The following is a 111,449-nucleotide window of genomic DNA, read 5'->3' as shown; positions in this document are numbered from 1 at the left end:
TGAAAGTGGTCTGATTTGATGAATGTGTTTACTGTTCTGAGGTCTAGGATTGGTCTCAGCGTTTTGTCCTTCTTTGGTATCAGAAAGTACAGTGAGTAAACTCCTGTGTTTATTTGTGTGTTTGGTACTAATTCGATTGCATTCTTCTGCAATAGTGCCTGCACTTCTATCTCCAGGAGATTGGAATGATGTTTTGTCAAATTTTGTGCTTTTGGTGGTATGTTTGGAGGGAATTGTAGAAATTCTATGCAATAACCATGTTGGATAATTGCTAGAACCCAAGTGTCTGTAGTGATTTCCTCCCATGCTTTGTAATAATGACCTATTCTTCCCCCCACTGGTGTTGTGTGGAGGGGGTGAGTGACATGTGAGTCACTGCTTAGTAGTAGGGGTTTTGGGGCTTTGAAATTTTCCCCTATTCCTAGGGAATTGCCCTCCTCTATATTGTCCCCGAAAACCTCCTCTGTACTGTCCCTGGTAACTGGATGGTGTTGCCTGTGAGGTGCTGGCTTGTGTGCCCTGACCCCGAAACCCCCCTCTAAAGGGTGTTTTACGGAATGTGCTGTAATTCCCTCTGCTCTGCGGGGAGTAGAGTGCGCCCATGGCTTTAGCAGTGTCCGTGTCCTTTTTGAGTTTCTCAATCGCTGTGTCCACTTCTGGGCCGAACAGTTCTTTTTCGTTAAAAGGCATATTGAGAACTGCTTGCTGAATCTCTGGTTTAAATCCAGACGTTCGTAGCCATGCATGCCTTCTGATAGTTGCAGATGTATTAATTGTCCGTGCAGCTGTATCTGCAGCGTCCATGGAGGAGCGTATTTGGTTGTTTGAAATGTTCTGTCCCTCCTCAACCACTTGTTTTGCCCTCTTTTGTAGGTCCTTGGGCAGATGTTCAATGAGATGTTGCATCTCATCCCAATGGGCTCGGTCATAGCGAGCAAGTAGTGCCTGAGAGTTAGCGATGCGCCACTGGTTTGCAGCTTGTGCTGCGACTCTCTTACCAGCTGCATCGAACTTGCGGCTTTCTTTATCTGGGGGTGGTGCATCTCCAGATGTGTGGGAGTTGGCCCTTTTCCTAGCTGCTCCTACAACGACAGAGTCTGGTGGCAGCTGTGTAGTGATGAAAACCGGGTCTGTAGGAGGCGCCTTATACTTTTTTTCCACTCTTGGTGTGATTGCCCTACTTTTGACCGGCTCCTTAAAGATTTCTTTTGCGTGCCGGAGCATACCAGGGAGCATAGGCAGGCTTTGGTATGAGCTGTGGGTGGAGGAGAGGGTGTTGAATAAAAAGTCATCCTCGACCTGTTCTGAGTGGAGGCTTACATTGTGAAATTGTGCTGCTCTAGCCACCACTTGAGAATACGCAGTGCTGTCCTCTGGTGGAGATGGCTTCGTAGGGTATGCCTCCAGGCTGTTATCTGACACTGGGGCGTCGTATAAGTCCCATGCGTCCTGATCTTGGTCACCCTGGCTCATGGTGGTGTGAGCTGGGGAATGTGATGGAGTTTGTGCTGGTGAGACATTAAGTACAGGTGGAGGAGAGGGTGGTGGAGTAACCTTTTTCACCACCTTTGTTTGTGGTGTTTGGTCAGTTTGGAATTCCAATCTTCTCTTTCTTCTAATAGGGGGAAGGGTGCTTATTTTTCCTGTCCCCTCCTGTATGAAAATACGCTTTTGCGTATGGTCTACGTCAGTTGATTGTAGCTCTTCCTCAAACCTATGCTTTCGCATTTGGGAGGTTAGCGATTGCTCTTCTGTATAAGAGCCTGAAACTGGGTCGGTTGCAGTCTGTTTTGGCACCGAAACCCTGTCTGCATCTTTTTTCGGCTCAGAGGTGACTTTTTTCTTTTTCAGGGCCGAAACCTCTCGGCGTCGATCTTCGTCGGTGCCGCTGTCTCGGCGTCGAGCCGTGTCTACACCGGTATCTCGGTGTCGATGCTTGTCTCCAGCACTTTCTCGGTCCCGAGAAGGCTGCGTGCCGGTGTCTCGACCGGAGTCGGACGATCTCGGCACTGTTTGGGCCTTTTTCGGTGCCGACGGTCGGTCACCGAATTTATGGGTCGAGCCATGGCCTGGTGGCAGTGGCGTCCCCTGGGCCTTGTAAATCTTCTTCTGAGTGGTTTTCGACGTCTTACTCACGGTTTGTGTATCGTCGAATCCTTCGGAGTCCGATTCGTGGATCGAAAAGGTTCCTTCCTCTTCTTGTTCCTCGAACTCTCGGTGGGCTGTCGGCGCGGACGCCATCTGAAGTCTTCTGGCTCGACGGTCTCGGAGTGTTTTTCGGGACCGGAACGCACGACAGGCCTCACAGGTGTCTTCACTGTGCTCAGGTGACAGGCACAGGTTACAGACCAAGTGTTGGTCTTTATAGGGGTATTTATTGTGGCATTTGGGACAGAAGCGGAACGGGGTCCGTTCCATCGGCGTTCTTCTGCACGCGGTCGGGCCGACCAGGCCCCGACGGGGGATCGAAAAACTACCCCGAAGGGCACCGGAGCTCTTCGATCTTTCGACGCGGTGTTGAATCTAACTACGCCGATCCCGAACGCAACAATACCGACGAAAATCTTCCGAAATTAGCTATCTTTCCGTTCCGAAACTCGGAGCGACAGGAACACGTCCGAACCCGATGGCGGAAAAAAAACAATCGAAGATGGAGTCGACGCCCATGCGCAATGGAGACAAAAGGAGGAGTCACTCGGTCCCGTGACTCGAAAGACTTCTTCGAAGAAAAACAACTTGTAACACTCCGGCCCAACACCAGATGGCGAGCTATGCAAAACATGCGTATCTACAGCGACAGATGCCATTGAACTGTGAATTGGGGGATGTAGGGCCCGATACTTTAGTGCACATTTGCGTCATTTTGTAAACTTGTGCCACTTTTGCATAAAAAAATCCACACAAATGCAGCCCTAAAAAAGTATAAATCAGGCCCTAAGTAAAAGAACATACTTTCACAGTTGAGTAACTGAAGGGGCCAAGAGGTAAGCTAAACTGATTCCTTATAGAAAATAGCAATTCAGCCCCTTGCTGTCTACCCTAGTTATTAAATATCCTTGGGGTAGCGCCAAGGTTATATCAGTGTTGACACTTCATGCAGCCACGTCTCAGTAAGAAACAAGGCAGTTGGAGTAATATCACTGGGGAGGATTAATGTCAAGTTTATGAGCTGACAGAGAATGGCAATTTGCCAATAGGAAAACACTATGTGGACCATCCTTGGACGGTGGGCCCATGGTCAATCCAGGCTGGGGGGAACCAATGGCAGAAAGAGCAAGGCCACTTAGTATTAGTAGGGTCTAAACCGGAATGACCTTCTTCGGAGACCGGCCTAAGCAAGTAAAGAGCATCGGGGGAGTAAGAGAGCCCCTTCCTCCCGACGAGGCTAAGGGGTCCGGCCCACAGATGGGCTTGCCTTAGACACGCCTTTGGCGCGACCGCCGCATCACACTCCTTATATGAAGCCAAATGTAGAAAGCAGCAGCTAGACTGCTGACCTTTAAAGATGGCGGCTAACAAATGTGCACCCGGTAGGGGTGGAAAGATGGCAACTGCCGAACACAAAGAGAAACGGCAGACAAAAGCCACTGTGGTGGTCGAGGAGCAGGCACAGAAAGAGGTGAGGAAACGGGGGGGGGGTAAGCAAGTAAGGAATGAAAACATAAGAGAACTTGTTCTGCTGACCAAGGCCACCGAACACTGGCCTGGGTGTCAGAAAACGAGGCTACCACAAAAAGCGGGAAGACAAAATTACATTAAAAAACAACACTTTAAAAAAGTTCAAAATATTTAACTAGTTCTAAAAACCCATAAAACACTTAAAAACAGTAGTCAGAGTTGGGAAGCACAACTTTTAAAACTTAGATCCCAAACCTAGTCGCACAGAGGTCTGCTGTGCAACCGCAGCATTGCGCTCCTTATATGGAGCTTGGAGGGCCCCCATTGTTTTTGAGGGGGGCAGGGAGTGTCTCCCGTAGATTGGCTATTGCCTCTTTTGTGTGTTGTTGATGCAACAGTGGAATCTGGTGGAATTTGTGCCTTTACAAACAGAGGATCTGTGGGTGCAGCCTTATATTTTTCAACTTGGGGAGTGATATGTGCTCGTACTAGCTCCTCAAAGATCTCATCAGCATGCCTGAGAGAATGGCAGAAATTGACTTAATGAGTTTTTGCGAGGGTGGCAAATAAAAAAATCTTCCTCAATAGGATCTGTGTGCATTGTCACATTATGAAATGCAGCGGCCTTAGCTATGACTTGCTGATATGAGATGGAATCTTCAGGTGGTGATGGTCTACATGGGTAGAGATCTGATCATTAGGTTTAATAGGATCCCAATCATATGCATCCCAGGGATCTGGGTCTTCTAGTATATCTCCTAAACCCTGTCTCTCATGTGGGGGTGAACTTGGTGCTGTAAACCCAGTCTTTGGTGGAGATGACGGTGCTGGAGAGGGATGGAGGAGAAGGTGGAGAAAATATGCCGTCTTGTTTGGTAGCCTTTTTGGGGGGCAGAGGGGTAACAAGTGCCTCCTGGAAAGTAAATTTTCTTTTAATAGGGACGGGGGGGGGGGGGGGGGGGGGAATGCTAGAATGAGACCTGTTCCCTCCTGAATATGAAGCCGGAGTTGACGAATGTTCATGACATCTTAAATCTGCTTCACTGGTGAAAGGCTGGTTGGAGCCCAAAAATGTTAAAGACCATTTCCACTCCAGCAGATTCTGGAGAGTCTAAGTTATTGGTTGGTGCAGAGGTGTCGGCACTGAAGCAGTGGAGGGCAGTTTTTTTGGTTGGTACTGAAGTGGTCGGCACCGGATTAGGGTGCACAGTTGGTAGAGTCAGTACCAAGGTGTTTTTTTGAGCCAGAGGTCGATGCCGAAGTTTTAATGTTGGCTTTTTTTTTTGTTGCCGAAGGGTGGGGCATCTGAAGCACTTTCTCGGCTCCCACCATGGCCAGAAGACCGTGGCAGACCGAAGACCTCTTCAGCTGTAAGTTTTACACTCTTGGTCGTGGGTGCAGGGACCTTTGTACTCCACTCTGCGCAGACTACAGCTCCTGGCTTTCTCCTGTGCATGCTCCTCCCTGCCAATGTCTGATGTGTCGCCTGGGGTCCAGGATGGCATTTTGAGTCAACAGCTCTTCTGTCACGAAGCGTCTTTTTGAACTGAAATGATCGACAGGTGTCACAGGTTTGCTTGTTGTGGTCGGGTGAGACTGACCAAAATTACCAGTTTAGGACTGTATCGAGCTGAGAACTCTGTGCAAGAGGAACACACAAGACAAAAGAGAAAAAATAAAAAAAGGACTCGATGCCCATGCGCACTGTTACGGAGAGGAGCCACTCGATCCTGTGACTCGAAAAGATTCTTTGAAGAAAAACAACTTGTACCACTCCGAGACCAACACTAGATGGTGAGCTTATGAAGAGCATGTGTATCTTAAGCCACACATGCCATTGAACAATTATTTTTATTAAGGAAATTGACAGTCAAAAACTGAGATCTCTCAGTGCTCCAGGATCCTCACTAAAGGAGCGGGAAAAAAGAACTGACCTGTCACCTTTGGGGCATGATGGGATGCGGGAGGTCCTGGAGGTCTTAAAAGTACATACCAGTATTCTTGTTACGCTTTTAATGCAGCCTATCCACTAACAATGCCTTTGTATTCCCTAGCAGTTTTCTCTGCAATAAAGGTTATTTTGCAATTCATGCTCTTTCTGATTTACAAAAATGCTCGAGTCCGGTAAGAGGTTTATCAAAGCAAAACAATGCAAATAGGGCATTTTTAGCATTAAATATAGGCTGCATAGATTTATGTAAATGTTTCCCTATGTGACTACACACGTTTTTTCTTATATATATATATATTTTTTTAATATGTGCTATGGGGTCCCCCATATGTAGGCAGGAAGATTCAGTGATCTCCCTCCAACACTTCTTTTCGTATCCCAAAGTTTTAATTTTCTTCGACAAAAAACACCTTTTGCTTCATATTCATCCTGTAGTTGGAGATCTTCCAAATGCGCCCCGAAAACCATGAGAACCAAATAAAAAAAAAATGTAAAGATGACAACCAAGAGTGATACTTCCAGAGAGAGCACCTGATGTCAGAAGAGGACGGAACAAGCACCAAATGGTGAGGACCGTCGATGCTCAACAGCAAAAAAAAATAAAAAAAATACGAAGGGCTCAAAGTGTTACCAAAACCGAGCATGTGTAGTTGTGGCTAGTGCATGCTGCCTCTCACTACTCCAACACATACACACTTCTAGTTTTCAATGTAACTATGACTTGTAATGGACAACAAACTACAAAGGAAGGTGTTTTACTTCAAAAAATGTATTTAATTGTTCAAAATAGCACAAAACGACAGACAGCACTAAATTAATATAGAATCTCTCAGAATACTCCTCTACAATAGAAGTAATAGCATTTCTTCTCAAAATGAAAATGGCAGGCGAGGTTGAAAAGGAGAAAAATTCTAATAACCAACAGCGCAATACACTATAATACAGAAACTTAGGGGTGATGAGGCTTCAGAGTATTCGGCCCACCACCTTCCTTTCGTGCTACTTCAACACTGCCAGGGGCGGGCATGGGGAGGGTAACGCAAATCACCAAAGGTCCAGTCTCAGAACCACAGGAGGAGACTTCCAGCAGTCAATTTCTACAAGTCTTTCCTTTCAAGCTTGTTAACACGCCCTGTTAAGAAAAGTGCTCATTCTAACGCTTGAAAAAAGGAAAGCTCGTAGGCATTTCAAAGCAATGTTGCACACACTGTTTTATGTCATCGTTTCTACTGCTCCCTCAACCTCCCCAGCCCCATGGGCACCCGACAGGATGGACCATCAAGTCCAGTACGGGTTCTGCTTTGTTGTAAAACTCCAATTCACAGAATCAGCAGTTCACCTCCCACCATGCTATTAAGGTCAGGAGGGATTAAGCAGTCTCCCAACAGAACAACCTTCCCAATCACTCTAGAAAACAATCTGTAACACTAGGTGATATCAAACCTGCACAGTTATATTGGTCACTGAGTCAAACTAGAGGACATGAAGTTTGCCCAGCTGTCCCCTTGAGTTAAGCCAACAGGACACTGCACAAGGCTTCAAGCCGAGGCTAAAAGGTGTTGGGTCAAATTCTCGTAAACGTTTGCACCAATGGGAAATGTTTTAGGAGAATTCCTCCCACAACTACGATGGATCTAATTTCCACAAAGATCAGTCATGCTGTTCAGCTATGCCAGGTTTTCCGGTACCCCCACCACCCTTTCATATAAAATGTATACAAACCCTCCCCAAAAAATTCTTAACAGTTGGCCAAATCAGAGAATCTGTCCAAACTTACATTTATATGCATGTATATATATATATTTATATATTTATAGAAATGGTTGAGGGGGCAACTATGCAGAATATCGTACACAAAAGAGGAGTTTAAATGTTGATCACTTTCTTTTGCACTGTTGTGAGCCCCTCCGTTCAGTCGCCTACTTCACCACTGCTTTGAAGAGCAGTGTGTATAAAGGCACACAATGGGTACCTTTCCATTTATCCAGCGGCATAAGGGTATTTAAGCGAACCAGCGGGCTAAGGATAAAAGTACAAACCTGTGGGCTCCCCCATTTTCATAGGTGGGATGTTGGGTTTAAGGTAAATACTGCCAATTCAAATTCCATCACCCAACCAGGCACAGACGTACGTGGCAGGGCTCAGGGATGAAGCAGGAGAACCAAATGCAACAACAGAAACTATTCCTCAAAAAAATTGACCAACGCTTAAAAATACATAGACAAGCCAAGTACTCAGTTTAAAACAAGGTCAACTGTGTATGCTAAAAACCAGTAACGTTTGTTGTTTCTGGCAATGCAAATTCCATCACAGTTTTCACAACTTACGTCAAAATGAGACTTTGTCCAACCTTGTGCCTTCCAACTGCCCTTCAAAACACACACAATATGCGGCCTCCATAGTCAATTAAGTAGCACTTCTGCTCAGCGCTTGCAGAAATTAAGGAAAAAAGAAAATATGCTGGAAAAATAATTAAAATGAAAGGCGCACGACAGGTCCTTGTAATACAATGTGAATATTTCAAAGTAAAAAAAATATATCATTTCCATCTAGAATCCAGACTTGAGTCTTTTCATTACAGCATTTTTTTCAGAATTGTCTCCAAAAGCAGACTTTTCAGGTAGCCTTCCTTCTACAGGAGAATCAAAACAGGATGAGCACTGTCCACTTTGCAGCTTGAAACAAAGTTGCTATCCTATTCAGTCCAAAGAACAAAATGGCATTTCCTGCTGCCTTCAAGAACATTGTCCTTAAGAGTCTGCTCAACTGATCAGGAAAGGGAGGTACAGATAAAAATAAAGAGAGAGAAAGAGCCTAACCTTCCCCAAACAAAAAAAATAACATTACTCGGAAGGATTAGGAGAAAATAACCCTTGCAAAAAATATATATAAGCATATATGCACCACAGGCAGCTGATGCCTGATTAATTCCAAAAAGCTGATGTTTCAGAACAGGAAGGAGGAGAAAAGGCTGTGATCTCAAGTGCTTGTGTTTTCCGAACCACAAAAGTGATTTTTGTAGAGGATTTTTCTTTCTTTTTTTTTTATAAGAAAATGCAAAATTGACAAACTGACAGTCATGCCTACGCAGAAAGCAGTCCACATGTCCTTTTTGAGCAGTTGCCTCTCAATTTGCATTTTTTGCCATTATGACACTTCCTCACCATCTCCTGCCTTCACCCATGTGCACGCGTGCTTTCAGGGCATGTGATTTTGCAACTTTATTAATTTTCTTTACCACGGAAAACAAAGAAGTGTCATCCAGAGTCTGTCTCTACTGGTAAGAATGTGCTTTCTCTGTAGCTTGTGAAATAAAAAGGCAAGAGCTTAAAGCAGATGGGTAGAGTCCTCCTTATAACGCCCTCTTCTTCCCACCCACCCCACAGAGGCTTCAGTCCTCATGGGCGGACACCAAGAAAAAACAGGTGTACTGGTGGAAACAGTGTTTTTGTTAATGCGTTTGTTTGCAAAGGTGGGATGAGAAGGGTAGATGTGAAGTGTGTCTGTCCATCACTGGCCATCTGTCTTTGACTTCTTTGGAGCAGATTTCCTAAAAAAAAAAATTAAAAAATAAAATGGTTAGAGCGGCCAACCTGGTCTCATCTTGAAAATCGACCCGTTCCCACTAGATCCATCCCCTCCACATTCCTTTATGGTTTTACCTGACCTTGCAAGTTGAGCAACGCTCTTCAACATTTAAGAGTGAAACAAAGCTTTCTGCACCACTAGAGGAAGAAACCCTCTTCAGAGAGAGAAAAAAAAAAAAAAACCACAATTCTTCATTTTGGAAGACTTTTTGCTTGGAAACTAATTTATTAAACAAACTCTAGAAAGGCTGCAAGTGCAAAACTGCTTACAAATAAACAAGAAATACACAAGCTGCTGTTGAGCATGGACCCAGCACTGGACTGTAAAGCCACAATGAGCAGAGGAGGCCTCTAGCACAGAAGTCCCAAGCTGTCCATTCGCATCAGACAGCTGCCGCTCATCAAAATGTGCTCTCTTCACACCAGGCACTCACAAAAGACAGCACAGCACCAATGCTTACGTTTCAGGTGAAGACACTGGTCGTTTAGTTGCAGGCTTGGCGGCGGAGCCATCTTTACCGGTTTCTGAAACCCAAACACAGTAAGTCACTTTTGGAAATAGAAAGATCAGCTAACTTCTAGGAAGAGACATAGCAGCAGCAAATAATGGCACTAGGCAGCACTGTGGAAAGTCATCATCGAGAGCAAAGTCGAGTTACCACGATATAAGGAAAACATTAGGTTCAACGAGTACAGCAATGCTCTAATAAAATGTCACTAGTTAGGACATGGAGACAGACTGGAAACAGGTGCTTCTGTGAATGCAACAGGAGGCTTACAGGTGGCAAGACACTTAATGGAAGCAGCCACAAGCTGTGCCGCCGAGGGCGGGGCCCGGCAATGAAGATGGGGCTGCCTGGAGCTGTGGGCTCAGGTGCCTTGGCAGATCCCCTAAGGTCTTGAGGTAAAATTTGCATGCTAGTTTTGTATGGCAAGACAGGGACAATAGGAATTTATCTTTTTTCAAACTGTGGCAGACAAGCAAAGTCCCATCAAATGACCCACTCCCAGCATTTGATTGCTTACCCTGTAGCCACCGGACTTGTGTGGCCGGTCCGTAGCCCTTCTCATTGCGGGCAGCGATGCGGAAAATGATGGCAGGTTTGGTGGTGTAGTCAATGTGTGCATTGGACAGGCTGGTAGACTGTACCAGGCAGGACGGGCTGGGGCCACAGTAGACACGCATGAAGGCCAGTTGGGCAGGAGCAGATGTCTTGGGCTCACCCCCAGCCTGGGAGCTCTGGATAGCTAGGTAGACAGAGTACTCGATGATTTTGCCAGAGGTCACCGAAGGGGGCTCCCACGTCAGGTGTGCACCATCAGGACTCTGGTGAGGTTAAGAAAAGCGACAAATACTGAAGGTCAATACAACCGAAGTGATATACAACACAAAAATGCACAGTTGAGAACACAAAGTTAATTTCAATGTGAAGAAAAAAAAAAAAAAAAAAAAGCTAGTACATACAAGTGCCCGCATTGAAGTGCACCTACAGACATACTTGCGCTGAGGTGGCAGTCTATGGGGTCACTTTCTGTGGTGGAACATCACCTACAGAGTCAGATGGCGTCACCTGCCGGTGCATAGGAGCTATGGCTATGTAAAGGTTCTACATCCAGCCTGGACCTGGGTACATTTTAAGGACGAGGAATCTGTGGTTACAAGTAGCCCTCAGTAGAATAACGCTGTGTGAATGGGAGGTGAATCTCCACTATGGCCATCTTTGGATTCATAAACCATCCATACGTTACTGACATTAAACGATCAGACTGACGTGGACCTCCTCTTAATGACATCCTTGAGCACTCAGGGGAAAGGGAGCGCCTGGATGCCTCAAAGCTTGTATCAAAGTAACACTCAAGGTGTCACTACTAGATGGGGCATTCTTTGCATTTGTGGTTTGATATGAGAACTAAACTGTTTTAGCCTTACATTTTATTGTACAAATTAAAAGTAGAAGGCATAGACCAAGATATTTTAAGATTTAGGAATTCTCACTAACTGCCCGTGAGGAAATCCAGGAATACAAGTCATTGCTGTCTTAAACACCGCTCCAACGCCTGCCACAAAATGAGGAGCAACAAGTGGCCCAAATGTAGTCGGAGAAAATATGCTTTGAAGCTTTACATTCTTTGCATACTAATACCATGATATTTTCCAAACATGTATTTATGTGTATTCAGATTTTCGTCCTCCTTACGCACACCCTTCCTCCCACCCAGCCGCTGGACTGATATTTTAAGTTATTGGAGCATCTATCCTTTCTCCCGCTGGGTTCTGCTTTCCTGGATGCGGACTTTGCAGGAGGAGGCCCTGAGAGCAGGACGCGCCGGCTCACCTTGCTGATTTTAATGGCACACGGGGCTCCGGGGAAGCCGGGAAGGCACGTTTTGAAGGCGGAGATCTCACTGAAGGGGCCCCTGCCGCATGCATTGATTCCCGCCACTCGGAACTTGTAGGCAGTGCCTGGCTGCAGCTCCTGCTTCTTCAGCTGGCTGTAATCCGGGACTGTGCCCGAGTCATCCTGAGAAACCAGAAGGAAAAAACATGACAAAACCGCAGACACACACTCTGGCCACTTCCAACACTGGGTGTTTTCAAGGTGCTGCTCTCTGCCTGCGAAGACATGTTTCTGGTAGTGACCCAAGTTCGGTGCGGCCATGTTCACAGCACATGTTAAGAGTCGTTATCTTGCATAGACATCACGTCGAAAGAACCAACTGCATCATATGAACAAAACATGGAAGAGCGCGCGCTTACTTAAACAGAAAATGGCAGCACTGTTCTCTACATATGAGCCAAGAAGGATCCCTTCTCCAGCCAACACCCTGTCATGGATCCAAAGAATCTGTGGAGCAGTCTACTGGGCAACAGGTTCATGAAGTGAAAAGCCTTATAAAAACGGACACTGAAAGCTAGCCACTCATTTAATACTAAAGAAGAAATGCAAGTACAGATGAACCTGCCAGCAGACGCGGTAACTGAGCAGAGAATCAAAACAATCAGCACTTACATCACTGGGGGTCGAGTCATCCGCCGGCAGGTAATAGTGAGTTACCACCATGTTGGTGCCCTTCATAACTCCCACGTCAAACCACTGGTGCTCCTTCTTCACTGGGACCTTCGCGATCTGGAGGGGAGGCTCGCGCTTCTGCAAGAGACAGGGATGGTGAAGCCACCGATGGTTTACAGGTTGCGCCTGATGCTGCTGCCCTACGAGACGAGCCTGGTCTACTTCCATGCAGCAGCGGCTGCTGCAGCCTTCCTGCCACGCAGAAGGACCCAACCTCAATCTCACGGAAGAGAATAGCAGAGCGCCTTGTCTGAAAAGGTGACATCAGGGAAGCACTTTCACAAATATCTCTTGACGGCAAATGTAAGACATCAGTTAAAACATTGGGAGTTGAAAGAACTACGTAGAGGAGAAAAACAAAATCGATACCTAAATAATGACCTCGTGCTACAGCTTTAGTGCAAACATGAGACTGGAATAAATTCAAGAGTTAAGAGTGGGCTGCCCAGGCAGATCGTCACTGCTGCCACCCAGCCAGTAGAGTGATCTGGCCAGGCCATAGCGAGGGGAGAACTCTTCGGCCTCTAGTCACACCGCTGAGTATCATACACGGCCCTAAAAGTAATGGGACAAGCCAGCTAAAGCCTGCAAACAGGGCTACAAAGAACAGCAAGTCCTTCGGTGCAAATAACCGACTGAAGTATTTTGTAGTCTTAGTCCGATCACCCTTCACTCTACTGCCCAAACACATCTACTTAAATCGTTCAAATTAAGCCACTCAAGGGTCCCTCTCACAAATGACAACTTAACCAATAATTTGCAGAATAGGTCCTACAGAAGAGTCTAGTGTTTGCAGGGAACCTCGTGGCTAAACTAGAACTGCTAGCTTATCCCAAAGAAAGATTCGAATGGGTGAGTGCTAGAGAAGTCGGAAAAATAGGGACTGTTGAAGGAAGGCAAAGTCAAGAAAGCATTTGCTTGTACTGACCAGTTCTGAGGCTGGGCTTATGTATTCTGATAGACACTTGTGGAATAACAGGGACACTCTCCCCTTAGTAAAAAGGAAAGGGAGCAATATGTTGGAGCTGTCCTTGAACCAGGCTGTTTCTGAGACATCTGACTTGTGTACGTAAGGAAATATGGCAATCATGCGTGATTCTCAGTGTGGCACCAGAGGTGGGCGGGTTGACTGGGTAGTGATGTGACAAGACAGTTAGGAGCACAATGGAAGGTATGCAGTGGTGGCTACTGCAAAACATGAGCAGAAGGCAACAGAGCAGCATACTGCTTGTAAACAAACCTACCCCAGCAGCGGTTTCAATTCCATTGGCTACTTCAGCAAGCGTCGCAGCAGCCTGCATCTTGGCGGGGCTGGCCACAGTGACAGGCTGGGGTGCAGCAAACGTGTTGGATGGCGCAAGGCCTACAAGAAAGAATCTGCGTTAGAGGCAGGTTTTGTTCCCAGAACCTGGGGCAGTGTATCAGGAAAACAGCGACAATCCAAAATGAAAAAGCATGAATCAATGTCAGTGAAACTGTTACTGTACACAAGTGGTAGAATAAATAAAAGCGAGCCCCAAACGAACACGTTCCTTACCTTCAGCAATGCTCACCTGAGAATCAGATACCCCAGCATTAAGCATTACCTCCCACGGACAATGGTGTGGGAAGTGGACTCAGACCACGAATTGTTGCATGATCAAGAAAAGAAAATGGACATTCAAACGTGGCTCTGGCAGCGGAAAGAGGCAGCAGGACTTTTAAGGTGGTTTCTTGGCCTGTGTACAGCAGATTTTGATGCAGGGGTCTACCAGTCCTAAAAAGGATTTTTTTATGGCACCGCTGTCCATTCTTTGCTTCAAAGAACAAACTAAACAATGGACCCTTGTGCAATTATTGTAAAAGCTTGGCGCCCCTTTAAGACTGAGCCATTGGACTTTCTCCTCTCTTGCATTAGGGGAACTGGAGGAAAAGTGTATGCAAATTTCCCTGACCAATTTATTAACAGGACATTCCTCTTTGACGGAGACGCGAAATCCGGCAAGCAAAGTGTTGGCATTTTGCGTTTGTTGCTGTGGCGAACAAGCCTATGCCTGGTTTGTCCCAGGTGTTGAAAATCCTTCGGATGACTTCTTGCTTTATTTCCCACTTGTGTGAGCTATTCTCCTTTCTGTTTAGTTTGTCTGTTTCTGTGTTTAGTTACTCCTAGATGGTGAATTACCTCAAGAGTGATTTGGTGCTGATTGCCCAGTGCCAAATGTCTTGAGCTAGCTTTGATAGAGTGAAAGATGTTGTTCCCCATTGTTTGTTTAGCTATAACATGGTGGTTGTACTGTACGTTTGTATCAGAACTGTTCTGCATGTTAAGCGTGCTTGGAAGGCTTTTAATGCTAGGAAGACTCTTTTCAGCTCTAGATAGTTGATGTGTTTCACTGCACCCGAGTCGTTCCATAGGTCCCGTACCTTTAAAGGGCCAGTGTGAGCTCCCTAGCCCGTTATGGTCCCAGTTAGAGCTGGTGTCTTCAAAGCGCTCCCTATGCTTACGCTTGTTGTGTTCCACCATTATATCTCCTTTTGTTGCGACAACCACTAGATCTTCCCCGCTCCCTGTGGCTTGTGACAATTTGCTGCAGATCCATTCCCAGATGGGTCGTATGTGTAATCTTGCGTGAGGGATCAGTGGTATGCATGATGCCATTATGCCCATGAGCTTCATGTCCGGCCTGTCAGAGACCGACCCCTCTGGTATAGGCAAGCTTTGATGGCTTTTACCCTCTTTTGGACTGGGTACACTACTGCCCTCTTGGAGTCCAGTGTGGCTCCCACGACCACATTTACCTGTTATGGTCAAGGTGATTACTTTTTTGTGTTTGTGAACCCCACGTGTAACATGTGGATGACTACGTCCGTCTTGCATTTGCTCCTTGAAAGTGCCCTAATTAGCCAGTCATCCATGTATGGGTAATGAAAATGTCACTTACCCAGTGTACATCTGTTCGTGGCATCAGTCGCAGTAGATTCGCATGTTCGGCAATAGCTCGCCATCTGGTGTTGGGCCGGAGTGTTACAAGTTGTTTTTCTTCGAAGAAGTCTTTCGAGTCACGGGACCGAGTGACTCCTCCTTTTGTCTCCATTGCGCATGGGCGTCGACTCCATCTTCGATTGTTTTTCCCCGCAGAGGGTGAGGTAGGAGTTGAATTGTAGTAATAGTGCCCATGCAATGGAGTGACTAAGTATGCACCTATTTAAGGTTGAGATGATACATATATAAATAATTGAAGGTAACTTCCAAACTGCTACAGGCTCCCGGGGAGGCGGGTGGGCACATGCGAATCTACTGCGACTGATGCCACGAACAGATGTACACTGGGTAAGTGACATTTTCAGTTCGATGGCATCTGTCGCTGTAGATACGCATGTTCTGCATAGACTAGTAAGCAGTTATTTCCCCAAAAGCGGTGGATCAGCCTGTAGGAGTGGAAGTAGTCTGAAATAATGTTCTTAATACGGCTTGACCTACTGTGGCTTGTTGTGCGGATAACACGTCTACACAGTAGTGCTTGGTGAATGTGTGAGGCGTAGACCATGTGGCTGCCTTACATATTTCTTGCATTGGGATGTTTCCTAGAAAGGCCATGGTAGCACCTTTCTTTCTGGTTGAGTGTGCCCTTGGTGTAATGGGCAGCTGTCGTTTAGCTTTAAGGTAGCAGATTTGGATGCATTTAACTATCCATCTGGCTATACCTTGTTTTGAAATTGGGTTTCCTGCATGAGGTTTTTGAAATGCAATAAAGAGTTGTTTAGTCTTTCTGATGTTTTTTGTTCTGTCAATGTAATACATCAATGCTCTTTTGACATCTAATGTATGTAGTGCCCTTTCAGCCACGGTATCTGGCTGTGGAAAGAACACTGGAAGTTCCACTGTTTGATTTAGATGGAACGGTGAAATAACCTTTGGCAAAAATTTAGGATTGGTCCTTAGGACGACTTTATTTTTGTGTAGTTGTATAAAAGGTTCCTGTATTGTAAACGCCTGAATCTCGCTTACTCTTCTTAGGGAAGTAATGGCGATGAGAAATGCCACCTTCCAGGTTAGGAACTGTATGTCGCAGGAGTGCATGGGTTCAAAAGGTGGACCCATAAGTCTAGTTAGGACAACATTTAGGTTCCATGAAGGAACAGGTAGTGTTCTTGGTGGTATAATTCTCCTAAGGCCCTCCATGAATGCTTTAATGACTGGTATCTTATATAGGGAAGTTGAATAGGTAGTCTGCAGGTATGCAGATATTGCTGCAAGGTGTATTTTAATGGAAGAGAAAGCTAGGTTAGATTTTTGTAAGTGAAGCAAGTAACCCACTACATGTTCTGGAGTTGTGTGTAATGGTTGTATTTGATTAATATGGCAGTAGCAAACAAACCTCTTCCATTTACTTGCATAGCAGTGCCTGGTGGATGGCCTTCTGGCTTGTTTTATGACTTCCATACATTCTTGGGTAAGTTGTAAGTGCCCGAATTCTAGGATTTCAGGAGCCAGATTGCTAGATTCAGCGATGCTGGATCTGGGTGTCTGATCTTTTGGTTGTGCTGTGTCAACAGATCTGGCCTGTTGGGCAATTTGATGCAGGGTACCACTGATAGGTCTAGCAGCGTTGTGTACCAGGGTTGCCTTGCCCAAGTTGGTGCTATCAATATGAGTTTGAGTTTGCTTTGACTGAGTTTGTTTACCAGGTAAGGAAGGAGAGGGAGAGGAGGAAAAGTGTAAGCAAATATCCCTGACCAGTTCATCCATAGGGCATTGCCTTGGGATTGTTTGTGTGGGTATCTGGATGCGAAGTTTTGGCATTTTGCGTTCTCCCTTGTCGCAAACAAGTCTATCTGAGGTGTTCCCCTGAGTTTGAAATAAGTGTTCAGAACTTGGGGGTGAATTTCCCATTCGTGGACCTGTTGGTGATCTCGAGAGAGATTGTCTGCGAGTTGATTTTGGATCCCTGGTATAAACTGTGCTATTAGGCGAATTTGGTTGTGAATTGCCCAATGCCAAATCTTTTGTGCTAGCAGGCTTAACTGCGTGGAGTGCGTCCCCCCCTGCTTGTTTAGATAATACATTGTTGTCATGTTGTCTGTTTTGACGAGAATGTATTTGTGAACTATTATTGGTTGGAAAGCTTTTAGTGCTTGAAAAACTGCTAGAAGTTCTAGGTGATTGATATGCAGTCTTGTTTGATGTACGTTCCATTGTCCTTGTATGCTGTGTTGATCGAGGTGTGCTCCCCACCCTGTCATGGAAGCATCTGTTATTACGTATTGTGGCACTGGGTCTTGGAAAGTCCGCCCCTTGTTTAAATTTATGTTGTTCCACCACAGAAGCGAGAGGTAAGTTTGGCGGTCCATTAACACCAGATCTAGAAGGTGACCCTGTGCTTGAGACCACTGTGATGCTAGGCATTGTTGTAAGGGCCTCATGTGCAGTCTTGCGTTTGGGACAATGGCTATGCATGAAGACATCATGCCTAGGAGTTGTAATACCATCTTTGCCTGTATCTTTTGTGTTGGATACATGCGTTGTATGATGGTGTTGAAATTTAGAATTCTTTGTGGACTTGGAGTGGCTACTCCTTTTGATGTGTCTATTATGGCTCCTAGGTATTGTTGTACCTTGCGCGGCAGAATGTTGGATTTTGTAAAGTTGACGGTGAACCCGAGTTTGAAGAGGGTTTGTATGATCTGATTTGTGTGATTTGAGCACTGTATGAACGAATGGGCCTTGATTAGCCAGTCGTCCAAATATGGGAACACATGTATTTGCTGCCTTCTTATGTGTGCAGCGACTACCGCTAGACATTTGGTAAAGACTCTTGGTGCGGTTGTTAATCCGAAAGGCAGTACCTTGAATTGGTAATGTATTCCTTTGAATACAAACCTTAGGTATTTCCTGTGCGATGGGTGTATTGGTATATGGAAATAAGCATCCTTGAGGTCTAAAGTTGCCATGTAGTCGTGTAGTTTTAGTAATGGCAATACTTCTTGTAGTGTGACCATGTGGAAGTGGTCTGATTTGATGAAAGTGTTCACTACTCTGAGGTCTAGGATTGGTCTCAGTGTTTTGTCCTTCTTTGGTATCAGAAAGTACAGTGAGTAAACTCCTGTGTTTATTTGTGTGTTTGGCACTAATTCGATTGCATTCTTTTGCAATAGTGCCTGCACTTCTATCTCCAGGAGATTGGAATGGTGTGTTGTTAAATTTTGTGCTCTTGGTGGTATGTTTGGAGGGAATTGTAGAAATTCTATGCAATAACCATGTTGGATAATTGCTAGAACCCAAGTGTCTGTAGTGATTTCCTCCCATGCTTTGTAATAATGACCTATTCTTCCCCCCACTGGTGTTGTGTGGAGGGGGTGAGTGACATGTGAGTCACTGTTTAGTAGTAGGGGTTTTGGGGCTTTGAAATCTTCCTCTATTTCTAGGGAATTGCCCTCCTCTATATTGTCCCCGAAAACCTCCTCTATAATGTCCCTGGTAACTGGACGGTGTGGCTTGTGAGGTGCTGGCTTGTGTGCTTTGACCCCGAAACCCCCCTCGAAAGGGCGTTTTACGGAATGTGCTGTAATTCCCTCTGCTCTGCGGGGAGTAGAGTGCGCCCATGGCTTTGGCAGTGTCCGTATCTTTTTTGAGTTTCTCAATCGCTGTGTCCACTTCTGGACCGAACAGTTCTTTTTCATTAAAAGGCATATTGAGAACTGCTTGTTGAATCTCTGGTTTAAATCCAGACGTTCGGAGCCATGCATGCCTTCTGATAGTTACAGATGTATTAATTGTCCGTGCAGCTGTATCTGCAGCGTCCATGGAGGAGCGTATTTGGTTGTTGGAGATGGTCTGTCCCTCCTCAACCACTTGTTTTGCCCTATTTTGTAAGTCCTTGGGCAGATGTTCAATGAGATGTTGCATCTCGTCCCAGTGGGCTCTGTCATAGCGCGCAAGTAGTGCCTGGGAGTTCGCGATGCGCCACTGGTTTGCAGCTTGTGCTGCGACTCTTTTACCAGCTGCATCGAACTTGCGGCTTTCTTTATCTGGGGGTGGTGCATCTCCAGATGTGTGAGAGTTGGCCCTTTTCCTAGCTGCTCCTACAACGACGGAGTCTGGTGGCAGCTGTGTAGTGATGAAAACCGGGTCTGTAGGAGGCGCCTTATACTTTTTTTCCACCCTTGGTGTGATTGCCCTACTTTTGACCGGCTCCTTAAAGATGTCTTTTGCGTGCCGGAGCATACCAGGGAGCATAGGCAGGCTTTGGTATGAGCTGTGGGTGGAGGAGAGTGTGTTGAATAAGAAATCATCCTCGACCTGTTCTGAGTGGAGGCTTACGTTGTGAAATTGTGCTGCTCTAGCCACCACTTGAGAATACGCGGTGCTGTCTTCTGGTGGAGATGGCTTTGTAGGGTATGCCTCCGGACTGTTATCTGACACTGGGGCGTCGTATAGGTCCCATGCGTCCTGATCTTGGTCACCCTGGCTCATGGTGGTGTGAGCTGGGGAGTGTGATGGAGTTTGTGCTGGTGAGACGTTAATCACGGGCGGAGGAGAGGGTGGTGGGGTAACTCTTTTCACCACTTTTGGTTGTGGTGTCTGTTCCGTCTGGAACTCCAACCTTCTCTTTCTCCTAATGGGGGGAAGGGTGCTTATTTTTCCTGTCCCCTGCTGTATGAAGATACGCTTTTGCGTATGGTCCACATCAGTTGCTTGTATCTCTTCCTCAAACCTATGCTTCTGCATTTGGGAGGTTAGCGAGTGCTCTTCTGTATAAGAGCCTGAAGCTGGGTCGCTTGCAGTTTGTTTCGGCATCGAAACCCTGTCTGCGTGTTTTTTCGGCTCCGAGGTGATTTTTCTCTTTTTCGGGGCCGAAACCTCTCGGCGTCGATCTGTTTCGGTGCCGCTGTCTCGGCGTTGAGCCGTGTCCACACCGGCATCTCGGTGTCGAGGCTTGTCTCCAGCACTTTCTCGGTCCCGAGAAGGCTGCGTGCCGGTGTCTCGACCGGAGTCGGACGATCTCGGCACTGTTTTGGCCTTTTTCGGTGCCGACGGTCGGTCACCGAATTTATGGGTCGAGCCATGGCCTGGTGGCAGTGGCGTCCCCTGGGCCTTGTAAATGTTCCTCTGAGTGGATTTCGACGTCTTACTCACGGTTTGTGTATCGTCGAATCCTTCGGAGTCTGAGTCTTGGATCGAGAAGGTACCTTCCTCTTCCTGTTCCTCGAACTCCCGTTGGGCTGTCGGTGCGGACGCCATCTGAAGTCTTCTGGCTCGACGGTCTCGGAGTGTTTTTCGGGACCGGAACGCACGACAGGCCTCGCAGGTGTCTTCGCTGTGCTCAGGTGACAGGCACAGGTTGCAGACCAAGTGTTGGTCTGTGTAGGGGTATTTATTGTGGCATTTGGGGCAGAAACGGAACGGGGTCCGTTCCATCGGCGTTCTTCAGCACGCGGTCGGGCCGACCAGGCCCCGACGGAGGATCGAAAAACTACCCCGAAGGGCACCGGAGCTCTTCGATCTTCGATGCGGTGTGGAATCTAAGTACGCCGATCCCGAACGCAACAATACCGACGAAAATCTTCCGAAATTAGCTAATTTTCCGTTCCGAAACTCGGAGCGACAGGAACACGTCCGAACCCGATGGCGGAAAAAAAAACAATCGAAGATGGAGTCGACGCCCATGCGCAATGGAGACAAAAGGAGGAGTCACTCGGTCCCGTGACTCGAAAGACTTCTTCGAAGAAAAACAACTTGTAACACTCCGGCCCAACACCAGATGGCGAGCTATTGCAGAACATGCGTATCTACAGCGACAGATGCCATCGAACACATGGATTCCTTGCCTCCTTAAGTGAGCTGCTACTGCAGAGGTGACCTTGGTAAAGACTTTATGCTAAAGGGCAGCACTGTTAACCAGTAGTTTTCCTTGTCCAACATGAACCAACAGTATTTCTTGCGGCCTTAGTTCATGGAAATATGCAGGTATGCATCCTTTGGGTCTAGGGCAGCCATGTAATCTCCCTCTTGTAGTAGCGGGATTACCTCCTGCATGTTTCTCATCTTGAAGTGTTGGGTTCGTATGCATTTGTTTATAAACCTGAGATCCAGGATTGGCCTTAAGTTTAGATCTTGTTTTGGGACTACGAAATATGGTGCATAGTTCCTAGGTCTTCTTACTCGTGCTGGCGCGAGTTCCATGGCTCTCTTAAAGACTAGTTCTTTCACCTCTGTTCTGAGCTGTTTTAGTAGTTCTCTTTTGAAAGGCCTTACCCTTGGAGAGGCTGTTTGATTAATTTCTCCAAAAAAAATAAAAAAAATACACACACAGGGGTGGGCGGGTGTTTCAGTTGAACAGTTATTGAAGTTCAGTAACACAAGGAATCCCTTAAAGCCGAAGATGGGCAGGGAGAACCGCCATCAGTTCATGAACAACAAGAGTTTATTCTGAAGATGAGGATTGCAAACAAAGTGTCCCAACCCTACCATGAATTGATTTTCAGGGGATGACAAAGAATTCATCACGGACACGTCTTCTGATGGCTCCAAACTATTTAGGGAACAGGCAGATTAGTTGCTCAAACAATTTAAGGACAACTGAGCTACAGCACAATACTCTCCTCTCTTGCCAAGCAGTTCCTCCAGCAGTACAGCACGTTTAAGGTTTATGGCAAAGAACTAGCCTATCGACAACACCAGACCCCCCCCCCCCCCCCCCCCAACTAGTGCAGCAGCAGACTCAGCCCTTTTCAGAGCAGAGGCCTTCACATTAGCAGTGACAGCTCTGCTCAAACTCTACCCCTCCTGCTGCAGTAGTAGCTTCACAAAAAGGATGTGAAGGATACATATCCTCACCAGCTGGGTAACCATCACACAGACGAGTTCTGAAAATTGTTCAGAGGGACTATTTTCCCGGCCTTTCATTCCCTTCCTCACCCAGTTTCCTCACTACATTAAAGCAGTTGTCAGCAGACTATTCTGCAGTCTTGCTACAGATGGTGTAGTGGGGTGCTGCTCACACTTGTCCTTGTACCAAAGAAAGAGAGAAAACTCAGGCCTATAGGGATTTCCTTTCAAAGGAAATAAAATCATGGAGATCACGGTCTCAGCCATTCTGCTTTAGACCCAGAAGACTGGGGGGGGAGGGGGGGGGGGGATTTTGAGTTGCAGGTCATGCATTCTCACATATCCTTCCTACTGCCACACAGCAGGTTGATTGCATCCAGGTGTGTGTTGTAAGCAGTGCCAGTACCTCTGTCCATTTAGTCCGTGGTGTGCAAACAAACATGCAAGAGACTTTGCAACGTCCTGACAATCATGTATCATTTGAGCCAGAGAGGAAGATTCTGTCAGCCACTGTTCAGGTTATGTGAGGTACCTGCTAAGAAGGCACAGTGTTCAGCAATCTTGACTAGCAGAAGTGAACATTTTCTTTCCAAAGGCATCAACACATTTCGTCTATCCACAAGAATGCTTGAAAAAGCATTAAGAACCTTTACTAATCAACACATGTACCGCCAGGGATTCAGATGCAGGGTTCCTGGTCAGAATACAAGAATCACCTGGGACAGCCTATGTCACCTAGCAAGATGTCGACTAACTGGAGGGGCTGAACACAAAACTGACCACAAGGATGCCTTTAAGAGCCTCACTGACTGGCAATAGTGGCTCAGAAACAATTGAACCTGGCTGATCTCAGTAAAAAAACAAAAGCATTGCCTTTGATTTAACAGTAGACCACAGTAAATTGCCCATCATCACTATAGTGAGAGTTTCTGATTTGGTTACAGGTAACACATCCAAGTACAGATACTGCTGGTGCCCAGCTAGAGGTCAATGATCAGAGTTTGATTTCCCCTTAGTGCACTCATAGCACGACATGGGCCTGGAGAATCAATAACTGCTCAAGATCAAAGATCGGCTTTGGAATCTAGCCATGGGCCACCACACAAAGCTCTGATGTGAGCCCTTGGGCAGGAATGAAAGTATGAACAGTATCTAAACTGACGCAGGAATGGATCACATGGTCAGTTGACACCAAGCGAGGGCCTGCTGACTGAAGTCCAACTGGAGACCCATGCAGCTTAAAGAGGCCGAAAGGAGCTTTGGAGGGAGCCTGGGGCATCTGGAAGAGAAGCAGCATGGTCCCCTTGAAAGTCACAACCTGCAGCAAGGTCGAAGTTGGCCCAGGTAATTTGGGGTGCACTGAGACTAACTGCAGGATGCAATCTGAAGGCACTTGTGGGGTATGGCTTTTTGATTGACTACCATGTACCTTCCAACCCAATTGAGTGGCACGCCTCTGATTTAGAGAAGACTTCATACAGAAATGGGACTTTGCACAGGACCAAGTCCTTAAAAGCCATCAGACACTTGAGTGGGCTCTGTTACCCAACCACAACCTGGTTGTGCATTTATTGCATGACGGAATCATGACCAGAGTACAGGCATAAATGTTGCACGTTGTGTGGGTCTGTGGTTGACATCTGTTTCCTGCAATTATCACTTACATCTTGTAATTTTCACCGGGTACATTGTTCTTGCCACATTCAAACATGACATTGCAGTGTTGGGAAACCATTAAAATTTGGAGCGAGCATGGAAAGAAAATAAGCGTCAGGAGGGCCCATGTAGACAACTCAGCTACTAGAAGCCAAACTGCAATATTAATCGGTGCACAGGCGCAGTGCTAAGAAAAATCTTTGGATCCAGTCTGGTAAATCGAGATACTCTTAAGGTTAGGAATCTTAGATTCGAAGTTATCAAAAAATAAAATTTCCCTCTGTAGACAGAAACCACGTTAAAAGCGGGACACTGACTCAACTCAGACATGCCTTGTTGAAAAGATCATACCAACTCAGGCCTTACACATCACAGATCCTCCTAAAAAAAAACCTAGACTGCTGTAAACTACCAGGTACACCCGGGCCTTTAACCCCCTCCCTCCAAATACATGACAATTCTTTATAATACAGAAAGATAATAATAGCATTTCAAGAAGCTTTTAAGATACTTGTGCACTAAATTCAGTAAAGGTGCATAAGTTTGAGGAACCATTCAGACAACTCGCAGGAAGAGAAGATTAAAAACCCACCCTCTTGGTAGCAATCAATTGCAGAGCACTTACTCTCTGTAGCTGTAGAGGGAAGCATTGCAACTGCATTTGTTACAGCACTAGCCAACTCATTCAAGCCATTACTGTCACCAGTCGGGTCGTTCAGGCTGTCGGCTGGAGCAAGAGCCTCTGTGGGGAGGTGCTGATGCTGCTGCTGATGCTGCTGCTGTTGTTGTTGTTGTTGTTGCTGCTGAAGTTGCTGCTGCTGCTGGGCTTCAACAAGTTGCTGCTGATGTTGCACCAAGGCTGCCAGTTCCTGCTGTGTCAACACAATGGGAATAGTTGTCGTTCCATCGCCAGTCGACAGTTGCCGGAGTTCAACGTGAGTTCCCTCCGAGGTGTCCATTGGCTCCCCGGCTGCTGTTGGGAAATGAACAGCCCAATGAAAATCCATACAGTAAAAGCAAACGATCTTTTACGCGGCAAAGGCATGAACAGCATCTTATCAGGGGAAAGATTAGGTTCAAACAAGTTCCCCTCTGTACTTTAGCTCAAATGATTTGATGTAGAGAAACTATTTCTCGCTGCAAATTTGGGGGGGTGGAGGAAATCCCACTACATGATCGGGCTGCCTTTATGAAACTGCGATTATTAGCTGAAACTTTAATGCCAATGTTAATAAAAATTAAACCTTTGGAAACAAGACGCTGGCTTAACACATGCGTACTGGAAACATGGGATGGTTATTAGAACTTAACAAGCCAGTTTTTTTCTGCTCTTTTAAATCACTATCCCAAACACTTGTAATTGTTTTACTTTTCTTTAGGTTGAAAACCATTTCCTAAGGTTGCAGAAAGGCAAAAACGCTTTCAATGTCATTGGTAGGTCAACTAGAAATAGGGAAATGCTTTACACTCATGATCACAACACTGCTGGTGAGGGTGTGTTGGCTCAAAGACCTACCCATCACTGCTTGCTGAGCTGCTTGGAGCACCGCCTGGATAGCTAAAGCCTGGGCATCTTCCGTGGCAGCGGCGTGGGCCGCAGCTTCGGCAGCCGCAGTGACTGCCAGCTCCTCCGGAGTTAGTCCAGTAACCATCAACGTAGCGTTCTGACCCTCTGCCATTAACTCTTGAGGCAGGGAGAGCTGAGCCACAGAGTTCTCTTGATTCTGCTCAGCTTCCAACGCTGCCTGAAGGGTGGCCTGCTCGGCTGCTGCTGCCTCGATGAGCTGCTGCTGCTGCTGCTGTAGTTGCTGCTGAAGCTGCTGCTGCTGCAGTTGCTGCTGCTGGAGACGCTGCTGCTGAAGTCTCTGCTGCTGGAGCTGCTGCTGCTGCTTAAGTTGCTGCTGCTGCTTTAACTGAAGCTGTTGCTGCTGCTCCAACTGCTGCTGCTGCTGTAGTTGAAGTTGCTGCTGCTGCTGTTGTTGCATAAGCATTTGTTGTTGTAGTTGCCTTTCGTGCTGCTGCTGGAGCAGTGCAGCTTCAACTTCAGGATCCAGCGCCTCTGTGGAAAGCTGTACCAAAGGCTGCTCTGCAATGGTGGAAGCAGGATCCGGAGACGGCACTTGAGGAGGGGTCATTGATGCGATGTTCTAGAAGGAGAGGAAGGTTATCAATTCAAAGGAGCAAAAACAAACGATCCATGAACCATGCCTGAAAATGTATTGACTGTGGTCTCCAAGATGGAAGGGAGAGGCGCACGTAAAATCAAATGCCACACACTCCGCGTGCCAAACTCACCTGAACAGCAGGACCTGGTAACTGAGTGGCCTGCGTTACTGTAGTAACAGCCCTGCTTGAAAGAGTTGGCACTGTAGTCGAGGCTGTAGAAGACACTGCTTCATCCTCCGTCAATCCAGTAGCACAAGTGGTTCCCACAACCCCACTATCAACTGTGGTCACCTCCTGGCCATTCTGTCCATTTGCCGCTTCTGTTTGATCTGTAGCAAGAGGAGGACAAGGATCACAGCTAGTTCTTAGCAAATTAAAATGAAAAAGCTCAAAATGATAAACTACAACCTGGAGAGTGCTTTTCAACTCATGATTTTACAGCATTTCACACTGGACCATGCAAGAAAAACTTCAAAACGTGCACAGAGAAGAGAAAGCGAAACAAGAGTCTGAAGGCTGCTGGGTCCAGGGTCCCCACTGCCAGCGGACTGGCTCTCTGTTTCCCTCTGCCCTGAGCTGCTGAGGACTGTGAAGAGAGGGAGGGGCTGGAACCGGGGCCGGTCAGCAGCAGCTCCACAACGACCGGCAGACAGCAAACACTCAGGTAGCGGTCTCCTTGCTCATCAAAGGGCTTCATTTTGGCCCAAGTGTAAAAAGCAGCCCAGTTGCCCTGGGCCTCATGCTTGTGAGCTCCACTCCGCTGCTAGGGCTAGCAAAGTTTTTTGGTCAAACTCCATGCTTCGGAAGAGCGCGAAAAACTCAATTAACTCTGCCAGCACAGCGGAGCTCACCGCCCACCCCTAAAGCAAACTGGTAACAGGCCCAAGAGGGCTGATCTCAAAACAGGTCGGACACCTAAAAGGACGCCCATCTGGAACTCACCTGTGCTTGCCAAGGATAGATCCTAAAGGGTCAAAGATCACAGAGGGTGCAAACTAGCCCTGGGAGTTCTGAAGGGCAGGGTGACTGGCCCCGGTCATCATACTGGCACAGACAGGCTTGTCTTTGGCACGTCTTCGGCCATCTGCGCCGCTGCATGCATCAAATACCCAGTGAGCAGTAACAGTTTCCTCCAGTTCAAAACAAGTGCTGGCAACGAACAATTTTCAAACAGTACCCCCTAACATCCAAAGTAAGTTTTTAAAAAAGGTTTAAGGCAACAAAACTCAGATCATCATTTTTAAAATTGGGATAATCCGAATTTGTTGTGTTTCAAACAGACTCTAGGGTTCATTAGCATGACTCAAAATGTGTGACAATTTTGGACAGCTGCATCAAATACATTTAGATACCGGAACACACTAATGCAGATGAATTTACAAGTCTGCACTGCAGTTTCACTTCACTGATCCCTGGAGCACTCAGCACCACAATCTTTCAATAACGGATGTTTACTAAAATATTTGTATTCTCTTTTTGCAAGGTACTTGAATTTAATACAGACCAAATTGCTTATCATCCGTTCCTATAAGAGGGCTGCCTGACAGAGCTGTTGGCAGCCTGCACCGTCCCCAACCCACCTTCCTGCAGAATTTCACAGATGTGCGGTCAGTCACAATCTAAATTTGAAAAGAGCTTTAGAAAAAAATGGAGAAAACCCCCCCCCCACATATGGTAGGTTTGTTGTGGGGGCGGGCAGGGCAGGTGGGTGACTGAAGTGGGGGACACAAGTCATAAAAACCCTTTCAAAGGCAATCTAATCATCCTTAACTGCTAAATATTTATACGCAGAGCAGAAAACTGTGGGGTCCACTAAGCAGTGAATACAGCTTCCAAATAACTACTCCCAACAATTGTCTGGACTGCAAGCAAATTTGACAGGTACATAGATTACTGGGTGGAGGGGTGAATCACTTGTTTTTAATGCCCATAATACTAGTTCCACGGTCACTTTAGGCAACAGAGCGATAGTCTTTAGTCTCTCAGGTAAAGACAAAAATGAAGGAAGCTATCAACAGAGTTAAAAGCAGAGAAGTTTGACATTTACAGAGAAACCAAAGTCAAGCAAAGGGTTGATGATCTTGTGGGGTTCTCTTGAGCAGAGAAGGCAGGCAAAATGGAAATATTTAATTAATAATGTTTATTTCCCATTACAAACCTAAGGTACTACGTCTGTTTGGAAATAGTAATGTGAAGCAGGTATCCTCCAAGTCTAGCGACACTAACCAGTCCTGCCATTTCAACACTTGCTGAATTGTCAGCAGAATCAGGCTTTTGAACTGCTCTGAGTGGGAAACGATTACAAAGTTGACCTCTTGGAGATAAGAAAACCTCTCAAATAACCTGACAAGGGTAATATCTCAGCTGCCACTTCCATCAAAAAAGAGGTAACCCCAATCAAGATAGTTGTGTTGGGGAAGAGTGGTTGGCACCCCGCCCCAGATTCTCCCCCTCTTCTTAATCTAAATGCTCTCAAACTGCCTTATTGCGCGCCTTTGGCCATCAAATATACGCGTATCATTTAGTTGACCCAGACCATTCCCCTGTAGCAACTCCTAGGATTCAGTTATCCTTCCAATCACACAAGCTACTCCCTAATAGGAGCTAAATCTTGTTTCCTCTAAATTAACAGGCCTTCCATTTGAGCCTATACATACTGCAGCATCTTTCCTGGAAAACAGGAAATCATTTCTGCCCCCAAAAGTAAGCGCATTACAGGCCTTATCTCCTATAGAATAATTTTTCATGTGATTAGGGGAAAGGAAACATCCTTCAGTCCTCCGGGACATTGTATTTGAATTTCTACATTCTTAATCAATCCACTGCAGAGCATTCCCTCCATTCCTAGGGTTCTTAAATTCAAGCTATATAAAAACTAAAGATGTGAGAAAGTCTAATCAGCTGCTTATGAATTATGGCCATCTCTGATAAGGCTTACCAACCTCTAAACAAGCCAATGCTACCAACCCAGCAAGGCTTAGAAACTTTCCTGTTGCTGATGTCTGTAAGCAGCAACATGAGTCAATACACACTTTTGCTAGACACTACTGCCTGGATTCACACACTCAAGCAGACATTAGGCTTAGGTCAGGAAACACTTCAAAACGTACTCAAGTAAGAAATGACTTCCTAGGGAGCCATACACTTAGATTCAGATGCGATTTGCTCCTGCTATCCAACAGCCACTTTTCTATTATTTAAAATCAGCTTGCTACTCTATTGAAGCGCTTATGACCAGTAATTAAGATGCTATGATGCAGAAGAAAGGGTTACTTACACATGGTACTAGTACTGCACTGCAGGAATCTCCAGTGAATTCATAAACGACCAGACCCGCTTCCTTTGATGGGTAGGGTTTGGGATTTGAAGCTAGCCCTAACTTTTTTTCCCCAATTAAAAAAAATTGGTCTTTCAGGCAACTGTCAGTACAGTGCAACATGGGTAGAGGAATATTCTTCCACAGTTTCAACACAGGCATATCAGGCTATATTTTTCCTTCGGGCTAGACACTTTTAACTCTTTTTACCAGTAAGATGATGCAATGCAGTCTTGAAATTAATGTTTTTTCACTGTGAAAGACTACACGCAGGAAATAATGTCACCTCATACAGGCCCCTAGAGGGTGCTGTTCATCTGATGGACTTCTAGACACTGGCACCATGTGTTTTATATTCAGGAACGAAATATAGAAAGTGCTGCGGGGTACATGAAAAAAAAGAATCGGATCTGGTGTGGGAACCAACCCAAAATGCCCATATACAAACTAAACAATACTGGCGTGTGGACCGAATCATCGGTCAAGGATAAAAGCAGTAGCAGCGGTGTCACACGAGGAGTAAGCAGTAATCAGGAGATTCCATCATGTTAAAAAGAAAAGGGATTGTATGCAAGGAAACCATGAAGTTGACAACTTCTTCAAAGGGGAATACTACGAGTTATTAGAACTTCGCATCAATCCATAATCACCCAAAGATATGCATGGAGGCTGAACCCCCTCCACCACTCACAACACATCGACAAACCGTGGCAGTCAGTCCTCCTGTGCCACTTTAGTGCTTTGTGTAGCAAAAATGAATCCAAACGAAAGCCCAGCAGAGAAACGATATCAGAAATTACAAAAATGTTCCCACTCATCTGAATGATGTAAAATGTTGGTCTGCCAGTAAGAGGATTTTATTTTTAGCCCCCCCCCCCGCACTCCCCTCCCAAAAAAGACAACCTGGTGTAAATTCCACAGCAACTTTGTTCTACGAGCCGGTTCAGCGGTGTACCTAGTAAAGAGCAGTCCCCAGTACTATCATAGCAACTTTCCAAAGAGGAACCAATTATATGCCACCCTAAATTTCCTAGAATGCTGCATGCAAGTTCCTGGGCCCAGAAAAGACTATCTCCTTATGCCCTGGAACTGGGAAGCCAACCCTCCCAGTTGTACCTTAAGGCAATGCTAAAACAGATTATGGAGACAGGCCCAGATCTCTCTTACTCAAATGCAACGGGTAGCACACTCCATCACAAAGTCAGACCTAGCTTTAACATGGTCACACATCCCTCAACAGCCCGGAAAGTTAAAATAATGGTGCTGGCCTCGAGAATGTCAAAGTTCATAGCCCATACAAGTATCCATAACCACCATAGCTTCTATTGACTTATCCTGTTGATTAGCTGGGGTAGATAATTTTATGCACTCATGACATTTCCTCAAAACAAAAAAAGAAAATACACAAATCAGTTTGGCAATCGGTCACAGAGGAGCCTGCAGCGCTGAAAGTAGCCTACAAACGCAACTAACTGAAAGACAAGAACAATGCAATGCAGGCCAACATGGATTACAGAAGTCTAGGCCATGACTGAGGGGATAGGTTTTCAAAGGAAGTTCAGCCAGTTAGGAAACAGGTTTTTAAAGGGATTGATGAAAAACGTGTAATACATTCTCTTCAGAGAATGTCCGTTCCGGCAGCTTAGAGCAATAGAGTTCGGAGTCAGAACCAGCCCTGAAATGGAACAAAATTTCACCATCAAAGTAACAAGTCATAAGACACTGGACTCCCACTCGTTTCTGCTATTTGTATTCGAGTGACACCTAATGTTGCCCTTGGACATCGACGTGACATGAGAAAAGGAAAAAGTAAATGCCCAGAATGCTCATCAAAGTGGAATCCTAAAATGCTCACATAGTCATGCTGCAGTATACCTGAACAATTTAAAACAAAATCGCAGATGCCTATTGTAAAGAAATGCCTCCCTGGCATGGTTACCCCCCCAACCAGTGTTCTTTCCCTAAACTGTACCTTTGTCTCCACAAATGGCACAACCCTGGCACCCAGGTAAGTCCCTTGTAACTGGTACCCCTGGTACCAAGGGCCCTGATGCCAGGGAAGGTCTCTAAGGGCTGCAGCAGGTCTTATGTCACCCTAGGGACCCCTCACTCAGCACATACACACTGCTTGCCAGCTTGTGTGTGTTGGTGGTGAGACAATGACGAAGTTGACATGGCACTCCCCCCATGCCAACCTCACATTGCCTATGGCATAGATAAGTCACCCCTCTAGCAGGCCTTACAGCCCTAAGGCAGGGTGCACTATACCATAGGTGAGGGCATAGGTGCATGAGCACTATGCCCCTACAGTGTTTAAGCAAAACCTTAGACATTGTAAGTGCAGGGTAGCCATAAGAGTATATGGTCTGGGTGTCTGTCATACACAAACTCCACAGCACCATAATGGCTACACTGAAAACTGGGAAGTTTGGTATCAAACTTCTCAGCACAATAAATGCACACTGATGTCATGATGATCTTAGAGATGCCCCCTTAAAACATACCTGACTTCCAGTGTGGGCTGACTAGTTTGGCAGCCTGCCACACACCAGACATGTTGCTGGCCACATGGGGAGAGTGCCTTTTTCACTCTGTGGCTAGTAACAAAGCCTGTACTGGGTGGAGGTGCTTCTCACCTCCCCCTGCCGGAACTGTAACACCTGGTGGTAAGCCTCAAAGGCTCACCCACTTTGTTACAGGGCCCCAGGGCACTCCAGCTAGTGGAGATGCCCGCCCCCTCCAGCCAAGGCCCCACTTTTGGAGGAGATAATGAGAAAAACAAGGAGGAGTCACTGGCCAGTCAGGACAACCCCCAAGGTGTCCTGAGCTGAGGTGACAGACTTTTAGAAATCCTCCATCCCCCAATAGGATAATAGGATTAGGGATGTGCCCCCTCCCCTCAGGGAGGAGGCACAATGAGGGTGTAGCCACCCTCAGGGCTAGTAGCCATTGGCTACTAACCCCCCCCCCCCCCCCCAAGACCTAAACACACCCCTAAATTGAGTATTTAGGGGCCCCCAGAACCAAGCAAGATAGATTCCTGCAACCTGAAGACGAAGAAGGACTGCTGACCTGAAAGCCCTGCAGAGAAGACGGAGACACCAACTGCTTTGGCCCCAGCCCTACCGGCCTGTCTCCCCACTTCAAGAAAAACTGCAACAGCGACACATCCCCCAGGGTCCAGCAAGCTCTGAAGCCTCAGAGGACTACCCTGCATCTAAAAGGACCAAGAACTCCCAAGGACATCGGCACTGCTCCAAAGAAGAAACAACTTCGCAACAAAGAAACTTTAAAGGACTGCACGTTTCCCGACGGAAGCGTGAGAATTTCCACTCTGCAACCAACGCCCCCGGCTCGACCTGCGGAGAACCAACACTACAGGGAAGACTCCCCAACGACTGCGACCCTGTGAATAGCCAGAGTTGACCCCCATGAGCCCCCCCAGCGACGCCCGCAGAGGGAATCCAGAGGCTCCCCCCCTGACCGCGACTGCCTGCTTCTAAGAACCCGACGCTTGGTAAAGACACTGCACCCGCAGCCCCCTGGACCTGAAGGATCCGACCTCCAGTGCAGAAGCGACCCCCAGGTGGTGGCTACCCCAAGGAGCCCCCCCTTGCCTGCCTGCTTCGCTGAAGTTACCCCTGGGTCTCCCATTGAACTCCATGGCAAACCCAACACCTGTTTGCACTCTGCAACCAGCCGACCCCATGCCGCTGAGTGTACTTTTTGTGCTGAGTTGTGTCAGTGCACCCCCCCCCCTGTGCACCTCCCCCCTCCCAGTGCCCTACAAAAACCCCCTGGTCTGCCCTCCTAGGACGTGGGTACTTACCTGCTGGCAGACTGGAACCGGGGTACCCCTATTTCCATTGAAGCCTATGTGTTCTGGGCACCACTTTGACCTCTGCATCTGGCCGGCCCTGAGCTGCTGGTGTGGTAACTTTGGGGTTGCCTTGAACCCCTAATGGTGGGCTACCTTGGACCCAACTTTGAGCCCTGTAAGTGTTTTACTTACCTGTGAACTTAACATTTACTTACCTCCTCCAGGAACTGTGATTTTTGCACAGTGTCCACTTTTAAAATAGATTGCCATTTTTGTCAAAACTGTACATGCCATTGTGATTATTCAAAGTTCCTATAATACCGGAGTGAAATACCTTTCATTTGAAATATTTCTAAATCTTGAACCTGTGGTTCTTAAAATAAACGAAGAAAGGAAAATGTCACTTACCCAGTGTACATCTGTTCGTGGCATTAGTCGCTGCAGATTCACATGTTGTGCATAGTCCGCCGTCTGGTGTTGGGTCGGAGTGTTACAAGTTGTTTTTGTTCGAAGAAGTCTTTGAGTCCCGAGACCGAGGGACTCCTCCTTTGTTCCATTGCGCATGGGCGTCGACTCCATCTTAGATTGTTTTCCCCGCAGAGGGTGAGGTAGGAGTTGTGTATGTTAGTAATAGTGCCCATGCAATGGAATGAATATGTATGTACCAACTAAGGTTTAAGTAATATATTTACAAATGTTGAAGATAACTTCCAAACGGCTACAGGCTCCCGGGGAGGCAGGTGGGCACATGTGAATCTGCAGCGACTAATGCCACGAACAGATGTACACTGGGTAAGTGACATTTTCCGTTCGGTGGCATGTGTAGCTGCAGATACACATGTTGTGCATAGACTAGTAAGCAGTTATCTCCCCAAAAGCGGTGGCTCAGCCTGTAGGAGTGGAAGTAGTCTGAAATAAAGTTCTTAGTACGGCTTGACCTACTGTGGCTTGTTGTGCGGATAGCACGTCTACACAGTAGTGCTTAGTAAATGTGTGAGGCGTAGACCATGTGGCTGCCTTACATATCTTGTTCATTGGAATGTTTCCTAGGAAGGCCATGGTAGCGCCTTTCTTTCTGGTTGAATGTGCCCTTGGTGTAATGGGCAGTTCTCTCTTTGCTTTAAGGTAGCAGGTTTGGATGCACTTAACTATCCATCTGGCTATACCCTGTTTTGATATTGGGTTTCCTGTATGAGGTTTTTGAAATGCAATAAACAGTTGTTTTGTTTTCCTAATTTCTTTTGTTCTGTCAATGTAGTACATTAGTGCTCTTCTGATGTCTAATGTATGTAGTGCCCTTTCAGCTACTGAGTCTGGCTGTGGGAAGAACACTGGTAGTTCTACCGTTTGATTTAAGTGGAACGGTGAAATAACTTTTGGTAAAAATTTTGGATTGGTTCTTAGGACCACCTTATTTTTGTGTATTTGAATAAAAGGTTCTTGTATAGTAAACGCCTGAATTTCAATTACTCTTCTTAGAGATGTGATGACAATGAGAAATGCAACCTTCCACGTTAAGAATTGCATTTCGCAAGAGTGCATGGGTTCAAAAGGTGGGCCCATGAGTCTTGTTAAGACGATGTTGAGGTTCCATGAAGGAACAGGTGGTGTTCTTGGTGGTATAATTCTTTTCAGGCCTTCCATAAACGCTTTAATGACAGGTATCCTAAATAGTGAAGTTGAATGGGTAATTTGCAGGTATGCAGATATTGCTGCTAGGTGTATCTTTATGGAAGAGAAGGCTAGATTTGATTTTTGTAAATGTAGCAAGTATCCCACTATATCCTTTGGAGATGCATGTAATGGTTTAACTTGATTATTATGGCAGTAGCAAACAAATCTTTTCCATTTGCTTGCATAGCAGTGTCTAGTGGATGGTCTTCTAGCTTGTTTTATGACTTCCATACATTCTTGGGTGAGGTTTAAATGTCCGAATTCTAGGATCTCAGGAGCCAGATTGCTAGATTCAGCGATGCTGGGTTTGGATGCCTGATCTGTTGTTTGTGTTGTGTTAACAGATCTGGTCTGTTGAGCAACCTGACATGGGGTACTACTGACAGGTCTAGTAGTGTTGTGTACCAAGGTTGTCTTGCCCATGTTGGTGCTATTAGTATGAGTTTGAGTTTGTTTTGACTCAATTTGTTTACTAGATATGGAAGGAGAGGGAGAGGGGGAAAAGCGTACGCAAATATCCCTGACCAGTTCATACATAGAGCATTGCCTTGAGACTGACTTTGTGGGTACCTGGATGCGAAGTTTTGGCATTTTGCGTTCTCCTTTGTTGCAAATAGGTCTATTTGAGGTGTCCCCCAAATTTTGAAGTAAATGTTTAGAATTTGGGGGTGAATCTCCCATTCGTGGACCTGTTGATGATCGAGAGAGATTGTCTGCTAGTTGATTTTGGATCCCTGGAATAAATTGTGCTATTAGGCGAATGTGGTTGTGACTTGCCCATTGCCATATCTTTTGTGCCAGGAGGCACAGCTGTGTCGAGTGTGATTCCCCCTGTTTGTTTAGATAATACATTGTTGTCATGTTGTCTGTTTTGACAAGAATGTATTTGTGGGTTATGACGGGTTGAAATGCTTTCAACGCTAGGAATACTGCTAACAATTCGAGGTGATTTATATGCAGCTTTGTTTGATGTACGTCCCATTGTCCTTGGATGCTGTGTTGATTGAGGTGTGCTCCCCACCCTGTCATGGAAGCATTGGTTGTTATCACGTATTGTGGCACTGGGTCTTGGAAAGGCCGCCCTTTGTTTAAATTTATACTGTTCCACCATAGAAGCGAGATGTATGTTTGGCGGTCTATCAACACCAGATCTAGAAGGTGACCCTGTGCATGTGACCACTGTGATGCTAGGCACTGTTGTAAGGGCCTCATGTGCAGTCTTGCGTTTTGGACAATGGCTATGCATGAGGACATCATGCCTAGGAGTTTTAATACCGTCTTTGCCTGTATCTTTTGTGTTGGATACATGGCTTGTATAACCTTGTGAAAATTTTGAACCCTTTGTGGACTTGGAGTGGCTATTCCCTTTGTTGTGTTGATTGTCGCTCCTAAGTATTGCTGTGTTTTGCACGGCAGAATGTGAGATTTTGTATAGTTGATGGAGAAACCGAGTTTGTAGAGGGTTTGTATGACATAATCTGTGTGGTGTGAACACTTTGTGAGGGAGTTGGTCTTGATTAGCCAATCGTCTAGGTACGGGAATACGTTGTATATGCTGCCTTCGGATGTGTGCAGCTACTACTGCTAGGCATTTTGTAAATACTCTTGGTGCGGTTGTGATACCGAACGGCAACACTTTGAATTGGTAATGTATTCCCTTGAATACGAACCTTAGGTATTTCCTGTGCGAGGGATGTATCGGTATATGGAAATATGCGTCCTTTAGATCTAAGGTTGTCATGTAGTCTTGTTGCTTTAGCAGTGGTAACACGTCTTGTAGCGTGACCATGTGAAAGTGTTCTGATTTGATGTAGGTGTTTAGTGTTCTGAGATCTAGGATTGGTCTCAGTGTTTTGTCCTTTTTTGGTATTAGAAAGTACAGTGAGTAAACTCCCGTGTTTATTTGTGTACATGGTACCAATTCTATTGCGTCCTTTAGCAGTAATGCTTGAACTTCTAGTTCTAGAAGGTCTAAATGCTGTTTTGACATATTCTGTGTTTTTGGTGGGACATTTGGAGGGAGTTGGAGAAATTCTATGCAATAACCATGTCGGATAATTGCTAAGACCCAAGTGTCTGTTGTTATCTCCTCCCAAGATTTGTAAAACTGACTTACTCTTCCCCCCACTGATGTTGTGTGAAGGGGTTGAGTGACTTGTGAGTCACTGTTTGGTTGCAGGGGTTTTTGTACTTTGAAATTTTCCCCGGTTTCTAGGGAATTGTCCTCCTCTATACTGTCCCCGAAAGCCTCCCCTTTGGTACTGTCCCTGGTAGGTAGACGGTGTAGATTGTGAGGTGCTGGCTTGTGTGGCTTGACCCCGAAACCCCCCTCTGAAGGTTGTTTTGCGGAAGGTGCCGAAAGTGCCTCTGCCCTGCGGGGAATAGAGTGCGCCCATGGCCTTGGCTGTGTCCGTGTCCTTTTTCAATTTCTCAATTGCCGTGTCCACTTCGGGTCCAAACAATTGTTGTTCATTGAACGGCATATTGAGCACCGCTTGCTGTATTTCCGGTTTAAAGCCAGATGTGCGCAACCATGCGTGCCTTCTTATAGTTACTGCGGTATTTATTGTTCTTGCCGCTGTGTCCGCTGCGTCCATAGAGGAGCGTATTTGGTTATTGGAGATGTTTTGTCCCTCCTCAACCACTTGTTTTGCCCGTTTTTGAAATTCTTTGGGTAGATGCTCGATGAGATGCTGCATCTCGTCCCAATGGGCTCTATCATATCGCGCTAGGAGCGCCTGAGAGTTCGCGATGCGCCACTGGTTTGCAGCTTGTACTGCGACCCTTTTCCCAGCTGCGTCGAACTTGCGGCTCTCTTTATCTGGAGGTGGTGCATCGCCTGATGTGTGCGAGTTGGCTCTCTTGCGAGCTGCCCCTACCACGACTGAATCTGGTGGCAGTTGTGAGGTGATAAAAGCAGGGTCCCTGGGCGGTGCTTTATATTTTTTCTCCACCCTTGGAGTAATCGCTCTACTTTTGACAGGTTCTTTGAAGATCTGCTTTGCGTGCCTTAGCATTCCTGGAAGCATAGGTAGGCTTTGGTAGGAGCTATGGGTGGAGGAGAGGGTGTTGAAAAGGAAGTCATCCTCGACAGGTTCTGCGTGTAACGACACGTTATGGAATTCTGCTGCCCTAGCTACCACCTGTGCATACGCTGTGCTGTCCTCAAGTGGTGAGGGCTTGGTAGGGTACGACTCGGGACTATTGTCTGATACTGGGGCGTCGTATAGGTCCCAAGCGTCCTGGTCGTCTTGGCTCATGGTGGTATGAGCCGGTGAATGTGACGGAGTCTGTGCCGGTGATGTGTGAGTTACAGGTGGAGGAGAGGGTGGCGGAGTTACCTTCTTCACCATTTTTTGTGGTGTTTGTTCTTGTGTTTGGAACTCGAGTCTCCTTTTTCTCCTGATTGGGGGAAGAGTGCTGATCTTCCCTGTCCCACTTTGTATGAAGATCCGCTTTTGTGTGTGGTCTACATCAGTGGTCTGTAACTCTTCTTCAAATCTGTGTTTGCGCATTTGAGAGGACAGTGATTGTTCCTCTGTATATGAGCTGGCAGTTGGTTCGGTTGCTGGTCGTTTTGGCACCGAAACTGTCTCTCTGCTTGTTTTCGGCTTCGAGGAGAATTTTTTCTTTTTCGGCGTCGAGCTTTCTCGGCGTCGATCTTCCTCGGTGCCGCTGTCTCTGCGTCGAAAGGGGATCGAAATTACCCCGAAGGGCTACCGGAGCTCTTCACGATTCGGTGTCGATTCTATCTTACCCGATACCGAGCGAAACAATACCGACGTAGTTTTCCGAAGTTAAGACTATCTTTCCGTCCCGAAACCCGGAGCGAAAAGGAACACGTCCGAACCCGATGGCGGAAAAAAAACAATCTAACATGGAGTCGACGCCCATGCGCAATGGAACAAAGGAGGAGGAGTCCCTCGGTCTCGGGACTCGAAAAGACTTCTTCGAACAAAAACAACTTGTAACACTCCGACCCAACACCAGACGGCGGACTATGCACAACATGTGTATCTGCAGCTACACATGCCACCGAACATATTGAAAATGTCACTTACCCATTGTACATCTGTTCGTGGCATTAGTCGCTGCAGATTCACATGTTTAGCACAGTCCGCTGCCTGGTGTTGGGCTCGGAGTATTACAAGTTGTTTTTCTTCGAAGAAGTCTTTTTTGGTCACGGGACCGAAGGACTCCTCCCTCTTCGGCTCCATTGCGCATGGGCGTCGACTCCATCTTAGATTGTTTTCCCCGCAGAGGGTGAGGATGGAGTTGTTTGCTATAAATAGTGCCCATGCAATGGAGTGAATACGTATGTACATAAAAAGTTTATAATAATTATTTACAAATGTACAAATGTTTAAGATTTAAGATCTACTTCTAAACGGCTACAGGCTTCCCGGGGAGGCGGGAGGGCACATGTGAATCTGCAGCGACTAATGCCACGAACAGATGTACACTGGGTAAGTGACATTTTCAGTTCGATGGCATATGTTGCTGCAGATACACATGTTTAGCATAGACTATAAAGCAGTTACCTCCCCTAAAAGCGGTGGTTTAGCCTGTAGGAGTTGAAGTAGTTTGGAATAATGTTCTTAGTACAGCTTGGCCCACTGTAGCTTGTTGTGCATTTAGTACGTCTACACAGTAGTGTTTAGTAAATGTATGAGACGTAGACCAGGTTGCAGCCTTACATATTTCGCTCATAGGAATGTTTCCTAGAAAGGCCATTGTAGCACCTTTCTTTCTGGTTGAGTGTGCCTTTGGTGTAATAGGCAATTCTCTCTTGGCTTTAAGATAGCATGTTTGAATACATCTGACTATCCATCTAGCAATGCCTTGTTTAGAGATTGGATTTCCTATGTGTGGTTTTTGAAAAGCTATGAACAGTTGTTTTGTTTTCCTGATTAGCTTTGTTCTGTCAATGTAGTACATTAGTGCTCTTTTGATGTCTAATGTATGTAGTGCCCTTTCAGCCACGGAATCTGGTTGTGGGAAGAACACTGGCAATTCTACTGTTTGATTTAAATGGAATGGTGAGATTACTTTTGGTAGAAATTTTGGATTTGTTCTTAGAACTATTTTATTTTTGTGTATTTGAATAAATGGTTCTTGTATGGTGTAGGAAGTTGGCTCTGTATGCACTATTTCAAAGTAAGGAATAGTATGCACAGAGTCCAAGGGTTCCCCTTAGAGGTAAGATAGTGGCAAAAAGAGATAATACTAATGCTCTATTTTGTGGTAGTGTGGTCGAGCAGTAGGCTTATCCAAGGAGTAGTGTTAAGCATTTGTTGTACATACACATAGACAATAAATGAGGTACACACACTCAGAGACAAATCCAGCCAATAGGTTTTTATATAGAAAAATATCTTTTCTTAGTTTATTTTAAGAACCACAGGTTCAAATTCTACATGTAATATCTCATTCGAAAGGTATTGCAGGTAAGTACTTTAGGAACTTCAAATCATAAGAATTGCATGTATACTTTACAAGTTATTGACAAATAGCTGTTTTAAAAGTGGACACTTAGTGCAATTTTCACAGTTCCTGGGGGAGGTAAGTTTTTGTTAGTTTTACCAGGTAAGTAAGACACTTACAGGGCTTAGTTCTTGGTCCAAGGTAGCCCACCGTTGGGGGTTCAGAGCAACCCCAAAGTCACCACACCAGCAGCTCAGGGCCGGTCAGGTGCAGAGTTCAAAGTGGTGCCCAAAACACATAGGCTAGAATGGAGAGAAGAGGGTGCCCCGGTTCCGGTCTGTTTGCAGGTAAGTACCCGCGTCTTCGGAGGGCAGACCAGGGGGGTTTTGTAGGGCACCGGGGGGGACACAAGTCCACACAGAAATTTCACCCTCAGCGGCACGGGGGCGGCCGGGTGCAGTGTAGAAACAAGCGTCGGGTTTTCAATGTTAGTCTATGAGAGATCTCGGGATCTCTTCAGCGCTGCAGGCAGGCAAGGGGGGGATTCCTCGGGGAAACCTCCACTTGGGCAAGGGAGAGGGACTCCTGGGGGTCACTTCTCCAGTGAAAGTCCGGTCCTTCAGGTCCTGGGGGCTGCGGGTGCAGGGTCTCTCCCAGGCGTCGGGACTTTAGGTTCAAAGAGTCGCGGTCAGGGGAAGCCTCGGGATTCCCTCTGCAGGCGGCGCTGTGGGGGCTCAGGGGGGACAGGTTTTGGTACTCACAGTATCAGAGTAGTCCTGGGGTCCCTCCTGAGGTGTTGGATCGCCACCAGCCGAGTCGGGGTCGCCGGGTGCAGTGTTGCAAGTCTCACGCTTCTTGCGGGGAGCTTGCAGGGTTCTTTAAAGCTGCTGGAAACAAAGTTGCAGCTTTTCTTGGAGCAGGTCCGCTGTCCTCGGGAGTTTCTTGTCTTTTCGAAGCAGGGGCAGTCCTCAGAGGATGTCGAGGTCGCTGGTCCCTTTGGAAGGCGTCGCTGGAGCAGGATCTTTGGAAGGCAGGAGACAGGCCGGTGAGTTTCTGGAGCCAAGGCAGTTGTCGTCTTCTGGTCTTCCTCTGCAGGGGTTTTTCAGCTAGGCAGTCCTTCTTCTTGTAGTTGCAGGAATCTAATTTTCTAGGGTTCAGGGTAGCCCTTAAATACTAAATTTAAGGGTGTGTTTAGGTCTGGGGGGTTAGTAGCCAATGGCTACTAGCCCTGAGGGTGGGTACACCCTCTTTGTGCCTCCTCCCAAGGGGAGGGGGTCACAATCCTAACCCTATTGGGGGAATCTCCATCTGCAAGATGGAGGATTTCTAAAAGTTAGAGTCACTTCAGCTCAGGACACCTTAGGGGCTGTCCTGACTGGCCAGTGACTCCTCCTTGTTTTTCTCATTATTTTCTCCGGCCTTGCCGCCAACAGTGGGGCCTGGCCGGAGGGGGCGGGCAACTCCACTAGCTGGAGTGTCCTGCTGGGTTGGCACAAAGGAGGTGAGCCTCTGAGGCTCACCGCCAGGTGTGACAATTCCTGCCTGGGGGAGGTGTTAGCATCTCCACCCAGTGCAGGCTTTGTTACTGGCCTCAGAGTGACAAAGGCACTCTCCCCATGGGGCCAGCAACATGTCTCGGTTTGTGGCGGGCTGCTAAAACTAGTCAGCCTACACAGATAGTCGGTTAAGTTTCAGGGGGCACCTCTAAGGTGCCCTCTGGGGTGTATTTTACAATAAAATGTACACTGGCATCAGTGTGCATTTATTGTGCTGAGAAGTTTGATACCAAACTTCCCAGTTTTCAGTGTAGCCATTATGGTGCTGTGGAGTTCGTGTTTGACAGACTCCCAGACCATATACTCTTATGGCTACCCTGCACTTACAATGTCTAAGGTTTTGTTTAGACACTGTAGGGGTACCATGCTCATGCACTGGTACCCTCACCTATGGTATAGTGCACCCTGCCTTAGGGCTGTAAGGCCTGCTAGAGGGGTGTCTTACCTATACTGCATAGGCAGTGAGAGGCTGGCATGGCACCCTGAGGGGAGTGCCATGTCGACTTACTCGTTTTGTCCTCACTAGCACACACAAGCTGGCAAGCAGTGTGTCTGTGCTGAGTGAGAGGTCTCCAGGGTGGCATAAGACATGCTGCAGCCCTTAGAGACCTTCCTTGGCATCAGGGCCCTTGGTACTAGAAGTACCAGTTACAAGGGACTTATCTGGATGCCAGGGTCTGCCAATTGTGGATACAAAAGTACAGGTTAGGGAAAGAACACTGGTGCTGGGGCCTGGTTAGCAGGCCTCAGCACACTTTCAATTGTAAACATAGCATCAGCAAAGGCAAAAAGTCAGGGGGCAACCATGCCAAGGAGGCATTTCCTTACATATGGTAAATGCCTGTATTTCACTTACTCTTCTGAGGGATGCGATTGCAATGAGAAATGCGACTTTCCACGTTAGATATTGCATTTCACAGGAATGCATGGGTTCGAAAGGTGGACCCATGAGTCTTGTTAAGATGATGTTAAGGTTCCATGAAGGAACTGGTGGTGTTCTTGGTGGTATAATTCTTTTTAGCCCTTCCATGAATGCTTTAATAACTGGTATTCTAAATAGAGACGATGAATGAGTAGTTTGTAGGTAAGCAGATATTGCTGCGAGGTGTATTTTTATAGATGAAAAAGCGAGATTCGCTTTTTGCAAATGTAGTAAGTATCCCACTATGTCCTTTGTAGAGGCATGCAATGGTTGGATTTGATTGGTATGGCAGTAGCAAACAAATCTTTTCCACTTAGATGCATAGCAGTGTCTAGTGGAAGCTTTTCTAGCTTGTTTTATGACCTCCATACATTCTTGTGTGAGGTCTAAGTGTCCGAATTCTAGGATTTCAGGAGCCAAATTGCTAGATTCAATGATGCTGGGTTTGGATGCCTGATCTGTTGTTTGTGTTGTGTTAACAGATCTGGTCTGTTGGGTAGTTTGACATGCGGTACTAGTGAAAGGTCTAGTAGAGTTGTATACCAAGGTTGTCTTGCCCATGTGGGTGCTATTAGTATGAGTGAGTTGGTTTTGACTCAATTTGTTTACTAGATATGGAAGGAGAGGGAGAGGGGGAAAAGCGTATGCAAATATCCCTGACCAACTCATCCATAGAGCATTGCCTTGTGATTCGCGGTGTGGGTACCTGGATGCAAAGTTTTGGCATTTTGCGTTTTCTTTTGTTGCGAACAAATCTATCTGGGGTGTTCCCCAAATTTGAAAGTACTTGTTCAGAACTTGGGGGTGAATTTCCCATTCGTGGACTTGTTGGTGGTCTCGCGAAAGGTTGTCTGCTAGTTGGTTTTGGATCCCTGGAATAAATTGTGCTATTAGGCGAATGTGGTTGTGAATCGCCCACTGCCATATTTTTTGTGTTAGGAGACACAATTGTGTTGAGTGTGTTCCTCCTTGTTTGTTTAAATAATACATTGTTGTCATGTTGTCTGTTTTGACAAGAATGTATTTGTGTGTTATTATGGGTTGAAAGGCTTTTAACGCTAGAAATACTGCTAACAGTTCTAGGTAATTTATATGAAATTTTGTTTGGTGTACATCCCATTGTCCTTGAATGCTGTGGTGATTGAGGTGTGCTCCCCACCCTGTCATGGAAGCATCTGTTGTTATAACGTATTGAGGCACTGGGTCCTGAAATGTCCGCCCTTTGTTTAAATTGTTGGTGTTCCACCATAGAAGCGAGAGGTATGTTTGGCGGTCTACCAACACCAGATCTTGAAGTTGACCCTGTGCCTGTGACCATTGTGATGCTAGGCACTGTTGTAAGGGTCGCATGTGTAGTCTTGCGTTTGGGACAATGGCTATGCATGATGACATCATGCCTAGAAGTTTTAGCACAAATTTTGCTTGTATCCTTTGGTTTGGAAACATAGCACTTATTACCTTGTGGAATGCTTGCACTCTTTGTGGACTTGGAGTGGCAATTCCTTTTGATGTGTTGATGGTTGCTCCTAGATATTGTTGTGTCTGACACGGTTCGAGGTGTGACTTTGTATAGTTGATGGAGAAACCCAGTTTGTGAAGGGTTTGTATGACATATGTGGTGTCGTTTGTGCACTTTTTTACTGTGTTGGTCTTGATTAGCCAATCGTCTAGGTAAGGAAACACATGTATCTGTTGTCTCCTGATATGTGCTGCTACTACTGCTAGACATTTTGTGAATACTCTTGGTGCAGTTGTTATTCCGAATGGCAACACCTTGAATTGGTAATGTATTCCTTTGAATACGAACCTTAGGTACTTTCTGTGAGAAGGGTGTATCGGTATATGAAAGTACGCATCTTTTAGGTCTAATGTGGTCATGTAATCTTGCTGTTTGAGCAGTGGAATGATGTCTTGTAGTGTGACCATGTGAAAGTGGTCCGATATGATGTAGGTATTTAGTGTCCTGAGATCTAATATTGGCCTTAATGTTTTGTCTTTTTTTGGAATTAGAAAGTACAGGGAGTAAACTCCTGTGTTTTTTTGTTGTACTGGTACTAACTCTATTGCATCCTTTTGCAGTAGTGCTTGAACTTCTAGTCCTAAAAGTTCTAAATGTTGTGGTGACATTTTGCGTGTTTTTGGAGGGATGTTTGGTGGGAATTTGTGGAATTCTATGCAATAGCCATGTTGGATTATTGCTAATACCCAATTGTCTGTTGTAATCTGCTGCCAAGATTGGTAGAATTGGCTTAGTCTTCCCCGCACTGGTGTTGAGTGAAGGGGTTGTGTGACTTGAAAGTCACTGTTTAGGTGGAGGTGTTTTTGGAGTTTGGAATCTTCCCCTACTCCTTGGGAATTGACCCCCTCTATATCCCCTGAAACCTCCCCTTTGGAATTGTAGGAAGTTGGCTCTGTATGTGCTATTTCAAAGTAAGGAATAGCATGCACAGAGTCCAAGGGTTCCCCTTAGAGGTAAAATAGTGGTAAAAATAGATAATACTAATGCTCTATTTTGTGGTAGTGTGGTCGAGCAGTAGGCTTATCCAAGGAGTAGTGTTAAGCATTTGTTGTACATACACATAGACAATAAATGAGGTACACACACTCAGAGACAAATCCAGCCAATAGGTTTTTATATAGAAAAATATCTTTTCTTAGTTTATTTTAAGAACCACAGGTTCAAATTCTACATGTAATATCTCATTCGAAAGGTATTGCAGGTAAGTACTTTAGGAACTTCAAATCATCAAAATTGCATGTATACTTTTCAAGTTATTCACAAATAGCTGTTTTAAAAGTGGACACTTAGTGCAATTTTCACAGTTCCTAGGGGAGGTAAGTATTTGTTAGTTTTACCAGGTAAGTAAGACACTTACAGGGTTCAGTTCTTGGTCCAAGGTAGCCCACCGTTGGGGGTTCAGAGCAACCCCAAAGTCACCACACCAGCAGCTCAGGGCCGGTCAGGTGCAGAGTTCAAAGTGGTGCCCAAAACACATAGGCTAGAATGGAGAGAAGGGGGTGCCCCGGTTCCGGTCTGCTTGCAGGTAAGTACCCGCGTCTTCGGAGGGCAGACCAGGGGGGTTTTGTAGGGCACCGGGGGGGACACAAGCCCACACAGAAATTTCACCCTCAGCAGCGCGGGGGCGGCCGGGTGCAGTGTAGAAACAAGCGTCGGGTTTGTAATGGAAGTCAATGGGAGATCTAGGGATCTCTTCAGCGCTGCAGGCAGGCAAGGGGGGGGTTCCTCGGGGAAACCTCCACTTGGGCAAGGGAGAGGGACTCCTGGGGGTCACTCCTCCAGTGAAAGTCCGGTCCTTCAGGTCCTGGGGGCTGCGGGTGCAGGGTCTCTCCCAGGTGTCGGGACTTTGGTTTCAAAGAGTCGCGGTCAGGGGAAGCCTCGGGATTCCCTCTGCAGGCGGCGCTGTGGGGACTCAGGGGGGACAGGTTTTTGTACTCACAGTCTTAGAGTAGTCCGGGGGTCCCTCCTGAGGTGTTGGATCGCCACCAACCGAGTCGGGGTCGCCGGGTGCAGTGTTGCAAGTCTCACGCCTTTTGCGGGGAGCTTGCAGGGTTCTTTAAAGCTGCTGGAAACAAAGTTGCAGCTTTTCTTTGGAGCAGGTCCGCTGTCCTCGGGAGTTTCTTGTCTTTTCGAAGCAGGGGCAGTCCTCAGAGGATGTCGAGGTCGCTGGTCCCTTTGGAAGGCGTCGCTGGAGCAGGATCTTTGGAAGGCAGGAGACAGGCCGGTGAGTTTCTGGAGCCAAGGCAGTTGTCGTCTTCTGGTCTTCCTCTGCAGGGGTTTTTCAGCTAGGCAGTCCTTCTTCTTGTAGTTGCAGGAATCTAATTTTCTAGGGTTCAGGGTAGCCCTTAAATACTAAATTTAAGGGCGTGTTTAGGTCTGGGGGGTTAGTAGCCAATGGCTACTAGCCCTGAGGGTGGGTACACCCTCTTTGTGCCTCCTCCCAAGGGGAGGGGGTCACAATCCTAACCCTATTGGGGGAATCCTCCATCTGCAAGATGGAGGATTTCTAAAAGTTAGAGTCACCTCAGCTCAGGACACCTTAGGGGCTGTCCTGACTGGCCAGTGACTCCTCCTTGTTATTCTCATTATTTTCTCCGGCCTTGCCGCCAAAAGTGGGGCCTGGCCGGAGGGGGCGGGCAACTCCACTAGCTGGAGTGTCCTGCTGGGTTGGCACAAAGGAGGTGAGCCTTTGAGGCTCACCGCCAGGTGTGACAATTCCTGCCTGGGAGAGGTGTTAGCATCTCCACCCAGTGCAGGCTTTGTTACTGGCCTCAGAGTGACAAAGGCACTCTCCCCATGGGGCCAGCAACATGTCTCGGTTTGTGGCAGGCTGCTAAAACTAGTCAGCCTACACAGATAGTCGGTTAAGTTTCAGGGGGCACCTCTAAGGTGCCCTCTGTGGTGTATTTTACAATAAAATGTACACTGGCATCAGTGTGCATTTATTGTGCTGAGAAGTTTGATACCAAACTTCCCAGTTTTCAGTGTAGCCATTATGGTGCTGTGGAGTTCGTGTTTGACAGACTCCCAGACCATATACTCTGATGGCTACCCTGCACTTACAATGTCTAAGGTTTTGTTTAGACACTGTAGGGGTACCATGCTCATGCACTGGTACCCTCACCTATGGTATAGTGCACCCTGCCTTAGGGCTGTAAGGCCTGCTAGAGGGGTGTCTTACCTATACTGCATAGGCAGTGAGAGGCTGGCATGGCACCCTGAGGGGAGTGCCATGTCGACTTACTCGTTTTGTCCTCACTAGCACACACAAGCTGGCAAGCAGTGTGTCTGTGCTGAGTGAGAGGTCTCCAGGGTGGCATAAGACATGCTGCAGCCCTTAGAGACCTTCCTTGGCATCAGGGCCCTTGGTACTAGAAGTACCAGTTACAAGGGACCTATCTGGATGCCAGGGTCTGCCAATTGTGGATACAAAAGTACAGGTTAGGGAAAGAACACTGGTGCTGGGGCCTGGTTAGCAGGCCTCAGCACACTTTCAATTGTAAACATAGCATCAGCAAAGGCAAAAAGTCAGGGGGCAACCATGCCAAGGAGGCATTTCCTTACACAACCCCCCCCCAAACGAAAGAGGATGAGACTAACCTTTCCCAAGAGAGTCTTCATTTTCTAAGTGGAAGAACCTGGAAAGGCCATCTGCATTGGCATGGGCAGTCCCAGGTCTGTGTTCCACTATAAAGTCCATTCCCTGTAGGGAGATGGACCACCTCAACAGTTTAGGATTTTCACCTTTCATTTGCATCAGCCATTTGAGAGGTCTGTGGTCAGTTTGAACTAGGAAGTGAGTCCCAAAGAGGTATGGTCTCAGCTTCTTCAGGGACCAAACCACAGCAAAGGCCTCCCTCTCAATGGCACTCCAACGCTGCTCCCTGGGGAGTAACCTCCTGCTAATGAAAGCAACAGGCTGGTCAAGGCCATCATCATTTGTTTGGGACAAAACTGCCCCTATCCCATGTTCAGAGGCATCAGTCTGCACAATGAACTGCTTAGAATAATCTGGAGCTTTGAGAACTGGTGCTGAGCACATTGCTTGTTTCAGGGTGTCAAAGGCCTGTTGGCAGTCCACAGTCCAGTTCACTTTCTTGGGCATTTTCTTGGAGGTGAGCTCAGTGAGGGCTGTCACAATGGATCCATATCCCTTCACAAACCTCCTGTAGTACCCAGTCAAGCCAAGGAATGCCCTGACTTGAGTCTGGGTTTTTGGAGCTACCCAGTCCAGAATAGTCTGGATCTTGGGTTGGAGTGGCTGAACTTGGCCTCCACCTACAAGGTGGCCCAAGTAAACCACAGTTCCCTGCCCTATCTGGCATTTGGATGCCTTGATAGAGAGGCCTGCAGATTGCAGAGCCTTCAAAACCTTCCTCAGGTGGACCAGGTGATCCTGCCAGGTGGAGCTAAAGACAGCAATATCATCAAGATAAGCTGTGCTAAAGGACTCCAAGCCAGCAAGGACTTGATTCACCAACCTTTGGAAGGTGGCAGGGGCATTCTTTAAACCAAAGGGCATAACAGTAAACTGATAATGCCCATCAGGTGTGGAGAATGCTGTCTTTTCTTTTGCTCCAGGTGCCATTTTTATTTGCCAGTACCCTGCTGTCAAGTCAAAGGTACTTAGAAATTTGGCAGCACCTAACTTATCAATGAGCTCATCAGCTCTTGGAATTGGATGGGCATCTGTCTTGGTGACAGAGTTGAGCCCTCTGTAGTCCACGCAAAACCTCATCTCTTTCTTTCCATCTTTGGTGTGAGGTTTGGGGACTAAGACCACTGGGCTAGCCCAGGGGCTGTCAGAGCGCTCAATTACTCCCAATTCCAGCATCTTGTGGACTTCCATCTTGATGCTTTCCTTAACATGGTCAGACTGTCTAAAGATTTTGTTCTTGACAGGCATGCTGTCTCCTGTGTCCACATCATGGGTACACAGGTGTGTCTGACCAGGGGTTAAGGAGAAGAGTTCAGGAAACTGTTGTAGGACTCTCCTACAATCAGCTTGCTGTTGGCCAGAGAGGGTGTCTGAGTAGATCACTCCATCTACTGTACCATCTTTTGGGTCTGATGACAGAAGATCAGGGAGAGGTTCACTCTCTGCCTCCTGATCCTCATCTGTTACCATCAACAGATTGACATCAGCCCTGTCGTGGAAGAGCTTAAGGCGGTTTACATGGATCACCCTTTTGGGGCTCCTGCTTGTGCCCAGGTCCACCAGGTAGGTGACCTGACTCTTCCTCTCTAGCACTGGGTAAGGGCCACTCCATCTGTCCTGGAGTGCCCTGGGAGCCACAGGCTCCAGAACCCAGACTTTCTGCCCTGGTTGGAACTCAACCAGTGCAGCCTTTTGGTCATACCAAAACTTCTGGAGTTGTTGGCTGGCCTCAAGGTTTTTGGTTGCCTTTTCCATGTACTCTGCCATTCTAGAGCGAAGGCAAAGTACATAGTCCACTATGTCCTGTTTAGGCTCATGGAGAGGTCTCTCCCAGCCTTCTTTAACAAGGGCAAGTGGTCCCCTTACAGGATGACCAAACAGAAGTTCAAAGGGTGAGAACCCTACTCCCTTCTGTGGTACCTCCCTGTAAGCGAAAAGCAGACATGGCAGGAGGACATCCCATCTCCTTTTGAGTTTTTCTGGGAGCCCCATGATCATGCCCTTTAATGTCTTGTTGAATCTCTCAACTAAGCCATTAGTTTGTGGATGGTAAGGTGTAGTGAATTTATAAGTCACTCCACACTCATTCCACATGTGCTTTAGGTATGCTGACATGAAGTTGGTACCTCTGTCAGACACCACCTCCTTAGGGAAACCCACTCTGGTAAAGATACCAATGAGGGCCTTGGCTACTGCAGGGGCAGTAGTCGACCTAAGGGGAATAGCTTCAGGATACCTGGTAGCATGATCCACTACTACCAGGATATACATATTTCCTGAGGCTGTGGGAGGTTCTAGTGGACCAACTATGTCCACACCCACTCTTTCAAAGGGCACCCCCACCACTGGAAGTGGAATGAGGGGGGCCTTTGGATGCCCACCTGTCTTACCACTGGCTTGACAGGTGGGGCAGGAGAGGCAAAACTCCTTAACCATGTTGGACATATTGGGCCAGTAGAAGTGGTTGACTAACCTCTCCCACGTCTTGGTTTGTCCCAAATGTCCAGCAAGGGGAATGTCATGGGCCAATGTTAGGATGAACTCTCTGAACAGCTGAGGCACTACCACTCTCCTAGTGGCACCAGGTTTGGGGTCTCTGGCCTCAGTGTACAGGAGCCCATCTTCCCAATAGACCCTATGTGTTCCATTTTTCTTGCCTTTGGACTCTTCAGCAGCTTGCTGCCTAAGGCCTTCAAGAGAGGGACAGGTTTCTTGTCCCTTACACAGCTCCTCCCTTGAGGGTCCCCCTGGGCCCAAGAGCTCAACCTGATAAGGTTCAAGCTCCAAAGGCTCAGTTCCCTCAGAGGGCAGAACTTCTTCCTGAGAAGAGAGGTTCCCTTTCTTTTGCTGTGTTGCAGTTGGTTTCCCAACTGACTTTCCTGTTCTCTTGGTAGGCTGGGCCATTTTTCCAGACTCCAGCTCTACTTTTTCACCCTGTGCCTTGCACTGTGCTCTTGTTTTCACACACACCAGTTCAGGGATACCCAGCATTGCTGCATGGGTTTTTAGCTCTACCTCAGCCCATGCTGAGGACTCCAGGTCATTTCCAAGCAGACAGTCCACTGGGATATTTGAGGAGACCACCACCTGCTTCAGGCCATTGACCCCTCCCCATTCTAAAGTTACCATTGCCATGGGATGTGCTTTAGTTTGATTGTCAGCATTGGTGACTGTATAAGTTTTTCCAGTCAGGTATTGGCCAGGGGAAACCAGTTTCTCTGTCACCATGGTGACACTGGCACCTGTATCCCTCAGGCCCTCTACACTTGTCCCATTAATAAAGAGCTGCTGCCTGTATTTTTGCATGTTAGGCGGCCAGGCAGCTAGTGTGGCTAAATCCACCCCACCCTCAGAGACTAGAGTAGCTTCAGTGTGGACCCTGATTTGCTCTGGGCACACTGTTGATCCCACTTGGAGACTAGCCATTCCAGTGTTACCTGGATTGGAGTTTGGAGTGGAACTTTTCTTGGGACAGGCCTTGTCTCCAGTTTGGTGTCCATGCTGTTTACAGCTATGACACCAGGCCTTTTTGGGATCAAAGTTTTTACCCTTGTACCCATTGTTTTGTGAAGAGGCTCTGGGCCCACCCTCCTGTGCAGGTTTTTGGGGGCCTGTAGAAGACTCTTTACTATTTTTAGTTTTGGTTGTCTCATCACCCTTCTGCTGGGGAGTCTTTGTGACCCCTTTCTTTTGGTCACCCCCTGTTGAAGTCTTGGACACCCTTGTCTTGACCCAATGGTCCGCCTTCTTTCCCAATTCTTGGGGAGAAATTGGTCCTAGGTCTACCAGATGCTGATGCAGTTTATCATTGAAACAATTACTTAACAGGTGTTCTTTCACAAATAAATTGTACAGCCCATCATAATTATTTACACCACTGCCTTGAATCCAACCATCTAGTGTTTTCACTGAGTAGTCAACAAAGTCAACCCAGGTCTGGCTCGAGGATTTTTGAGCCCCCCTGAACCTAATCCTGTACTCCTCAGTGGAGAATCCAAAGCCCTCAATCAGGGTACCCTTCATGAGGTCATAAGATTCTGCATCTTTTCCAGAGAGTGTGAGGAGTCTATCCCTACACTTTCCAGTGAACATTTCCCAAAGGAGAGCACCCCAGTGAGATCTGTTCACTTTTCTGGTTACACAAGCCCTCTCAAAAGCTGTGAACCATTTGGTGATGTCATCACCATCTTCATATTTAGTTACAATCCCTTTGGGGATTTTCAACATGTCAGGAGAATCTCTGACCCTATTTATGTTGCTGCCACCATTGATGGGTCCTAGGCCCATCTCTTGTCTTTCCCTCTCTATGGCTAGGATCTGTCTTTCCAAAGCCAATCTTTTGGCCATCCTGGCTAACTGGATGTCCTCTTCACTGGGGTTATCCTCAGTGATTTCAGAGTTGTTGGTCCCTCCTGTGAGGGAGCCAGCATCTCTGACTATTATTTGTGGAGTCAGGGCTTGAGAAGCCCTGCTCTCCCTAAGTAGGACTGGAGGGGGGGAATTTCCCTCCAAGTCACTATCTTCATCCTCTGAGTTGCCATCCTCAGAGGGGTTGGCCTTTTCAAACTCTGCCAAAAGCTCCTGGAGCTGTACTTTGGTAGGTTTGGGGCCCATTGCTATTTTCTTTAGTTTACAGAGTGACCTTAGCTCTCTCATCTGTAGATGGAGGTAAGGTGTGGTGTCGAGTTCCACCACATTCACATCTGTGCTAGACATTATGCTTCTAAAAGTTGGAATACTTTTTAAGAAACTAAAACTGGTTCTAGAATCTAATTCAAACTTTTACCAAACTTTTAAACTCTAAAAGAAATGCTAAACAGGATCTAACACAAGGCCCTAGCAGGTCTTTTAAGAATTTAGAAAACTTTTCAAATTGCAAAAATCAATTTCTAATGACAATTTTGGAATTTGTCGTGTGATCAGGTATTGGCTGAGTAGTCCAGCAAATGCAAAGTCTTGTACCCCACCGCTGATCCACCAATGTAGGAAGTTGGCTCTGTATGTGCTATTTCAAAGTAAGGAATAGCATGCACAGAGTCCAAGGGTTCCCCTTAGAGGTAAAATAGTGGTAAAAATAGATAATACTAATGCTCTATTTTGTGGTAGTGTGGTCGAGCAGTAGGCTTATCCAAGGAGTAGTGTTAAGCATTTGTTGTACATACACATAGACAATAAATGAGGTACACACACTCAGAGACAAATCCAGCCAATAGGTTTTTATATAGAAAAATATCTTTTCTTAGTTTATTTTAAGAACCACAGGTTCAAATTCTACATGTAATATCTCATTCGAAAGGTATTGCAGGTAAGTACTTTAGGAACTTCAAATCATCAAAATTGCATGTATACTTTTCAAGTTATTCACAAATAGCTGTTTTAAAAGTGGACACTTAGTGCAATTTTCACAGTTCCTAGGGGAGGTAAGTATTTGTTAGTTTTACCAGGTAAGTAAGACACTTACAGGGTTCAGTTCTTGGTCCAAGGTAGCCCACCGTTGGGGGTTCAGAGCAACCCCAAAGTCACCACACCAGCAGCTCAGGGCCGGTCAGGTGCAGAGTTCAAAGTGGTGCCCAAAACACATAGGCTAGAATGGAGAGAAGGGGGTGCCCCGGTTCCGGTCTGCTTGCAGGTAAGTACCCGCGTCTTCGGAGGGCAGACCAGGGGGGTTTTGTAGGGCACCGGGGGGGACACAAGCCCACACAGAAATTTCACCCTCAGCAGCGCGGGGGCGGCCGGGTGCAGTGTAGAAACAAGCGTCGGGTTTGTAATGGAAGTCAATGGGAGATCTAGGGATCTCTTCAGCGCTGCAGGCAGGCAAGGGGGGGGTTCCTCGGGGAAACCTCCACTTGGGCAAGGGAGAGGGACTCCTGGGGGTCACTCCTCCAGTGAAAGTCCGGTCCTTCAGGTCCTGGGGGCTGCGGGTGCAGGGTCTCTCCCAGGTGTCGGGACTTTGGTTTCAAAGAGTCGCGGTCAGGGGAAGCCTCGGGATTCCCTCTGCAGGCGGCGCTGTGGGGACTCAGGGGGGACAGGTTTTTGTACTCACAGTCTTAGAGTAGTCCGGGGGTCCCTCCTGAGGTGTTGGATCGCCACCAACCGAGTCGGGGTCGCCGGGTGCAGTGTTGCAAGTCTCACGCCTTTTGCGGGGAGCTTGCAGGGTTCTTTAAAGCTGCTGGAAACAAAGTTGCAGCTTTTCTTTGGAGCAGGTCCGCTGTCCTCGGGAGTTTCTTGTCTTTTCGAAGCAGGGGCAGTCCTCAGAGGATGTCGAGGTCGCTGGTCCCTTTGGAAGGCGTCGCTGGAGCAGGATCTTTGGAAGGCAGGAGACAGGCCGGTGAGTTTCTGGAGCCAAGGCAGTTGTCGTCTTCTGGTCTTCCTCTGCAGGGGTTTTTCAGCTAGGCAGTCCTTCTTCTTGTAGTTGCAGGAATCTAATTTTCTAGGGTTCAGGGTAGCCCTTAAATACTAAATTTAAGGGCGTGTTTAGGTCTGGGGGGTTAGTAGCCAATGGCTACTAGCCCTGAGGGTGGGTACACCCTCTTTGTGCCTCCTCCCAAGGGGAGGGGGTCACAATCCTAACCCTATTGGGGGAATCCTCCATCTGCAAGATGGAGGATTTCTAAAAGTTAGAGTCACCTCAGCTCAGGACACCTTAGGGGCTGTCCTGACTGGCCAGTGACTCCTCCTTGTTATTCTCATTATTTTCTCCGGCCTTGCCGCCAAAAGTGGGGCCTGGCCGGAGGGGGCGGGCAACTCCACTAGCTGGAGTGTCCTGCTGGGTTGGCACAAAGGAGGTGAGCCTTTGAGGCTCACCGCCAGGTGTGACAATTCCTGCCTGGGAGAGGTGTTAGCATCTCCACCCAGTGCAGGCTTTGTTACTGGCCTCAGAGTGACAAAGGCACTCTCCCCATGGGGCCAGCAACATGTCTCGGTTTGTGGCAGGCTGCTAAAACTAGTCAGCCTACACAGATAGTCGGTTAAGTTTCAGGGGGCACCTCTAAGGTGCCCTCTGTGGTGTATTTTACAATAAAATGTACACTGGCATCAGTGTGCATTTATTGTGCTGAGAAGTTTGATACCAAACTTCCCAGTTTTCAGTGTAGCCATTATGGTGCTGTGGAGTTCGTGTTTGACAGACTCCCAGACCATATACTCTGATGGCTACCCTGCACTTACAATGTCTAAGGTTTTGTTTAGACACTGTAGGGGTACCATGCTCATGCACTGGTACCCTCACCTATGGTATAGTGCACCCTGCCTTAGGGCTGTAAGGCCTGCTAGAGGGGTGTCTTACCTATACTGCATAGGCAGTGAGAGGCTGGCATGGCACCCTGAGGGGAGTGCCATGTCGACTTACTCGTTTTGTCCTCACTAGCACACACAAGCTGGCAAGCAGTGTGTCTGTGCTGAGTGAGAGGTCTCCAGGGTGGCATAAGACATGCTGCAGCCCTTAGAGACCTTCCTTGGCATCAGGGCCCTTGGTACTAGAAGTACCAGTTACAAGGGACCTATCTGGATGCCAGGGTCTGCCAATTGTGGATACAAAAGTACAGGTTAGGGAAAGAACACTGGTGCTGGGGCCTGGTTAGCAGGCCTCAGCACACTTTCAATTGTAAACATAGCATCAGCAAAGGCAAAAAGTCAGGGGGCAACCATGCCAAGGAGGCATTTCCTTACAGGAATGAACCCTGATATGGTGTGGTTCTTGTTTGTTGGCTGGTGGTGTCTGTGGGTTGGCCACGAAACCCCCCTCTAAATGGAGTTTTTCTAAAAGAGCCTCTGCTCTGCGGGGAGTAGAGTGCGCCCATGGCTTTGGCCGTGTCTGTGTCCTTTTTAAGTTTTTCAATGGCTGTGTCCACTTCAGGGCCAAAAAGTTGTTTCTCGTTGAAGGGCATATTAAGGACAGCCTGCTGGATTTCAGGTTTGAAGCCTGAAGTGCGGAGCCAGGCGTGTCTCCTTATGGTGACAGCAGTGTTGACCGTTCTCGCTGCAGTATCGGCTGCGTCCAGTGAAGAGCGGATTTGATTGTTTGAGATTGTTTGTCCCTCTTCAACTATTTGCTGCGCCCTTTTTTGGTATTCCTGGGGAAGATGGTCTACGAGAAGTTGCATCCAGTGTGCGCGGTCATATCTGGCCAGCAGCGCTTGAGAATTTGCGATGCGCCACTGGTTGGCTGCCTGTGATGCTACTCTTTTTCCTGCCGCATCAAATTTTCTGCTTTCTTTGTCCGGAGGTGGGGCGTCGCCAGATGTATGGGAATTTGCTCTCTTGCGAGCTGCCCCTACTACTACGGAGTCAGGTGGTAATTGCGAAGTAATAAACACTGGGTCTGTGGGTGGTGGTTTGTATTTCTTATCCACCCTTGGGGTGATGGCTCTTGATTTTACGGGCTCTTCAAAAATTTGTTTTGCGTGCCGTAACATCCCTGGTAGCATTGGGAGACATTGATATTGGCTATGTGTAGCCGAGAGGGTGTTAAATAAAAAATCATCCTCTATAGGATCGGAATGCAGTTGTACATTGTGGAATTCTGCAGCCCGAGCCACCAGTTGCGAGTATGAGGTACTGTCCTCTGGCGGTGACGGCTTTGTGGGGTATGAATCGGGATCATTGTCCGGCACTGGGGTGTCATATAGGTCCCAAGTGTCTTGATCCTGATTATCTTGACTTATGGTAGTTTGCGCTGGTGAGTGCATTTGTGGCGGTGTTTTTGCCGGCGATGCCTGTTGTGGTGGAGAGGGCGGAGGCGTGACTTTTTTAACCACTTTGGCTTGTGGTTGTGCGTCATCCTTAAGAAGTCCGATCCTTCTTTTCCTTATTATTGGGGGAAGGGTTGATATCTTCCCTGTGTCTTGCTGGATGTACAGTCTCTTTTGTGTGTAGTCTGATTCTACACTTTGGAGCTCTTGTCCAAATCTGTGCATCTGGCCACTTATTCCTTGTTCCTCTGTGTAGGATGAAGGTGTGGAACTTTTCGGCGCCGAGAGAGAATCTTTTTTCGGCTTCGGCACCAACAGAATTTTTGTGGATTTCGGCAGTGTGTCTCGGTGCCGGCATCTTGTTTTTGCCTCTCGGAGCCGCTATCTCGGCTCCGAGGTTGCTCCATGGCGGTCCCTCGACCGGAGTCGGGTGTCTTCGCTATGGGCGTGCCCTTTTTCGGCGCCTTCGACGGGTCGCCGGTCTTATGGGTCGAGCCATGGCCTGTTGGCAGTGGCGTCCCCTGGGCTTTTGTCTTCTCGATGGTTTTAATTTTCGACGTCTTACTCACTGTTTGTTGCAGTTGTTCGACGTCTGAGTCTCCGGATTCTGATTCCGGAACCGAGAAAGTTTCCTCTTCGTCGTCGAAACGTTGTTTTGTTGGCGTGGATGCCATTTGTAGACGCCTGGCTCTTCGGTCCCGGAGTGTTTTTCTGGACCGGAAGGCTCGACAGGCTTCACAGGTATCCTCCTTGTGCTCGGGGGACAAGCACAAGTTACAGACCAAGTGCTGATCTGTATAAGGATACTTACTGTGACATTTTGGGCAGAAACGAAACGGGGTCCGTTCCATCGGCTTCGATGTCGCACGCGGTCGGGCCGACCAGGCCCCGATGGGGGAATCGAAGCTACCCCAAAGTCTTCCGATGATCGGTGTACCTAACTATCCCGATACCGAACGGAACAATACCGACGCTTTCTTCCGAGATTCTGACTAACTTTCCGAACCGAAACACGGAGCGAAAAGGAATACGTCCGAACCCGACAGCGGAAAAAAACAATCTAAGATGGAGTCGACGCCCATGCGCAATGGAGCCGAAGAGGGAGGAGTCCTTCGGTCCCGTGACCAAAAAAGACTTCTTCGAAGAAAAACAACTTGTAATACTCCGAGCCCAACACCAGGCAGCGGACTGTGCTAAACATGTGTATCTGCAGCAACATATGCCATCGAACATTTATTTATACAAAAACCTATTGGCCTGGAATTGTCTCGAAGTGTGTGTTCCTCATTTATTGCCTGTGTGTGTACAACAAATGTTTAACACTACCCTCGGATAAGCCTACTGCTCCACCACACTACCACAAAATAGAGCATTATAATTCTCTTTTTGCCACTATCTTACCTCTAAGGGGAACCCTTGGACTCTGTGCACACTATTTCTTACTTTGAAATAGTATATACAGAGCCAACTTCCTACACCTAGCTTACCCACACCCAGCTGTGCCAACAATTTCAGCTCTGAAATGCAATCACTCGCCAGCCAAAGGCACGTTACTGAACCAAGCTTGTTATTCACAATCATAGTGCAACCCCGTAACCCACCGCCATTGTGAGATTTACAAAGACTAGGACTCACCTTGGTTTACCATGTTCGATGTCACAGTGGTGGATGTTTGCGTAGTGCCAGTCTCGTGTGTTTCACAGGGTGGGTTAGAACACACACGTGGCTGCAGGGTAGCAGGGGGCTGTGGTGCATCACTTCCAATGCTAGATGTTGCTGTGGTTGAGGTGTTGGTGGTTTGAGTCTCGTGGGTCTCACAGGGAGGATTGGAGCATAATTGCTGAACTGCACCGGGCTGATCTGTTCCAGGTGGCCCTGCACCGATGTTTGATGTTGATGTTGTCGAAGTGTTGGTGGTGTGGGTCTCATGGGTTTCGCAGGGAGGATTGGAGCATACCTGCTGAACCTGACCAGATTGTCTCGTGCCTGTTGCTGCTGTAGCAGTCATGGTTGTGTTGGTGGAACTAGTCTCAAGAGTTAGACACAGCCTCTTCACATTCTGAGGCATATCTGTGCCATTGTTGGACTTTACCTTGGTAGGTGTCTGGGTTGTTTTGGTCTCTGGCGTTTCACATGGAGGGTTGGAACACGCTGGCTTGACAGCGCTTGAATGCGTGTCGGGCAGTTCAGAAGACTCATCCCCACATGGCTGCTCACCATCAACAGAGACACTCATTGTGGTACTGGTGGAGTTAGTTTGATGTGTCTCACAGGGAGGGTGCTCACCAAGCCTAATGTTTTCAGACAGTCCTGTCCCAATGTTAGACTTTGCAGTGGTCGGTGTGTGTGTTGTCTTAGTTTTTAGAGTCTCCGATCTTGGGCTGGTGCTCACTGCCTTTGCCTCTTTGTGGTCATTTTCCAAAACCGTAGAAGCAAGCTGTGTCGGGTTGCTGGACTGGCTCATGCTGCTACTAGCTGAAGCGGTCATAGTTGTACTAGTGGAGTTCGTTTGGTGGGTTAAACATGGTGGGATCGTATTTGTTCGCTGCACGTTCTCAGCTGGCAGGTTGCCCATGTTTGACCTTGCAGTGGTCGGAGTGTGGGTCGTGTTAGTCTCATGCGTCTCACACGGAGGATTAGAGCACACTTGCTGAAGAGTAGCTGACTGCCCGATAGCCATGTTAGCAGTTGCAGTTGTGGCAGTAGGGGTTGTGTTGGTCTCATGCGTCTCACACGGAGGATTGGAGCACACCTGCTGCACTGTGCCAGTCTGGCCAGAGTTCATCAGTGCACTGGCTACTGTGGGTGTGTTGGTGGTGTGTGTTTCATGCGTCTCACATGGAGGATTGGAACACACACGGACTACGGTGCCATTCTGCTGAGTGACAAGCGTGCCAGTCTGAGTGTCAAAAGGCGGGTTGGCACAGACAAACTGGATCATTCCTTGCTGCTGCACTAGGTTTCCTAGATTGGCTACCACTGATGTGGTGGCAGTGTTGGTAGTGCCGGTGTCATGGGTCTCGCAGGGCGGATTGGAGCACACAAGGGTTACAGTGCCTGGCTGCTCCCCATGCCCAGAGTCTGCGATTGTAACAGTAGCGGTGGGGTGCTCCGTTGTAGGCGACGCCAGAATGGACATGGGAAGGTCATGAACTCCTTGACCCTCCACGGTGCTGGGTGCAGAAATCAAAGTAACCTGAGTGGGCTGCGAGAGGGACTGTGAGAGGCAGAGAAAGAAAAGACAATTAGGTTCCAATCCCAATGTGTCATGACTAGAAGCCAAAGAGCCTGGAGAGGATATTTTACAGGTAATATACCGGGAGAAATCTTTACACAAATTAAGTTTCATTAGTTATGACTTACAGAGATGACAAACTAAACATGCAAACTTCGTGCAGATGCTGGACTGTTAGACTTGTAAACAAGTATCTCATGCACCAACTGGAACACTCGTCAACACTGTCTGCATGTGTTTCATTCTCATTTCAACAAGCATCAAAAAGTTCAAACGTTGGCCTTCCTGCTGTGCCTCACTCAGACAGTACAAGGTGCAAGTCACAGTGGTCACTACAGACGGACAAACCTGACAAGGTGGTAAACTAACCAGCTGTATTTCCTTTAGTAAACTCAACCTACTCATTAATGATTTAGGACTACAGACTTAGGAGGAATTTTAAGCTAGCGACTTAACTCACTCATCCACAGCTTCTTGAGAAGTCCAAATTTCATTCACAAGCAACTTTAGTCAAACCCACATCTCAAATTAATTTCGAATCCACAAATGGAAGAAACGTCAGCCACCTAGAGAGGTGCGGACCTGTGCAGGAAGTGAACCAAAAATATCAGAGCATCACAGCAAGGTGGAGCTCAATGTAGTTGCCAGTAGAGAGGGGGTCAAAGTGGATTTTTACTATGAGGCAGACAACAATAACACCAGTGAGCTGCATCAGACACCAAAGATCAACACACTTCCATTGCATTGAACCACACAGACCCAGGAAAAACTAAACACAACTGAAGGGCAACAGTAACAACCATCCCCCACTGGTCTTAGCTTGGAAGAGGCTCCTATAACCCTCATGGTTAGCTCTAACCTTTTTTTTTTGGTCCTCATTGTGTGAAAAAGCTGTCTAAGCATTTGCATTTGGTTAGGGCTAGAAGGTAGGCATGGTCTTAATTACTCTTTCCTCTGGTGACTGCACAGTTGCATTCTTGAATGCAATAACATACCTGCATAGTGATAGTGGGGGTGGTAAGTCCTGTGGCAGCGGTGAGGTTTGTCTGAGCAGCAGAGACTGTGATGGATCCGGGATTGATGACCTGGCTGGAGAGTGTGGCAATGGTGCCCAGGGTGGTTATGGGCGTAGCAAGAGAAGCATTGGTGTGTACACCAGTACCCGCCAAACTAGAGGAAACGGTACCAGTCACTGTGCCAAGCGTTGTCACACCTATTCAAAAAGACAAGGGTTTAGTCCACACAACATACCTTGGACAGCATTAGCATTTTACTCAACTCAAAAACAGGCAACAAACCAAACAAATTAATACCATGAGGAAAGAACAAATGAGCAACAATAACAATGCAAGAGAAGTGCAGAACATCACATTGCCCATTTATCTCGGCATGGGGATACACGGCGGTCTAGCAGACGTGTCACGACAGCGACGGGCAACAGTAACCAAATAGTTTCACTGACAGTCCACGTCAAACTGTGGGCTGGAATTTTAATGGACAAGAAGGTACTACACCCGTTTAGGCTCTCGCGAGAAAAGAACGTAAACAAAGAATATGCTTGGAAAGAAGTAAACTTCGACTCAAAATGCATCATGAAGTTCTTGGCAACTAAGCTTGTGCATACATTCGAGAGCACGAGGACTTGTACAGGCAGCAATAAAACAAGACACCTAAAGACGAGGAAAGGAGGTGCACCAATAGCAATCTTTTCTGGATATCTTCCATGTAGCAGGATACTAGGTGTCCAATAGCTATTTTGGCTTGCATTAGGCAGCCAAAACAGAATTATCCAGCAGTCTGTATGCCTTCTCAGGCTCCAACCCTTCCGAATACTGCTGCCGGACTAGATCTTAGGTGTACTAGCATCACAAAGCAGGAGGGATGCTTCTTCAGTTTCAAGGTCAAGTGGGATCCTGGAGCAGCACCCACCATGGGAATAGGTGAAGCTACAAGCGCCGCAGAGAGGTGTGATGAGAATCTGCACTTTACAGACGGCCCTCCAATGCTAAGACCATCCGTAACACCAATCCACACACCAGGAGTGCGTCAGCAAAAAAAGCACGAGTTCTGTGAGAGGAACCATACCCGTCTATACTCACTTCTGAAATGGATCACGTCCTCAGACCCACCTAGGTACTTTCTCCAGCCCCTGAATGGAGAGACAGGAAGCAGTATCTTTTCAATTAGTGGATGGTTCTTATCACGTTTCAACATGATGACGTTAAGTCGGTATCCATCCTGGGACGTGCGCTAAAGTACTCCCTATCACTGAAGAGGCTCACAAATGATGTGAAGGACCTGAGAGCAATGAGGGAAGTGTGCTGGGTGTATATCCCGACCTCAGTACACGCACGATTGCTTGGTTTGGACACTGAAATGAACGCAAAAATTGTGAAATGAAAGAAAACGGCAATTAATTTAAAAAAAGTAATGAAAAAGTGAGAGAAATGTACACAACTAATTTGACCTTGCTCCCTTTTTCCTACCACCAAAATAATAAGAATTCCTCTTGGGCTGGTTTGTATTAATGCTTTATTTGAATGAGACTTGGTGAAATGTGCTTTGATAAAACTTATAACTAGAAGAATTTGGGTAACTTTAAGGATCTGATTTATTCGAGGAAAGCCACGTGACCATTTTTGGGATGTGAAGGTGTCAAAACTTGTAAATTTGAAGATAAAAACTAGGGTACTGTGCAGGAAATGTTACATTTTAGAACCCCAAAGATGACTTCAGTGCTCTTTCGAGGGTGGGTAAAAAGCACGCCCGATACAGTCTATAGAGGGGACAAGCTTATGATGAAGCTTGCCACTGTACTGTGAGTTGTTCAAAAAAAAAAGGGAAGGCCTTCTCCTGAAAGGCTTTAGCGAGTTCAGAACCTGATCGACCCTTACATACAGCTTCTCTGCTACCTCTTACTGACTGAACCAACTGTATTCACAGCTTATGAAATTAGATCTCCAAGTCTCTGCTGACAACCAGCCCTGTTCCGAATCGATCCTGTGGAAAGCCATGTGACCATTTTTGGGTTGTGAAGGTGGCTAAAACATCTAGCCCAAACTAGATGCTAGAGTGGTTGGAACTTGAGCAGTGCAGAAGGCGATGCTTTCATCAAAGCATATCCGGTGGCACTACCGTGCCTATTTGGTGCCTCGATCTGCAATCCTGGCCTGTACGCAGCATGGACACCAACTGTTAAGGTGGGAATGAAGGTCCTACAAGAGACGTCAGCAGCGAAGATCACCTAGATTGGTGATGTAAGCAGCTACAGCACTGACACACCACATTTGTTACAGGATCCTTGATCTGATAAACAGTTTTCAGGAGGCTCAATGATGAATAATATACAAGAAAACATTAAATGCACATGTGAAAAACGATGGAGCTATACCCTCTGGTAACATCGGATGTTAAAATTAGCACGAGTGGTAGAACAGGCCAGTAACTTAAAAAGTGTGTGCAAACTGATGCATTAGACTGTATAAAGCGAAATATCTTTGAAAGGCTTCCATGGGTTTGGACAACATATGCGGCCAAAAAACTCACTCCAATTTATAAAGACCAGCAAAGAAACTACACCAAGTGAAAAGCGTAAATAGGAAAGTGTGGCAGCAGGCAGATTTAGAACACACATACCTGTTGTGCCCTTCACCACAAGGGTTGTAACAGTAGGCTTAACAGCAGAGACTGAGACAGGAGTAACTAGACGAACGCCACCCATGGGTACTGTTCGCAAGATGGTGCCGGGTTGCCCAGGAGCTCCCTTCAGGACCACCTGCAGTACAGACGATGCATACAAGAGAAAACGTAAGGCTAGGTTTATGGTTCTTGAAGTTACTGCAGTGAAACCAGATCTTAAAACTCAGTTTATACTTCTAATTTAACCCTCGTTTCAGCAACAATCACAATAAATAAAATATGCATGCCCACCATTTACAAAACTCCAGCCCAACATGGAAACCTTGGCATATACAACAGGAATAAATGGAACCTCTTGTGAACAGGTCGGTAATCCGAGCTCAGAAGAAGGTTGGAAATGAACTGGCAAGTACACACCCTGTCTAGTGATGAATTTCCCCCGGCTGAATCCTCAAAGCATAGTAAACAAAATGTGCTTTACAGCCTGCTCAATTATCTGCTGAAGTCACTGAAACTAACAATTCCACAGGCTCTGCAAGTGTCTAGGTTCCTCCCGGAGTCAGCCTCGGTGTTCAGGCAGGGTATAAATAGTTAACTGTTACTCAACTGTAAAGATTGCCTCACACCCATTCATGCATTAGAACCCAAATGAGGTTGGACCTTCAGTACTCATTCTGGATTCCCAGCATACTTCAAAATACCTTATAGTGTCTGTCACAGAGGGAGGCAATGTGGGTGTTAATGGAATATCTAAATCAGTTAAAATGACTCTTACAGCTTAAAGCAAGGTATTCCCCAACTTCTAGCAACCCACTGAAACACAACTTCTCCACAGCATTTTGATGCTGACATTTTTAACACTTTTGGTTTAACCCTGCAGAGTTAAACTAGATTCTCTCGTTTTATTCCATGTTTATTAAATACAACATTGGGGCCTCAAGTGGCTGCAACAATGATTAGGCAAACAAAATAAAGCTGTACGGTGACTAAAGACTCCACCAACTAAATGCAGTCTCAAATAATAGTGCACCATGAGAACAAGAAGATTGCTTAGGAGGCGGACTGAGATCTGCCTCTAGTTCAGAATCAGGATTGGCAAGGATTGGGTGAAAAAGTAGGAAAGCCCCTCCTCGACAGTGCAGTCTTATACTGATGTTGAAGGACATTTTTGGGGTGTTCGAGTGTTGTCGATAACCTCTTCAGTCATCGACAAGGCTGGTCCCCACAGGCAACGAGAAACCTGCAGACGGCAATGGTCTTCCCTTCATCACCGATGAGGACGTAAGACATCAGTGAGAACAGCAGTTGAAACAGGACATCATTAGAATTTGATTTTCACACTTTTTCCGCACAGGTTTGTGTTTGTCCTTCCTGGAGTATGTTTCAGAGGAAAAAGCCCCCCCCCCCCAATGTGAGGTGGATGCATGTGCTTTAGATAAGTCTAATTATGTAAACAATTGTTTTGGGCGCTGCTTACGTGGAAGTGCTTGGAGGGCACTTTTTAATTAATCATACCCATATTAAGAAGCATTTCCCCCGAGAGGATATATTTTTTTGTTTTCTCCAAGACTCAGTGGTAACCTCCTCCCCCCATCCTTAAACGTCTTAGAAGGAAAAGTCACACTGTTTAAGTGGATCAACCGCATAGATCCCCTCCCTCCCCCCATTTTGTCAGTCATGATGAGAGTAGGAGATTGAGAAGAGGTCTCCCCGACCCATAAGGCAGAGGTTATTCAGAGGATTTACTCTGATAACAGTGTACAGCTCTTCGAGCAGAAGATAGGGCTGGTTCAGTCTGAGGGCAAACCAGAAAAAGGAACAGCATAAAGTCACTGAGACGTAACAGAGCTCTCCTTGGGGGCTCCCTGACACACGAGGTGTGCAGTGCTTACTTTGTATAATAATGAGAGCCAGTGGACAAAGCTCTCAGCACGAGCTCATGTATGGTGCAAATAAATTCTGCACGCCAAATACCAAGGCTGTGTGGTCTTAAATTCTTCACATACCCGTTTAATCCAGTGCCAGACACTCTCCCTGCCCCACTCTTGAGAGATCCTGCCTGGACTTTGTGATGTTTTTTCTGTCTCTCTTCCTCAGTCTTTCCACTTTGTTTTTTCCCCTTTCTAGCTCTCAGGAAATACCTGATGGAGGAAATTAAGTGACACTGGCCCTAACCAGCTCAAATTAAGCTCTAGATGTGTGATAGAAATATGAGCTGTGGTGGGCTCTAGGTGAGTTAGCACTTCCAGCTCAGTGGCTGAAGTTTTCATTATTTCAAATGAGGTGGGTGTGCTAGTAAACACGGTTGTTGAGGCCTACAGCCACTTTAATAGCAATTGCTGCCATTTAAGATTACCAGGGCTTCAAAGCCTGACAACAGAGAATGATTAAACCACGAGAATATATGCAAAGATCAAGTGCTGGAAAAACTTTTAACAGATATCTTTGTAAAAACATATATACTACCTATGGTTTGAAATGAAAATGTCACTTACCCAGTGTACATCTGTTCGTGGCATCAGTCGCAGTAGATTCGCATGTTCTGCAATAGCTCGCCATCTGGTGTTGGGCCGGAGTGTTACAAGTTGTTTTTGTTCGAAGAAGTCTTTCGAGTCACGGGACCGAGTGACTCCTCCTTTTGTCTCCATTGCGCATGGGCGTCGACTCCATCTTCGATTGTTTTTCCCCGCAGAGGGTGAGGTAGGAGTTGAATTGTAGTAATAGTGCCCATGCAATGGAGTGACTAAGTATGCACCTATTTAAGGTTGAGATGATACATATATAAATAATTGAAGGTAACTTCCAAACTGCTACAGGCTCCCGGGGAGGCGGGTGGGCACATGCGAATCTACTGCGACTGATGCCACGAACAGATGTACACTGGGTAAGTGACATTTTCAGTTCGATGGCATCTGTCGCTGTAGATACGCATGTTCTGCATAGACTAGTAAGCAGTTATTTCCCCAAAAGCGGTGGATCAGCCTGTAGGAGTGGAAGTAGTCTGAAATAATGTTCTGAATACGGCTTGACCTACTGTGGCTTGTTGTGCGGATAACACGTCTACACAGTAGTGCTTGGTGAATGTGTGAGGCGTAGACCATGTGGCTGCCTTACATATTTCTTGCATTGGGATGTTTCCTAGAAAGGCCATGGTAGCACCTTTCTTTCTGGTTGAGTGTGCCCTTGGTGTAATGGGCAGCTGTCGTTTAGCTTTAAGGTAGCAGATTTGGATGCATTTAACTATCCATCTGGCTATACCTTGTTTTGATATTGGGTTTCCTGCATGAGGTTTTTGAAATGCAATAAATAGTTGGTTAGTCTTTCTGATGTTTTTTGTTCTGTCAATGTAATACATCAATGCTCTTTTGACATCCAATGTATGTAGTGCCCTTTCAGCTACGGTATCTGGCTGTGGAAAAAAACACTGGAAGTTCCACTGTTTGATTTAGATGGAACGGTGAAATAACCTTTGGCAAAAATTTTGGATTGGTCCTTAGGACGACTTTATTTTTGTGTAGTTGTATAAAAGGTTCCTGTATTGTAAACGCTTGAATCTCGCTTACTCTTCTTAGGGAAGTAATGGCGATGAGAAATGCCACCTTCCAGGTTAGGAACTGTATGTCGCAGGAGTGCATGGGTTCAAAAGGTGGACCCATAAGTCTAGTTAGGACAACATTTAGGTTCCATGAAGGAACAGGTGGTGTTCTTGGTGGTATAATTCTCCTAAGGCCCTCCATGAATGCTTTAATGACTGGTATCTTATATAGGGAAGTTGAATAGGTAGTCTGCAGGTATGCAGATATTGCTGCAAGGTGTATTTTAATGGAAGAGAAAGCTAGGTTAGATTTTTGTAAGTGAAGCAAGTAACCCCCTACATGTTCTGGAGTTGTGTGTAATGGTAGTATTTGATTAATATGGCAGTAGCAAACAAACCTCTTCCATTTACTTGCATAGCAGTGCCTGGTGGATGGCCTTCTGGCTTGTTTTATGACTTCCATACATTCTTGGGTAAGTTGTAAGTGCCCGAATTCTAGGATTTCAGGAGCCAGATTGCTAGATTCAGCGATGCTGGATCTGGGTGTCTGATCTTTTGGTTGTGCTGTGTCAACAGATCTGGCCTGTTGGGCAATTTGATGCAGGGTACCACTGATAGGTCTAGCAGCGTTGTGTACCAGGGTTGCCTTGCCCAAGTTGGTGCTATCAATATGAGTTTGAGTTTGCTTTGACTGAGTTTGTTTACCAGGTAAGGAAGGAGAGGGAGAGGAGGAAAAGCGTAAGCAAATATCCCTGACCAGTTCATCCATAGGGCATTGCCTTGGGATTGTTTGTGTGGGTATCTGGATGCGAAGTGTTGGCATTTTGCGTTCTCCCTTGTCGCAAACAAGTCTATCTGAGGTGTTCCCCAGAGTTTGAAATAAGTGTTCAGAATTTGGGGGTGAATTTCCCATTCGTGGACCTGTTGGTGATCTCGAGAGAGATTGTCTGAGAGTTGATTTTGTATCCCTGGTATAAATTGTGCTATTAGGCGAATTTGGTTGTGAATTGCCCAATGCCAAATCTTTTGTGCTAGCAGGCTTAACTGCGTGGAGTGCGTCCCCCCCTGCTTGTTTAGATAATACATTCTCGTCAAAACAGACAACATGACAACAATGTATTTGTGAACTATTATTGGTTGGAAAGCTTTTAGTGCTTGAAAAACTGCTAGAAGTTCTAGGTGATTGATATGCAGTTTTGTTTGATGTACGTTCCATTGTCCTTGTATGCTGTGTTGATCGAGGTGTGCTCCCCACCCTGTCATGGAAGCATCTGTTGTTATTACATATTGTGGCACTGGGTCTTGGAAAGGCCGCCCTTTGTTTAAATTTATGTTGTTCCACCACAGAAGCGAGAGGTAAGTTTGGCGGTCTATTAACACCAGATCTAGAAGGTGACCCTGTGCTTGAGACCACTGTGATGCTAGGCATTGTTGTAAGGGCCTCATGTGCAGTCTTGCGTTTGGGACAATGGCTATGCATGAAGACATCATGCCTAGGAGTTGTAATACCATCTTTGCTTGTATCTTTTGTGTTGGATACATGCGTTGTATGATGGTGTTGAAATTTAGAATTCTTTGTGGACTTGGAGTGGCTACTCCCTTTGATGTGTCTATTATGGCTCCTAGGTATTGTTGTACCTTGCGCGGCAGAATGTTGGATTTTGTAAAGTTGACGGTGAACCCGAGTTTGAAGAGGGTTTGTATGATCTGATTTGTGTGATTTGAGCACTCTATGAACGAATGGGCCTTGAAATATGGGAACACATGTATTTGCTGCCTTCTTATGTGTGCAGCGACTACCGCTAGACATTTGGTAAAGACTCTTGGTGCGGTTGTTAATCCGAAAGGCAGTACCTTGAATTGGTAATGTATTCCTTTGAATACAAACCTTAGGTATTTCCTGTGCGATGGGTGTATTGGTATATGGAAATAAGCATCCTTGAGGTCTAAAGTTGCCATGTAGTTGTGTAGTTTTAGCAATGGCAATACTTCTTGTAGTGTGACCATGTGGAAGTGGTCTGATTAGATGAAAGTGTTCACTACTCTGAGGTCTAGGATTGGTCTCAGCGTTTTGTCCTTCTTTGGTATCAGAAAGTACAGTGAGTAAACTCCTGTGTTTATTTGTGTGTTTGGCACTAATTTGATTGCATTCTTTTGCAATAGTGCCTGCACTTCTATCTCCAGGAGATTGGAATGGTGTGTTGTTAAATTTTGTGCTTTTGGTGGTATGTTTGGAGGGAATTGTAGAAATTCTATGCAATAACCATGTTGGATAATTGCTAGAACCCAAGTGTCTGTAGTGATTTCCTCCCATGCTTTGTAATAATGACCTATTCTTCCCCCCACTGGTGTTGTGTGGAGGGGGTGAGTGACATGTGAGTCACTGTTTAGTAGTAGGGGTTTTTGGGCTCTGAAATCTTCCTCTATTTCTAGGGAATTGCCCTCCTCTATATTGTCCCCGAAAACCTCCTCTATACTGTCCCTGGTAACTGGACGGTGTTGCTTGTGAGGTGCTGGCTTGTGTGCTTTGACCCCGAAACCCCCCTCGAAAGGGCGTTTTACGGAATGTGCTGTAATTCCCTCTGCTCTGCGGGGAGTAGAGTGCGCCCATGGCTTTGGCAGTGTCCGTATCTTTTTTGAGTTTCTCAATCGCTGTGTCCACTTCTGGACCGAACAGTTCTTTTTCATTAAAAGGCATATTGAGAACTGCTTGTTGAATCTCTGGTTTAAATCCAGACGTTCGGAGCCATGCATGCCTTCTGATAGTTACAGATGTATTAATTGTCCGTGCAGCTGTATCTGCAGCGTCCATGGAGGAGCGGATCTGGTTGTTGGAAATGGTCTGTCCCTCCTCAACCACTTGTTTTGCCCTATTTTGTAAGTCCTTGGGCAGATGTTCAATGAGATGTTGCATCTCGTCCCAGTGGGCTCTGTCATAGCGCGCAAGTAGTGCCTGGGAGTTCGCGATGCGCCACTGGTTTGCAGCTTGTGCTGCGACTCTTTTACCAGCTGCATCGAACTTGCGGCTTTCTTTATCTGGGGGTGGTGCATCTCCAGATGTGTGAGAGTTGGCCCTTTTCCTAGCTGCTCCTACAACGACAGAGTCTGGTGGCAGCTGTGTAGTGATGAAAACTGGGTCTGTAGGAGGCGCCTTATACTTTTTTTCCACCCTTGGTGTGATTGCCCTACTTTTGACCGGCTCCTTAAAGATGTCTTTTGCGTGCCGGAGCATACCAGGGAGCATAGGCAGGCTTTGGTATGAGCTGTGGGTGGAGGAGAGTGTGTTGAATAAAAAATCATCATCGACCTGTTCTGAGTGGAGGCTTACGTTGTGAAATTGTGCTGCTCTAGCCACCACTTGAGAATACGCGGTGCTGTCTTCTGGTGGAGATGGCTTCGTAGGGTATGCCTCCGGACTGTTATCGGACACTGGGGCGTCGTATAGGTCCCATGCGTCCTGATCTTGGTCACCCTGGCTCATGGTGGTGTGAGCTGGGGAGTGTGATGGAGTTTGCGCTGGTGAGACGTTAATCACGGGCGGAGGAGAGGGTGGTGGGGTAACTCTTTTCACCACTTTTGGTTGTGGTGTCTGTTCAGTCTGGAACTCCAACCTTCTCTTTCTCCTAATGGGGGGAAGGGTGCTTATTTTTCCTGTCCCCTGCTGTATGAAGATACGCTTTTGCGTATGGTCCACATCAGTTGCTTGTAGCTCTTCCTCAAACCTATGCTTTTGCATTTGGGAGGTTAGCGAGTGCTCTTCTGTATAAGAGCCTGAAGCTTGGTCGCTTGCAGTTTGTTTCAGCATCGAAACCTTGTCTGCGTGTTTTTTCGGCTCCGAGGTGACTTTTTTCTTTTTCGGGGCCGAAACCTCTCGGCGTCAATCTGCTTCGGTGCCGCTGTCTCGGCGTCGAGCCGTGTCCACACCGGCATCTCGGTGTCGAGGCTTGTCTCCAGCACTTTCTCGGTCCCGAGAAGGCTGCGTGCCGGTGTCTCGACCGGAGTCGGACGACCTCGGCACTGTTTGGGCCTTTTTCGGTGCCGACGGTCGGTCACCGAATTTATGGGTGGAGCCATGGCCGGATGGCAGTGGCGTCCCCTGGGCCTTGTAAATGTTTCTCTGTGTGGTTTTCGACGTCTTACTCACGGTTTGTGTATCGTCGAATCCTTCGGAGTCTGAGTCTTGGATCGAGAAGGTACCTTCCTCTTCCTGTTCCTCGAACTCCTGTTGGGCTGTCGGTGCGGACGCCATCTGAAGTCTTCTGGCTCGACGGTCTCGGAGTGTTTTTCGGGACCGGAACGCACGACAGGCCTCGCAGGTGTCTTCGCTGTGCTCAGGTGACAGGCACAGGTTGCAGACCAAGTGTTGGTCTGTGTAGGGGTATTTATTGTGGCATTTGGGGCAGAAACGGAACGGGGTCCGTTCCATCGGCGTTCTTCAGCACGCGGTCGGGCCGACCAGGCCCCGACGGGGGATTGAAAAACTACCCCGAAGGGCACCGGAGCTCTTCGATCTTCGATGCGGTGTGGAATCTAAGTACGCCGATCCCGAACGCAACAATACCGACGAAAATCTTCCGAAATTAGCTAATTTTCCGTTCCGAAACTCGGAGCGACAGGAACACGTCCGAACCCGATGGCGGAAAAAAAAAAACAATCGAAGATGGAATCGACGCCCATGAGCAATGGAGACAAAAGGAGGAGTCACTCGGTCCCGTGACTCGAAAGACTTCTTCGAACAAAAACAACTTGTAACACTCCGGCCCAACACCAGATGGCGAGCTATTGCAGAACATGCGTATCTACAGCGACAGATGCCATCGAACATATATATTCTTCAGATCAGCTTATAAAACGTATAGATTACTTATGATCAATATATATTTATGCTTAACATGTCCATAGGTCACTGCAAAGTTTTCATATAAAGTTATTTGCATAGATGCTTATGGGTCTCTATTTTATTCTATCACCATGTGTGAATATGATCATAATTGTATCATGCACATATGGAATTTTATACCTCGATATATTACCTTCCCTATACGTGTAAACCCTATCTTTGCATCTGTATACTTATTACTTTATTCCTCTGTAGAAGGGAAAAAAACTCTTAACTCTCCCCAATGCACTACGCGGTCTCATCCTAGCCGTTCAATGTATCTTCTACCTCCACTCTCCAACTGACCCCAACCCTCATTTTACTACCATGATCTCCCAAATAACCCTTCCTAGACTCCCCTTCTCCCCACCCTCTCCCCCCCCCCTTCCCCCAAATACATTCTTGGCTCACCTCAGTCCCCTTTTACTCCAATGATCTCCCAAATAACCCTCTTCACATTCTTCCCACTTCTATCTAATTCCACACCTCTTTAGCTACCATGATGTCCCAAACACCACTTTCCAGGCTCTTCCCTCCTCTATCCCATTCATTCAATCAAATTAAAAGACTCCATGTCCGCCACTCAAATTAACAATTTATAGTACCCTATACTAATCCAACACTAATCGTGTTCGGGTTCCAGAGTAGCAGGATACTCGCCGAAAAAGCACTTTTACTGCCTCATCAGGGATAGTACACTCTATATAATTACAATATCACCAGAATTATTTAAGCAATATAAAGTAAGCACTAAAACATCTTGAAAGCGAAGCCGAAATGATAAATGGAACTGCAAGAGTCTTGAAATGAAAATAAACCTGCTCTGGCTATCTTGTGATTTGAAATCCAAAGGTCACATTTATTCATTCAAACTTCTAGGCTTTCACTGGATGAGACTAAATCAGAGCATTTTAAGGGGAACTATTTGTAAGCCTTTGGACCAGCAAGCTAGTGAAGCACGTATCTTAGCCTTCTGATTTTTCTTTTTTTTAGCGATCCCGTTGTCCGGGGCTGTCAGACCGACTTGAACACTTCCCTGTGTAATTTTTTTCTAGCTGTAGCACAAAACTCAATTAGGTGTCATCTGCGTAATGAATTGGATCCAAGCCAAAAGATCTTTCATGAGATAGCAGCAGTAACACATGCAGACTAAATGGTACCGTAATTAAATCATTGTCACCCACCACAGTAGGCTATCTGCTGCGACAGACCTGAACTGGTCGGGTGACCTACCCTCGATTTCACAGCCTTCTAGGAAGCAATGAGCTGTGTCGAAGTATCTAATATATTATTTAGAAAAAAAAAAAAATAGGAGGCCCTATACAATAGGAATCTTGGGTCACCTGTAATTGTGGTGTGACTACCTCGGCACTCTAGTCTAAAGCACACCTGTCTCATGTCTGAGATCTTGTTACTTCCAAGAAAAGGCGAAAGAGGAGCCAATCCTGCTTTGCTAAACTCCTTTCTACCAGGAAAGATTGACTAACCAGGCAGAAATCGGACAGAATTTCCATGATTCCATGCGCCTTATTTTTTTAAATTGTGTATTGGAGGGAGGGGATCCTTTCACAAATTCCCTCCTTATTGGCACCATCTGTCAAACCCAGACAGCCTTGAGGAACTGAACAGATAGTATGACCGGTTCCTTTTCATTAGAGCCCTTTGTGCACCTTGTCCTCGCTGTCACTACACAGGAGCAGTGGAAGTGGACACTCCGCATACAAGGTTTGTCAAAGGACCACAATCCAATATCTCTCCAGTACTACTTGAGGCAGTGCTTGAAAGGGCACTGTTAGACTTTCACACTGTCCAGTAGATTTGAACATGCAGCAAAAGTACCACCCCAGAGAGAATGCGGTTCTCCAGAGAAACGAGCAGCAATTCACCATAATGATGAAAGTAGCGAAACCCTAAAACAAGCAAAAGCCGCATTTACCTGTAAACTGAAGTGTGATAACAGCTCAATCATTATTCAATTGCTACATCTAAACCAGAAATCGGACTTGGCTCACTGGGACAAGCAGGAAGCCAGTTAATTTGCAGACGAAAAGAAAGAAACTGTAAGTAAGGTGGGTTGAAGATGTTTTTTATCTCTAAAACATAGTTATTAAAGTACAGAGAACTTTAAACCCAATGTGTAAAAATGCAAGAAAGCAAACACACGAACAATCCAATGTTGAAGCGCCATGGACTTCTCAACAAGATGTAACGCGTTTTGGATTTCCTGAGCTGGCAACTGTTGACACTCCAGTGCTACAGCCTAAGTAGAAGCTGTACAATGACAAGCAACGCAATAACACATGCGGTAGAGAAGGAATCTAGACGAGCGAGATAGAGATCACACAGGCAAACCGGTGAACTGCATTGTGAACTGCACTGTTGGACTGACCAATGCAGTTTCAGTGTAAGGTTGATACAGACAACCGGGAAGCACACGTTGAAAGACTGACCTGAGTCAAGCCCTGCTGTCCATGAGTCGTGGTGAGCTTGGGCATCGCGGTGATGATTTTGCCCGGTGTGCCAGTGCCTGAAGTCACAACTTTAGTAGTAAAGATTGTGATGGGAGACTTCATTCCAGCAGAGCTGGTTACACCTTGAGAGAAGAAAAACATTTTTTATTTTTTTTAAAGGCCAGTGTATTCACGTTCTAAATCAAAGCAAAGGCAGAAATATTATCAACTTATTTCACGGGCCAAGTATAACATTGCAAGAGCTCCATTATTCAACCAAAAATCCAGGCAAACTGATTTAGTTTATTCAACATGCAAACATGTTTCCTTTTGCATGATTACAGTCCTTCAAATGCTAACATCTGTTGCAGTGAACATGAGAAACCTTTAGATTTTTTCTGAGATTAACTTTCAATACCCACAGAGGGGGTATATTGTTTCAACTTCTGCCACAAATTATAATATATTGAATATATTGTATCAATGTTGAAGTGTGTTCTTTATTTTGTTACACAGCTTTAAACCATGAATCCCCGATCGACAGAGCAATGGTAAATGCAGCCGGGAAACTAGACCTCCCCAGGCAGAGGTAACGTAGATATCTACTGATTAAGCTCAATTTCACTGTATTACAACAGCCCAAATAACACTTAATAAGGAAGCGTACACCGTACCTGTAGCCCCGGCCTGCGTGATGATCGCCGACATTGGAATGGTTTTAATTATCGTGGTTGTTCCTGGCTTCGTAGTATTGGGGGAGACACTGCTGATTCCCAGGATGGTGGGCTTTGTGCCAGTGCCAGCCTGACTTGTAGTGAGGATGGTTGTGGGCTTACCATCTGCTGAGGTCACCAGCTTTAAGATGGTCCCAGCGGGTAGACCCCCTTTGGTCTGGCATGAAGAAACGGAAAATACAGTTAACAGCACAGTGGCAAGAAAGTACAGACATCTGAAACAGGCAGAATTCGCATTAACAGTGGAGGGGCTATGAACTCCAAAGACAGACTAATGGAAAAAATTCCTTCTACTGGGCAGCCCAGCAGGCTGGTATCGCTCAACAACATGTCTAAGACTGATTACATATAAAAACAAATGTTTCAGCCACTGATCCGGCTATTATCTTTTTTATGAAGAGCAAACTATTGGATAATGGAACAACCAGCCCAAATGTTATGGACGCACCTGAATGATCTGAGTAAGAGGCCCAGAGGACGCCTGTCCTGTGATGGCAGATGTCTGAACTGGCTTGGTCTGGACGACTGACATCATCTTCCCCAGGTTGGAAATCTAGAGATGAGATATACATATTTTTTTAATTGATTTGCTATTTATGCAAGTTGTATCTTCAGAGGAGCACAAGCATGTTTTCCTTTCACACAGAACAGTTAACCTGAAATAATAGTTTCATATTCTCAGCCACATACACAACAGCGTGTTCCAGCGAACTGAAGTCTTTGGAATAGCGGCTTACCTGGCCAGCAGCACTCCAGCTGGATAACTGCCTTGAACTTAGTACCCACCTTCAAACTGACTGGGACATGGATACCACTCCTCCACTATTTGTGTCAGTCTTCACCGTAAGCAACCATTTCAACTTTCCCTTCAATGGCTGCCACTTACAAACATCCAAGCACACATGGCAGTGACCCTACAAAGAACAACAGGTGTACTACAACAATGTGTCTCACCAGTGCACTGCCTCCAGGGACGGAGATGGGGCTCTTCACCAAAGTGATGGTTTTGGTGACACCACCCACCATGGTAGTCACCACTTGGGCCTGCTGCGCCACAGTCACCGCACCAGACTTATGGACTGTTATGATGGGCCGGGACTGAGTGTTGGCAGCAGAAGAGACGGAGGTGCCAACCTGAGCAGCAGCAGTCTTCAGCATCCGTGTGGCTGGGTTGCTCACCTAGGAAAAACACACCAACATTTCAGCTGGCATATTACAGGCAACATAGCTATTAAAAACAGTCCTTTCAAGCCAAGCTGAAAATAGGAAGGCTTTTTGTGAAATACCAGTCCATGAGTGCCCCCACTGCACAATCCCTTCTAGCAATGCTAAGATTCACAGGTAAAAACTACATTCCTGCATCCCACATGCTAGCTCAACAGTAGACTTTCCCTTTCACAACGTTAGCGACAAATAGAAATGATGGTTTTCTTCCCCCTTCGGCACCCTGGTTAATACCATGATTGGTGAGGAGGCCACTTTCATATTGGATGCCAGTGTGGTGGCACCGGGAGACATGGTGACTGTTTTCACCATGGTGGTGCCAGCGGGAACGGTCATGAGGCCCTGGGTAGACGAAGGCGGGATCTTCTGGGTGGCAGCCGCCGCTGCAGCAAGGGCTGCCATACCGCTCATTTGTGGGCTACTCCCGATCGCCTGCAGCGAGAAAAACAAGCGACTGTTAAAGGATTGGGAATTCGCACACGTTCATCAAAACAAAAACCGTACTGAAGGGTCCAGACTGATGGAATTATAATAGTATCAACTAGGGCAATGTGCATTAAGGCACGCCTTCACCTGCTTCAGATTAACGCACACCACCTCCACAATGCATGCATAAACTTCAGTGCCTGCTTGTGATACACATGCAATAAAAGTTACCAGATTTCTCAGGATACAGCCCTGTAATTCCACAACAAACAAGCAGCCTGAGACTGGCAACACCTTAAAACACGCACAAAGTGTTTAGAGCCCAAGAAATGAGAACCTACGTTTGTTACTGTAGCCATCACACTTTTAGGGAGGGTTTTCTTTATTCTGTCTTCTCCAGTAGCAAAGTTGTGCAGGGAGAAAACAGCTGGTCTGGGGGTTCTGCAGTTACACATTCCCTCCCCCCCCCCCCCTCCTTTCCAGTTCCTGTACAGGATCGACCACTTGCATTGGCCGGCGCATCTTATTTGATCAGGTCGAGCTATTTTTAATACTTACTCATCCTTTCTGGCGAGTTGACACTGAACAGGTGTTCTGTTCAGTTGAAAAGTGGAGGGGCAATAAAAGATGCCTTTAAATCTTTTGTCACATTAAGCTCTGTGTTCACAGACAGAGACCACAAGTCAGTTTTTTTTAGGATTCATTTTCCTTCTGACTGCAGAGTTGCAGGAATTTGTAAAGTGAACTGTGTGACCTGCTGCTTTGAATTTAAAATAAGGATATATAGTGTCAGGTTTTTCCTAAACACACAACATTTAAATGACTACACTGTCACAACTACTGAAATATATTTTGAAATGTTTGCAAAGCCCTTTTTTATATTTCAGTGTGATGAAAACATTTTTATAGGATGAAGACAAATCAAAATACTTTACATGTTGATGTGCAAAGGATAGGTTTTCTGAAACCCAATTTTCACAGATTGTTAATACACTATATAGTTTTATCAGTAAAGCTGCAAGTTAGTGGAGAGGTTTTTGGACATTTCTTGGAAAGTTACTGTGTGTAGACGACGATATGTTACCACATCATGGTTCAGTAATATATTTATTAAAACTGAGTGTTGAAACAAACTGAGAAACACTCCTGCCCTGACAGCAATGTTGGTAGTAAACTAAGAGGTCCTAGGTTAGGTGGGCTAGACCTCATGGGTATGTGGGCTAGATTCTTGTGATGCATGCAGCAACCTTTAGTCAACTTAAACAAAAGAGGTTTTTATGTACTGCAGAAACACTGAGCTCACATATTTGAAGGAGCAATCATATGTGAGAGTTAACAAAAAGGCAACTCTAAACTATTTCTCTAGGATCAAACAATTTGAGACCCGTTTACGGGTCAACTACATTACAGTTAGGCCAAGTAGATTTTTTAAATTACTCAACCTGCAGTTCTAGTAACATTTTAATGATTTTTCAAGCCCTGCTGTAAAGCTGCACGTGGATGTAAGGAACAGCCAACAACTGAACAAACAGACTAATATAAAGCAACAGGTTTGTTCCACAATGCTGGACAACAGCAGGCAAAGTCATTTATTAGCTGGCAAATATGCTCAGTGCGATCTTACAACCACCATACCAAGTCTTGATAGTAATGAACAAGTCGAGTTTCACTCACCGCGCCCTGTGCAGTTTGTGTTGGTACAACCATGCGCACTCCAGGAGGCAGAGATGTCACTGTAACTGGTTTCCCAAGCTGGGAGGAGGGTCGGACGGTCACAAGAGGCGTAGTCATGGTGGCCTGAGGACCAGTGACTTTCAAAACCGTGGGAACTGTGGAGAAGGAATGGGAAGGAGGTGAATAAACCAGATGCACATGTGAAATCATCAACATTGGAATACAACAGGGACACCATACTGCAGATCACTGGCCTTATAACCATGGGCACCTGAAATCTCACTATCAGCTCCCTGGTCCCACTGTGTTTTCATTTCGCTTTAAACCCAATGAAGATAAAATATTAAAATAAAAGAAAGCAATGTGGATAACAGGAAAAAGATGGGGCAGCGCTACTAAACAGATCTCGCGGAGAAGAGAAACAGCGCTGGAACAATCTGCGGAAACACAGCACTAGGACTACAGTCACTTAAAGAAGCTGTACAGCTGATGCTGCACACAATCATTCTCACCACTTTAATGTGACAGAACAGAGATCAGAGAGACTGCGGTGTTGGAGACCACCAAAAACCTACCCTGGGCTCGGGCTACAGAAACTGGCAAGGGGCTTCCTGGCACTGATGGCATGACTTGGATGGTGGCAGTTGTAGGGGGCAGCGAGGCAGCCTGTGGAAGGAGAGTGATGCCAGTTTGCATAGGATGCACGGATGGCGCAGCAGCAGCAGGAGCAGGGCTCTTCGGTGGGTTGACTGGCACAGAAGGAACTGGGTTAACAGTGGGTGACATTGCTGCTGTAGCCGCAGGAATGTCGTACTTCTGAAGCTGCAAAAGATAGGTGTCTGCCGTCGGTACAGCTCCCCAGCTGACCTCCAGGGAGTTGGTATTAGCCCGAACAAGCTGAACTCGAACAGGTGGCGGAGGTTTCTCTGCAGGGGAGAAGCAAAATTAAACTGTATATCAAGCGCATTACAAAGTACATGGAGCAATGCAAACTAGCTACAAAATATTAAAAATCAACAGTATTTAGAGGAAGGGGACAGTTGCAAAACACCACAATCTGATAGTAGGGAAACACCCCACAATCAAGCATGTACTCAGCCCTAAGTTTGCATGGAATACAATCAAAAAGAGGTAGTGAGTGACTGGCGCTCCAATTTCAAAATTATTTTGACTTTATACAAATATATTACCACAGTGCACAAAACTCAGGTGTCCACCCTCCAAATTCACCTATACGATAAACCCTAGTTGGGATATCTAACAATATATTAGAGAGTAATGGCACACATGAGATATTTAAATTTTAATACATAACAAAAAGTCTTTAAATCATAATCTACCTACCAAATATCATATCTAATGCAGCACAAAAATAATAGTAAAGCAATATCGGTTCCTTGCACCTAATTCTATCTTAAATCTATTCTCTAAATGGATATCCAACTCGATTATTCAATTCACAATGATATAATTAGTCCAATTGTCCCATTCAAATAAACATCGACTCCAAATTTGTTTGTATGTCATCAAATACACAATACTATAATTGGTTCTATTGTCCCATTCGTGTAACCATCAACTTCACAATTGCTTGTAAATCGTCCCAAAAATTTGCTTGTAAGTCGTCCTTTTAAGTCGTCAACACGTGTTTCATCCGGGGGAGTACCCCTGGGATTTCCTCAGGACTTTCTTGTCATTAATCCTGTTTTTCTAGTACTGTCAAAGTACCTCTTGTTTTTCTAAAATGAAATCGTTTTATGGTTCCCTCGATCTAAGTAAACCGAGTGCCTGGCCAGCATTCTATTTAACCGCGTCGGCTCTTTAGTTAACCAACTGCTGGCCAGGCACTCGGTTTACTTGTTCAGGAAGCGTACTCGCTAACGTGTGGAATTGGGTCACAGATATGAATTACGAGACAAATACGTGGAGAGATGATTTATAATTAGATCGAGGGAACCATAAAACGATTTCATTTTAGAAAAACAATACATACATGATGACATACAAACAAATTTGGAGTCGATGTTTATTTGAATGGGACAATTGGACTAATTAGATCATTGTGAATTGAATAATCGAGTTGGATATCAATTTAGAGAATAGATTTAAGATGGAATTAGGTGCAAGGAACCGATATTGCTTTACTATTATTTTTGTGCTGCATTAGATATGATATTTGGTAGGTAGATTTTGATTTAAAGACTTTTTGTTATGTATTAAAATTTAAATATCTCATGTGTGCCATTACTCTCTAATATACTAAGTTTGCATGGAAGCTTACAGCAGCAGACTGCGCTCTGCTTTTTTTCAGCAAGGTATACTTAGGTCTCAAGTTGAAGCACAACTTTTAAATCTTGTCATGTAATGAAAGTAAACATTTTATAGACTACCCCAGTAGGGAAAGGTTACAAGCTGGTCTATATGCGTGAATATCGAAGGGGGCTGAACCACAAGCAATTAGCTTGAGGGCGATTTAAGCAAGCATGTATTGTCGGCGCTGTAGACTACAGAACAAGCACTCCTTGTTGCTGCATTAACTTTAGTTGGAAACTTCAAGCACACAGTGTTAGAACTAGCCCCTCTGATAGAACTCACCTGTTTCCAGGTACCAGAGGTCCTTACAGCAGACCTGGTTGTTCCATGCTTTGCGATACCCATCTCGACCACTCCAGATGTACAGGCGGGTGTTGATAGCCACAGCACAGTGGCCCGCCCGAGCACGGGGGATGTTGTCCTCTAGAGTATCCATCAGGATGTGCTCCCAAGTCATGGAGTCTGAACAGGAGGAACATCAAAGATCATAGTTAGAAATTTACAATGCACGTGAGGAACTATTGTTTCTCTAGTTTAGAGACGCATGTAATGGGAGCAAATAATGACGGGATTACTGTTGTGAAAAGGAAACAGCAAGAACAGCACAAAATAATCAAATAAAGTGAATGCTAAAATCGTTTAAAATAAGAATTTACGCAACAGAACTGGGAGCTGAGACACAAACCAGGCATGTCAACAGTCAGAAAATAGTTTTTTTTCTTTTTCAAAACGGGAATCACCCTCAAGATTACATAAAGGGACCGCCACACCGATGCAAATCTTAATCTTGAAGAGTACCAACATGAGTTATCTAGGGAGCTCGCAACTAAGCTTTCAATCACCGCCACACCTAGAAATGCAATGCCTCTGGTCTCCACAGCTTTAGCATCAGTGTACATTATGACTTTCTCCAGGAGAAGCATCTAGTCTTTCCAAGCAGCATGCCTACCCAGATTGAGGCATGCCAGTGTGTTGGTACACTTCCATTCCTTTTCATGAGTCGCCACCTTAACATCGTCCATGACCAGAGGCACCCAGCCTCCGAAGACATACATCCTACGGAAGGAAAGAGGAATCCATGAGCAGAGCCAAGCAAGGAGAGTGGATACTACACACGATAGAACAACACAAACACTTTTTACTGGTATGGGGAGGCATGTGTCAAGATGCTCAACTTACTTGTTGCTGATGGTGGTGGCGGAGTGCAGACTTCGGGGGAGAGGTGCCACTCCACTCAGAGTGGGCTTATTCCAGGTCAGAGAATCTGTACACGGAAATTGGTATACATTTAGAGAAGAGTATTCTAGTCTTTACAATGCACAAGAGAAACAGCAAAAAAATGCACAGAAAGCACAAAAAATAAGGATTGGGGAAAAACAGAACTTCAGATATAAAGACTGACAAACTATTTACCCTTTGCCTCAACTCCAAATGTGCTTTTATCGAAAAATTAAACGCATAACTAGCTATTCCCTGCTTTTCCTAACCCACTAACTTAAGCTGGTCACACAGACTTCATCCAGGAGTCTCTCTCTACCAAGCCACTAACAAATCCTCTCATGGTGCATGCACTTCCTGTGTTTTAGTAGTAAAGTCCATCTTAAATGAGACTGCGTGAGGACCAGAGGCTAGATTTAAAAAAAAAAAAAAAAAACTTCTACGCCATCTCCGGAGCTCTTCCGTTACTTTGATAGCGCTGCGGTTAATTGGATAGAATCAAAAAACGACCATTGTTATTACTACTGAGGTGGTGCAAGATGATATCTGCCCAACCCAGCAGGCTTTCGTGCAGGCAGAAGCCCTAGCGCTTCAGCAGAGTGCAGTTTTGCAATGTATTCTCAGAACAGCTAGGGGGCACACGGTTAAGCTGACGGGCCCAGTCTTTGTCAGTAAGCACACAGCAACTCCACGTCACATGGCAACTGTTACCGTGCTCCTCACCCAATTGAAGGCTGACTGCCTTCAGAGGGGAGACTGGACTTCCTAGAAGTACTGATGGTCGGATACCTGGCTCTCAAAATCGCTAAGATATAAAATTCTGAGAGATTAACTGCCGGTGATTTATCTTAAAGGCAGAGTCAGATCAGGCACTGAGGAGTAAATCAGGGGATCCATCTACAGGCATGGATCATGAATACCCCCTTTGTGGGGAGAGAGGGAAGGAGTATGGCAGCCTGCAGACCCTTGTTTTGCTGTGACCATTGGCATTCTGGTCAGTAAATCCTGAACCTAAACTATCTAATGCAGTGGTTCCCATTCTGTGGTCCGGGAACCCCTCAGGGTCCACGACTGCTTAGAAAATGAATATAAACAGATTAATAAAGTGTATATAAAGTGGCTAAATATAAAACCGGAAAATTTTAACAGTGTAAATGTCAAGGAATTTGAAATTGGAGGCTAAAAATTAAATTAGTGTCCTCAGATTGATTCATGGGAGCAGTGCATGTGTCTCAAACAGAATATAGTATGGACGATGTGTGGCTTCAATTGAATTTAGAAAAGCTCCAACCTTCCTATTAAACTTAGAATTGTTTTTTTTTTTATTTACATTTGTTTGCAAATTAAATACAATGTGTTATGTGCGCATGTTTGATGAATGCTTGTGTCTGTATTTTCTGTGTATTTTTTTTGTGGTTTAAATCATCAACAATGTTTAGACCGGGTCCCCAGCTTCTAGTAGTGACCCAGTTAGGGGTCCCCTGACTCCAATAATGATTCAGTGGGGTTCCTGGGTTCCAGTAATGTTAGAGTGGGGGTCCACAGAAGTCAAACGGTTGAGAACCACTGATCTAATGAGTAGTTGATCAAACTGACAGTTTGACTGCCCAAAGCTCCTCTGGGTTGGGAGGACAAGTTCTGCAGCTATGATAGCTCAGAACCAAATAGTTACCATGCTGCCACCCTTCTGGCCAATGGCTCCAGGAAGCACAACAATGGGGATAAGAAGTCTTTGCCAGACTTAAGGAATCGTTCCATAAAAATGCACACAACCCGAGGCCCATAACTTCTTCCTGCAAGGCAGGCAAATCCTTTGTAAAGGATAACATTGCTGTCCCAGATTTCTACCAGATGACGGGAAAGCCCTGGGAGGGAACAAAAGGGAGGCTGAAGGAAACTCATTCAATGATCACAGACAGAAGGACTTCAAGCCATCTGTCTGCTCCCCAGCATGGAAATTCTGAGGATCCTAGAACACCAGACATGTTCAAACTGAATCACGTTTACCACATGTGATCTTCAGATTAGACACCAGATGCTAAGGTGACTTCATGTGTGGTGTGTAGAGTACACCAAACTATGGACAAGGAAGTACAAGCAAGATAGAGAACCAAACTTCCCAGGCAGGCTCTAGAAGGGAAGGTCGCACCAATCATGGGACATACCTGGGAAAATGCATAAGGAACCCCAGAAAGGTTATATCAGGACCAACTGTTAGAAGTGGTGAGACCTCTCACCAAGAGTGTGGAGATGGAAACTAGAGATAATGTAATCACCGTCAGCTAGGCTCAATTGTGTTCTGCCAATGAAGAGAAGATGATCCATTCCACCAAAAGTAAACCTAAAGTTTGAGGAGGGCGGGGGCTGGCTCGCTAAGAAGCTGTTGTGCAAGGATACAACATTTTCCTGGTAAAGAGAAGAGGGCCGGAGCTAGTGGCTCATGTACACATTTTTGATGGATAACATCCATATTTCGGACATCCTACTTCAAAGGAATAGGATGGTCAGGTTTGATCCAAAGGGCACATCACAGTTTCCATTTTCAAACTCTTTGGCAGACAGACGGGAGATACTACTCAGTTCGGAGAAGTTGTGAGGCAACTAGGATGGATCTGGTGGGGACAGAAACTCAATATGCTGCAATTTATTTCAGAGCTAATTCAGGAAGATTTGGCACTGCCAGCCATTTCTGCAGGGAATTCCCGCTGAATGATTTCCTCTGGGCGAACACCCACATGTATGTAATTTTTATGAGATTAGCGATACTCTGGATACCCTTGAGCCTAGGTATTTTTGTCTGTGGGATGTCAACTTCACGCTTAACCTTCTCTTCCAGAAAAGAAAAGGAGTTCCTGAAGATGAAGCAGCTGTCAGCCAAACTAGAAATGCTTCATCTCAGGCAAGTGTCAGAAGTGAGAGCCCTGGACATTAGTGGCAAAATGTTTATTTACTCCTGAGGAGACTGATAGTATGGCCATTTCTAATACCGCCTTCAAGATAACCCCAAACATTGTGGGGTCAGAAGCAAATGAGACATGGCAGCAGATTCCATACCGGTGGGTGAGCAACAACTTTGGACTGCCCTCAAAAGAAGGTAAGATGGGGTCTTCCCCCTAATGCAGAGGACTAGGATAAAGGTCTCCGTGGTCATGGCTTCTAAGCCTTTCTCAATAGTTGGTAGATTGGAAGATTTGAGTGCTACAGACTGGTCTGTTTCAGGCAAAGAAAAAGGAGGTGAAGTGTTCAGAGTGTAGCTGTGATCTTGGAAAATGTTGTTTGTGGATTTACTTCATATTGGCTACTGAGAAATAAAGTATAAACAAGTGGAACAGGGCTTTGATCCCACTAACCAATATCCAGCGTCCAGAGGTCTCCAAGCCGACAGCCACTCATTCCTCCATAAATCACCAGCCGGGATTTCTTGCTGTCCTTCTCAGTGTAGACCACAGCAGTGTGAGACTCCCGTGGTGGAGGCAAGATTCCATAAGTGATTGGTATGTCCCAAGAGGCCACACCAGACCCTGGTCTCAGCTCCAAAATGTATAAATCATTCAAGTACCTGTGAAAAAAATGTGCACACATTATAACATGGCAAAGACCAAAAAGAACAAACCCAAACTGAGAACTGCTACAATGAGCAGCTCTCGTCATTACACAGGCAACGGTATAATCAGAAAGGGGTAGCATGCTTCTTACCCTCAACAACACTTTCCTCTTCAGTTAGCCTGGTAAAGGAGACACAAAGTTCAACACTACCTGTGCCTTCTGCTGAATAAAAGGGCAAATGTGCAGTGAAGAGATGGATCGGATTTACAAATTGATAGCAATAAGGACCTGCGGTCATTTGTAATAAAGGGGTGACCCAGGTATGACAGGGAGCTTCGGTTTTGGCTAGGTTGTGAGTAGGTAACAAGTACTTTGTTACCAGCCAAACTCTCAACATTCTATCGAGAGAAATCAAAGTATGAAAGGTGTGGACGAATGGACAAAATGGAGAGGCACAGGTTTACACAAACCCAGCTCCCACCACTCAACTGGAACAAAGCTTATACTACCCAAAGGAACAACAATCAAGAATGGACCAGCTGTCACCCCTACCCAGAAACATGGTCAATAACAAAGGTGTTTTACCGTGGAATGTTGTTCTTCGGGTCCTCACTGTCGTTGGCCAGACCACCAAATAAATAACACTTGTTGCCAACTAAGGAGAAGCTGTGCCCCAGTCGAGGACATGGTGGCGGCCCATTCTTGGGGTTTTTTGCCTTCAGCTTCTTCCATTCCCATCTGCTCGCCTTAAAAAAAAAAAAAAAAAAAAAAAAAAAAAATACTAAAGAAACCAAACTGGAACTTTTATTAACAGTAGCAACGGAGAAGGCAAATGGTGGAAAGTGATTATGCACCTTGGGTGGTGCACAACTAGGTACATTCCAGGTACCTACCATACAAAACAGAGCAGTACCTAGTTAGCTCCTTTAATCCGTACGATAGTGTAAGCCCTGGTTATTATCTGCTCAACTCAATACATGCCTCATCCAGCGTACCGTTACCCTTCTCCCTTCCTCTAACAGTAATCCACCCCACACCTAACTCACTCCCTGCTGGTTTTTCACAGGCTTCCTTTTTGTTATCCACCAATGTACCAGATGTCCACAGATCTTCATCCAAACTGAAAGCCTGTTCCTTGGTCCCATTAACCATTACTCTCTGCCCTCACTTTCTTTGCCAATTGATTCTATATTTTTCTTTCAGCCTACAAGTAATCTGAGCACTTGGATAAAAATGAGCATTGGTCATTGCAGCAGAAGAGAAAACCATTGGGGTACATGACTAGGCCCGCAAAAAAAACAAAAAAACAAAAAAAAGGAAAATTATGCATACCTGCAGCTCAAATAGGTCGTTGCTGTACTTTCCATACTCCACCATCCCGCCAAACACCAGTAACCTGGTGCCATCGCACACAAAGCCATATGCTGCACATCCCGGAGGAATATCACCACGCACGGCTGGGATGAACCATTGGTTTGTAGCTGAAACAAAGCAATCATTACCTTTTTTTGTAGAACCTCTCCCCCACCAAACAATATACAAATCTTACAAAAAAAATGCCTTCAGCCAAAAGAATAAGCCAAATGTTAAGAAACCAACGAGCACTGCTTTTAAAAGCACAGATTAAGTCTCAGCTGTTTATATACACAAGTGGGCATGATACACGGAGGCACCGGAGAGGGTTAAAAAATTAAGAAAGGAAAGGAGTCAACAGCTATATTTTATGATCTCCTTTAAGAGACCAAATGCGTCACGGTGGACGTAGTAGTTCATATTGTAATCACATTAAAAAGGCGTAAGATACTAAATTTGCCAGTATGATCCAGAGATATCAAGCATACCAAACACTAGCTTTTTTCCCCTCAATGTGCCACCTAGGGCTGGCTTAAAAAAAATTACACTTTATTTCAACAAAAATACGCATATTCATCCCATTTACTCCCTGCCACCTCCAAGCCCATAAGGTTTTTATTGCAGCAGGACTACATTTGGTTTAGCAGTAACCATTCCAGTCTGACTTTTAGGGCTCCCAATGGAGCCAATCACCAGGGCAAGGCCTCTTAGCTAATCTAGGTCACCCGATTGCCAGATTAGGCCTCTATTGAATCTAGGCCGCTGATGAGTTTCTGTAGGAAAGTGCCCTCTTTCTGGGCATGGTACCCCCATTTTCTGCCTGTTGTCAGTGTGTTTGACTGTGTCTACCGGGATCGTGCTAACCAGAACCCAGTAGTTATGCTCTCTCCAGTAAACTGTACCCTTTTCTTCCCACAATTGGCATACTGGCCCCACCCACCTCCATGTTATTCCTTAGTATATGGTACCTAGGTATCCAGGGCACTGGGATCCAGGGGAGCCCTACGGGCTGCAGCAGTTATTCTGCTACCCATAGCGGGCCCATGCAAAGGGTTCCGCAGGCCTGCCATTGCAGTCTGCGTGAAACGGGTACATGCACCCATTTTCACTACAGGTCACTCACTGTAAGTCACCCCATATGGTAGGTCCTTTCAGCCCAGAGGGCAGGGGGCAGGTACCTGTGTGTGAGGGCAGCCCTGCACTAGCAGAGGTGCCCTCACAAACACTAGGGCCCATTTTCCTAGACTTTGTTAGTGCTGGGACACCATTTTACACGTGTACTGGACATAGGTCCCTCCCTATGTCCAGCTACAGAATAACTCCAAACCTGGGCAAGTTGGTATCAAACATGTCAGAATCATAGCCCAATACTGTTGCAAGTATGATTCCAGGCACCCTGGGGGATCCTTAGAGGACCCCCATCATTGCTACCACCAGTCTTACAAGGGTTTCCAGGCAGCCCAAGCTGCTGCCACCCCTCAGACAGGTTTCTGCCCTCCTGCTGCTTGAACAGCTCAAGCCCAGGAAGGGAGAATGAAAGATTTCCTTTAAGAGAGGACAGCTTTGCCATGGCTTGTTGGTGGAATTCTTGCACCAGCACCCGACTGCAATTCTTCCAGCGTGGGATGTTGTCTGCATCCCATAGTAACTCTTCACCGACTTCAGGGCTGCAGTGCTGACCTTCACATCACTGTTGACCTACTGCATCCACAACTGGGTGGGTAGTTGTTCCTATGCCTCCTGGACTGTGACTTCTGGACTTGGTCTCATTCTTCCACAGGTCTTCCTCCTCAAGAATCAACCGCTGGCTTCTTGCAGACTCGTCTGGATGTTGCATTTTCTTCTTTTACTTTCTTTGGGTGGCTTGGGGAAAATCTAGTAACTTACTCCTTTCCTCCTGGTCTCTAGGAGGCACTGTTGTACTTACCTTTGGGGGTTTCCTAAGTACCCCAGCTCCCCTCCAAACGTTCCATTTACCTAGGTGGGGGTGGTCCCGTGTTTGCATTCCATTTTTTTAGTATATAGTTTGGGCTTCCCAAAGAGTCACTATTGTCTAACTGCATTTGCAGTTTTCTATCACTTCTGTGCCTATTTCTGGTAACTAGTGTATATATTTAGTGCATTACTTACCTCCTATTGGAGGGCTGCCTCTCTAGTACTTTTGGTATGTCACAAAAATAAAGTATCTTTATTTTTGTAACACAGCGTTTTCTTTCATGTGTTTAAGTGACTACAGTGATATTGCATGAACTTTGCATGTCTCCCAGATAAGCTTTGGCTGCTCATCCACAACAACCTCTAGAGAGCCTGGCTTTTAGACGCTGCCTACACTACACTAATAGGGGATACCCGGAATAAGGTGTAAAGTATCCTAGGTATCCACCAAACACCAGGCAAGCTTCCTACACATACTATTCTGGAACTCACCCCAAAAGACAAAACGCGCTGCACTATAGCAAGCTCACCCCCTCGATCCACTCCCCCCACCCAAAAAAAAAAAAAAAAAAAAGCCTGCAGAAATGCAATCTGAAGCCATTCGACGACCAAACCCTCAGCATCCGAAAGCCACAAGGAACAAGCAGACTTCCTGCGGCAGTTGCAATAGCAAGGAAGCCCTTCGGAGAATGAAAATGACTAAGTTCTCCCTCACTAGAGGCGACGGATAAGGGCCATAGACTAACTTACAGGCATGAACTGAGTTTTTGTTCTCCGGTCGGCCCTTGTGACACTGTTGAAAGTGATCTATTAAGCTCACCACTCGGCAGGGTTCCACTGTCCCATCCAGATCTGTTGCAGAAATGGCGGACCTCCTGGATCACCAACCATGGTCTACCAGGAATGTTTCCTCCCAGCTCAGGGAGTATCAATGTTATGTTTCGTATTTCTTTCTTTCCCTGGCATCACATGCAATCTCGTTGGTTCACAACAAGTTTTTCTTCTCCGGGTCTCAGAAGCGGCTGAGTTACTCTTGGCCAGTCATTTCCTAGGATGCGTTCTGCAGATACGTGACAAAGTGACGGGGCAATTGCCTTTACTCCGGATTACCCTGTACACCAACACATTTACAGTTGCTACAGTTTATGCCACTGACCACAAACTATCATTTTTAGGTCGAGCATTTTTTCAACAGGTTGTAATATATTGAGGGTTTTAACCACGCCCATCACTAATTCGTTCCTGGGCTCGCCTTTCCAAAAAACCCTGAAGGTGTTGGTAAATCCTTTACATTTATCCTGCCCATAGGCTCTTTTGTTACTGCCTTGGAGACGGACCCTGCTACATGGATAGTTGCAAGATCGGCCAGATAGCTTTGTGTTGGCACACTATGTTTTCTTTTGCCTCGCTGCTTCGCTCATGGCGGTATGTTGTCTCATCGTCTTCCTTAGTTTCGGGCATCTTGCTCTTTCTGTGTGATGCATGCAGGGCTTTTTATTTATTTATTTTGCAGTTTTATGTACAGCGAACTCAACACGAAGGTAGTGGTGCGTGATTTTTTTTTGTAGTTTTATATAGCACTAACTCAATACAAAGGTATACAGCGCTTTACACGAGCTCCGGTTACATTACACAAGAACATTCATTTTTGGTGCCAAGGGGAGGTGAAGTGATTTACTCAGAATCGCAGGATGGCGAGCTGGCGCCGAGACTCGAACTGTATTCCCCAGCTCCAAAGTCAGCAACTCTGGCTGCTTACACCACATCCTCTCCCCTAGCGTTCTTGGTCTGGTACGTGCTGGGGAAGTCTCTAAATAACTAATTTTTTGTTTATATAGAGCTTGATAATACAGGTCCTGACATTTCATAGCGCTGCAAAGCAGGTGTCTTTTTTTAAATTCATTTTATTAAATTTTCAAACCAAGAGTATATAAAGTAAAACTGTGCACCCAGCAGGGACAGGCATATGTCCAGTGTGTGTCATTATACAATCACACTTTGAGACACTTACACATAAGCTATACATAAAAGAAGCATCTCATGTAAAGGGCAGCAGATGTGGGTTATAGGAGGTTGACATACATTATTTATCGTTTTCACTGAGAGGTCAAGGAGTCAAATAGCGGTGATTTCTAGGTTTCAGATATCTGCATGATGTGGGAGCCAGAGTCAACAAGTGGTGCCTCAAAGGCTGCTAAACGTCCTTCGGATGCGAACACAGGTGTCATTCTTAACAAAATCGATGTAATTCATTTGCATCTATCTTGCAGACATGAAGAGGTGAAAAAGCTAGGTCAGGATTGTAATCTGTGACATTCTTGCTCTGTCAAAAGCTCTGCAGTGGGTGCATTAACCAACTGACTTGTGTAGAGCTTAACACTAGGCAATAGCACATGCTCTTTAGTTCTATGCAAAAAGATGGCGAAAAGTGTCTCCAAAATGAAGGAAAAGTTGTGACTCCAGGCCCAAGCACTTCACAGCCGAAAATTTGATAGCAAAAAACATCTAGCCTTTGGATGCAAATTGGGCATCTTCAAATAGAGTTCAGTTAGTGCAAACTAAATACAAAGGTATTACATCACTTTACAGGAGCACCAGTTACATTACACAAGAAAACATTCATTTTTGGTAGCAAGGGATTAAGGGCCAGATGTGGCAACGGTTTAGCGACTCCTTTAAGGAAAACGGGTTGCACTTTGAAAAAAAAAAAACTGCTTTATTTAAAAGCAGTCACGGACATGGTGGTCTGCTGTTCCCAGCAGGCCACCATCCCCGTGAGTGCCCTGAATCGCTATGGGGTCGCAAATTGCGTCCCCATAGCGACTCGCAGAAGGTGTCTGAGACACCTTTCTGCATTCCAAATTGCGAGTCGCTGGGACTCGCAAATTGCAAGTCGCAATTTGGAACAATGCTACATCTGGCCCTAAGTGATTTGCCCAGAATCACAGGATGTTGAGCCGGCGCCAAGACTTGAACTGTGTTCCCCGGCTCCAAAGTCAGCAGCTCTGGCCCTTATGCCACATCATCTCCCCACACGTTTTGTCCGGTACATATTGGGGCAGTCTGGGAATAACTTGTTTTTTTAGTCTAGCGCTTGGTAATACAAGTTCTCCCATTTCAAAGCCCTGCAAAGGAGGTGACATTCTTAACAAAATCGCTATAATTCATTTGCAGTTAAGCTATTCCTTCTGTGATTCTCTTAGTATACAGTCAATGTTTTTAAAAGTTAGGCTGATATTGCCAGTGTAGAGGAATAATTCCTTTAAAAGTTTAACACAAATATATGGCTGCCTCCTTTTCTTAGCTCCTAACTCATTTGACCCTCTCATACTCTGGGTTAAACGCCACAAAGTGCCTCTTGATAGTTTGTTTGATGCTACAAAAGTTTAGATGAACACACTAGAAAGGGTTGCATCTCTGGGGTATCACTACTAGTCTTGTAGGGAGGAGGCAAAAACACTCCCAAGATGGCAGCCTTGTTGTGTCCTATCCCTCCTGCAGCCACAGGCCATACATCCACTACACACATAGATAAAAGACACTGTCATTTACAACGCCAATAGTACTAACTCTCAAACGTGAGACCTACTGCATTGCAAATGCTTGTTATTGGATGCTATAGGGAGGGTGTTGATATCCCCTGACTCGTACATTCTAATAGTTGGAGACTTTAGCTTAGTACCAGACATGCATGGACCAGTCAGCCCAGGATAGGCCAAACTGGGGAGTTTTCAGAGGCCAGCCTTCGCTGGATGCAGCAGGTGGGACTTTAGGATATTTGGCAGATAAAAGATCCCACTGACAGGGTACATACACACCCCCCATGCCCCTCCCCAGACATACCAGCAAAGGTATGCCTGCATAGATCCTTTCCTGACCTTCCGGCGCTTGTCAGCTGCTGTGATGGGGGTGGACTTGGGCAGAGCAGCCTTTTCTGACTATTCTATCTGTATAACTGTACACACCCCGTACCATCCAACACAGTCTAACACCTGGTGCCTGAACTCCAGTATACGTCAGTCACAGACAAAACTACTACAGTACTGCATGCATTCTTAGCTGTCAACACATACACACCCATTGCACTTCTATAGGGCTCCCTCAAGGCGGTCATGAGGCACTTTCATTGCCACCTCAACACAGCATAATAGAAATACGTCAGGCAAGAGACGGACACAACAGGAATGAGTGATGGAACTTGAGGAACAGCATGAATGCCCAGGCACCCATTAAGTGAGGCGTCATCTTACAGCAGCACATAGGATGCTCAAAGCATCAGACATGGACAGAGCTGAATATGCCTTAATGTGGGTCAAACAAACGTTTTATGGCAGGTTGTTTCTTAGCCCACAAATTGCAGGTACAAGCACTTAGACATTGGATAGCTGAAATAGGAACACCACAGGGATATGGGGTGTACCAAAGACTCGCAGATTGCTCAAGAATTTTAAAGCACCTATGCTGCATTGTACACCATGAAACCACTTAATGTGAAAGAGACTATCCAATACATTGCCACTCACCTGCTGACACAAAACTCAGATAAGGATGCTAAACAGATGGATCGTGACACCCAAGCAGCCAAGGTGCTAGCAACCAGAGAAGGTGCAAGAGCAAGAGGGTTTCCAAACCAACTTCTAGAAGTCCTTGAAATCTATACTCGCCCCTCCCCTGGCCCACCTGTACAATTCCTTGAGCATCTCTGGTACACTCACTGACTTCATGACAGATGCCATTATCACAGGGATACCCAAACCAGGGAAGGACCTGGTCCATTGTGCCTCGTATATATTTGCTGAATGTGGATGCCAAAATATGAAGAAGCATCCTGGCAGCCCGCCTGGCCACTTACATGCAGGGCTTAGTTGACCCCGACCAAGCGGGATTTATCCCCAAAGGAGGCTGCTGTGACCACACCAAGCGCCTATCTCATCTAATAGACCAATCCCACCGATCAGACATACATGCACTACTGCTATCAGTCGATGCTGAAAAAGCAGTTGATCGAGTTCACCGGCCATATCTGAAGAGGTGCTGGCCAAGACTTAGGGCTACACAAGGGATTCAGTCCCTGGACGTGCAGATCCATGCCACCCTAGAGAAAAACTGCAGGGACATTGATGGTTGGCTACTGGCCATGGCAAGGTCGGACTTGTGGTCCTGGGCAGGGGACTCTGTTGGATGGCGAGATTGGCAGTTGTGGAAATTACTATGCTGCCAAGATAATATATGTTATGCAGACACTGCCAACCCCATCCCCTGCACGTGTCCTGTGAAAACTGCAACAATTAACTGAGCAGTACGTTTAGGACTGCAAAAAAGCTAGATTGTCCAAGAAACAAGCGTACTGGCCCCAGAAGGAGTACAGCACTTGATGCATCACCACCAGGCAGCACAACTCCAATACATGGTCGGGTGGTCACAGTCAATGTCTTGAGAAGCACTGGTGCGTCAGATCAGGCCAGAGTCTGGATACATACTTGGAAAATACCATGGCTCTCTAAACCACAGACCAATGGGAGTCTGTCCCCCCAGGGAGTCTAGGTCCCTCCTGTACAACGGTGCCGAAAGGGACCAGAGCTTCCCCTGCCACGGATGCACCTTATTGGCTTGCTCCTTGGTAGAAATAACAGCCCACTTGCTCATTAAAGCTGTTCTCCCACAGGCTGCACTCTTGTTTCTTTTTAAGCCTCAAATAGGAACTGGACGTTCCTTTATTCTGGGATTAAAACAGGAGACCACATCACACATTACATGTGGTTAAACGTGGGCCAACATAATGGCGATCAAAACTACGGCCATCTTAACATTTTGCTTATGCCCAAATATGCCACCTCGCCTCCTTCCCCAATACACAAACCTCAAGCAAAAACGCATTGAAAGCCTCACAAAAATAAGAGAAGTGAAGTACTGTGCATCCTAATGACAAACCAACATCCTGGTGTCAAAAGGAGACAGTAGTAAACACAAAATAGGAGTACGGTAGGTACCCCCCTCCAACCACTTGAGGCCACCACTAACGGGGCCCGCCCCACATTTTTAAGACCTGTTCTATGGTACTAAATTAATCAGTGCATATTTCCCAAAAGAATTATGAACAAACGTGTCAGAATGAGGCCAACTGAAGGACAACTGCAACTTGCCTAATGCTGTTAGCAACGGTCTAGATAAACCAGATATTAATGCAGACGTGTACGGTGGTGTCTGTACAATCAGACTAGCATGTTTAGTGTTCTCTGGGCTCTCTTCGGAAAAATAAAAAATAAAATAAAAATGCAATGTAAAGAAATCATTGTTCAATATATCGCAAGTTGTATTTATCAAGAGCGCACTACCTCTGGCAAGGTGCTAAAGCTCTTTATTGTTAGATTAGTAATAAGTGATTTTCCCCCTGTGCACTCGATTATTGGTAGAGTATGAAGAGAATGGATTTGAAAAGGGGAAGTAGTAAGTTGTTTTTATTGAGTAGTAGCTGTGTGTGCCGATTAGTTAGGTGAACTGACTAAAAGCAGGGGCAAAGTTTGAGAAGGATGTTTGGGAGTTCATAGTAGTCAGAAAGATTTAAGATGAGCGAGTGAGAGGAAGGTGGGGACAAAGGATGAAGGCAGTATTTTTTCCAACAAAAACAAAATTAACTTATGTACAATACATTTGAGTGGAGTAACACCCAGCGTATATAAATAATCATAAGTACAGAGAAGCCACAATATACCTGGTATGATGTACGTAAGTATCTTGTCGAGTATACAAATATGGTGTTTAACAAAAATTCACATGTATGCACATATGTACAAACATGACAATTCTAAAAAGTAGCAGACATAAACCCATTGATTCATGTACCTATATGTACATGGAAGCAGCCATTTTGACAAGGTTTCGTACACGTCTAGTGGAGACATAACATTTTTCCCCCTTTCATAATGTATCTCCTTATAAGGTGAAGCAAAGTTTGATGTACAATGACATGCAGAATTACAACCTCCTCACCATATCGTGCGAAGCAGATACTGTTCTGCTGTGCATATAAGGAAGAGCCAGCTCGACTTCATTCTGAAGCCGACATGGTTGTCAGTAACTAATATTTGCTAGTGAATTCTATGGTTTGGCTGCTTGACTAGAAGATATTCCACCCATGTGTTTTTTTTATTTTTTATTTTATTCTGACAGGACTTTTTCAGGCCTAAGCCATGCTTAAGCTTTGCTGGTATGTATTTTCGTTTTTCTTCCATTAATCCTTCGCCATATATTCCTTTGGCGTAATACAATATCCTATCTATTTGGAAAACCTGTCGCAGGACGCCCACATCAATGCCACCAACTAGTTCCTGCAATCGCCAGAGAGGATAAATGTCAACAATGAAGACAAAGTACCTCCCTCAATGAAAGCCTTAACTGCAGGGTCTGGCTCAGTCTATGGTGTGGCACCCTATACTAAGTCCAGGCAACCCCTTAGTGATAGTGAATAGGTGTCCAGATAAGCTAAAACTTATCCAAGGGGAATGTAAAGCATGTGCAATGCCACAGCAGTCAGACAGTAACTCACTCACAAGAAAGAACAACACACGTGTTGCAAAAATAAATGGTACTTTATTACAGCACTGCTATTAGGCTAGCATTGGAATCTCTCTCTTTGGAGATATCTATGCATAATATGTACACAAAATAGCCATCAGAAATAGCATTAAAAAAACACAGGGCCCTGTGGAGGGCCTAAACCAAATAACAAAAAAGTGGAATATGAAATAGTGACACCAATCATGTTAGTGTGGAAGTTAGCTAGGGGCAGGTAGAAACACCAGTGGTCTGTACAGTAAGCGTCCCTGGCAACCAAGTGCAAGGTAATTACTCACCCAGTTGTCTCATAGGCTAACCGAGAGAGTAATAGTTGGATTTTGTGGAATTCAACACCCTTCACAGTGGACTCTGAGGAAACCAGTAGACAAGAGGATAGATGGAGAGTGTCCGTACCCCAGGATACCCAGAAGGCAGGAGTACCTACACCAGGGACCTGGATGCAAAGGGAAGAAGGGACTCTCTGAAGTCAGTGGATGCCTCAGATTGTGCAGGTGCTGTCACAAGCCGGGAACCAGATTGGTGGAATCCAAGGATGGATTCCAGGCATGGAGGACCTTAAAAGGAAGGGGACAGATTCCAGCACCCCTGGAGGTGCCCCAGTGGTGCAGGTGGCAATACCTACCCTCCTGAAGGTGAAGTTCCTGCAGGTCAGCGGAAGAAGAAGTCCAACGTAAGGATCCGGGAGCTGATAAAACTGCCCATTGACAGTTGCTGGATTGCAGGAGGGCCACCAACGAGCACTGGCAAATGCAAACAGGAGCTACAGAACAGTTCGAAAAGTTTAGAGACCAGCAAGGTTCAGGAGACTCCACCCAGGAGGAACAGTCAGGGCAGGCCCTCAGCATGCAGGAAGGCCAGCAGACGTCGATGGAGCCACCACGAGTGACCCACAGACGAAGGACACTGAGTCACAAGGAGACCTGACCAGCACACCAAAACAGAAGTCCCATGTCGCATGAGCTGCAGGACAGGGGATTTACTGTGTCTGCAGATCTCCTGGAGGAAAATTCAAAAAGCATTGGCAAGTGCAATAGTAGCAGTGCACAAGGGTTCCCGTTTAGGGGCAGGAGTAGGGGGCCACAGTCTCCCAAGTTGGCTACAAGACAAACAGGACCCAGAGGATGCCACAGACTTACCATCTGTGAAGCAGGATCTTCACATGTCCATGGATAGCAGCCGCCACCAACCTGCATGTGTTAACTCGAGCCGCCTGTGAATGCAGGGGAGTGGTTCCTTAACTCCATTTGAGAATCCTTCATGCTTCCAGGTGCAGAGTCCGTGTGACCCTGGAGGATGCACAGCCTTGGATGCTGAAGAATTCTTGAGAAACAAGGTCGTGGGAATGCTCCCACTGCAACAAGCAGACATGTTTTGGTTCCAAAGCATGCAAGCTGCAGTTCCAGTCAGGAGCAGAAGATGTCTTGCAGAGAGTTCCTTGGGGAGTCTTGCTCAACAAATTTGAGGATCCACTCATGGGGGAGCCTTTAAGGTACCTTAAAAGGGGGTTGGTCCCTCTCTGAAGTGCTCCACCTATCGGAGGAGGTTAGGGGAGTAATCTGCCTGGCCTAACCAGTCAGATCCTCTCAAGGGCCTCTGCCCATCTTGTTTCCAAAATGGCAGAATCCAGTGCACACCTGGTAGAGATCTGTGCACCTCCCTAAGGAAGGAGCTCGACAGAGGGGCAGTCACTCTACTGTCCTTTGTGTAGTTTTGTGCCAGAGTGGGAACCGGTGCAAACCAGATTATGCAAAAAGGGCACCAGATGTGCCCCCAAAGCAGTCTAGTTCTGCTCAGAGGCTACCATACCTCTCCCTTGCAATAAATTATTTGTTCTGCTTCTCCGGCCTGAGCCTAACTCACCAGCGGGAGGTCAGAACACTATCTTGGAGTCAGCAACATTGTGAGCTGGTAGCCAAACCCTGGAGGGCTGTATAGGCAGAACTGGGGGAATCAAAGGAACCCCCACAGTACATAGTATCCTGCAACTAACACTGGAATCGAGGTCAGTTGCATGATTCCAACATATTTGATACCAAACATGCCTAGATTCAGAGAAACCATTATGAAGTTGGATCACTCGTGTTGACGAGTGTCCACTGCATACCTTAAGATGGCTTCCCCGCACCTACAGAGACCAGGAATTGGCTTGGGTGTGTAGGGGCACCCTGCTTATGCAGGGGTACCCTCACACTTAGAGACATAGGCCCTTCAGCCCAATGGCAGGGTGTATCAGAGGGGTGACTTACAATGCAGTGGTTAGGTTTGATGGTGAAAGGGCACATGCACCCATTTCACACAAGTGGCAATGGCAGGCCTGCAGTCACAGTTTGCATAGGTTCCCATGGGTGGCATAAGAATCTGCAGCCCATGGGGTACGAATGCCCTGGGTACCTAAGTACCATATACTAGGGACTTGCACAGGTGCACCAGTATGCCAATTGTGAGTGTAAAAGGTTATCAGCAGCCAAATTTAGGGGAGCGTGCACTGTCACTGGGGTCCTGGTTAGCAGGATCCCGATTACAGTCTAAATATACTGACATCAGGCAAAAAGTGGGGGTAGCCATACTAGAAAGATTGCACTTTTCTACAATAAACAAACAGTCACAACGTTACCAGTGTGCCAAAAAGTGATCTTGCCACTTACCGGAATACTAACTGATCAAAGAATGGTTTACCACATCCAGGTGAAGTGAGTTGAATTTAATTCCTGAAAATAACTGGCAGAAATCAGATACCTTTATGACTACTACCTACACCTGTTTAATAACGAAGTACAGTTCAATTCGTTGGCAAAGAGGTCTTCAGGTTAGAGGCCAAGAAATTAAATTTTACATCTTACAGAGGACCAGATAAGATTTGCATAACACAAATCTAATAAATATTATGGGCCAGATGTAGCAAAGGGTTTTACCCATTCTGTGTCTATGGGAAAATTCGTTGGTACATATGGCCCTAAGTTTCATAGCTTTCCCAAACCTAATTCAGATTTTTTTTTTTTTTAAATAAGGAAATGTATTGTTATTTATTTGTGGTGTGTTGCATCTCTATTTATTCTGTCATTCCAGATCGGGAACAACCATATGCAAATCATTCTTGGCAATGGCAAAACAGTATAGACAAACCTATGCTGAGATGCCTCTGAATGAGTACATAACCATCTCTACACAATGGGTTTGGAGAGCATCAGTGATGCACAACTTGGATATCTACAGCACAATGAGCCAAAGAACCACGCCCAGGAATACCTGCATAATTTATAACACCACACTAACATACGCTTAACATTGCTTAATGTTGTTATCAAAAGCCACGGCCTGGCTATTCAGGGTGGATGGTCCGTTGTCGGGGTGGTGCAGAGATCAGACTCATGCTCAGGGTAATTTCAAGTGGCTAAGCTTTATTCAATTAATTTCATTTTTTTCCTACAAGAAGCAATTCGACATTCAGCTAATTGCAAGCCTGCATTCTAAAGGTTCTCCCCCCTACTGAATATGGCTCTGGACATACAAAGGGCTCACAAACTAATATATTTAGCTTAAATAAGCATTGGCAAAGTAAAGAGGTCTGGTGATGGCTGTCAGCCTACTGGCTTAATGTAAGCTTATTTTGTTATAGTCCTTTGTGTGAAAGAGTGATGTGAAAAAGGATTACATTTGTCAAATAAATGACAGTGAAACGTAGGTTATATTTTACACGAGGTTAGCTATATATACACTTTTAGGAGGGGTGAGAGTTGGAAGTTCCGATATACATCAATCTCTTGAATCTTCCAAGGATTTAATTTTTTCTTCACACCTAGAACAAGGTTCTTCATATAACTGAAGATGTTGGATGCCCACCACTCAAATTAATTTACAGTTACATCTTACAGACTCTAGTTCAGAGATGTATTTTTCTCTTTGCACCAAGAGCACGATTCTTAATATTACCGAAGGTGTTGGCTGACCACCACTCAAATGATTGCAGTTACATCTTACAGACCCAAATAATACGCCACGACCCCTAAACTCAACTCCGAGTCTCTTGCTACAAATTAGAACTCCTGTACTGCAAATTCTCATCCACATTCTCGCCGACTGACCCATGTCGTATCAGCGATGCATACAACACAGAGAAAGCCCATTTGAGGGACGGATATTACAGTCTGATGGTTCATACTATCCTTATCCAACAAACGATAAGATGAACACTTGACAAACAGAAATACTTGAGGTGCACCCCATAACTGGTTAATCACACAAGGCTTCAGACTCGACGCTCAATATAACGACGGCAGACTTGAACCCTCCCCAAATACTGCATTCTGTATGTTGTAGTATGGCCTACCCTACGGGTTCAGGGGCAGTGAACGGATAGAAGTGATTATTAGAGCAGTTAAAGGGATTAATTCACTTTTGAGTTTTGTATTCTTGCCTCCCCGCGAGTAGACCCACACTTAGGCGTCTGCTATTCCGGGATTAGAATTCAGAAGCCAAATAGAATAGTTATACCCAACGGAGTGGGTCGTTGATCCTATTCCGGGCTTTCACTGCTTCTTTGGTACCAAAGCATCACATAGAATGTCAATGAAGTAGCAACGTTTTAATAATGTGCCTGCTTTGTGCTCTAGCCTCTCGGCAACCTGAGACGAAAAGATAAGCGAGTATGTTTGAGACAGGATGGTGAAAATGCTCGCTTCCTAAGTGGTAAAGGCAACAGGAGGGCTTTTCAAAGTCCAAACCGGAATTGTGGAGTTACAACTATAAAGAAAGCAGCAGTCTGGTCTCCTAATCTTGAGGCTGGCCGTGCCAAGGGGCACATGCAGGCCCTCTCTGCTGACAGGCACGGCTGGACCCAAGCATCAAGAGCTTTGGTTTGGCGCCACAGGGGCCTCAGATGAGATGCACTGCGGGATCACTCTGGACATAGACTCGGCAGCGGCTGAAACCTGGAGCGCGAGCTCCCCCCTGAGGCCACTCGGAGCCCATCACGAGAACACCCCAGATCTCGCCCCCAGTTTTGTAGCAGGCGAGGGACTGCGCATCTACAGCAACCCCTTGGCACAGAATATGCGCACCCGGTGCAAAGTACACTATACAGGGGACATTAAACTGGGCACCGCAGAGATCTTTTTACAACAAGAAGGGGCAGGCAAGGCGAGCAACCCATCGGAGGGAACCAAGTAATACCTCTCCCCAAACTACGGAGTACACAAATCTTAAAGAGGTGTGCAAGAAGATTGCCTCGCACACAGAGCGAAACTAATCTTCACTCAGAAAGACATGCTGGGAGGAAAGAAAACGTACACAGGGAGTGATGAACCACACCAGTGACACGCTAAAAAGGGGCATTCTAGGGGCAGATAAAAGGTGCACACAGACACACACAATGCACCGGACTCCTTCAACGATGAACTGTCAGACACATACAGCAAGACTGGCTGCACGGCAATGGAAGACCCGACCGATCCACGAGCACAAGAACAGCAGAATGCCGCAAGCCCCATAGATGTACACAACACCAGCACGGAGAGCAGGGTACAAGTGCAGGCGACACTGCCACCTGGAATGGCAAGCTCGCACGGGGGGCATAGGCGCCCATGGCATTCTAGCGACAAGCACGCCGCCACTCGAGGCCAAGACAGCTGCCTGGAGAAGCAGGAGCACCTTTACTGCAAACATGCGCTGCAATCCTTCCAGTTACAAGGCCACCAACAAGACCCATGTGTACAAAGGCATCATCAGCCAACAAACAAGAGCCGGCTCACTCCCGAGAGCTCCAGCACAGTATAGATCTTCAAATAAGGTGCAAGCGCGAAGGAGCTACGAATAGCTGGGCCGGTCAACTGGCTCGCTGAAGAGCTCGAGTCCTACAGGGCAGGGCCATCCCTCCCAAGGGGCAGAACCGTTACCAAGAAGAATCCACGCACTCTCGCACAGCACAGAGCGTGAGCATCAGGGCAAACAGGAATCAGCCTGGGAAAGTTCGTGACAAGAGCTCCGTTTCCCCACAAAGGCACTAGAGGGAGACATCCGTCCGCTGTAACACATTTACAGCAGGAACTTCACTGTCAGTGTAAGTTAGAGCGATCACTATTTCAATTACGTTGGATCTGTCAAAAGAGGAAACATCTGGGTACAGGATGCCGCCAAGATCGCGTTGGCCGAGCAGAGGTACCTATGCAACAGCAATCAAGAGCATGCATACTAATCAGACAGAAAGAGTGCATCAAACACGAGTCAACATCTGAGTGCACTTCCGCTGGTGCAGACTGCAAGCCGTGCAACTGCAGGGGGCGGAGAGCGCCAGCACACGCGCGGGATTCAGTACCGCCGAGAGGACAGCATCTCCCTAGAACCGGAAGCGTCAAGCAGGATCATCCCCAACCAAGCCACCCCCAAACGCACCGTCGCAGCGGGCGGCCGTGAAAACAGTCCTAAAATAGAGGTGCAATAGGGGATTGAAAAAGCAAGCCCGCAGCGAGTTACAGTATACAAGCACACATGCAGGGGATCACGATTCGGGCTACAAGCAGGAAGATGTTTAAAACATGAACCCTTCTGCGAGAGCCCCATTGCAGAGCTGTATAGAAGCGCAGGGGCAACAGCCTAAGACACAACCTCCATCCCCACCACACAGAGGGTGACCAACCTACCCCAATGATGCTTAGTTACCCCCCCCCCCCCCACACACCCGACCCCCTTGCATAAGGGGGCGCTGCACTCACACCTCACCACTCCCACCCCAGTTAGATAACACTGCTCAGACCGGTCCCTGCCCGCTTCTCCCTCGCAAACTGCATTCTGGTCTCTGTAGTTTCACCTTCCCGTAAGGAGGGGCACTCACCGGTGTTGTACACGTGCAGCTCGTCAACGATCCCTTCGTTGCCTCCTCCGAACACCACGATGAGCTCCTTGATGGCCACTGCGCGGTGTCCGTGCCGGGGCCTGGGCACCGGGCCCGACCAGCCAACCACCCGCTTCCAGCGGGGCTGCAGGGCGTTGGAGGGGGGCTGGGAAGCGGGGGCGCCGGTGGCCGCAGGGGGGGTGGTGGCAGCCATTGCGGCCGAGGAGAGTAAACCGCAAATGTGGCTTAGTCAAACTGAGACAAAAAACGTGCAGAAAAGGGTTCAGACCGGGTGGGGGCTGCTCTTCGCTGGGGGGCTTAACGGGAGCACCGGAGGGGGTTGGTTTACAGGCCGGACATGGAGACTGTGGGAGCCGCCATCTTAGGAGAGAAGAGAAGCTGCCGCTGCCTTCCGCTGGTACCACCGCAACCGCTGCTCCAAGAGCGCAGAAGAGCGAGCTGCCGTATGTGGCCGGCTTCCTAGCTCGTTAACTCGGCCCGGCGCCCTGCCTGCGTGCCCCGGCCCCCGCTACTGCTCTCCTGTGTAGCTGAAGCCGCTGCCGCTGGGAGCCGCCATCTTGTGCTTGTCCATAGGAGCCGCCTCCAAAATGGCGGCGAGCAGGGCCGCCTCAACTCCCGCGCACCGGAGGAGGGGCCTGAGGCGCCGCTGCCTGCAGTAAACAGAGCTTCCCCAGCTCCGGTCACCAGAGCCGCTCTTCAGATCAGAAGCCGAACACTGCACTTCTGCTCACCAAACACCAGGGGAAGAGACGCTCTTTCACCAAAAGTGATCGAGAGGAGCGCTGTGCAGCCTCTTCACGCCCGCCTGGGAGCCGCCATCTTGTGCGTTTGTTACGGCAAACTCCACCCACCCTTCAAACTTTAAAAAAAGGGGGCGTGGACACCGGGAGGCAGGGCAGGCAAAACAAAGGAACTTGGCGTCTCCAAAGTGAAGAAAACACTCGCTGTGATTAAAGAAAAAAAAAAATGACAGCTCTGCCGAAGGGTGGTTCTTTGTCTCTTCTCAGCTCGCGCGCGCTACCGTACAGAGCGGGATCTCTTCAGGTCTCGCAGGGAGGCGCCATCTTGTGACCGTTAAGGGAAGTTTTTTTCAAATTACCACAATAAAAATCACCCTATTTTCCAAGTACGTATAAAGGCATGCTTTCAAAACGGCCCTTCTAGGTGTATCGTCCTCTATGGTTCTTTGCGAGAAAAGACGCTATGGCTTCTTCTATGGTTACGCCTGTTGTTTTCACGCCTGCCAGGGAGCAGCCATCTTGTCGTCTTGCCTCCTAGAAAATGGCGGCTACCTGGCACAGGAGTGTTAATGTCCCTTTATTTTTCTCTACTTGTATCACTCGCTGGCCGCGTGCTGTGCATCGGTTTCTGGAAGCTTTCTACCTCTGTCGTGCTGTACTCCAATGGCTGGGAAGACAAAACTGGCTGCATTTGCCTCTTCCGTCAGCGACTGCACGCCGGCCAGGAAGCCGCCATATTCCTTTTGCAGCCGTCGTTCTTCTCTGTTGAATACCAACAAAGATGGCGGCCCGCGGTTACTGGGGGGGAAGTGCCCGAATGTTTCTGTTGGACCATATAGTTCTTTACGGATCTTTAATTTATATAACGTGAAATTGCCTCTGACTGTACTGTTGCGTGGGACGGAAGTTGACTAGAAGCGACAGTTAGACCAATTTGGTTTAGTAGAAAGCGTCCATTTTTTCCCGCCTTTCTGCGTGGGGCGCCATCTTTGGTACTCCCCCACCTTTTCGGCTTCCAGCGCCAGTAATGGCGACAAATGCCCGGATATTGCCTTACGTGAATCCATGCGTGGCCACACACCACAACAATACAAATACAGTTAAACAATAGAGAAAACATTCACATCCTGGCTCATACATGACTGCCACGAGCAGTGTGCGCGTTTATAAGTGATGTGTTTTTAACGGCGACAGCTTTGGCTGTTGGTTTTGTGCTTGCCACCGGCCAATAAACAAGAATAGCGGCTACTCATGATGGAACATATGTAGCGCCTCGTACTCAGAATCTATAATGTGCACCACGCTTTAAAAGTATTCCATGGTTACGCCCCTAATTTAAATGTCATTTTAATTTTGCAGGGCACTGGCGATAACCGAGTGCACGGTCACATTTCGAGGTGGCGAAAATTCGAGGACTGGGGGAAGATTTTCAAGTTTGTTGTCACACATTATCAGCCTGTGTAAATTTTTATTACTATTTTTGGACGTCGCCTTTACAAAAATGGCGATTGTGTCCTGTGCGGACGATACAACGGACGCCATCTTTCAATGGGACACAGGCCAGAGTGACGCGAATGAATAGGTTCCTTCTACGTTAACAGTCTGCCCCGGCTCGTCTCGAGCGGGACCACAGCGTTCGGACTGAAAACATTCCGCGAGGAGAGGGCGCTGGTCTTGTCTATCCCCTATAACTGCCTCTGCGGCCGCTTCCAAGATGGCCGCTGCCACGTCTGTACGGACAAGGAGAGGCGGGGGCTTGGCTGCGCAGGGCTCGGGGAGAAGGCATCAGCGGACGCCAGGGAGCGGCCATCTTGTCTGTCCTTCTCTTTGTGCGCTCCGACAAAATGGAAGCGCCTTGCTGCACAGGGACCCTCTCCCACCCGCCTCCAGCTCCTCTCCGAACGCGCTGCTCCCCGAGTGATACCGCAAGAGTCCTGCTTTTAATCACGTTTTTATTATTATCGAGTGGTTCTGAAGCAAATCGCAATTAACAAAACACTATCGACATTCACGCTAGTGCAAGATAATAAACAAGGCAATAACTTATAATTTTGTGATTTATTCTTGTGCTTTTGTCTAGCAAGCATTCCCGGAGGGCGATGGGTCTACATGCTATTTAAAGAGATAGTAATGCAAGTTAATGCTAAACGTGTGTATGTAAATGTAAGGTGGGTGTGTGTGTGTGTGTATATATATATATATATATATATATATATATACACACACACACACACAAAAATAAAAAATAAATAAACGTGCTACAGCGTGGAAGGACAAATACATTTCCCTTGATTTTGGTATAAAAAATCTACACATTTGAAATGTCACCATGTATACGTTTTATATAAAACAAGAGTTTTGAAATAGAGAAAATTGCATAAATGCCGCAGATATGAATATTGAGTACCAAGATATAAACAGGTATGAAACTACAGTATTATGCAAAATTGGGGTAGCAGGGTAAGCTTCAGGGCAATACTTTGTACAATTAAGTCAGAGTGGCTTTGTTAGGGAGTGTAACACATGCCAGCAGACTGGATTTAGGCAGGGACGTCCTGGTTTTTGAAGGCAAAAATGGCTGTATTTTAGCTGTCTCCCGTCTGCAGTTGTTTGTTTCAATAGAAGTTAACCCCTTTGCTGCCAGGCCTTTTCACCATAGTTGCCAAGCCTTTTGTAATGAAGGCGGGAAGCAGCGTTGTGGTATTGCAGGTAAGCTTTATTTACCGAGCTCTCCTCTAACGCGGTGTCTTCTTCCCCTGTCAGCAAGCAACTGCCGGGAGGAAGAATCATCGCTAACATTCTAGGCTCGCGGCATCGATCGCACATCTAGCCGCAAGCCACATCATAACACATCCCCCACCGTTGACACCCACAAAAAGAACCACAAATAAATAACAGGAAAGAACTATAACAAAATAAGAGATAACAAGGTAAAAACAAAAGAAAATCTATACACAGAGTCATTACCCTAGCAATATGCTTTAAGTTACATAGTCATTCAAGAACCCTGGAGGTCTCCTACATCTAGTAGTCCTAGGAAACCCAACAGTTCTAGGTGACACAATACTTGGAACACAAGTAGAGGCTCCCATGGAATCTGAACAGGTATTAGGAGCATCAATAATCACCTCACTCCTGCCAACCGCGGCATCACCACTTCCACCACCAAACTATTTCCTCTCGCCACCACTAGGACCGTTCATATCTTCATCTTTCATCAACATATAACCACTACAATCATCACCCCTCCTTGCACATCCAACATCCAATGCAGAAGAAAATTTTGCGACACGCCTGAAATTCCAACGTTGGCCATTATCAAGCAAGACATGCCACTTGTGAACTTGATGAACTCTAAACGGACCTAAGAATTTGCTAAACCCCTGTCTCACTCTACCAGATTTGATTTTTACCCAATCACCTGGTTTATTTCTCTCATTGTCATCCCCTGTCTCATTGGCTGGGTCTCCATTGAATTCCTACCTCTCATATCAACAAACGGTACTCTGCCAGACGTTGTGTTTTCTGTGGTTCGATATCCCCACACCAATTCTGAGATCACCGAACCAGCATCCAAATCATTGACCACAGCCAATTGCAGACCACCCTTAATCATGCGATTAGCTCGTTCCACAATACCATTAGCACGAGGATTGTATAACGTTGTACGGGCGTGCCTTATGCCACACAAGTCTAAAAACCTTTCATCTCCACAGACGTTAATTGTGTACCATTATCGGTAATCAACACCGATGGAAATCCCTCCTCAGCTAAAATTTCTGTCAGTACACTTATGGTAGCAGATGTTGTAACCCCTCCCATAAACTTGACGATAAGCCATTTAGAGTACACATCCACCATAACCAAGGCAAAATTCCTTCCCCTGCTGATGCCAGACAAAGGTCCAATAAATCCAAGCAAACACTATGCCAAGGTTTGCCAGGGTCAGTTATGTTACCACTAACCGACTGCTCTCCCACTCTCAACCGTTTCTCACTCTGAATGCACTCAGAACATCTTTCCACCCATCTCACCACATCATCATCCATACCGGGCCACCAAAATTCCATTCTCAACCTTCTCTTGGTAATCGTTTGACCAAGATGACCCTCATGGGCAATATCAAACAAGCGTTTGCGCACCCCCACAGGCGGAACAACCCTGTCACCCCGCAGGATCATTCTTCCATCAACTTCAGAAAGCTCCTCCACAACCTTATTGAAAGGCCGTACAGATGCCGGGAGAGTACTGTCTCTCCTCCCACCTTTCCTTATTAAATCTACGACCCGCAACAAGACTTCATCTGCTTTCATAGCCAAATCCCAGTCAGTTTCTTTCACTGCTCCTTCACACCAATGCACAACCTCACTGACAGACGCAACGGCTCCCTCTTGTTCATGCTCCAATACATTGTCTCCATCTACTGTCTGCCACTCAAGAACCAGACGAGAAAGACAGTCCGCTTGCACATCCTTCCAACCAGGAATGTACTCAATCTTGTAATTAAATTCTTGCAAACGGGAAGCCAACCTAGCCAGTCTTGCTGACCCTTTACCAGTCCCATCTGGTGACAAAATCTTTAGCAATGGTTTATGATCAGAACGCAATGTGATGGTACTACCCCATATATATGTGCGAAAATACTCCACACCCCACGCCGCAGACAGAGTTTCACGCTCAATAACAGCATAATGTCTCTCAGCAGAAGACAAAGTCCGAGAAGCAAAGGCAACCGTCTTCTCCACAGACCCATGCATTTGAGATAAGACGGCCCCAATGCCCACAGCGCTTGCATCCACCGTGATTATTGTTCTTCTCTTTGTGTCAAAAGGCACTAGAATGCCAGCGTTGCATACATCATCCTTAATCAACTGAAAACTTTGGCATTGCTCTCCTCCCCAGACAAAACTAGCCCCTTTGCGCAAAAGTACTTTTAGGCATTCTGTCTTGCTAGCGAAGTTCTTGACAAATTTGAAATAGTACTCAATCAATCCCAAAAAAGATCGCAATTGGTCCTTGTCTTTGGGAGCTGGAGCCGACCTAATTGCCTCCAACAGGTCTTTCTTCGGCTTTACACCTTCTTGCGACAGTGAGTGACCAAGATACTCCACCTCTGTCATCAAGAATTGACATTTTTCACGGCGCAAAGTCAAATCAGATTGCAACAATCTGTCCAGTAGCATCTTCAGAGTTATATTATGGTTCTCAATAGTTTCACCAAACACTAGAATGTCATCTTGGAAAAACAGGATATTGTCCAACCCTCTGAAAATTTGGTTCATCATCCTTTGGAAAACACTGGCGGCAGACGCCAGACCGAACGGCATCCGAGTGAACTGAAATGTGCCCTCCATGGTGATGAAAGCAGTGAGGCCCTTAGAACCAGGATGAAGTCTAATCTGATGGTATGCGTGCTTCAAGTCCAATTTTGAAAAGTATTTAGCATCCTTCATTAGTAGAACCAATTCATTAATGTTTGGCAAGGGAAAATTGTCTGTAACAATATTCTGGTTTAACCCTCTCAAGTCTACACAGAACCTCAACTTCCCATCTCTCTTCTTAGAAATCACTACAGGTGACAACCATGCTGAGGCCTCCACTGGTTCAATTACCCCACTGTCTAGCATTTCATTCAAGAGCTCCTTTACACCCTCTCTTACAGAGATTGGAACCTTTCTAACCTTGTGCTGCACAGGAACAGCACCGGGCTTCAACCTAATCTCGTGAACATAGCCTCTCAACTCTCCCATCTCCTCTCTGAATACCCCTTTAGCCCCATTCAATATACCGGCAAGAGAAACATCTTCGATTGCAGCTATCTGACTAGGGGCACACGGATTGATGACTATGCGAAGATCGTATTGGTGTTGCCAACCCAAAATAGGCGGACCAGACTCTGCCACATACACTTTGCCTAGGATCTTTCTCCCCTTGAACCCTATTTCAGTGAGCATATAACCTATGATGTCTATCTGTTCACCCTGATACCCGCCAGGATTGATGTCCTTTGGCAATAGTCTTCTTGAAGGCCACATTTGGATAAATAAATCCTTAGGAACTATTGTATATAAGGAGCCAGAATCCACCATCAGTTCTACGGACACATTCTTAACAATAAATTCTGCCTTAGGTCTCTGCATCCTTTCTGCTCTCACCCCTGCCTCATCCAACCCAGAAACACACAACACCCTTCCGAATTTGTCACCAACGGACGCATCGCCTGAGGCATCACCAACCATGGCCACCTTCCCCTTTGAATACTCTTTTTCCCTACACACTCTCGCAAAATGCCCTTTGCGCCCGCACCTTCGGCACTCTTTCCCTAGGGCAAAGCAATTCTTGGACTCAGAAGTATGATACCTGCTCCCACGCTTGTTACACTTCCCCATTTTAGATCCACTAAGCCTTTCCCAGGACGATTTACTCGTCACAGCCACATCACCCTGAACAGAAGATACCTCTTCAGAGGCCTTAACTTCTCTCCTCTCCATTTGTTTCATACAAAACTCTGACTCCTCAACCACCTTCGCAATTTCTAAAGCATCCTTCAGCTTGGGGTCCTTCGTTGCCCACAATCTTTCCTGCATTTTCTTGCTCCTACACTGTACTATGAGCTGGTCCTGAATCAACTCCTCCGTCATCGCCCCAAATCTGCATTATACAGAAAGCTCTCTTAAACGAGTGACAAACTCGTCCACGGATTCACCATCCCTTTGAGGTTGTGTGTAAAACTTAAATCTTTGCACAACTACATTCTCAGTCTTGGCAAACCTTACTTCTAGTCTCCGCCTTGCTTCCAAAAATACATCATCTATGGGTTGACCAGAGTGATCAACAGCTTTAGGCAAGTACTTGAAGACATGCGGACCTTCATTGCCTAGGGAACTAAGTAAGATAGCTTTTTTTCTACTGGACGAGAATCCTAACCCATCTAAGGCTTCAAGATAATTATCGAATATGTCTATCCACTCCTCCCAAAGTATTGGCGGATTCCCAGGGTGCACCAAGAATAGAGGTGGAGAGTGCACAGCAGCGGGTGACAGATCCATTGTGTGAATCTGTGCTCAGTTTCTGAAAAACATAAATTTGGTATGAAGGTATGCTCACAAGAAACCCAAAAAACACAAAAATTAATGTTCCTCCAGGTATTTGTCAGGAGAAAAACAATGTAGCAAACAGCAGGTTACAGGTGTGCCTATCACCGTAGAAGACACTTGTACATGCAATGGTGAGCAGTCCGTCGTGGCCAGAATCTATTTTAAGTGGAGTTTTCCCAACTCTCTAAGATGGCCGCCACCACAAGAAGTAGTTCGTCATGGGCAAAATGTAATTGAAAGAGAGTATTCCCAACTCTCTAAGATGGCCGCCACCAGTTTACTAGGACGTCTGTGATGTCATTGCGACGTTGTCATGACAGCAAATCAGCAACACTCACGTGACCGAGGCCGATGCAGTTGTGTCTCCAAATCCAAGCCGGCCTGCAAACTGTAAATATTTTGGTTGGTGATGGATTCCAGGAATGGAACTACCCCTGGAAAGACATAAAACGCCAGTAGCTGGTGATAACGCCGCTCGTTATGCCGCGTCTGCGATCCCACAGCAAAACGATGTTCGTGACGTTCGCGGCATCCACGTCAAGAGGAAAGCGACCTGCTTGCTGACATCTCATCGGCAAAAATGTAATGAA

General features: G+C 46.3%; 1 protein-coding gene across 2 annotated transcripts; it reads right to left on the bottom strand.

The window, feature by feature from the left end:
- Positions 1-6,322: 6,322 nt before the first annotated feature.
- On the bottom strand, positions 6,323-103,852 carry HCFC1 (host cell factor C1). 2 transcript variants are annotated; one of them, XM_069209465.1, is made up of 26 exons: positions 103,002-103,852; positions 86,642-86,790; positions 85,895-86,055; positions 85,114-85,322; positions 81,725-81,809; positions 81,495-81,601; positions 80,828-81,007; positions 78,808-79,158; positions 78,233-78,387; positions 76,367-76,564; positions 75,863-76,087; positions 75,357-75,461; positions 74,849-75,065; positions 74,175-74,317; positions 63,308-63,446; positions 60,667-60,884; positions 58,072-59,653; positions 25,987-26,186; positions 25,208-25,838; positions 24,317-24,664; positions 13,472-13,590; positions 12,168-12,305; positions 11,493-11,678; positions 10,183-10,483; positions 9,618-9,681; positions 6,323-9,119 (listed from the first exon to the last, which is right to left on the bottom strand). In XM_069209465.1, the coding sequence occupies exons 1-26, from the start codon at positions 103,213-103,215 to the stop codon at positions 9,080-9,082; spliced, it is 6,465 nt and encodes a 2,154-aa protein (XP_069065566.1). In that variant the 5' UTR covers positions 103,216-103,852; the 3' UTR covers positions 6,323-9,079. The 2 variants fall into 2 exon arrangements, with proteins under 2 accessions (XP_069065566.1, XP_069065567.1); XM_069209466.1 differs by having other exon boundaries at positions 24,317-24,661.
- Positions 103,853-111,449: the final 7,597 nt, after the last annotated feature.

Source organism: Pleurodeles waltl, chromosome 10 (assembly GCF_031143425.1).
Source record: "Pleurodeles waltl isolate 20211129_DDA chromosome 10, aPleWal1.hap1.20221129, whole genome shotgun sequence".
Lineage (NCBI taxonomy): Eukaryota > Metazoa > Chordata > Amphibia > Caudata > Salamandridae > Pleurodeles > Pleurodeles waltl.
Note: the sequence above shows the minus strand (reverse complement) of the source record. Positions and strands in the feature narration are given on the sequence as shown.

What these genes read in the sequence shown, in the direction of transcription:
- HCFC1 (XM_069209465.1), bottom strand. Translation starts at nt 103,215, where the DNA reads ATGGCTGCCACCACCCCCCCTGCGGCCACCGGCGCCCCCGCTTCCCAG. An exon ending in CACAAACTGCACAGGGCGCG is followed by an intron (nt 76,565 to 78,232) that starts GTGAGTGAAACT and finishes TTCTCGCTGCAG; the next exon opens with GCGATCGGGAGTAGCCCACA. An exon ending in TACCAGGTCCTGCTGTTCAG is followed by an intron (nt 25,839 to 25,986) that starts GTGAGTTTGGCA and finishes CTCTCCTTCTAG; the next exon opens with AACATCGCATCAATGACCCC.